General features: G+C 39.9%; 1 protein-coding gene across 4 annotated transcripts; it reads right to left on the bottom strand.

The window, feature by feature from the left end:
* Positions 1-26,574: 26,574 nt before the first annotated feature.
* On the bottom strand, positions 26,575-105,459 carry IGF1 (insulin like growth factor 1). 4 transcript variants are annotated; one of them, XM_055336562.1, is made up of 5 exons: positions 105,156-105,459; positions 100,465-100,621; positions 48,970-49,151; positions 47,393-47,444; positions 26,575-33,156 (listed from the first exon to the last, which is right to left on the bottom strand). In XM_055336562.1, the coding sequence occupies exons 1-5, from the start codon at positions 105,216-105,218 to the stop codon at positions 33,131-33,133; spliced, it is 480 nt and encodes a 159-aa protein (XP_055192537.1). In that variant the 5' UTR covers positions 105,219-105,459; the 3' UTR covers positions 26,575-33,130. The 4 variants fall into 4 exon arrangements, with proteins under 4 accessions (XP_055192537.1, XP_055192538.1, XP_055192539.1 ...); XM_055336563.1 differs by lacking the exon at positions 47,393-47,444 and having other exon boundaries at positions 105,156-105,455; XM_055336564.1 differs by lacking the exons at positions 47,393-47,444; positions 105,156-105,459 and adding an exon at positions 103,271-103,338.
* Between the last annotated feature and the right edge of the window lie 38,720 nt (positions 105,460-144,179).

Below are 144,179 nucleotides of genomic sequence, written 5' to 3'. Positions count from 1 at the left end.
CAAACAAAAGACAGACCCATGTCTTCTGACTTTTTCTCTGAGTCTATGTCTGTTGTACTAAGCTGTTGTCACAGTGGTGAATTCTTAGATTTTGGATGCTTTGAGTGAGAAATTTTATATTCATCAGCTTAGTCCTACAGCCACTTTATAAGAAGGCTACAGCAATTAGTTCTTCATGTTTGCTAAGTCAACTGAAGAAGAAAACTACTTTGAAAACACAAGTTTCTCTAGAAAGGAAGTACACATTTACAAAATAGGGAATTTCAGGCTTATATAATTTTAGGCTGTATTATCAGATTTTTCATATAGTAGATTCTAGAATTATAGTTTGCCATTATCATTATTTAGGCTCCCAGAGCCACTACCCTGGGATAAGAAAAGACTTTTATTGTTCTGTGGTTGAATGCAGGAAAGGGCATTATGTGGTTACATTACTTCGGTGCTATGACCTTTGTCTTACTTCCTTTTCAAATCTGCTGACCTTATCTGCTGCTGCTCTCACCCTAGGATGTGGGAAATGAGCTCATTGCTTCTCTCACAAAGCAACACAGTGGTACCTTTGGCCATGGCTTTATGGAACTTGGGGACCCAATATAACTCAGTGGCTGACACATAGCAGGTACCCAGATTATTTGCTGAACCAAGTTGAGATGACATCTGCAGAACTGCACTGAATAACTATCAGGGCAACCTTGGACAAGTCGTTTCCATTCTCCATGTTTACTCTCTCCTACAAAATAATAGACAAGAACCGACACTTTCTGATGTTCCTTCCCACTCAGAGATTATATATATTTTGGCATCTCTTTTAAAAAAAATCCCAGAAATTTGGACCAGGAATGACTTTGAAGGTCAATTAGCCCAACCCACAACTTGTTCAAGGCAGAGCCAGACTATTCAAAGAAATGGAGATTTGGCAACTTTGTGGTTTGTGTAATAGTGAAAGTCAGCCAAAAAGAATAATTCAGATTAAAAATCATTTATTTGAGGGCCAGAATTATTCTTTTTTTGCTCAATATCCATCAAGTCAATGAGAAATAACTAAGTTTCTGCTTTGGTTTCCTTCTTTGTTTTCTATGAATGTATACCTTACATACCGTAAAATGCACTAATCTTAAATGTTACAGCTTGGTGGATTTTTACAAATGTATCCATCCATGCAACTATTTCCAAAATATAGAACATTTCAACACCAGGGGAAAGCTCTCTCATGCTGTCTTCTAGTTGTTGTCCTCTTTCAAGGAGTACAGATCTACTTTCTCCAACCACTGGGTGCTTTTGCCTAGTTTCAGACTTTTATGTGAATAGAATCTCACAGTATATAACCTATTATGCCTGACTTCTCCCCTTAATGTTATGTCTGAGATTTATCTGTCTGGTTTCACATGTCAGTAGGTTGTTTTATTCTTACTTGCTATATGTGAATTATATGACTATATACATCGTATGACAATCACACAACTTAAGAATTTACCAGTGCAGGATATTAGCTACAGCCCAGGAGAAAAAGTCAGAAGACTTGGGCCCTAATCTTAATTTTATCACTAAGTAGCTTTATAAGCTTCTCTCTGGGCCCATTTTCCTCATTTGTAAATGAAGAGGTTGTGATAAAGAATCACTAGGAATTTTTCTAACTCCAAAGTTCAGCAAGTAGTATATGAGTCACAGACTTAATAAGGAATTGGAAGATAGTCATAATCATATATCTGACTCACACTGAGAACTCAATATAAAGAACCCATCTTAAGAATTGAAAGGGACTCCTATAAATCAATAAGCAAAAAGGATAGACAAGACAACTGAAAACAGGAAATATGCTTATATGCTGTGTGTGTTACTGTTATTATGATGGAGGAGAACATTTCTGAGTGGGAAATCTTGGAGTGCTATGACTGTGTAATAAATATATTTAGACACTTAGAACCATTTGGTCATCTACATGCTGTAGAAGCTGATTTTTTAAAAAGCATCCTTTTGTTTTCTATAAGGGAGGCATCATATTTAAATGAATGCATGAAATGTACATAAAAGGGCTAATAAGCTGTAAAGCTTTCTGCAAATTAAAGGCATTATTTTTATTCCAGATATAATATGAATGCAGCTGACACCAACCTCCATTCATCCCATTTGCAGGTGTAACAACCAACAAGGGTATTTTCCTTTGTTCCTTTGCCATAGCCATGGGAGAGTTTCTGAACCCAGTACACAAATAACAGCTGTGATTTTAATTGAAACTTTTGAGTGGATAAGCAAGGTGTACACTGAACACATAGCAACAGATAGACTTTCACTTGGGCAGCCACATTATTATTTCCTCAGACTTTGAAAAGGAAAAGTTTTAACAGACCTCTTGGAAGTGACCCTTGTTTTTCCCCCCACCTGTTCACAGTTACTGTCACAGAATGCGTCATCTCTCTCCCACGCACACAGTGGGAAAACAACTTTGCCATGCAGAGCAAGAGAGTATTTTGCTGCGTCAGGGATATGAGAATCTGCATATGGTTCACTGTTCATTTCCCAATTAGGCTCCCTCCCTAAGTAACTGGCGTTTCCTGCCCAGAGAGCCTGCCTGGGATCCTTATCATTTCAGCAGAAATAAGTCATCATGAGAGGCCACTGCAAACCAGAATTTTGCCAGAATGCTTGTGGTCTGCCTTGCCCTTTTTAAAGATTTTGCAACTCTGGTCTCTCCTTAGAAGAGTGAGAAATTGTCCCAACAATGTAATCAACCCAGATCGGTCAACCAAAGGGAATTTGCTTGTTCACTCACATTTGCTTTCTGTATCTTCTTGGATGAGGATATCCCCATGGCTCTGCCCCTTGACTAGGGTGACTAACCATTGGGTATTCTCTTTCCGGTATTGGGCATAGATGTGTTTTGGAATGTGTATTTGCCCATTAATGTTTCCCCTATGGTGGACTTAGAAGTGCTTTAGTAACACACACGTACACACACACGCACGCACGCACACACAATAATAGATGTAGAATGAAAAGGGTTTCAGGGTCCAGAAAGCCTGGGTTTGAATCTTGGATTTGCATGGATTTGTCACTACACCTGGATGATTAGCCTCACTTGCCTCATCTGTAAAACAGGGATGAAGATACCTTCCTTGCTCTCAGAATTCTTGTGAAGTAAGAGAGGTTATGCACATACCCTTTCCTTTCCCCTGGCCCCCAGTAATTGCCTCATAAATGGTGGATTGTTCCATAGGTTGTGCAACTGGGACAGATTACCCAGCAGTGCAGGGAGGTAGCTGGCCCAAGTTTTGCAATAAGTTAATGGCAGACTTAGGACAAAGGCTAAGGCCTAGAGCTGTTTTCCACTCTGGAGCAAATCAGGCCATGTACAAGAATTGCTTCTGCAGGTTTGGGGAGGACGCAAAATGAAACAAAAGAAAATGAAACCATATACTTCAATGAAGTAAATTATTAGGCTTTGATATTTCTTAATTGAGTAGAGTATGATTGGCTGGCACAAAAGGGAGGTTCTTATTTTTATTTTTGTTTTTGAAATAATAACCTCTCTGTATGTTTCAGCATTTCTTCCATGTTCAGCCAGAAGCGTCTATATTGCTTTGAGGAGAGTTAGGATTGTTAGGTAAGGAAAGGAAAAAGAAATAAACTAATAAAATATGTTTGTGTAGCCTACAACAGTAACATAGATTTGAATGCCAGAGATTTGTAAGGGACAAGTTTTGTTGGCAGAGAAAAAAACCCTTGAGTATCCAAAGGAAAGGTCCTTAAGGAAGCAGGTTATAGAATCTATGACATAGAATTAGGTGACAAAGGGAATAAAGAACCAGATAATTGCACTCTTTCTTTGGGCTAGCAAGTGATAGTCACCTGATTAGAAAATGGAGAGAAGTGGTAACCTGAGTGTTGAGATAAGCAGGCCAGACCTGAGGGGGCCTTGTGGAGGGAAGTTGGTGAGCATAGAGGGACAGGGCATGCCTTGCAGATTGTGTATTGCCATTTAGGGGAGGGTTGTGTTAGCTGTTTCAGCCTTTTTTGTTGAAGATCTTTTGTAAACAGTGGCCTGCATGTCACCTGTGTGTGGGCTGTCAGCACAAGTGAAACCCCACAACGTCCTAAGAGTTTGCCAAGCACCATAAGAGTTACCTATTTGACCAATGACACTAACAAATAACCCCCAAAACATAGCCATACTTCTCAGAAGGTGGGTGGAGATGTGGAGGGTAAGCTGTTAGCATTTATCCTGAGTCATCAGCCATCTTCATTACTAAGGCTTAACATTAATTTTGGTGGTTAACAGAGCATAGTAATTAAGAGCATGTGCCTAATATCCTGGTTCTCTCTGCTTTTTAGATGGGAAACTTTGAGAAAATCTATGAGACTGTCAATCCATTGGTTTCCTTGTCTGCCAGATGGCATAATCACAATGTCTGCTACATAGGTTTGCAGTGGTTAAAATGAATTAATACACATAAGGGACTTCATTCGAACAATCCCTGGTACATAGAAGAGTCCACCAATTGTTAGTTCTAGTTGCTTTCACTATCTATGTTCAGCCACACTAGAGCAAATTTCTGTGTGTGTGTGTGGGGGGGGTACAGATCTGATGGTTTTTTACAATAATCAGCAGAGAAGTTATATTTCACTGTCTCAACTTTCTAGATTTGCTCATTTGATTTTCAATTCATTCATTTATATGTACTTTCAAGAAATGTTTACCTAGCTCCTTCTATCTGACTGCCAAGCATTGTGCAAGGTGATGAGGATAAAATGACTAAGGGAGACATATTTCCACCCTCAAGGAGTTTGCAACCCCAACTAGTCCTTTCAAATAACTTCTTTCCCTTTATCTGATCTGGGGACACAGGACAGTCTCCTGAGCCTATTCCCTAGTGCTGGCAATCTGGGGTCCTGCAGCAGGCCATAAAATGCATGGTATATGGGTTTAATAATGTCAGGGGAAATTTTCAGTTAATCCCTTGGACTGTGGGTATACTCAGGATTAAAAGGCCAGACCAAAATGGCATGAAGAGAAACAGAGAACTGGTAATTATCTGGCAAATTTGGGTCATGTGGAAAGCCAAACCAAATTACTTTAGCCAAGGAAAAAATGATTTTTTTTTCTCTTCACAGGAATTGGTAGTTTTGGTAAGATTTTGCAGGGGTCTCCCTTCCTCTTTTTGCTTTATTCCACCAAGTATTTCCTAGAAACCAGCATATTGTGGGAAAGATATGAAGACAAGGACTTTGAGGGAATGACAACTGTCCATTATGGGGTATTATTTTGGTGGCATTGGTGTTGGTCTTCTTTCTAGGACATATATGGAAAATCAAAGCAAAGTTCTCAGTCATACTAAGTTGACACTGCTATCAAAAATCCAATCAACTCTTAGGTGTTCTAACTTTGAACTAAAACTGACAACTTTTCTTCATTTGTGAAATAAATATTTTGAGTTAGATGCTTTCTTTTAGTTCTAAATTATATTATGAGTTTGTATTTCTAAGGCAAAATCAAATGAAGGGAACATTCTTTAATTTTTATATTTTGAGTCATTTATTATCCTTTTGATAGAAGGTTTCAATGTATTCCCCATCCAGGAAACGGTAATGGAAATCTCCCACTTCATGTAATCTATAAAATCTTGTTAAATAGTGTAATAAGAATTTGTCACTTTGTCACCTAGCTGAACTTTTACAACCCTGAGACCCAAAGTGAAATGACCCAAAGTGAAATTCCCCAATTCAGATGAAATGCCCACATATTTTACTGTGTTCTTACCAAGAAAACTCTTCAGCCAAAATTCAGCTAGTCTAAGTCAATTTTTAAGCAAAGTGCATAACCAGAAATTGGCACAAACATTTGTGTATCATCCTTTCCATATTCAAAAGCTGTCTGAGACTCATTTAATTAAGCATAAAAATAACTCTGTGAATGTCATTAGAAAGGCTGATGAACATTCCATGTCTGGTCCCTTGAATTTGTATTCTGAAGATGCATTATTAAGTCACTGCTAAATAGTTTCTCTTGTAAGAACCTGATCATGCTCTCTAGAGTCTCAAGGAATTATTTTTATATTGAGTTTAGGAGGTTTAATTTTTCTATTTCCATTCAACAGAAAGGAAACAGCTGGTAAATTAGGGAAGGCCGTTACAGTTTATTTGGCTACGTAATCTCCACTGACTTCTTTGGTTAATAGAGCATCTTTATTCCAACCAGGGCCCACTCCCTGCCAAATCTCCTCATTAAACTGAATTGTGATTAGAAAAGAATAAATGACATTTTATTTCATATGTGGTTCCTTCCAAGCTTCATATTCCTCTTTAAGTTTTCCTTTTACACTACTTTTCCTTGGCCTTAAGCATTTCTTCTTTCTGGCAGCTCTTCAACACAGGATGTACAAAGTTCTTGTCCAGTCTTATAAACTACTACTGAATGCAGCATCTCCTTGCCCCCTCCGTGGACTCAACTGTTATACATTCATTTATTCATTCCACAAACAATCCTTATACATGAAATGGTCCTGTGTACTTTAGACTCAAGCGGTTATCTCTGAGGATGATTAATTGGTTCAGACATGGAAGTCCTCCTTCACTTTCACAGATTTGTTTCTGTTAGGTGGAGCAGTGATATGTGTGTGTGTGTGTATGTACATGTACTTCTTTCCAGAGTCAAGAAAGATGAAAATATACCTTGCATGTGGTAGAGTGTGTTCCAAATGTGGACAGATGATGACAGAAAAAGTATCACTTGAAGAGTTTCTTAAAAATGGAGATTTTAGGATCTTATCCTGAAAATTGTGGTGTAGAAAGATCCTGAACTCATCTCCCACAGACAGAAAAAAACTCCCTATATAATGATTCCCTCTGAAAAGACCTGAACACTTGCTGAACAGCATCTCCACAATAAAGGATAAAAGGGCCATATTGAGATAAGTAGGAGAGGCAGAGATACCGCTTTGCTAAAAACTCCACCTCTGGCATGATGACCCACAATTGTGAGGGATCTCACAAATATGGAGCTTATCCCTGAGGAACTAAGGGCTTGTGCTCCACATCAGGCACCCCAGCCCTTGGAATCTGCCCCAGAGAGACAAGTCTTCAAAAAAATTGGCTCAGAAAAACCAATATGGCTTAGGCCCTGGAGGACCAGAGGGCTGTAAGGAATGAAGATTCCACTTTCAAAGGGCTCATATGCAAACTCTTTCAACTTGGGACTCACTGAAAACCAGCAATTTGAAAAGCATCTAAACCATGTGACAGAGAGATTAATTTACTAATCTTAAAACAACTATTAGAAGAGTGAGAGTTTGTTAGAACTCTCTAGGGACTGAGGCAGGTGCCATTTTTTCATTCTCCCTCTAATCTGCTAACAGGGAGCCCACCTCTATGCTGCTCCTATAGCTCTGACAAAGCCACACATGTAGCTCACACAGCAGGATGCCTCTTGAGCACTTACATCTGGTGGTCAGGGCCTATGGATCTGAAATAATCAGGGAGATGGTTGCTGGTTGGCTAACACTCCAGGGCAGCAGACAACAGATCAAAACATACCCCAGTCTTCCTGTGAAAAAAGGCCTACCTACTTGTCCTGGAGCTTCAATCTGAGGGGCAGGCTCTAGGCTTACCACACATCTAGAGGTTCTTAAGGAACACAGGACAGAGTAGGCCATTTTTGTGCTCTCTCTTGGCCTCATTACAGCTCACCATAATCCCCAGAAAGGAATTCATACACTTGTCTGAGCCCTGATTTTTGCAACTGTTGCCCAAGGGGACATCTCCATGTGACATGGTTTGAAGGTCATCAGGCTTTACAATTGAAACCCCACAAGACTGTATATATTTACATATCTTAAAAGTTGCTTCTTAAGGTTCTAGCTTCTAATCAGCCTGAAATTGGGTGCTGATTGAGATCTTGCCTTCTGGAACACTTGATGTACCCTCAACAATAGGGTTCTATTAAGAATAAATCAGGCTGCTTAGACAATCACAAAAGTTCAAGAGACAACTGAGAGCTAGGGAAATGTTAAACTATAAGGTTCATCTTTTCTACAAGGCCACTCCTTCAAGACTGGAAGAGATGTTTCACCTAATCCATAAAAACAAACACAGAGAGTCAAGCAAAATGAGAGAACAGAGGAATATGTTTCACATGTAAGAATAAAATAAAATTCCAGGAAATAAAAACCCTTAATATAATATGGATAAGTAATTTATCTGGTAAAAAGTTTAAATGGTCATAAATAGACTCACTGAACTTTAGAGAATGGGTGAACACAGTGAGAACGTCAACAAAGAAAGTACCAAGCAAAAGTTAAGAGCTGAGGAATACAATAATTATATAAAAAGCAGCAAGAGAAAAACAATTTGTTATGTATAAGGGAATTCCCATAACTCTGTCAGCAGATTTATCAGCAGAAACTTTGCAGGCCAGAAAGGAGTGGCATGATATATATTCAAAGGGCTGGAAATAAAAAACTTTCAACTAAGAATACTCTACCTGGAAAAGTGATCATTCAGAATTGAAGAAGAGGAGCAAAACCTAAGGGAGTTCATTACCTACTAAACTGACCTTACAAGAAGTTATATAGTAAAGGAAATGAATCAATCAATTGTAAAGCTAGTCCGAAGGTTAAAAAACAAAAGTAGCAAAAATAACTATAAACTATGATGTAGAAAATAAGATGTAAAATGTGTCATCAAAAACATAAATGTAGAGTTTTAGATTGTGTTCAGACAATGCACTATCAACTTAAAATAGACATATATGTGTGTGTGAATATATATATATATATATATATATATATATATATATATATATATCTCATGGTAACCACAAGACAGAAACCTATAATAGATACACAGAAGATAATAAGAAAGGAATCTAGGCATTAACATTACAGAAAAATCCCAAGGGAATAAAGCAAGAGAAAAAGAAAGAATCAGATAGGAACTACAAAACAACTAGAAAACAATGAACAAAATGGCAATAAGTACATATCTACAGTAATTACTTTAAATATAAATGGATGAAACTCTCCAAATGACATAGAGGGACTGAGTGGAAAAAAAAAAAAGATCCATATATGTGATGCCTACAAGAGAACCACTTCAGATGTAAGGACACACAGAAAGTGAAAGTGCAAGAGAAAAAATATTTCATGCAAATGGCAACCAAAGGAAGCTGGGGTAGCTACACTAATATCAGATAAAGTCAAGTTTAAAACAAAGAATGTAAGAGAAGATGAAGATGGACATTACAGAATGATTGAGGGGTCCATCCAGTAAGAAGATATAACAATTATAGATTTTTATGCACTCAACTTAGGAGCACCTAAATATATAAAACAAATATTAGCAGACCTAAAGGGAGAAATTGACAGTGATACAATAATATTAGGGGACTTTAATATCCTATTTACACCAATGGTTAGATTACCCAGACAGAAAGTCAACATTAGCCTTAAATGACACATTAGACCAGATGGACTTAATAAATAAGGATAGAACATTTCATCTAAAAGCAGAGGAACAGGGGCAGCCCTGGTGGCGCAGCAGTTTAGTGCCACCTGCAGCCCAGGGTGTGATCCTGGGGACCTGGGATCAAGTCCCACATTGGGCTCCGTGCATGGAGCCTGCTTCTCCCTCTGCCTGTGTCTCTGCCTCTCTCTCACTCTCTGTGTCTATCATGAATAAGTAAAAAAAAAATAAAAACAGGGGAATATATATTCTTCTCAAGTGCACATAGAATATTCTTCAGGATTAAGCATATATTAGGCCACAAAAAAGGTTCCAAGAAATTTAACTGTGTCTCTCATGAATAAAATAAAATCTTAAAAAAAAAGATAAAGGAAAAGAAACTTACGAAGATTGAAATTATATCACACATTGTTTCTGACTATACTGGTAGGAAACTTGAAAAGAATTACAAGAATAAAATGGGAGAAAGACCTCACAAATATGTGGTGATTAAACAACATGTTACCAGACAACCAATGGATCAATGAAGAAATCAAGGGAGAAATAAAAATACCAATTATTAGTTAGGAGATTGAATCAGTAGTCAAAAAACTCCCAACAAACAAAAGTCCAGGCCCAGACAGCCTCATTGGTGACTTTTGCCAAACATTCAAAGAAGATTCAATACCTGTCCTCCTCAAAGTCTTCCAAAAATATGAGGGAATACTTCCAAACTCATTTTATATGGCCAGCAATATCCTGATACCAAAACCAGACAAAGATATAACAAAAAGAAAACTAAAGGTCAATATCCCTGATGAATATAGATGAGAGAAAACCCAAACTTAACAAAATATTAGCAAACCAAATTCAATGCATTAAGAGGATCATGCATTATGATCAAGTGGGATTTATTCCAGGGATGTAAAGATGGTTCAACATTCACAAATCAATCATTGTGACACACCACATTAATACAATAAGGATAAAAACCATATAATCATCTCAGTGGGTTCAGAAAAGGCATTTGGAAAAAGTCAACATCCATTTATGATAAAAACTTTCAATGAAATGTTATCTCATTGTAATAATATATAACAAGCCCAAGCTAACAACATATTCAACATTCATGCAAAGCTGAATGCTTTTCCTTTAAGATCAGAAACAAGATTTTAAATATGCCCTCTCTCACCACTTTTATTCAACATAATATTGGAACTAGTAGCCAGAACAATTAGAAAATTAGAGGAAAGAAATAAAATGTATTTTATTGTAAAGGAAGAAGTAAAACTGTCACCATCTGTAGATGACATGATTTTACATACAATTGACACTTCAACAATACAGGGGTTGGGGATGCTGACCCTCTGCAGAGTAGAGCATCTGTGTTTAACTTTTGGCTCCCTCAAAACTTTACTAATAGCCTACTGTTGACCAGAAGCCTTTCCAATAACATAAACAATTGATTATCATATATTTTGTACATCATATGTATTGTATACTGTATTCTTACAATAAAGTAGAGAAAACATGTTATTAAGAAAATTATAGGGAAGAGAAAATGTATTTATAGTACTATACTATATTTATTGAAAAAAAAATCCATGTACAATTGGATCCACACAGTTCAAACTCATTTTGTTCAAGGTCAACTTGAAACCTAAAATTCTAAAGGCTCTACAAAAAACTTTTAGAGCTAATAAACAAATTCAGCAATGTTTTAGGGTACAAAATCAATATAGAAAAATCTGTTGTGTTTTTATACACTAACAACAAACTATCATTAAAATAAAGAAAGAAAAAAATTCCATTTATAACCAAAACAAAAGGAATAAAATACCTAGGAACAAATTTAACCCAGGAAGTGAAAAACCTGTATACTGAAAACTATGACATTGATAAAAGAAATTGAAGAAACACATATAAATGAAAAGATATTCTAAGCTCCTGGATTGGAAGAATTAATATTATTAAAATGTCCGTATTACCCAAAGTAATCTACAGGTTCAATGTAATCCTTGTTAAAATTCCAATGGCATTTTTCACAGAAATACAACAAATCTACAATTTGTATGGAACCACAAAAAATCCCCAAAGCCAAAGCAATCTTTAGAAAGAACAAAGCTGGAGCACCACACACCCTGATTTCAGAATATAGTACAAAACTATAGTAATCAAACCAGTGTGGTATTGGCATTAAAACAGACATGTAATGTTGATAGAACAGAATAGAAACCCCAGAAATAAGCTTATGCATATATGATCAATTAATTTGTGATTAAGTATGAATATTCAATGGGGGAAAAGAACAGTCTCTTCAATGAGCAGTGCTGGAAAAACTAGACAGCCACATGCAAAGAATGAAACCATATCATCACTTTACATCACACACAAAAATTAACTCAAAATGGATTAAGGATTTCAGTGTATGATCTGAAACCATAGGAGGACCTGAGTGGCTCAGTCAGTTAAGTGTCTGATTCCTGATTTCAGCTCAGGTCATTATTTCAGGGTTGTGAGATCAAGCCCTGGATGGGGCTCCGTGCTGGGTGTGGAGCTTGCTTAAGATTCTCTCTCTCCTCCTCCTTCTGCCCCTCCTCTCTCTCCCTCTCACACACACAAAAACAACAACAAAACCAAACCCTGAAACCATAAAACTCCTACAAGAAAACATAGGAAATAAGTTCCTTGACATCAGTCTTAGAGATGAGTTTTTGGATTTGACTCCCAAGGCAAGGGCAATAGAAGCAAAAATAAACATATGAGACCAAACCAAACTAAAAAGCTTTTGCATAGTAAAGGAGACCATCAACAAAAAGAAAAGGCAACCTACTGAATGGAAGAAAGTATTTACAAATCATGTGCAGTAAGGGATTAATATCTGAAATATTTAAGTGTCCATACAATTCAATAACAAAACAAACAAACCAACAACTAAGAGATGGGAGGAAGATTTGATTAGACAGGCACATGAAAAGATGCTCCATATCACTCATCATCAGGGAAATGCAAATCAAAACCACAATGAGATATCACCTCACACCTGTCAGAATGGCTATTACCAAAATGACAAGAAATAACAAGCATTGGCAAGGATGTGAAGGAGGGGAACCTTTGTGCACTGCTGGTAGGAATGTAAATTGAGGCAGCCACTCTGGAAAACAGCATGGGATTTCTTCAAAAAGTTAAAAATGACCCAGCATTTGGGATCAAATGAAACCGCATGATCCAGCAATTCCATTCTGGGTATTTATCTTAAGAAAATGAGAACACTAATTTGAAAATGGATGTGCACTCCTATATTCACTGCAGCATTATTTAGAATAGCCAAGATATGGGGTCAACCTAAGTTGGATAAAGAAGAGGTGCTATATGTGTATACAACAGAATACTACTCAGTCACACGGAAGAATGAAATCCTGCCATTTGTGATAACATGGATGGACTTTGAGGGTGTTATGTTAAGTGAAATAGGTAAGACAAAGAAAATACTGTATGATTTCACTTATCTGTAGAATCTTAAAAAAATAAATAAACAAAACATAACTCATAAATAGAACAGATCGGTAGTTGCCAGAAGGGAGGGGGTTAGTGGATGGGCAGAATGGGTAAAGGGGATCAAGAGTACAAACTTCCAGTAATAAAATAAGTAAGTCACAGGGATGTTGTGTACAAAGAGCAGGGTGACTATAGTCAATAGTATTGTACTGTATATTGGAAAGGTGCTGAAAGAGTTTTAAAAGTCCTCATCACAAGAAAATAATTTTCTGGTAACTTTGCATAGTGACAGATGGTAACTAGACTTACTGCAGTGTTGATGCATAGAAAGTGCATAGAAAGAGTGAATTAGTGTGTTGCATGTCTGAAACTAACATGTCAGTTATACTTCAATTTTAAAAAATGGGGATTTTAGGGTCTAGAAGTTCTGAACCAGTTTGGGTGGAGCTTGAGGATCCTTCTGTGCAGCTAGCTTTTGCCCTATTGAATGTGCAGGGTTAGAGTGAGAGCAGTAACTATGGAATGCATTGGAGAAGCACCCAGGAGGCAGAATGGGAGAGCATGATGGCTACAGGCGGTGACAGGAATCAAGGAAAGTGAAGAATCAAAGTTATACCTATTTCTCAGTTATTAACAAAAACAAACAAACAAAAATCTCATTAATGGAGAAGCTTTCAGAACAGCTTTAACGAAGCACCACCAAACAATATTATCCAAATAATTCTTGGATGTCAAAAAATAAATGCCTGATAGAATGCACACTTTTTGCTTGACTACGAGTTTGCTGACAGTTGAATGAAAGTAAAACTTAGAGCTGTACATTTTCTCTAGTACATTTAACCTACAGCCACAGACAAATGATCCTCTTGACGTATAGATTTGTAATCCTCAGCCTCAAATAGACATTCTCTGCTAGTACATTTCTCTACTGAGGTTGTCCTCCTACTTACCATGATACATGTATTCTATACCTTTTACTCCCACCTCAAACTTCAACCTCTTCCACACCTCATGCTGCCCTCACTTTTTTTTATTATATGTGTTTCAGACATACAGCATTGTAATTCAACATCTGTATACACTAAAAAGTGATCCCCCCCAAAAAAAGTCATCACCCATCACCCTACAGTTGGCTGCTTTTGTCCCTTTTGTCCACCTCTAACCCCTTTCCCGCTGGTAACCCCCAATGGGATCTGTGTATCTATGAGTTTGGTTTTGTTTGTTTGGTCTTGGTTTTAGATTCCGTTCCATATGGGTGAGATCCCATGATGTTTGTCTTATTCTTCTGACTCACCTCTTTTAGCATAAAACCCTCAAGTTCCATCCATGTTGTCACAGATGGAAAAACCTCATTCTTTTTAGGATAACCTTGAATCCTACTACTTCACAGAGAACGTAGGCATCATCAGACATGCACACCCCATTTTTTTTGCTACCAAGTTTATAAGCCTATCTGCAGTGGCACTTTTTTCCTCCTTCCCTCTTGTTATCATTAAGGAAGTTCCCCCTCTCTTATCAAACACCTTTTTTTTTTTAATTTTTCCTGCAAGAATCTGGATCTTATCCCTTTTCATCTTTCCAAGGGTTTTATTTTATTTTATTTATTTATTCATAGAAACAGAGAGAGAGAGAGAGAGGCAGAGACACAGGCAGAGAGAGAAGCAGGCATCATACAGAGAGCCTGACGTGGGACTCGATCCAGAGTCTCCAGGATCACGCCCTGGGCTGCAGGCGGCACTAAACAGCTGCGCCACCGGGGCTGCCCCCAAGGGTTTTGTTTTTGAAGTTTTCCCTTTTCTCTCACTTTCATCTTTGATTTTACCTTTTTACTGGGTCATTTCTGTTAACATACATACCTTCTCTAGTATCTTCCATTAAAAATAACTCTTGAGCCCATATCCCCCTGTGTCTCTGACACTTTCTTGATTGAAAGTTCTCTATACCTTTTGCTTCATTTTCTCACCTCTCATTAATTCTTTACTTTCACCTGAATGTGTTTTCTCTCTTATTCACCAAAATTACCCAAGAAAAGCCACCCATATCTGCTATGTTGCAAAATAACCTATTAATCATTTTTATCACCTTTCAAAGTGGTGGAACACTGACTATCTCCTGGTAACATTTTGTTGACCTCGCTCAGTTGCACCTCAATGTTCTGGTTCTCTTTGTGACTATCTTTGTGACTGCAGCTTCTCAGAACCCCCTTCCTTTACCCAAACTCTGAATAATGTAGCTCCTTGGGGTTTAGTCCTGGACCATTCACTCTTCTGCATACTCTCTCCTTAGGTGTTTTAATTTTTATTTATTTTTTAAAGATTTTATTTATTTCAGAGAGATAAAAAGTGTAAACATGAGCAAGGGGAGGGAAAGAGGGAGAAGCAAGCTTCCTGCTAAGTAGGGAGCAAGATGTGGGGCTCAATATCAGGACTCTGGGATCATGACCTGAGCTAAAGGCAGATGCTCAACCATCTGAGCCATCCAGGTGCCTCTCCTTAGGTGTTTTAATCTATTTTCTTGTTCTAAATGCTCTTGCTTTCTTCCTTCCTCCTTTCCCTCCCCCTCTCTCTCCCACCCCCCTTTTCTTCCATTCATCAATCAATCAATCTATCCATCTAATCTATTGTTATGGTCTGAATGTTTGTGTTTGACCAGAATTCACACGTTGAAAACCTAATGGTCAGTATGTTGATATTAGGAGATAGGGACTTTGGGAGATGCTTAGGTTATGAAGGTAGAGCCCTCATGGATGGGATTAGGGCTTTTAGAAAAGAGACTCCACAGAGTTCCTTACTCCCTTTTGTCATGTAAGGATAAAATGAGAGGTCTAAAGTCCAGAAGAGATCCCTAACCTGCTCATGCGGCACCCTGATCTCAGACTTCAGTTTCAAGGAGTATAAGAAATAAATTTCAGTTGTTTATAAGCCACCTAGCCTTTGGTATTTTCTTATAGCAGCTTGGATGAACTAAGATATTTATCACCTATCTATCTATCTCCACAGAAAATGCATTGATCTGTGTTCTCTTGCATTTATTATGTGCTACTATAGATATCATTCTAAATCTTACTTTCGATATCTATTCATATAGTTTATAGAGATACATCCCATTTTTAAAAATTACATGAATAGAAGGGAAGGGAGAAGAAATGGGTAGGAAATATCAGAAAGGGAGACAGAACATAAAGACTCCTCACTCTGGGAAATGAACTAGGGGTGGTGGAAGGGAAGGGAGGGTGGGGGGTGGGGGTGAATGGGTGATGGGCACTGAGGGGGGCACTTGACAGGGTGAGCACTGGGTGTTATTCTGTATGTTGGCAAATTGAACACCAATAAAAAATAAATTCATTATTAAAAAATTATATGATAGCAAAAAATAATAATAAAAAATTACATGATAGCAGTCATTACCATTAATACACTTACAGTTATTTAATTACTTCCCCCACTGTTGACATTGAAATTATTTACAGGTTTTGGCTTTAACAAATAATGCTTCATCAGATATCCTTGTGGTTTCCTCTATGCACACATTGTTAAGGGCTTCTCAAGGGTAGTAAGTTGAAGTGATGGAGGATATGGGCATTTTAAATTTTAATAATTACCGCCCACTCCCCTTTCAATAAACTAGAATATACATCCACAAGCAGAATATGAGAATACCTGTTTTTCCATACTCTTGTCAATATTTGATATTACCAAACCTTAAAAATTTTACCAATAAGATGAGTAAAAAAATTTTTCATTATGGCTTAGATTTTAATTTTTCTTTTTTTTCTTTTATCTTTTTTTAGATTTTAATTTTTCTGACTATAAGGGAGAGTGAGCACTTTTAAAAATATGACCATCGGCCATTTGTATGTTTACTCCTGCAAGTTCTCTGTTCAATTTTGTCCAATTTTCTACTTGGTTATTTTTATCCTTTTACTGATTTATAGGAATTTTGTGTAGATTCTGGGCAGTTTTTTCTGTTCTGTATGTTGATGCTACTTAACCTTTCTAAGCTCAGTTTAGTCAATAGATAATCATGATTCCTAAAAGAATTGTTTTGAGGACTGAGACAAGATACTTAAAATCCTTCATCCAATGCCTGGCACATGGAAATCCTTAAAAAATGGTTGCTGCCACTATTGTTTATATTTTTATTACCCTGACCTATCATCCTTGGCTTATTACAAAATCCTACCAGATTTTCCTCAGGCTCCAACTCAAGTTTTCATTCATTTATGCATGCATTCCATGAATATTTATTGAGGGCCTGTTACGTATCAGAGACTGTTATAGGTGCTGGAGATACATCACTGAAGCCAACCAATAGTAAGCAAACCAATACAGAGCATATGGATAATATAGAGCTGGTAGGAAGTGCTATGGGGCAGGGCAAGGGGATCAAAAGGTCAGGACAGTGTATACTATTTTAGGTAGGGTGTCCAGGGATGGCTCTTTTCTCTTTTTAGTGGAAACTTGTATGGATTGGAGAGGGGAGAGCCTATGGGGAATTACTGCAACTGTTCAGAAGGCAATAGGTGTTGCACCATGGTGATGCCTTTGGAGATAGGCAAGAAGAGAGATATGGGATACGTTTGAATATAGGTTTCAGGGGGATTTTTCTTTGGACTAAATATGCATTGGATGGTCAAATGTGTTGCTAAGGACAATTCCACAGTTCTGAACTTGGTTGACTGAGTGATGGCTCCAAAGACAGAAGTTCCAAATGGTAAATTCCTTTCAGGGGTGGGGGCTGAGAGAGGAAAATGAGTTGAAGTCAAAGTGATGGAGGATATCCAAGTGGAAATTTCCAGTAAGCCTTCAGATGACTAAGGGATTCAGAGAATGTCGTCTCTTTCCAAATCTTTTTTTCTTTTTGCCTATATAGAAAGTGTTTACTTTATGCATTTCCCTGTGGCTCTGTTGATTACATTCTTATGTGTGGTTTGAAGCTCCTCTGGCTTCAAACCTGTATTTATTTTGGGCATGGTTGGAGTAGAGTGCTAATGAGCCCAAGGTCATGGGTTTGATCCCTAGAAGGGCCAGTTAGTTTCATGGAGAGGAAAACTGTGTTCTGTGGTTCACAGACTGCATTCCTAATCTTGTCTACTTGTCTCTAAACTATGTAGCATTGGTCCCAAGAGGGCCCATGAGGAAGTGTGAGTGATTGTGTACAGTCCATTAAAACTACTCAAAGAGTGTCTTCAAGTGGGTTTATCTGGGTTGCTTCTTCAATAAAGTTTGTCTGCCTTCCTCCTTCAGCTTGTGGACAGAGATCATATTTTCAGAGACAACGTCATGACCAAAACACATGGAACTATATTGTTTATGGCCACCCACATCTGTTTACCCACATTTATTTACTTCCCAGGTAGAAGGCTGTGTGATGATCCAAGACTGTGTTATTCAGTACAAGTGTCTTCTTGGAAGTATTTGAATATTATCAGTCTGACTTTGGGAATTGGCTTACTAATATTGTACAAATAAACCCCAGAGAGCATGAATGTGCCCAAAAGACTCTAAGCAAACCTTTCACTGACAGATTTTCCTTATCTTATCAGGCTTTGCTAGCTTGCTGCATAGTCTTACTGGGAAATAAGAGTCTCCACTCAGAATTCTTGCGAAATGATCATACATGGATACAGCATAGAATGTGCTATGTTTAAAAGAGTGACAATGTCCATAAAACAACCTTTGGACAAACCCAAGGAGGCGTGTTCTACACAGGCACAAAGTTTCCAGGATTTTCTGGGATAGTATCTGAAGTCTGTTTCTGTAGATACTGCATTTTCAAAAATCAGACCTAGAGGTTCTCAAATTGCTTTTCCAGTTAACTGATACATCCCTGGGTCCTGCAGGAGCAACCCCAAAGAGGATTTGGAATAATGTTACACACATATTGGAAGATTCAAAGTAAATCCTCACAGCTTAAGAAGGACTTGAAAATAGGTTCACTTTTCTTTCAGGGACTCTGCCACATTAGGGATATTTCTATTTGGCATTATGGAAGATTTGAAAGGCTAAGGAGTGAGAGACCAGACCATCAAATATCATTTAATAGATTGCTAGGAACTATAGTGATGACTTAGAAGAATGTAGTGTGGAACAAATATAATGAAGTAAAAGATAGAATAACTGAAGTTATATGCTGATGAATCCAGGAAAAGTGGCTGAAAAATTAGTGGAGTTTAGGTTGCACATTACGACACAAAAGGGACTTACGTACATTGTTTTCTTGAACTGATTATAGTGACAAGAGTAATTATTTTTGTACTATGTGGGGACAGCCTGAAAATATCATATATGTAGTTAAAAATCATAGGGAAAGAAAAAAAATCATAGGGAAAGTTTGTAGCTCTGATGGCTGGGCTGGGTTGGGGTGAATAAAAAAAAAGGATTAGTGACACAGTAAGGAAATGCTAGGTTTGAGATTTTACATTTGCCTTTGTGGTACAAGGAGTTTTACATGCAAACAATGCTTTTCACCTGATTTTGCTAAATCAGATCAAATTAGGGAAAAAGGTGATCACTTGGTCAATGTCAGAAAAAACAAAGCTATGAACCAGAATGTACATAGAAAAGAGTGTTAGGGTATTATGCTGAGTGAAATAAGTCAATCGGAGAAGGACAAACATTATATGGTCTCATTCATTTGGGGAATATAAAAAATAGTGAAAGGGAATAAAGGGGAAAGGAGAAAAAAATGAGTGGGAAATATCAGAAAGGGAGACAGAACATGAAAGACTCCTAACTCTGGGAAATGAACTAGGGGTGGTGGAAGGGGAGGTGGGTGGGGGGTGGGGTGACTGCGTGATGGGCACTGAGGGGGGCACTTGATGGGATGAGCACTGGGTGTTATTCTATATGTTGGCAAATTGAACACCAATAAAAAATAAATTTATAATAAAAACAAAACAAAATTAAATATATTTTGACCTGAAAAGAAAAGAAAAGAAAAGAGGTGTGACAAGGGGCACCTGGGTGGCCCAGTCTGTTAAGCATCAAACTCTTGGTTCCAGTTCAGGTCATGATCTTAGGGTCATAAGATTAAGCACCCCCCCCCCCAAACGCTCTGCACTCAGTGTGGAGTCTGTGTGAGAGTCTCTCTCCCTCTTCCTCTGCCCCTCCCTCTGTTCACATGCTTTCTCTCTCTCTCTCTCTCTCAAAACAAACAAACAAACAAACAAACAAACAAACAAACAAATATATAAAAATTAAAGAATGTGACAAGCCAATGGAGAGGTCCTACCTTGGATATCTTAGATCTTTTTTTTTAATAATAAATTTATTTTTTTATTGGTATTCAATTTGCCAACATACAGAATAACACTCAGTGCTCATCCTGTCAAGTGCCCACCTCAGTGCCCACCACCCAGTCACCCCCACCCCCCGCCCACCTTCCCTTCCACCACCCCTAGTTCCTTTCCTAGAGTTAGGAGTCTTCCATGTTCTGTCTCCCTTTCTGATATTTCCCACTTATTTTTTCTCCTTTCTCCTTTATTCCCTTTCACTATTATTTCTGGATATCTTAGATCTTTAATTAATTCTGTCATAACTAATAATAACAATGGAAGTGGTGATACTAAAGGTAATTGTACAAATGTTAGGAACCACACCACACAAGAGCTGATGAGCACACCAGTCAGGACTGTGCCTGTGTTTTAATCTAGCCATAAAGAAACTGAAAAGATTAAAAGAACAAATTAATACAAAGTGATAAGTTTTCATAAAGGATAATGTATTAAACTCAAGAAACTTCTCTTTATTCTGAGATTATATACTTGTTATTTAAATGAATTCCCTTATAATGAATTAAGGATCGATTTTTTTTACATGTCCTTATTTTAGTCAAATAAATTTTTCCACCTTATATCAATTATAGTTTTATTTTTGGGAAATTTCACTATTTTAAGAAACCTAGAACTTTAGGGACTTGCATGATAATGTTCGATCCTCAAATAATATGAAGTAGATGGTATTATTATTATTGTCACTTTACAAAAGAGGAAACTGAGTCTCACAGAAGTTGTTTTAACTTGTCCAAAGCATCTAACAAAAGTGTCAGAACCACAACACAACCCACATCTGCCTGATTTCAGTGCTCGTGCTTCTCACACATAGATGATTCCTGTGGGTGTTAGTTTGAGTCTAGTGAGGGGAGCAGAAACCACTTTAGGTATTGCAAACAGTATTTAATTTTTTTATTTATTTATGATAGTCACACACAGAGAGAGAGAGAGGCAGAGACACAGGCAGAGGGAGAAGCAGGCTCCATGCACCAGGAGCCCGACGTGGGATTCGATCCCGGGTCCCCAGGGTCGCGCCCTGGGCCAAAGGCAGGCGCCAAACCGCTGCGCCACCCAGGGATCCCTGCCTCTCTCTGCTTTAAAGGTCATTTGGAAATGGAAATATGCCCACCCCCCTCCTGTAGCCAAACAAATTCTCTTACACTGTTAATACTGAAAAGTTTCTTCTAGTATCTCTAGGCCTCACTGCCGTGGTAAGAGATATACTGAAATGATTTAATACATATTTAGGCTAGAGCCTAAATGGAGCCTGTGTCTCTGCCTCTCTCTCTCTCTCTGTGACTATCATAAATAAATTTAAAAAAATTTAAAAAAAAGGCAGAGAGAGGCAAAAGGAATAGGAAAGAATTCTGATCTTGGTAACCCTACCTTTGAATATTTTAGGTTCTATATGGGTGGCTGAATTAGAAGTTCTGGACCAAATAAGGTGGCAGAGCGAATCTTTGGATATCATTTCTGCCTGTCATTGTGTCTCCTTGCCTCTTTGGAGGAATAATCACTTTCTCCTCACACACTCACTCTCTCTTTCCCTCTCCTAGATATTTGAGGTTGGGAAGGACAGTTCCATATTTGTGGAGCAGAATGTGATGCTCAGCCATAGCACTTGTATAGACATGGTCATGAAAAGACTATGATCTTCCTGCCCCCGCCCCCCAGGCCCCAATTTCCATTTGGAGAGAGGCTGTTACTACTGCTTTTTTTGGAGGAGGTAAGCGGCTAAGCAGGAACAGTTTTGACTTCCCTGGTAATAGCCATTCACCTCTTGGGGTGCCAGGTGGCTCAGCTGGTTAAGTATCTGACTCTTGGTTTCAGTTCAGGTCATGATCTCAGGGTCATGAGGTCAAGCCCTTCCTCAGGCTCCATGTTCAGCAGGAGCAATCTCTGCTTAAGATTCTCTCACTAGCTGTCTGCCCTTCCTCCTACTCTCTTTGTCTCTCTCTCTCTCTCAGATAAATAAATAAAACCTTTGAGAGAGAGACACACACACACACACACACACACACAGAGAGAGAGAGAGAGAGAAAGAGAGAGAGAGAGAAACCTCCTTTCTAGGCCACATTTTGTACCTTGCTTGAAATCCAAGGTTGAATTTTACTTCTGATACACTGCTGTAATTGTCTCAGATCCAATTTACATCTGTTCCTGTTTTTACTGATTGCTTTATTCTTTTCAAAATCATCTCATCCTATCACCAGGTGAAGGAAAGAACCTTTACAAACCAGATGTTATATTAGCCATAACCATTATCTTTTATGGGATCCCAAAGAGATCTAATCTCCATCCATAAACAGGTGAGGAAGACACCAGCTTTCAGCTCAGCTTCACACTTGTGCTTCACTGAGAAGAGGGCAAAGGCTCTGCCGTCTACCTGCCATTATGACCCAGGGAGACTCGTGGTTGGTATGGAAAGCCCAGTGGTTCAGTTCTTTCAAACCCAAAGCTCCCTTTCATGTAACAAATATTTCATGATACTCCCTTTGGTGTCCCAAAGAAAAATTTATAGATAATGCTGGCATATACAATTTCAACCACAATATGAAGGAGAACTAAAATGAAAACAGTTTTTCATAAGATAACATGCATTACAAAGTCAAATGCTCAGGCACAACTCTATTAGCACACATAATGAAGCGGTCAGATGTTTATGGGTACGGAGAGTCCTGAACTCGATGGCTGCAAGTTGACTGATCCACTCAGAGAATGGAGAGATTGAATTAGCACAATTAGCATAGTCATCAATGCTGTTTTTTTCTAAAATAGTGGACGACATTCGGTAAGGTTCCAAATGAAATAAAGTACCACCTTCCTCTCAGTTTACATGGTAATTGCATGCATGAAAATTCAGTGTATATTAAAATCATGGAAAAATACTTTGAGTTTATAAGCTTAGGTGATTACAAATACTTCTGTCACCTACATGAAATGTCTGGAGCCCTAACCACTGCCAATTAGATGCCAATAATGCCATCCTCAATCATCATGAGTGACAACCCCGAATGTCCCTATACATTTCCAAAATGCCATCTAGGGCTAGCATTATACCCGTTGCAACTCCCTAGACTGGGCCAACTACAGTTCTTTTGAAGGGCTCTGATATAAGAAATGGGTCTCATGAAATTCACTCCCTGAATCCACATTTTTCTGTTGCTGTTGTGGAAGCCCTGATCTAATGATGTCCCTTGAGACCACACTAGCTTTCACAAACTGTCAAGAGAACAGCAGGTGTATTATTGCCAAAGCTCTTGCTGAGGTTCTTCATCAGCAGCTTCTAGTTTTACTTATGTGGGAATGATTTATTTCTGAACTGTGTAAGGACCCAAGTCATACCTCCTCACTGAGGAATCCTGAGATTGGTTTACCACTGGGTGTTCCATACACCACGTGAAGGACTCTCAGGAACTGACATTGTGTGAATGAGCAGAGAAATGGCAGCAGGGAGGGTTGAAAGCCCAGTGAGATATGTTGGTTACTGAGCAAAAATGCTTACATATCTTGATAATATAATATTCATAAATAGTTTATCACTCAATGGTACAATTAGGTAGATTTCTGCCTGGAGCACATAAAAGTTATTTTTAACAAAATGTATCTCTCACCATATGGAACTGTTCTTGTATCTGGTTTGGGGCATGAACAGCAAAGTAGTAAAAACACAGGTTTTGATGTCCTCAGGCCCAGATTCAAGCCTGTCTGTGACCTTTAGTAAGTTACATAATATCTTTGAGTCTCCCTCCAGTTCCTCACCTGTAAAATAGGGTTCATAATAGTGCCTGCATGATAGAATCTTTGTAAAGGCTAAAGAGATAAGGGGTTTAAAGCTCTTGGCATAGTGACTGACCCATAGTAGTTGCTCAACAAATGTGAATATTATTCTTATTTATTTATCTATATCTGGGGGAAAAGGGGGCAGAGGGAGAAGGAGTGAGAATCTTTTTGTTTTTTTAAAGATTTTATTTATTTATTCATGAGAGACACACAGAGAGAGAGAGAGAGAGAGAGAGAGAGAGAGAGAGAGAGGCCTCAGACACAGGCAGAGGGCAAAGCAGGCTCCATGCAGGGAGCCCGACATGGGACTTGATCCCGGGTCTTCAGGATCATGCCCTGGGCCGAAGGCAGCACTAAACTGCTGAGCCACCCAGGCTGTCCAGGAGTGAGAATCTTAAGCAGGCTCTGTGCTGGGCATCTCACAACCCTGAGATCATGACTTGATCGTGACTTGAGCCGAAATCAAGAGTGGCACACTTAACCGACTGAGCCACTCAGGAACCCCAAACATAAATGTTATTAGTCAACAATATTAAACATTATTGTTGGGGTGGTAGTAATTATCACTCATGTAGATCTTGTGGGAAGGAAAAAATGACATTTTTAGAAAGAGGCTACAATTGGACTTAGACGACTGTAAAGGAAGACAGAATTCCTCTTAGGGAAGAATTGCTCTTTTGTTTAGGAAAAATTACCTTTGGAGTATATTCAGTAATAAAAAATGAGCAGGCCCTGCACCAACTCCCACCCTGGGTGAAGCTGGGTTGGGTAAGATTGCTCTGCCTGAGAACGAAATAGAATTTCCTTGCAAGGCTTATTTTTTAAAAAGTATATGGTGGGGGGGGGGGAGCAGCAGAGGGAGAGAGAGGGAGAGAATCCCAAGCAGGCTTAATGCCCAGCATGGAGCCCCACACAGCGCCTGGTCTCATGACCCTGAGATCATGACCCAACCTGAAACCAAGAGTCCGATGCTTACTTGACTGGGCCACCCAGGTGCCCTCTTAGCAAGTTCTTTCTAAGGGAGGAGAGGAAGGATTGAGTAGGAGGTAATTCTGGGGAAAGTTTGCTGAGGAGATAAAGAAGTCTTACTAAAATGACAAGAGGCCCACGAGGAGCCAGAAATTCCTTAATGGATTTTAGTGACAGTGATATTTGCCATTGGCAGTCAGGGTCTGCCACATGTTTAATTGCCTCCCACTTCATCATTCCCAAAAGTACAGAGAGAGGCTGTGCTCAGACTAGCCTAGTATGAATGAAGGGGGGAAGTGTCATCGAGGAAGAGAAACAGTACAGTTAGAAGCTAATGGCCATAGGACACAAGATGCTGAGCACAAATAGGACAAGGAGGCCCGGAGAAGAAGGTTAAGGAGAGCTACAGAAGCTGCAAGAGTGACAGGAGCAACGGTGAGCTGCACGTGGGAAAATAATACACTGAGGTTTCCAGCAGTTCCTTAAAATCAAGTACAAGGCTTCTGAGCATTTTTTTTTACATTTAGGTAACTTTCCAAACAGCTCATGAAAGAAAAGGGAAGTAGAATGAGATGCTTTCAAACAAGAGGGAAATTACTAATCTTTCCACCTTTGTGCTTCTACAAATGCTGCTGTGAGTTTGACATTCAGTAAAGAATTAGAAAGATTTATTAAAATAAAAACTCAGTGCTGAAAGACCACATTCTTATGAAATCTTACCATATGGAAAAATAGTGAATGTTACTTGCATATCATGTGCCTTATATAATGGAAAATCTTTTCCCAGTCCCTTTGTGTCATGGATTATAACTCACTGCTGGGTTACAGTGAGTGGGGTCAGTTAATTAAACCTGCTTTATTGTTAATGCATATATCGTACAATTCATACATCGCTTACACAGTTTGTACAAGTTCTTTGAAACATTTATTTTTAAATATAATCTGTAATGGATGAGTAATATTCCATTGTATACATATACCACATCTTGTTTATCCATTCATCTTTTGATGGACACCGAGGCTCCTTTCAGTTTGGCTATTGTGGACATTGCTGCTATAAACATTGGGGTGCAGGTGTCCCGGCATTTAGAAACGACAAATACCCACCATTTGCTTCGACGTTGATGGAACTGGAGGGTATTATGCTGAGTGAAATAAGTCAATTGGAAAAGGACAAACATTATATGGTCTCATTCTTTTGGGGAATATAAAAATTAGTGAAAGGGAATAAACGGAAAGGAGAGAAAATGAGTGAAAATATCAGTGAGGGTGACAAAACACGAGAGACACCTAACTCTGGGAAATGAACAAGGGGTAGTAGAAGGGGAGGTGGGCAGGGGTTTGGGATGACTGGGTGATGGGCACTGAGGGGGGCACTTGGCGGGATGAGCTGTGTGTTATGCTAAATGTTGGCAAATTGAACTCCAATAAAAAAATTAAAAAAATATATATAATCTGTAAATTCTGTAAGATATCTCCATTCTGGTGTATGATTAGTTTTATTTTTTTTCTGGGTAAGTTTTCTTGTTTATTTGTTGCAGTGACCTTAATTGATAGAAATGCTACAGAACAACAGAATTCTTAAGGAATGACACACCAACATTGTCCAAAAGAACTAATTAATCAAATGTGATTAATTTTAATGTAATTACTAAAGAAAGATATATCATTTTATTATGACACTCTAGCCATACATTTTTCCAAATATGCTTACTTAACAGTAAATGTAAGATAATGATTCAGTTAGTTACAGTTTTAGAAGTCATTAGGATTGATATTCCTCTGCCATAAATGATTAATGATTTCAAATACAATCAGAGTTAATTTAATAAAAAATATGCTCTTGAACTAAGACAGATATAATGAATGACCAATCATTATTTCCCGGTTTCAAAGTAGCAGGGAAAAAAAATTCAGTGTCTGTATGTGTATTTATCACACTTGGCTTGTAAGTGTGATAAAACCGTATGAAGCAAAACACATGATGTAATCCCAGTTCTCATAGTTCATTAACTCCCTTAGTAACAAAAGATCTGACGTGATATTTGGGGCCTTTATGTAAACTGAATACAAGCTGCATGGTGTTTGAAAGTTTTTTAATATTTTGAATAGACATTCTAATGATACACAGATACAGATAAGAGATGTGAGTAGACAGTTCGAGGTTTCAGAGTCCCTCCTGCAGTGTATTTAGCAGCAGGTACAAGATAAATATCCAAACAATCAGATTAAGGGATTAACAAAAGTGACTTTGCTCTCAGTAGGTAAATGGGGCCAGTGGGTGACTTGGAACTTTGAGTTTTTTTTTTTTCCCTACTTTTACATCAGTGCATTTTGGGCAAAAGGAAATGGATAATGTTTACTTTTAGGATGCAGTAGGCCTGGGCAGTTAAAAAAAAGGGTAGATTATAAGGGTTGTGAAAAGTAATTCTGAAGGTGACAGGTGATTCAGCAGGGATTAAGCAGGAGAAACTATTTCCATTTTAACTCACATTTCAATTGGGCAGTAATGTTTGGGACTTTTTTGTTCCCCTTTTAAAATTATATATATTGTTTCCTTTAAATACCCTGTCAAGGACAGCTGAAGAACAAGGAAGAAAAGAGACCATGTTTAAGATCAACGTGTAGTCATAAATTAAGAGGGAATGTGTAGAATATGTATTTTTTAAAGAAGCCCCTTGAATTCCAGGGTTTCAGCTTGGTGACCCCTCTATACAATTTTGAGGCAAATACTAATTGAATAAGGACTGGGAGGAATAGAGATAGTTTCAAAAATTCCCTGGACCTCTGTCTTATGTATGAGAAGTTCCCCCGCCAAAATAAAAATATTGTTCTAGGATGGACTTGGTTATTTCAGTTGGTATCTTTATCCTGTACCATATGCACTTTAAAGCTTCAGTCTTCTCATCTCCTTTTTTTTTTAAATAGAAATCACAAAAAAGATATCTATGTATCAGTTTCTAACACCTAACAGGAAAGTCTTTTAGAATATTAACATAGCAATAAGCAAATATGTACTATAGGATTAAACACTAGCACTGAAAACAAAGAATCCACAAAATTTTCTTCTTGTTTTTTACCCCTCATATTTTGAACTTCATGATCATTGCAAGAGAGGGGCAAAAAGAATTGCAATTCTTGTATTAAATTTTTTAAAAAAATAAATGATGCCATAATGATGGATAAATCAGATTTATCTTTTGAAAACATTGAGGGGAAAGCCCAGGTGATTCTTCTTTCTTATGAAGAGAGCCAAACAGGATCTGTCTCTAATAAATTAGTACACGTTTTTAAGATTAAAAATAGAAAAAACATTTTAAATAGTCTGATTATAGCTTTAACAAGTCAAACATACACTTCTATCTAGCCTATAGTTTTAAAGAGTCTATGTGGGTTTAACTTATCATCCCTCATTCCAATACAAAAGGAAGAAGAAGAAGAAGAAGAAGAAGAAGAAGAAGAAGAAGAAGAAGAAGAAGAAGAAAGAACCAAATCAGTTTTGAACATTAAGATATTCATAAAGACTGTATAAAGTAAAAAACAAAAGAAAACAAAAACAAAAAAAATCTTCACAGATTGTTAGCCATCTCTTTCAATGATTTCTCATAAATTCTTCTTTCCTTATCAGTAGATAACCCCCATCTCATAAGGAAATATTTCCCTACACTTCCCAATGAGATCAGTGATTGCTTTTTAGGAGAGCTACTGCTCCTTGAGATGTTTAGACAAAGGGAGAGTATCTTCTATAAACCAGTAAATGCCAGAGAATGACTTGAGGGGGAGGTGGCGGAAGCTGTTTTTAACAGATTTAATCTATGCAATTTTTTCCCTCTTTTTTTTTAAAAAAATTCTCCACTTGCTGAATATCTGTTTTAGAGCAGAGCACAAAAAATCAATGAGTGACTTTATCATCTTTTGTTCTGCCATTTGCCTATAAGATCCTTTTTTCCCCCCACATGTACTCTCTGCTCTTGATCGAGGTGTTCAGATTGGATAACATATTGCTAATTTTGCTGAGTTTAAGAGCCGACAGAGTAACAGAGCTTTCTAACTTTACAAAAATTCCATCTTCTGCCCCTACACCCCCAAACTCAAAATTTGGAATTTGGTGAACAGTATGCTACTTGTGAGTGATTAAAAAGTTGAAAGTTGGTGGTGATGAGACCTCATGCTATTTTATTAAGCCATCTATCTATAGAATTGTTGTTCTCATACTTTAAAAAAATATGTCTATGCTTTTTTTTCCTTTTTTTTCTTTTTTTTTTTTTTTTTTTTTTTTTTTTTTAGTCAAGTACTTTCTTAAAGAAACAATAGCACCACATTGGCATAGCCGGCCAAACAATAAATGGGAAAGCAAAATGTGCTACATCTTCCATTTAAGCAGTCTCCCAAGTGCATAAACTAGTAACAGAAACTCTGGAGCCACAGTGCATGAGATGGTTTCATCTACACAAACATTGACATTCCAAGGAGGGGATGTATTCTCAAGGGAGGCCAGGCTTGCTTTTCTTTCTTTCTTTCTTTCTTTCTTTCTTTCTTTCTTTCTTTCTTTCTTTCTTTCTTTCTTTCTTTCTTTCTTCTTTCTTTTCTTTCTTCTTTCTTTTTCTTTCTTTCTTTCTTTCCTTCTTTTTTCTTTCTTTCTTTCTTTCTTTTTCTTTCTTTCTTTCTTTCTTTCTTTCTTTCTTTCTTTCTTTTCTTTTTTCTTTTTCTTTTTCTTTCTCTTTTTTTTCCCAATAAGTTTTTTCAAGGAAGTAATTTCTTCTCAGTCTTTCATTGGAATTTTAGGGTGAGTGTGTGTGCGCACATGCACTTGCATGTGTGTTTATGTGGGGGGAGTGGGTGTTGCGAGTTTTTATCTCTAGAAGGGTGGATTCTGATAGAAAGATAAGTTAACTTTTTCAGTGGAGCCTCCTCATCTTCAAGTGTTCAAAAGACACTTACGTTATTTGGGGAACTGGGAACAGAAATTTGATCTAGGTATTGAGCATTGTCGGTTAAATTAGGACTTAAGCCTTTAAGCTTAAGAATTGGCTCATTCTTACCAATATTTACAGCTTTTTCATAAACATTTTGAAATTGCCTTATTTGAAAAATCCAAAGCAAAGCTTATGAAAGTTTTGAGTTGTGAAGTTTTAGGTGCTCCTTTCCATCAATCCTGGGTCATTCTGCTGTAGTGTATAGATCAACTGACTTTTGAAGTTTTGCACTGATTTGTCTTCTAGTTTAATGTCATTTAAAAGTAAGGTAGTGCATTAGTATAATTAGTCAATTTTTGATTTGTTGATTTATGATACAGTTGGAGAGGATTATGTGTTAGAAAAATTAAGAAAGATAATATGGCTTTGCACATTTAAGCTTTCCTCACTGGGGTAGTTTTGGCCATGAATAGAATTATTAAGTGAATCAAATAAGTCAGAGACACTTAGAATTACCATATCCAAGTGTGTCTGGAAACCCACAGGTCTGCAGAGGATTGCACATAAGGGTATACATGAAGAGCAAGAAATAAAAACCAGAAGTGCCATTTTGGGAAGAGGGGTCCAGCATCTAAATCCACAGAACACATCTGTCTGGAAAACAGATAAAGGGCAACAACGAGTTTCTTTTACCAGTTTCTTTTACCTTTGTCTGTAATGATCACAGCATGGCTCAGCATGCCAGCGGTGCTCAATTCAAGTAATGCTGAGGGTCTGAGGGTTTAAAGACTTACTGGCTGAGTGGGGGACCCACCATATAGGCCTTTTTTTTTTTTGCATATGTTTGAAGATCCAGGAAGTCTTAGACTTTCTCTGGTTTCTGAAACTCAAGGTGAACCAGTGGGATGAAAACTAAAGATGCTATTTTTGTTTTCCATGTACACTTTCCAAGAATAAAGAAATACAATTTGCATGAAGTAATCAAGCCTGGCTGCTTTTCACCAAAATGTTTAAAGGCAGATAAAAAAGATCTGAATGATAGACGATTCATCATTCTAATAAGAAAATCTTAATATGTATGTAGATGGGAAACATTTTTTAGGTCACCATGGGCCTGTCCTCACTGTTGGATCTTCTTGATATTAATTTTCAGTTGAATGGATAAGATGCACCCACAGAGGGCCAGGGGTCACTCTTGTAAGCAGACATGAAGGAAAATTTCTAGTTTTGGAAAAGAAAATTTTGCCTCTCAACTAGCAACTCTAGTCAAGTATCTTTTAACAAAAATTTTTATATATATATGTAAATACAGCTAAGGATAAGAGCAAAATTATTAAAGAAAGTAATTTTGTGATTTTAAAAAATTAGATACTATGTCAATATTTGGAATCTTGGGCAATTTTTTTTAGATTGCCCAAGGAGTAAGAATAACTATATTGTTCACAATGAATGGAGTATCATTTATAATATTACAAGAAGTATTGTCTTAGATTACTAGTAACTGCCTAGAAGAGTCAGTGAGTGCTAAAAGATGGAGTAGTTGCCCTTTCACTGGTGGAAGTCTTTTTTCCCATTTTTTTTTCTTTTCCTTTCTCTCTTTTCACTTTGTATTCATACATCCAAATGCAGAATTCAGATGAAACTGTAAATCAGATATTTCTAACTTATTTTGAAAGGGTTTTAAAAGAGATGGAACTGGCAGCTTTTCACAACTAGGAGAGTTGGATGGTCTGTGGAACAGCTTCATTAACAAGAGTTAGTGTGTCAGGAACGTTCGGCTAATCAGTTTCCTAGCTATACCATGAATGGGTTGTTTCTACAATTCCTTGCATCCCAGCAACTGAAGGGCTCTGACCTTATGCCCTCATAGCAACCCAGGATAGAATCTGGAGCTTTATCTGTGTAATCTTCATACCACCCCCATGAGGTAGGTAGATGGCATATTGCCCCCATTTTGTAGATGAGGAAACTGAGGCACAGAGAGGTGAAGTGACTTGCCCAAAGTCACACAGTGGTGAGTCCATGATGGAGTCAGCAGATGTTTGTTTCTTCAACGAGAAGCAGAAGCCAGGACTGTTAAATTCCTAGCTTCTCTGCTTTTTCCACTCCTCTCTGGACTTGCCAATCGAATTGGCATCAGTGGACTTTGTGTCTTACGTTTTTCCCGGAAGGCATAATTAGGGGAATTTTGCCTTCTTCCCACATGGATGGATTTTTATTACTCTTCCTCTTTGTGTCATCTTCAGCTCCAGGCTTCTTTTGTTTTGCTTTCACCTTTTACCGTTTTGGCCAGACTCTTTCATATAACAAACTACAAAATAGCACCATTGTACTAAAAAAACAGAGTTTTACATACTGTTTGTGATATATCCTGTATTCTTGATATGCTAAATTTACATAGTGCTCTATATGGAAAAAATAAAAAGAGAGAAGTTACTAATCAGGTTGTACACTAACTCATCATTTTAAGGAACTGTTAAGAGTTTGAGACTTTCTATGCTTAAAACATATGCCTAAAAATGATTGGCCTCAATATTGCAACTACTTGCATTTTTTTTTAGCAAGATGTGGAAAAATAAAGCTTTTGTCTAAAATAAATGCATCCAACTTATATTTTGGTACAAATGCCACAGATGGAATCTTTTGGGTTAAAATCTTTTGGGTGTGCTATTTGACTGCTTGTTGCTGCTCTTGAGGAGGCCAAATTTGGCAAATGTAAAGATGATGAAGTTGAGGGGGTGGAGATAGACAAGATCATCAGACACTGTAGAACAAACGGCCTGTGTTGTGTGGAAAGAAGTGCAAATAAAAAAAAGATTAATAAACCACTTAGGCTGCTGAATGAATGGCTCCAGCAGCCAAGACTCAGAAACAAATTTAGTGCAACTGGATCTATACAACACCCATGCATTTGTGGCTCTTGAGAGGCAGGGATTAAGATATATATATATATTTTTTCTTTTTTCTCTATAGAACATTATTGATAAAGGATCAACAGCAATCTACCAACTCCATGACCGTTTTTGCAAGGTGCAAAGCTTTTAACAATCACTCCTAAAGACAATGTTGGAATGTTTACTTGCGTATTTCATTGAGGGGAATGCCCATCTTTTAAAATGTGATCAAACATTTTTTGGTAGGTCTTCTGGTGTTTATCAGGTAACTCCTACAGAGCAAACGATCCTGCCGGTGGCATGTCATTCTTCACAATTCAGGAAGGTCTTCCTACATTCTGTAGTTCTTGTTTCCTGCACTCCCTCTACTTGCATTCTTCAAATGTACTTCCTAAAAGTAAGGGAGAAACAGCAACATTAACTGATGCAGTTTTATGTGCCCCCCCATCCAGTTCTAACATGGGGTCTCATATTTTATGTCTCATTAGTCAATCTCATAGATAGCTTTTTTCTAAGAAAGACATATGTAAGTAGATAGGCCTTTAGCTTTTAATTTAGTCAAATCTCACTCAGGCTACTGTTATGTGCCCCTGAGGGTGTCATGAGATTGTTTTATAATCACACAGAAATATGTTTCTATTCATCTGCCGCTGTCACAGATTTGTTGACAGGAAGGAGACTTTGAAAAATCCAGAATCCTGTCCTGTGGCATCTTTTCCTACTGAGAGGGGAGAAAAAAGAGAAAAAGAGAGAGAAAAAAAAAAGGAACACATTCTGAGATCATCCTCTGTTATTTTATTGCATTTTGTTTTGGTTTGATTTTTATAAAAAAGGAGATCTTTCTTTTTCATTTTTTTCTCTTTCTCCTATGGAGAGAGGGAGAGTTTTTAGAAGTAGAAGATTGGGAAATTTAATGATTGACTTAGAATCTGTAAAATCATAGACATACTGAGCTGGGTTCCAATCCTGACTCTTTCAGTTTCAGTCATGTAAACTTGTGAAAGTGGCAATCTCTTATGTCTCAATTTTATCTATAAACTAGTATAATAATAGTTCCTACTTTGTAGGATTAAGAGTTAAAGAAGAAGTACCTAAGAAGACTTATAATAGGTCTGACACATGGTAAACACTACATAAGTATTAGCTATTTATCAGTATTATTATTTACTCCTTATTATTATAATTTCATCTTCATTGGAAAGTAACCATTCCTAGACTACCTGGGTTCCTTCCTTTGGTGCTACCATTCACTTATCAGCAAGCAATGCTGTTGTCCAAGGCATATTCAGTTTTGCTTAGAATAGAAGCTCCATGTAGTAGAGACCAGTCTGTTCACTGTTATATCCTTGTGTCTAAAACAATGCCTGGAATATTGCAGTTGCTCAATAAATAGCTACAGAATGAATTTAATGAATAACTATAATAGGCAGTGTGTGATCATACTTTTCCTATAGTTATTATTTTTCCTTGAATATATTTATGTAGCAAAGTTTTTTTTAGATGACTAAGAAGATGTGGATTAAATCTGGGAGGACATGGCATCTGTGTGCATAGAAATTAGGTGCTGCTTCTCTTGGTTTCACCTTGAGCCAGAAGGACCTTAGAGGAGGATATAGTAACTATTATGTATAACCAATAACTATTACTGAGTGAGGTTCAAGAATTCACAGTATACCTTTTTAACCCCAAACATGTTTTCATCATGACCAAAAATAAGAATTCTCACTATGGCGGCTGGAATCTTTAAATTCTTCCCTTCTGGCTAATGACCTCTTAACCCAAGCATTCTTAGGAACCCAGGGGTCATTGTAAGGGACCCTGGAGATTGCTCACACCAAAACCTACAGCGTGTGAGAAGCTGGTACAGACCCAGCTACAATCCCTGGAAATAATATCTATTGGCCAGGGCCCAGAGGGATTTGGTAATTTTTCTTACACCTATTTTTTTCAGCTCTACCTGGAACATTAAAGTTATCACCGAGTCCTTCAAAAAAGCTAGTAGCACTTTGCAAATTGACGGTCAATATCCTATATTGATTAAATAGAAGGAAGATAGCGTTATTGTATAGATATGTTTATCAAAATAAACATAGCTCAGTGGCCATTGAGAAAAAGTTGTGGGAAGAAGTTTGGTATTTGGATAGCTTGAAATGCATCTGTTTTAAAATCCTGGCACTTTCCCCCCAGATACCATACAATTTTACTACGTCCACTGAACATGCATTTGTTGCTGCTAAAGCACCTACTCTTAAGCTACCAGTAAATTTGTATTTCCAATTTTATATGCTATTCTCCTTTCTTAAAGGAGTTCTCCTGAAAAATGGAAGAAAGACAAATAGGGCTATATAGTAGGCTCACTATTGTCCTAAACACCTTGAAACTTTTCTGTTTGATATGCAATGGATCCTGCAGATGGTATGTGGCTCATCAAAATCCCCACCAATGGCTATTATTAAGGATGCTACCTCTCTATCAAACTACTAATCAAATCAAATAACAGATCTAAAAAATATGCTAATCTGAGTTTGCCTTCTTTTCGCTTTAACAGGCATACTAGCTTAGAAAAAGAAGACTCTTAAGAATCCTAATGATGCCCACACTTGGAAAGTGCTCAAGAATGAAATAGTAACAAACTAAAAGATGAAGTATTTAATCTCTAGTCTTTCTCTCAAGCCAAATTAATCCCAGATTTACAGAAGAAAAAAACTCAGGTTATATTTATTCTATATATCCCTCTCCAAATTCATGAGGGCTGTAAGTCAAAGGACTGAAGTCAGATTGGTCAAGCGCATGGATCTTATCCTTTTCCCCAACAGAGAAATTCTTCTTTTCTCTGGATGGCAGAGGTGTAAAGCGTCAGTGAGCACAGAGATCCTCTGGCCTATTTCTTCTGGGTCTGTTTCGACCTTGCAGCAGAGCCATGGGCAGAAGCTCACTTGAGTCGACAGACACTGCGCCAAGTAGCATGGTTCCCATGCACACACGCGTAAGGTGGAGGCCATTCAAAACCAGCTGGGATGTTGTCTGGTTTGCATTTGGCTCCCTTCCCAGGCTCTCACATGTGACTTCTTTGTTGCAGACAATGACAGTGACAAAACAAAAGCACTCAGGGATTTGGTCTCAGTCGCATCTGTTGCTTTGCTCATTGTCTTAATTTAATTACGCTGGCCACCCTCGACAATGGGCAGCAAGTGGAGGCATGTTAGAAGCAGCCGGAGCTGGCACCCACCTTCAGTGCACTTCTTGAAGGGTTATGAAACTGTCCCACATTCAGCCAAGCAAAAACTTTTCACTTCAACAGCTTGTCCAAGACAAACAAACCAGCTGAAACTGTTTCTAGTATGCAACTAGACAGATTTTTGAAAGGAAAACAGTAGTGAGTAAATACTGTTTCCTATTGACACCAGGGAAGGTAAGATTATTTAAGAAAAAAAAAAAAGAAAAACAGCTGGTCCTCTAGCTTGCTCAGGTTGGTTGAGGAAATTGATCACTCCAAGGGAAATGTTAACCAACTCATAATAGGGGATAAATTCCAGAAGGTCTTAATTTGCGATATACATATGTACATGTATACCATGTACATGGTACATGTGTACCATGCACACAATTTAGGAAGCTGGAAATTGCCCTGGATTATTACATGATATACATATCCTTCCATTGTCTCTTGGCTTTTATCCTAGCTCCTCACTTTACAAATGAAAGCAATCCACAAACTTTTTGATTAAAAAGATCACCAAGAGGGGTACCTGGGTGGCTCAGCAGTTGAGCATCTGCCTCTGGCTCAGGTCGTGATCCTGAGGTCTTGGGATCAAGTCCCGCATTGGGCTCACCACAGGGAGCCTGCTTCTCCCTCTGCCTCTCTCTCTGTGTCTCTCATGAATAAATAAATAAAATCTTAAAAAAGAAATGGATCACTGAGTGTGAATAACAATGGCAGTAACAATAACCTTGATTAACATTTGCAGACACTTCATAGTTTACACAGTAATCTCCAGTAGGTGATATTATTTGCATCAGCTTTATTTATAATCTCATGCTTGCTAAGATTTGGTGACTTGCTTGAGGTCACATAGGAACAAACTGATAGATCTAAGACTAATAATAAGACAGTTTATTATGTTAATAAGATACTTATATGGCTTAGCACCTGGGCTCTATATTATGCATGTTAGTTGCACATATTTTTCTTAATTAATTCTCCTAGTTCACTTGGAGGTGGATACTGTGTCTTGCTCATTTTACCTTTAAGGAATCTGAAGCTTAGAAAAGCCAACTTTCCTAATTTCTTACAGGGAAGATGTGACCATGGTTGGGATTTGTGCCAGTTTCCTCTGATTCTGGAGCTCACCAGTTAGCCATTCTACCATATGGCTTCCCCAAAAGATAAAACATTATTGGGTACTCCAAGGTCCAAATATCTTTCCAATAATATTGGAATAATGATTATTATTATTAAACATTATTGGGTACTCCAAGGTCCAAATATCTTTCCAATAGTATTGGAATAATGAGGGATCCCTGGGTGGCGCAGCGGTTTAGTGCCTGCCTTTGGCCCAGGGCGCGATCCTGGAGACCCGGGATCGAATCCCACATTGGGCTCCCGGTGCATGGAGCCTGCTTCTCCCTCTGCCTGTGTCTCTGCCTCTCTCTCTCTCTCTCTCTCTCTCTCTCTGTGACTATCATAAATAAACAAAAATTAAAAAAAAATTGGAATGATTATTATTATCATTATTGACAATATTATAAGCTGCCCATGATCCTAGACAGTGTTAGATGCTTGTTTAGAGGGCAAGGGGGTGTCCTCCCTTACCAGTGTGAGCTGGGCCTCATTTATATTGTTAATCATAGGAATCTAGTAGCAGAGTATCAAGTTAGCCAAAGCTAACCCTGTGGATATTATAAACCTTTCTTTTTTCCCCTTGCCCATCTTTACGAGATTTTGGCTCGAAAAATAGTATCTAAAAGAAGAATGATAATAGTCTCTTTAAATTCAGAGAGGAAGGGCAGCCCCGGTGGCTCAGCGGTTTAGTGCTGCCTTCAGCCCAGGGCCTTAATCCTGGAGAGACCCGGGATTGAGTCCCATGTCAGGCTTCCTGCATGAAGCCTGCTTCTCCCTCTGCCTGTGTCTCTGCCTCTCTCTCTCTCTCTCTCTCTCTCTCTCTCTCTCTGTCTCTCATGAGTAAATAAATAAAATCTTTAAAAAAAATTCAGAAAGGAAGCAGTGATGTTTTCAATAGATTATGTTTCCATCTCAACTACTCCAAACAAGTAAGTATTGTATGACACAAAGTCTAAGAAAAGCCTGGCACCCTATGAAAATGGTGGGAAAATAATGTCCAGTACAGAATATTAGCAGCCTACTATATCCCATAAAGTCCTAACTCAGCATTGACCTTTGCCCAAAAAGGGCAAAATGGAGGGAAAAAGGAGAGCAGATAATTGGAAAGATCGCCCAGGTATCAGCTCTTTACCTTCCAGAAAGGATGTGCTCTAGCTATTTTGCTTGGTTTGGCCTGGAGACACATGAGATTGTGGAGGACAATTTAGATATTTCAGTATCATCTTTGATATTTCGTTACTTGAGGGAATCACAAGTTCAAATTCCAGGAGAGTTGGGTCAGCCTTTCATCTCCAGGAGCCAAGAAAGTAAGTGTCCTGCAATCTACTCAGCGCTTTGGGATGTGACTTTTAGAGCCAAAGGACAAAGGTGCACATTTCAAGAGACTTGTGTTCCTGGTGCGATGGTTGCCTCTTAACAAAGTAAAAGGTATACAGTTTGGATGTAATGTCGGTCTGCTCAGCCTCTTACTTTTTTCCTGGAAATTACCTCATCCTACCATTTCTGTGGTTACAGTGGGAATGGCCATTTTTTCCCAATATGACCCTCTTCTCTGGCCATGGGGAGTGGCCCAGAGCTGGCACTTCCCCCAATTCCAAGACTGAGCATGGTGGGGACACAAGGTATACCCATTCCTGGGACATGCAAGACTCTTTTCTTGGCAAACTTTTGGTTCAAGGACCCCCAGGGCCTTTTCTGCACTCTTCCTTAGACTGTAAAGCAGTTCGAGACACTTCCACCCAACACTCTCTCCCCCTGCCCTTCTCCTTCACTTGGGGTCCTTCACTTGCACCGTGTTCTGATGGTCTGCCCAGACTTCCTGGTTCCTCCCCAGTTTCCTTCCTCACAGGTATTTCTCCCTAATAAAATCCTGCTCATGTAACCCAGTCCCATCTCTGTTCCCCCAAAGACCTGGGCTTATACACCTGGTTAGGATCCCACCTCCCCACACAGGAATTAAGGGACTTTGACAATCACAACATTGTTTGCTCCTATTTCCTCTTCTGTAAAGTTAAAGGTGGGGGTAAGCACACCCACCTCATAATGCTGTTATGGGGACATGTGATCACCCTTACACACTTGACCTGGCATAGTTGTGTGTGAGCCTACTGTTTCAAGGGCCCTTGCTTTTGATTCATTTTATGAGCTCATTTATTAGCAACATCCGTCTGTGTAGACCTTTATGCTCTCAAAGTCCACTCTGCCTCTATCTTTGTTAGAGCATTGAGGTGCATGCAGTAGAGTGAATTATGTCTGTGTGTCCCCACTGAAAAGTAAGCTCCTTGAGGGCAGTTAACATGTTTCCTTCAACTCTGATCTTCCCCAGACTCATGGTGCTTTGGACAAATGGAGCAAACCAGGAAATGCTTGTCAAATTGTTTAAATTTTCCTACAGTTAGTAGAACAGAGTTTAGCCCCCTCGCCTCAGCTTCCTACTTCCTGCCATGTTCTCTGTGGGGACACATACTACGGAGGCCTCTCCTGTTTTGGAACTTAACAATCAGTGGATGATAGTACAAGACACATATGTGAAAAAATGCAGAAGAAAGAGTGCAGTTCATGGCTAACGCCCTGGAGTCCATCTTGAGTTTAGATTCTGGTCTGACCACTTGTTAGAGCAAGACCATGGCAAGACATTTAGCCTTACTCAGCCCAAGTTTTTAGATCGGTACAATGAGGATAATTGTAGTACTTATCCTACAGGCTAAAGATGAAGATTAACTGAAATAATTCAGTATAATCCTCACCACAAGTGTGTGTTTAACAAATACCACCTATTCTTATTGCCCACTGCCCTTTTTATAATTGATGTGGTCAAAGCACATCCCATTGAAGGGTGTTGACCTTTCCCTGGCTGGAGAAAGGGAATCTTGACTTACTGGGTACTCAGTACTCCCTTCAGTGCTGGGATAGCAGATGTATACCTCTTTTTTTTTTTTTTTCTAGTGACTGGTGCATCCCTAGGAATCCCTAGGATTTAGGGAATTTATATTTGTCCTGTAATTCCTCGAGGATTATCCTGATTTAGCAACTTTCTTACTCTTCAAAGGATACCACCTGACTCTCTATTTCAGATATTTCTGTCTGTGATGTAAGAAATCACTACCAAAGTTGTTTAAAAGCCTGGAGAGAAAGAAAGAAAAAGAAAAGGGGAAAAAAGTGCTGAGGGGTATTTTCCCTTGTTGACAAGAGGTATTTAGGTTGCCTTTAATAGTCTTGAAGGATGTTGTAAAACACTTCAGGGTTCAGGTTGCTTAGACTGTTGATTTTATGGGCAGCTTGTTCAGTTAGCTATTTGTGTCTGTGATATATATATATATATATATATATGTTTAAGCCCACTATCTTTTCCAGAGGGAATTGATTTTGGAATTGCTGAAAGGTTCAACTATTGTGGTATTTTAAAAAGTGAAACACCACATTCTAGCAATTTCACTGATAATGTGTTAAAGATTCAGTACATTTTTACCTAAAAACTGGATTTGATTATTATTATTTTTTTCTCTCTCTCCAGCCTCCAAAAGGCCTTTGTTTCCTCTATCGTACAACTTATGCTGGGGTCCTGAAAATAGTGTATGCAGCGATTCACATTACAATATTCTGAGGAGACTTGAGGCCCAGGGTTGTACCTTTTGGTGTCATTTCAGCGTTGTAGTGATGAGTTCATAGGATCAGTAGGAAAGGGTGTTGCCCACCTCCACTCACTCTTTGTGTGTGTGACACGTCTGGGTACAACACTCAAAGGCTGTGTTCTAAATATTCCTCCTCGCTGAATTGAGAGAAATTTTGGAAGTTTGGAAGGCTTGTCTGAACTTTTAGGATGAACAAAATAACACTATGACAAGTTAAAGTGATTTGCATCTGTTTGAGGTTGATGGGAGCCTTTCAGCATATAAAAGTAAACACACAGGGTGCCAACCAGAGCTTTTCCAAGACAGAAAATGGCGCAAGAACAATTCATGCACATATACAGTTTTTAGAAATCAGAATTGTTTCTACCTTCATCCTAATACTCACTTGAAGAAGAAAATAAATGTCATTGTTTACAGACAGACCCACCAGAGCATCCAACAGTGGCCTAAGTCAACAGATATTGAGGAAGTAACAGTAATGATGCTGTCTTTATTGATTCCTTTATGCTTCTCTGATTTTCTAATCCTGCAATGCCTCATGAACTACTCAGTCATACCACACTCACACCACAGCATAAATATGGCGTACTCCCAAGTCTGTGACAGTCAGCTGATTAGGAATCCTTAAGCGGCCATCAACCTGCTGTGGACTGGCACCACATCATTTGGTAATTTTGTTTTACTATGATTGTTAGCTACAGTTGTGAAAAGAGCACATCATATTTTCACAGGTGGCAAAGATGCTTAGTCTTTGATTGCTTGACCTCTTGGAGCTGGCCAGGCAGAAAGCCCCATACAAGTGTTTATATATTTTACACAGAATTTTATAAAAACTTCTGGCATGTGAATCCCATCTTAGAAGATTAGGCCATTTGGTCAGCTTGGGTTTGATGTAAAATCTCTTGGTCTCTCACTGGGAACTCCAGGGTTACTTCATGAGGCAGAAGAATTGCCATCATGCTCAGCCTTTCATAGGTCTTGCTCTTAACAACGCCCATTCTCTGATAGAAGTAGGGGCAGGGCTTGCTGGAATGAAGACAGGCTGGATGCAACTGACCTTTGATTGTGCTGGGTCAAGAATTAGACCTCAAGGTTTCTAAAGTTTCAGACTGGTTCTTTGTGAAAGTTTCTGTTTTCTAACCTACGGAGCCATTCTTTCTACTTCTGTAGATGAGATTGGAGGTAGTTGAAACCCATGGATCCTTAGAAGAAGATACAATAGAAAGAAAACCAACTTCTTTCTGGCACTACAATAATGTTCCCGTTGTTTCCTGAATATTTAACTTAGGACTAAACCTTTGAAAAGACGAAAGAGTAATGTGATTTCTCTTGAATGGTGATTAGTTTTCACATAAGAGTTTGCCTTTACTGAAAGAAAAGCCAAGAAATTGTATTTACCTATAATTTTGAAAGTGATTCACTCCAAATCACTAGTGGTTGCAAGAATCCTGGAACACAAAACTGCACACACACACACACACACACACACACACAACGTGAAAGTAGAGAAAAGAATCCCTTTCTCCTCAAAACTATTTTCTGTAGTTAATTACAGATTTTAAATTACCAGCAAGGGCATTTAGAATAAAAATTAGTTGGATGCTTCTTAACATTCTTATTTCTATCAAACTTCTACTTTTCAAGAGTCAGTTTCCTGACCAATGGGTCTTAAATCTGTAACCACATTAGTAAATAAAATAAAGATAGAAATTTTTCAGAAATGTTTTCCAGCTCTTGTTACTTATTTAGCCCATCATATCTGTAATTGTGCCTCTAATATGTGGTGAGAACTTTCCTGGCTGCTTGTTAGAAGTACCAGTTATGGACTCACAGGCCCATTGTCCCACATTTTACGTAATTTCCCTGATGTTCTCAATTCCTATTTCTCTCTTTTTGAGTTTAAGCATAAGTCAGTATTTCTAAATAACCTCCTTTGGTTGCCGGATAAAAGGGAAGTAGCAGTAAAGGCATTAAAGGGTCCCATCAAAGATGAACCCCAAACCTGTGGACATCAGGGCAAGGTGCTCACATTTCAGTTAGCACCCTGAGGATGGAGAAGCTGATTTCAACCTAGAAGTTTAGTGGCCCCTGAAGAACCTTTGCCAACCTCACCTGCCCCTTCTTTATAAGTGGACTTGTCTTGCTTAGGTCAGTAAAGACTGTCACTGATTTTCATAGGAACCAGTCGCTGGGCTTTTAGCCATTTTGATGAGCATACAAACCTGAGGAATTCTTCACTGAAAGAAAAACCAAGAAGTTGTATCTACCTATAATTTTGGAAAATGATTTACCCCAAACCCCTAACCCCATAAAGGGGCATTCTGCTTCATCTCAAACAATGTATCTTATCGCTACCAAGGGCTTCCACTTTAACTTCCAACTGTCAACTTTGCCCTTGGATTAAAAGTCAGTTCCCTATTACCTGTTAAAGAGTAAAAGGCCTTATTCCCATCACACAGACAAGTAAAGAGAATGGACCTCATCTTTCCCCATGGATGAATGCTCAGGGCCTGAAGAAATTGCAAAATGCATTACTTAAGAAAACTATTTCCTGTTGGTGGTTGGCGAGAGGGAGGTGGTCAAAGGGTGGAGGGAGGGAGGAGGGGCTCTTTGAGGACTCTTTTTTTTTTTTGCCTCTTTTTCCATCCTTACATCCCAACAGCACACACATTCGAAGCTGTATGAGGTTTTGTTTGTTTTCAAGAGATGTTTGAAAGAAGATCAAATGCTTGTGAAAGGCACTGGATCGGCAGCCCTAGGAACTGAAATGTCCCGGAAGCTGTGTGAGCCCGGAAATATCCCACATTTCTATTTATTTTGGCAATTTTACTTAAAACTAGTAAGAGCTGGAGTTCATGCTACAATTAAATTTTCCTCAGGCACCATGAAATGAAAACACGTATTACATTTGATTCTAACTGGTTGAGAAAAATGGTGGTTTTTCTTTCTGAAAGTTCATTCTGTGACCTTGAAATAAAAGTTAACGGTTCCTCACATGGGAGAGCTGAGCTTCCATTTAAGATGGAATTATTCATAGAACTGGGGTTTTCTGGGTTGGAAGGACTCTAAGGTCATTGAGTCCTCTTCTATCATCTGCTTGAAACCTGGCTACCACCTCACCAAAAAGCACTGGCAAACGTGGCTTTGAAGGTTTTGGTGACAATACAAGACTCGCTTCCCCTTGAAGAGATTGATTTTTTACGTTTGTTTCAGATGGCTCTAATTTTCAGAACTAGATAAAATAATGTAACTAAAACTCTATAGGTGATTACCATATGCCAGGAACCATTTTAAGCAATATAATATGTGTTTGTACACACATGCTCCCATACACATTTATATAGATGTTATCTCAGTGAATCCCTCACAACCCTAGGAAGTATCATCAGTTAGCACCCTTGTTTGAGATGAGAAAACCAAGGCACACGTAAATGTCTAAATGTCATGATTTGCCCTGGCCACACAACCAGTGAGTGAGAGTCAGGATTTGAACCTGGGCAGTGTGGCTCTAGCATCTGTGTTCTTAACTGCTATGTTTTCCTCCCTCTTCAATCTATTTTAGGATTCCCCTTCATGCCTTGTGCAGAGGTTGGTGCACTGTAGGTGTTCAATAAAGATATTTTTCTACAATTTGGCACATTGTAGATGCTTCATAAAGATATTTTTTGACAATTTTACTTCAGGATCATGATTCCTTCCATCTTCCCATTAGTTTTGCAGCTGGTCATCAATTTGCCCCAAGAGAAACGGTAGAAACAAAAGAATTCTAAATGATGATGAATACTCTGCCTACTTTAAGAAAGCATTGGGGAGAGCAATAAGTGTACAACATTCACTATAAAGGACTATTCAATCAGTGGCCACTTTTCTCAGTAAGTCCTTGAATGCTCTCTGTATAAGCTCTAGAAGGAAGTTCAAAACATGCAAGGCTGTGTCAGTACAACTCCTTTGCTTCCTTTTTTACTCTGCCTTTGTCTCGCTGTCTCATGCAAGGACGAGAGGAATCATTCATCTCGGCACTGCTACTTATTTTTATGGCCTTCTTTACCACTATTCAGCGGCCTCTCTCACTTTTTTGTCCATCTGTTTTTATCCAGCCATCCATCTGTCCACCTGTCCATCTAGCATTACATGTATCACTGAGTGCTTAGCATTGACACTAGAGAGGAGGAGATGGAAAGACAATAATAATAGGTTCTTCCCATTTAGTCGATTCATATCCTTCAGAAACCATATGTAGGCATTCAAGGTGACTGCTTTAGAGCCTATAAAACCCATTCCAAAAAGAAATTATTTTAATCCATAGCGTGAGAGTCAAGCATTCTTTTACTAGGAGGTTCCATTCTTTTGTTTTTCTTTTAAAGTCTTTGCCTCACTCCTTTTGAATGAAATTTATTGTAGAGTATAATTATAGTTTATCCAAAGCTTTCGGTCATAAATGGCATTTACTCAGTCAACAATGAAATAGGGAAAAGAGATAATCCTCTGAGGAACCTTTCCATGGGACGAGTTGTTAGTTCTTCTGTGGAACTTGAAGAGCCATCTGTATTTGCAAACCACTCTTAGGTGGTGGTCACAGCAAGCATCAGCTCACTTCTGAGCTGGTCTCAAAGCATGGATGTCTTAGTGGAATAACTCAGCATCTCCTGAATTAGGTGGCTGGCTAGGTGGGCTTAGTTGCCAGCCTACCTGGTCTATTCAGATAGGCCAGGCTTTTGGAATCACAGCAGAAGTGGCTCGGCTCCCATCTGGGGCTTGACATGTATCTGACTAGCTTTTCCTCCTGGGCTGAGCCTTGGGCATGGCCTGTTATGTTACGTTATGTTATATTTATTATATTTTTCAGTGCACCGCAGAGGAAGAATGATCCTGAAGTAGAAAGCCAGCAATGGCATGAAGGGCCAGGCAGAAAGGAGGTTCATTTATACCATGACATCTTCAGAGTAGGTGATTTGGATGAAATGCTTCACTCTTGGTTTAGTCATCTTCTCACCACAAGTGTTGTCATGTGCTTGGCTAACCACTTCTCTCTTACACCCTCTCTCAGTTCCTATAGTTCATAATTTGGATGATCTTGACAATTTTTGTTTTATGTCTATGAAGACTCCAACCCTACTAGTTAGATCAAAGAAGCTGAAGGAAAAGATTTAGAAGACCTAAATTCTGTGGTTCTACTTAGCTTTTTGTTTTGTTTTGTTTTGTTTTGTTTTACCTTCAGGGAAATCCAGCCCCTTGCTCTCATTCATGCCCTTCCTTCCTTCCTTCTGGTGGAAAAATAGTAAGCTAATGGAAGATTTCGTGTGCTGTGTATTTCTGCCCTGACTTTTCCTTTCAGAATTCTTTCTCAGTCCATGTTGATTATGTGTGCTTTTCTCTGCTGGCCAGAAGGAGTGTAGCTTGGAACTCAAGCGTGCCTTCACCCTTCTGTGGTTCTTAGTATTCTTGTCTTTAAAATGAAGGGATTGAACCAATCAGTTTCACAGGCTTTTTGTCCTAGTGTTTCCATGGAACAGAAACTCACAGGATGTCATATCTGACCTAGATTCGCGTCTGTGTGTGTGTATGAGAGAGAGAGACAGACAGACAGACACAGAGTTTTCATAGCAGATGGCATCAGAAGACAGTAATCAGACAGTTATGGACTGAACCATGCTTCTCCTCAGCTGTTCATACATTCAAGGCCTGACTCCCAGTACCCAAAATGTGTCCTATTTGGAGATAAGGTGTTGGCTGAGGTAATTTAGTTAAAATGAGGTCAACCCCTTCATCTGGACTTCCAACTTCCAGAAATGTGTGAAAATATCTGTTGCTTAAGCCACCCAGTCTGTGGTACATTGTTAGCACAACCCCAAGCAGACAAATGCATCTTTTATATCTGATTCCAAAGTGCAAAAATAAAAAGGGAAGGATCAATGACCTCTTCTTCCAGGTTACCTCACTGGCCCCACAGGCCTTTAAGCAAACACTGAGTGCCCTTTGGCCTGAACATGCACTTGACTAAGAAACCCAGCCTCCAGTGACACCACAGGAAAGGAAATCTGGGAACTTCTGTGACACAATTCAGTCTTGCTGAGAATTTGGGGCTAATATTTAACTTTGGACATATATTGACATGGGCAGTTCTACAATAGCTTCACACAGAACTTTAAAATGCATATAAAAAAACTTGATTTTTTTTTAAATCTTAATTCTTTTACTCTTATTTGGTTTTTTTTTTTTTTTTTAGCAGGGAGGGGAATGTAGTGTCTTATTTGCCTCTTTCATAATTTGTGTTCCTTCTTTCAGTCTTGCCACTTTTTTTTCTCTGGGCTTCCTTGGGCATTACATTCATCTTTTCCATCCTCTCGATATTTGTTAGCCACATTCTACAGCAGCTTCCACCTCTTTCCATCACATGCATCATCTAGCTCCACCACGCCTACCGTTCTTCATTCCTCTATAGCACTTCCCACTTTTCTTTATCGCTGTCTGCTTCTCTCCCATCGTCCTTGCCTCTGTCTGCTTAGTCCTTCTCTCCTCCAGTTTCCTTTCTTGCCTCTGCGTTCAGTTTCTAGCTCCAGTCTCCCTTCTCTGCTCTTTCTTCTTTCCTTTCATCTGCTGACTTGCTTCAGTCCCCACCTTCTGTTCCCCTCCTGGGCGTTTCTTTGGCCCACCTTTCCTTCTCCTCTGAGACTTCATTCTCTTGGTGGTAGATGGGGGATGATACTGCAAACATCACAAAAATAATTGCATTGAGAACAAGTGGCTCCCTGGGTGTGTCCCAGAAAACAGAGCCTTTGCATCAGCCCGGAATGCCTGGGCTTCATGTGCTACAGGAGACAGCATTGGTGGTGGAGGGATGGCTAAGGCCTCAGTCACAAGACACAAACTTCTAGAACCCTAGGACTCATCTCTGACCACCCCCCACCCCTCCACCTCCCCCCCACCCCCGCTAGGCACTGTGAGGCAGTGGTCACCGGGGAACAGAAAGAACTACCCTGCATTTATCCCCCCAAGCACACTTCTCAGCCACATTCACTTAAGCTGCTTCTTTGGTGCTTGCTCCCTGACTCGCCGCCCCCCCCTGCTACTGCACTCCCCTCCCAGCCCCTTTCCATCATTCATGGTGGCTCCCTGGGGGTCACATCTCTGCTGAGCTCCTGAGTCCTCCCCCCAGCTTGGCAGCAGTGTAGGACCAGGAAGCAGCAAATGTGTCACTGTGAGCTTCTCAGTTTCTCTTATGCTCTCTGCACAATGCTAGCTAACTTTGGCTCCAGAGATTAAAACCACAGTTTTGTTTTTGTTTTTGGTTTATGGTTTTTTTAAACAGTGTCCCAGAGGGGAGCTCCTTGGGCTTTGCTCTCCTTACCCACCCTTCCTTACTTTTTTTTTCTCCTTCACCTACCCCCTACTCTTCAGTTTCATTTTTGCTACTTCAGGACTAAAATCTAAATCACCAAATCACTTCTATTCATTTGTTCATTCATGTATTCACTCTTACAACAAAATTTATCAAGTGACTAATAATGCATCAGATAATTTATGTACTTTTGATGGCATAAATAGTAGCTCTAAGGTTCATTTGAAATCTAGGTTTTAGAAAAAGACACCTATGGATTTTAGTCATTAGAAATTTCTAGGTTATTCTTAGAGCCAAACAGAAATTTCTATGTTTAGTGGTTTTTTTTTCTTTAATTAAGTTTGCCATTGAATGTGAATTTCAAATAATTCCCATTTTAGCATATATTTTTTCTTTGCACCTTCACAGATTACTAGGACTTGAAAAAAGTTGCATGCCTTGTTATTAATTACAATTATGAAAGATGTTAACACTTGTCCAACAGTTACTTCATGCAGGATGCGGAAAGAATTGCATGTGTATTTATTAATTCTGAAAACGAGTTGATGTGGTAGGTATTATTATACCAATTTTACTGATGAAACAGGTTTGGATAGGTTATGTTACTTGGTCAAGGGCTCTCAGTTGGTGACTGGACTTCAGTTTTGTCTGATACCAAAGCTCATGTTTAATGACTGTTCTCCACTGTCTTCTGGTATCAGATCATCCAGAGGAGTGGAAAGGAGAATCTACAATGTGGAGTGACCAGAGGGATGGAGCTCTGAAGTGAGGACGGTGTCTTTCTGACCTGTGAGCCAGGATATTGGCCGTAATTCCTATTTGGCCTCCCCACAGATAGAAGACACTTCAATGTCTTGAGGATGGTGGATCCTTCCCCGCCAGCTAGCTTACCTTCTGAGCCTTGGGCATGTCGGTGTGGCGCTGGGCACGGACTGAGCGGGCGGACTTGGCAGGCTTGAGGGGTGCACAGTACATCTCTAGCCTCCTCAGATCACAGCTCCGGAAGCAGCACTCATCCACGATGCCTGTCTGAGGTGCCCTCCGACTGCTGGAGCCGTACCCTGTGGGCTTGTCTGTGCAAATCAAACACAAGGTGGCCTGGCTTTAGAGGGGAATATGCTACCTCCACAGTTCCACCCAACCCCGGAAGCCTCTCTTCTCCCCATAGCTGGTCAACCTACACATCCCAATCTCTTCCTGAAGCTTCCCCAACAATTCCTGGCCCCACAAATCCTTCTGGATCCCAGTGTGGCTCTGGACTCTGCCCCACACGCCTTAGCACTAACTTGTGCACTGGGGATTTTGTGTTAATTCTTGAGTTCTCAGAAACCTGTTGTCAAGGATCTCGTCTACACCCAAACTGAGTCTTTCCTTATATATTCACTTAGTTTGGAGGCAGCTAGGAGTATTAATTAAATGAAGATCATGTGTTAAGTTTTTTTCATCTTTTTAGCAAATCTGCCTAGTTTTTATGCTAAGGATGGCTCAAGTGTTTGCTCTTTTGCTTGACTGCTTCCATTATAACATCAGGTTGAGTATCAAAGGAATTTTAAGTCTGGAAAGGGCTCCTCATTTTACTGATGTGAAAACAGGCCCAGAACGACTTGAAACAAGTCATTCATGCAGTAAGGGGTGGAACCAGGATTCAAGGTCAGATCTATCCCTGCATGTTCTGTAATTAGGGACAAGTCATTTAAACCTTCTGGGCCCCAGTTTACCCATTTGTAAAGTAGGTTTATAATGTCTTCCTTATAAGGATTCTTTGAGGATTGCATGAGATAATCATAAAGAAAAGATAAAGATAAAATACTTAGAACATCATTTGATGCAGAGCAGGTCCTAAATAAATGTTGGTTCACTTCCTCTGAGCACCCTTTTCTAGGGTCTTCTAGAGTCTGTGAAGAAGCAGCTTTCATATTAACTGCATCCAGGTGTTTTGGAACTTGAAATTGATAACAATACTAGTGTAATGGGCCTTCCTCCTCCATCACCATAGAGAGAACAGAACAATTGATTCTGTTTTCTCATAGAAGAGCTACTACCCTGAGAGAGAGAACGAGCTAAATGTCAATCCTTCGTGTGAGTCTCATTGCCCAGAGGCACATCATGAATCCCATTTCTTTTGATATTTGCAAATCAATTAGACCTCTTTACTTGGCAAGTAGGTTTTGGTTTAGTTTTATTTCTTATTGTTTTGATTCAGACACACTTTTCCTGGCTCTAAAATTAAAAAGAGAGGGCAAAACAAGCTTACATGAACTTGTCATAGGAACTTGAAAAGCACCTGAGTTCTTTGTAAACTTTTTGTCAAAGTAGAACTTCTGTTAAACCAAACTTTGCTTATACACCAATCGATAAAGCAGACAGAAGTGAAACTGCTGTGGCTCAGGGGAAGGCAGGGAGACTGGATCTTGGCTTTCTCTCATCTCTCTCATCTCTCATCTCCCTTGGGAGGTGCAGGGCCTGGTCTTCTGCACTGATATTCAGCCTTCATGGAGGAAAATTTGTGAACCACTGATCCAGAAGAATCCACACTATCAATCTGGCATATGTTCAGTCTTTATTCCTGACACAGAAGACAATGTCATATTTTAAATAAAAAGTCTTACGCTTGTATAATAATGACACTATTGTTGGGAATGGTGTTCTGAAAGTCAAAATCCCCATGTATATTTTGAACTCCCTGGTTGGGAAGATCAGACCCATGGAAATGGCCTGCTACCAAACTAGTTTGGCTGCTTCACTGCTTGAAGGGCCAACCGTTCATGGCATCCTCTACAAACCCAAATGTTTTCCTGATGTTTGGCACAGGAGCCTGGGGATGCTTCCTCCCCATAAGGCAGGTTTATTGTCATTCTTAGGGCAGCTGGGGGCAGTAATTCAGTGAGGGTTCATTTGTGGTCTCTTTGGGTGGGGTCTACTTTCTCTCTTAGGGGCAAACCCTGTGGGTGCCTCATAGTTGAGGGGTTTGGGAGGGACTAGGCAGCTGGCCCCAATTGAAGACTTAGTAGTGTTTTCACTTGCCATTGGAGGATCCACGTGCAGAAGACTCTCGTTCTGTTCGCAAGCCTGGCCCTGGCAAGCTGAGACTTGGCCAGTCCCTTGGGCAATGTAAACAATGTTTTTGTTTTTATAGTCTTTTCCTGGGACTATAAATTAGAGGAAAGGCACAAATAGGCTTACATGGTTCTTTGTAATCCACAAAGGACTTCTACATACTTTTTGCTAAGTGGTTATTTCAAGAGGTTGAAGGGGTCAGCCAGTTATGAGTAGCTGATACACTTTGGTTTTTCTCTTCGGGTGGGGAGAAGGTGACTCAGCCTACTTTGAGCTCTCCCTGTTGTCCACCACATGTAATGGCTGCTCTCTGTCGAAACTATAAACTTCTTAATGAGACATAATTGGGATTTTTTGTTGTTGTTGTTGTACAGTATAGAATAGTTTGATGTTTTAGAGGTGGGGTGGTAAAGGTGGTTCCAAAAACATCCAACCTTGGCTAACTCAGAAACAACCCATTTCAAAATTCATGCTTATGGGTTGAAGATGGAGAGGGATAGGTTTTGTAACTCCAGGACCTCTTTAGCATTTCCATTTCATACATCTCTACTGTAATCTTCCTTCTGGAGGAGGACAGCAACCTTAGTCTTGGGAAGGCAGAAAACACTATGTACTGCATATTCCCTTCTTGACAACTGTCAAAAGCCATGAAACTCACCACACATCTATTTCCTTTTATGAAGTAGAAAGTAATCATCAGTGCAGAAAACACACACACACACACACACACACACACACACAGGGCATCTGCTTTGTCACCTTTCTTAGATGAGCTCAGAGTTTGACATGGCTCAGTCTATAAAATAGCTGTGCTTTTTCAGTCCATAGAGCAATGAATTTATGAACAGAAATTTAGGACTTTTCTGTAATGCTCCATAAAGAAAGTTTACCTTATGTTCATCTATTTCTTTTTAATATTGTTGAAATGGTGGTAAACAGACTTGGATTTTACCATAACAAGTAACTACTGGTTATCTCTAGCTACCATAATGCTAGAGAAATGTTTTTCTTTGTCTATTCATGGTATCTACAATGGACTAATTGTACTTCATTGGGAATATATGAATATAACAAATATTTACATATTGCCTTTTAAAGTTTAATTCACCCTTTGAAATGTCCTATAGACTTGATTTCTGGTTCTACATAGGACATGTAACAACAAAAACAAATCATTTCTTACTAATCAAGAGGCCACAGTTGAAGATCAAAGTTTCGTCCTTTATCTTCGAGTGCCTCATGTTCTTTCTTTCTTTTTTAATTGAAGTGCAGTTGACATTCTACTATAATATGTGTGCAAATGTGAAGTTTAGTTGACATATTACTATAATATGACTATTATATTAGTTTTAGGTGCACAATATAGTGATTCAACATTTATATACATTAAGAAATGATCCCCATGATAAATATAGCTACTATCTTTCACCATACAAAGCTGTTATAAACCCTGTGTTGCATATTGTATCCTTGTTTTTCATTTATTTTATAACTGGAAGTTTATATCTTTTAATCCCCTTCCCTTATTTTGCCCATCCTCCACCCTTCCCCTCTGGCAACCACCATATTGTTTTCTGTATCTATGAGGCTGTTTCTCTTTTGTTTGTTCATTTGTTTTGTTTTTTTAGATTCCACATATAAGTGAAATCGTGTGGTATCTGTCTTTATCCATCTGATTTATTTCACTTAGTGTGATACCTCTAGGTCTATCGATGTTGCTACAAATGGCAAAATTTCATTGTTTTTTATGGTTGATTAATATTCCATTGTATGTACTATATACCACACTTTTAAAAAAATCATTTATTGATGGACACTTAGGTTGCCTCCATATCTTGGCTATTATAAATAATGTTGCAATGCAATGGGCTTAGAGGTGCACATAATCTTTTCAAATTAGTGTTTTATTTTTTTTTCAGATAAATACCCAGAAGTGGAATTCCTAGATTACATGATAAACTTATTTTTAATTTCTTGAGGAATCTCCATAACCATTTTCGATAGTGGCTGCACCATTTTGCATTCCTACCACCAGTACACTCATATTACTTTTTTTCTAGAACCAAAATATAGACATTTGTTGCTATGGGCTGAAACTAGAAGTCTGAAACCATGTAGTTTAATAGAAAGGCTGTAAATTCATTTCCTCCAGTATCAATTTTGAGAAAAATGGGGATTTTTAATGACCTGTAAATTATAGTTCTTGTATTTGATTGATTTTTATTATTTTTTGTATATATTTAAATTATTTTTAAAGATTTTATTATTTATTTATTCACGAGGGACATGGAGAGAGAGAGGCAGAGACATAGGCAGAGGGAGAAGCAGGCTCCATGAAGGGAGCCCGATGTGGGACTTGATCCTAGGACTCCAGGATCATACCCTGAGCTGAAGGAAGACGCTGAACTGCAGAGCCACCCAGGCGTCTCTATGATTAATTTTTAAATGAGATAGAATGAATTGTTCTATCCTTGCCTTTAAAAACTCCTCATTAGGAACTATGTAATTCTGCTTCTGTGGGCAGAGTCAGAATTGGTAGGTGAATGGGAAACAAATATTGCCTTCATATAAGAAAAAAAAATCCTAACAATTTGTACTTCAAAAGTATTAAAAATGGGACAAACTTCTTTTAAAGATAATGAACTTCCCATAGCTAGAAACAGTGAAGCAAAGTCTTTATGAACACCCGCCAGAGATCTTAGGTGTATATTCCTGTATTCTGCACAGTGTACGACTGCCATAGACCTGTCTATTTCAGAGATTCTGTTACAAGTAAAGAAATGGAGGAGAAAACCCATCTAGGCCAAATATTCAGTATGGCTGGAAGCTACTTACTTTGTCTTCAAGAAAGACGTTCAAATATTTTTTAACTTAGAAAGTGAAAATATTTTTTTCTATTTATTATTTGAGTTCTCCAAGAGGCATAAAATATTTTTCTTCACTTGAAACTACTACAAAAGGAATAGAATAGAAAAAGGATAGTCCTTTCTGCAAGTAGGTGTAGTCCCAGAGTTCTGTGGTACTGGCGTTATGAAGGGACCATTAGCGTGAACAGACAGACATGTATAAAATTTCACAGAATTTTTCTTGCTGACAGTATTGACATTGAAAATTTATATATTTATATATTTATTTTGTCAGTAGTTTTGCTCCAACGCATGCACACCAAATATTGCTTAGCAGAAAAGTTGGCCACCACCTAACCTAGGCTTTGACTTCACAATGAGTAGACATAATGCATAGTCACAGTGCAGTGCTGCATCTTGAAAGTTGGCCAACAGACAGAATTCCAATGGTGAAGCAGCTGGCTTCTATAATAATAGCACTTCCCTTTAAATAATGCATGGTCAGTGGAGTTAATTCAATAATCTTCAGGGCAAACTTGCTAGTTACAAGGGTTTCGGGCAGAATTGTGGCATCATCAAAACCACACCAATTAGCTGAGTCTCACATTTTGTCATAGATGCAAGCAACTTGCTTCCCTCCATCTCTGAAGGAGAAGGTGTAATGCTGAGATTAAACTGGGATCGTCACTGCTAGAACAAAGAATTCTAGTTGTTAATTACTGGAGGAGATGGTACTACCTCTACTGGCACTATATATGCTTGTGTTAGAGGTTTCTTGAAATGCAGTTGGGATGCTGTACTCAATTTTGATTTCCTTTGAAACTTTCTATTTCATTGAGGAAAACTTTAATTATTTTAATCCCATCAGTGGAAAGAGGAGACATTGATCTGAAGAATCGCTAAACAATGAAAAATGCAAATATTTTGCAAAGAGGGAAATAGCCATTTCCGAAGACACAACTTGCTACTCTTTTGGTTCTGAGGAGTAAAACTGTTCTTTAGAAATTGTGAACAGGAGTAGGGTCTGAGGTCAATCATATTTTGAAGGCAGAAAAAAAGAAGTAAGACAATTCAAGTTGGCTATTTCTAGAAAATTCACAATTATGTGTTTGATAGAAAACATGGATGCAGTTATTAAGTAATAAGAAACTACTTCCATTTAACTTTGATTAACTGAGGATTGATCTCAAAATTAAATACTACAATAAGAATCTATAGAAGCCAGAAAATTAGATTCCTTATACCAACTATTTATCCCAAACCTCCAAACATGTTGACAAGTTTAGAGTAACTCAGAATAACTAATTTTTTAGGGCAATGTTTCCCCATGGGCCACCCTGTCTAATAAAAAATATCTGAGGCACCTGGGTGGTTAATTAAGTGTCTGCCTTTGGCTCACATCATGATCTTGGGATCAAGCCCCACGTAAAACCCAACAGGGCTCCCTGCTCAGTGGGAGCCTGCTTCACCCTCCCCACTCCACTCACCCCTCTGCTTGTGCTCTCTTCACTCTCTCTCTCTCTTTCTCACTATATCACTCTCTCTCAAATAAATAAACAAAATCCTTTAAAAAATCATTCAGCTGACATAACTTTGGATGGTATACTCTAGGAAAGTTGAGTGAAATAGGAGCAATCTTAAAGTTACTTCTATTTTAGCATTTTAATTGTTATTTTCATTTGTTGGAAAAGTGAGAATCACCTCCCAATGCTTTTTACACATTTTATGGCTTCACAGGGAAAACTAGACTCCTTTTGTTAATTCCTAAAATGAGGAAAATTGTGATAAGACTATTTATCCAAATTCAAATGTAATACATTGTTGGGTTGATAGTTTCTGAATTTGTAGGATTGGCATTTAGTTTAAAGCCCTTTTGATGCGTCAATATTTTACCTTTAAAAAATTTCTGTGGAAATCACACGAGTGAAAACAATTATTAAGATCTATGTTGTCACGTGCTCTGTAAAGATACAGAAAGAGGCTTTCACTACTAGAAACTAGGCACCTCATTATGCAGTTAGAATAACACACACTTAAACGTGTCAGGGAGTCGAGTGAGTTACCATCAGTATCAAGGCTACTGTCAGACACTTTGAAATTAGGATTGTTTTTGAAGAAGTTTTTCTAAAATATCTATATATTCCCTGCCTTAAATGTTGCTACTGGACTCCATACATTTCTGCTTTTTGGCAGAAGGATCTTTCCAAGTAGGATCGACCTTTAGCATCTGTAAAAGTGAACACTGAGAAAATGTCCTCTCTTCTATGAACTACATGTCATGAACTTTTCTGAAAAACCTATCACATTTAGGCATTGATTTCATTTTGGCCTATGTTAAATTTTAACTGCTGGCGTTTGCTGGTCCCACTACTTCTCAGTTGGACAAGGTCATCTTTTCTAGGAATCTTGGCCCTATTTGACCCACCCCCACCCCCATCACTCAGTAACTCTTTCTCAGCTACTAAATCCCCACAACCCCAAAAGACCAAACTCTTCTCATCACCCAATCAAGTCAGTGTTTGTGTATCTGTGGGTCTGAAAAGAATGAAGCAAAGATCTATGGGGCTTCCCCTTTCTTTAAGCACTCCTTTCTTTTGGAAACCCTCAACTCAAGGGCAGGTGTAAAAATAGTGCTGTTTAGTCCACCTCTATCTCTAAGATCAGGAAGCTAAAACACAAGGCCTAGGGACAAGAAAACTAGCGATTCAGAGCAGAAACATTACCGTTTTAGGACTCTTTGGAGAAATGGGCCAACAGAGTGGGAAGCAACATGATGTATTACTTTAGCCTGATACAATCCCCTGGAGGACAAGCGTCTTGCCAGGACAGCACAATTTACTAGCTTAGGTCTGATTCCAGGGCTTGGAGGAGATAGATGTAGCCAACAAAATTATACTTTGGCAAGAGAAATGCTTTGCTGGACAGAAATGTCATCCTAAGGGAACAGTTTGGTTTATCAACGTCTAAGGTAAAAGATAATCAAATGCCAAGAGGTCATTTTTATGTTTGAATTACTTCAGTTGGGTCTGCTATATAAGTTAGCTACCATTTTCTGGTCACATTGTTTCAATTATTTAGAACATAGTACAGGATTCCAGTATGATCTGCCTGTTACAGGAGACATACCAGTGTCGGAGGCAGTATGTGGAATGGCTGGCAGCACAGGGCTTAGAGTCAGGCGGACCTGGGTTCTGCCACCTATTTGCCATTCACCTTGGGCAAGGAAGCAAATCTTCTAAGACTCAGAGGCTGTATAAAATGGAAGTATGTAAAAGAGAGCCCCCCGGGCTGATGGAAGATTAAGTGATAATATATGTTCAGTGTTTTGCACAATGTCTGGTATGCAGTAAAGTCTGAATAAATGTTAGGTCTTATAACTAGTATTATCATAGACTCGAGTTGGATAACATAGCTAGCTGGGCAGGTATCCCCTTCCTCTCTTCCTCTTAAAAATGCATCCTTTCCAAAGTTTGGTTGCAAAAAGTCCTTTCCAGATAAAGGAGGACTGTTCACCATTAAAGTAAATGCAGGATCCCTGGGTGGCGCAGCGGTTTGGCGCCTGCCTTTGGCCCAGGGCGCGATCCTGGAGACCCAGGATCGAATCCCACATCGGGCTCCCGGTGCATGGAGGCTGCTTCTCCCTCTGCCTATGTCTCTGCGCCTCTCTCTCTCTCTCTCTGTGACTATCATAAATAAATAAAAATTAAAAAAAAAATAAAGTAAATGCATAACTATTCCTTTGAAAGGATACCCACACTCTATGTTGTATAGTCTGTTCTAAGAAATTTTAATCCACAAGAGACACCGTGACAATGGATCGTCCTATCGAGTCAAACAAGGCAAAGTCATATGGTCTTATGACCAAAGATAAGCTATCTTGACCTCTTGTAACCTTTGATTTCTCCTCAGTAGTTGTTCAGTGTTAGCATCCACATCCATCCACTTATTTCAAAACAGTGTTGTAAGGTATGAGATGGCTGTGAGAGAAAGAGATGGTCAGAAGTGGTTTCCCATTTACTTTTAGCCAGCATATTTATTTATGTTTCTCCTCTCTCTTCATTTTGTGCCTCATCTCTTTCCTTTCTATTCCTCTACATCTTCTCGCCTGCTCTTGACAGCCAGTAACATTTTTACTCACTGATGAATTTTAGGACAAAAGTCGATGCTATGCAGACTAGGCTAGGTATTGGAGTTTAGTTCCTGCCCTGGAATGATGGAAAACTAGTGCTCCCTCTCCTGCCAACCAAACTTTGGGACTAAGCAGTCACCAAGGACACAGTGTCACCAGGCCCACTTAATCACTACTCCATCTTGGACCCATACTTGAATGAGATGAAAACAGACAACAAGAGAAAGAACACTAAGGGATGTTGAGGAATTACATATATGGACTTTACTTATCTCACATTTTTGAGAAAGACTATGACGGAAATTGTAAGATGAGTCTGGCTCCAACTTGTAGATTGTAGCCATGCTACCAACATTATCTCCTATACTCACATTGTTACTGCTTATTTACTCTTTCAAATGTGGTAAGAGAGCCCTTGTGGACAAAACATAAGGCACTGGTGAATAGAGGGTAACGCCCCTCTCTCTGGTGCCACGGAAAGATGAATCAGCCAAAAGGGTATTAAAACACATTCTCTTTATTTTTAGTTTCACTCTAAAGTCTATCATTTCTCTTTTCTTTGCAACTTGGCACCAGCTCTGTGTTCTCAGGGGCCCTGTTCCCTGTCAGTCTCCTCACTCAGGCCTCTGTGTTTTGCTCAGGGCACATCTGGAGATTTTCCCAGGGGTGGGTGTGACATGGTCAGGATGGCAGGTGAAGGGGTGACAGCTGCCAGGGCAGTCTGGCGTGTATGAAGGGAGAGTGTTGGGAGGAGGAGGCCCCATAAGGAGAGGCACTGGGCCTGAATCAGGGAGTGAGCTGTTGGAAGGCAGCCTCCACAGCAGCAGAGACAGCCCTTGGCATTACCACAGAGAAGGAACAGCCAGAGTCAGTGACAGATTGAACACAGGGAGAGGAGGAGGGGGGAGGGAGAAGGTGGTTAAGGTGTTACATGATATAAATAACCACATGGTGTGCACTGCAGTGCCAGTTGGGTTGTGTGTGATGTCCCTTTCATGCTGGGATGTCAACAGTGCTGTTCCTAAATTGAAAGGTCCTGGGAAGTGTTTCTGTAGCACCTACAAGAGTGCCATATGCAGAGAGTGAATGAAAAGAAGGCAATGTGGTATGTGGAAAACAACATTGGATTTTAGCCCCAGATCCTTTGTGCAAACTCACAAGTCACCCAGACTCTCTGAGACCCAGTTTTCTTGTGTTGACAACCAAAGTACTGCTTAGTATCGAGCACTCGTTCTAACAATATGACCCTAAGGATTATCTGGATGATTATGCTACTCATTTTTTACTCAACCATGTATGTAGGGCCTATCAGTGCTTCTCTCTAAGAAGAGAAATTTGATGAAAGAACCAGGAGTTTCCTCTTTTTCAGGTTTAATTTTAGATGAAAATAAGATTTATAGGCTGAATTTAAGGAAAGCAGGGATCAGTGTTGAATTTGATGGAGGAAAATAGGGAATATCCAAGCCATGATCTGAGTAAGAGGAGGGGACAAGACCATCTATGGAGATTACAGAAGCCCCTTCCAGAAGGACATGGGCATGAATTAGAAAGAGGGTAAGAAAGAGAGTCATTTATTGGAGCTGTTGAAATAGTAAAAAGAATCAAGCTGCATTCTGGAGATCAGGGTTCTGAAGGCTTTGAGCAATAAGTGAGGGATGGCCTTCCCTTGTGTGGCACTGGGAATTGAGAATTAGTGTAAAATCCCACCAGTCTTTCACCATTACTCTTTTTGAAGCTGCATCTTCAAAAACTGAGTAAGTGACCTGCCCCTCGAGGGTTGCTAATGTTGTTGACCAGAATGCTAAATCTCATAGCACTCAGAGTGGCCAACTCTTTATTTTACTACTTTCCTTGCTGTCTGTGAGTGGTATATGAACCCTCTGTGAGAAATTTAGTTCCTTCCAGGGGACACGTGCATAGTTTCCCTGGAAAATTCCAGCTACAACTACATGCCGTCCCATCTCTGATAAAATGAATGGGCTTCAGACAGGCCATCACCTTTGCCATTGGTACCCAACATCTGCCCTGAGGGCAAAATTAGAAGATGACCATTTTAAACATGGTTTTTCAAACATCACCCCCCCACCCTTTTTGGAAAAATAAACGAATGTTAAGGTTATTAAAAATTTAAAATTTATACAAGGAGTTCTTAAGCAAGTTGCAGTATTATTTATCAAAACACCAATCAGGTATGCAAACTGAAGCTGAATGGTTTATTTAGAGTGATTATATTATTCCAGGAACTTGCAGCTAAAATCTGGACTCATAAACCATCTTACCTTTCTTTTCTTTCAATGGAATTTTGCTGCTATAATTTTTCTCCCTTTTATCTTAATGTTTGATTGCTTAAACATGACCAAGAGACTTTAAGTGCTCTCCTCAAATTATCGTATTTCAGAATTCCATACCTCTTTGGACAAGATAGCAAACTCAAGGTCAACTAAAGAGGTTTCTTAGTAATGTGGCAATCACTAAGTCTGTTAGCTTTTAACCACCCACTCAACCTCCTTGCCCCAAATGTTATTTTTCTGAATTGAAGAAGTAAATTATGAATAAGGAGAAAGAGAGGTGTGGTTAAGTTGTGGCTTGTCTCCAAGATAAATACTACTCTTGATTTTGTTTCATAGCATGCCTACCTCTTCAAAATTTATCAATGCTATTTGGCAAATATTACTATCAATTAAGAAAAATCTCTGATTCTCTTATTTATTTTACTAAATCCAACAACAACAACAAAAAAGATTTTCATCTTGTGATATTGGGAAATCATGAAAGAGAAACCAAACTCCTTTATTTTTATTTTTTCTTACATAGTCAAACATACTATGAATGACCACATTGCTCTGGCCTCCCACTCTGATGCGGGGGCCTTTTGGCCTTCTAGCCAGTCACTCACTTCCATCAATTTACTTTCTGAGAACTAGAGATGGTTGCCCTAGAAGTCATTTTTCAGTTTATCACAAAACCTACCCATGGTTGGAGAATTAATGAACCTCATTAGGAATAAGCAACGTGAGGACCAATGTGTCACAGAGCTGGGGAGACTCCTTTGTGCACTGGGCCAGGATGACTATTTATGGGACATTTTATTTCCCTCAACATCTGCCTTCTATATGCTCTCTTTGGCTCAGATCTAAGTATGGGAAGGTTGCAAGGAGACATTGCTTATGCTTATGCTAATACTTAGGCATGATTAGCTCTGTCTTAACTCCAGCAGGAAGTGAGAGCCCAGGTTCACAAATCTCTTCTGATGCATATAATCTTCTAGCAAGGCAGCCTCCATTTTTCCTTCCCAGCTTTCCAGAAAGTATCACCTTGCTTGTAACCCCACACCAAGTCTCTTATACTTGTGAGAAAGAAGATCAGCAGTTTAGTGCCTGCCTTCTGCTCAGGGCGTGATTCTGGAGTCCCGGGATCGAGTCCCACATCGGACTCCCTGCATGGAGCCTGCTTCTCCCTCTGCCTGGATCTCTGCCTCTCTCTCTCTCTCTCTCTCTCTCTCTCTCTCTCTCTGTGTCTCTCATGAATAAATAAAAAATCTTAAAAAAAAAGAATATCAAATCCATTGACCTCTTGATGGGTATGGTCTCCATAACCTCCACTGTGTCAATTAGATGCATATTTGTCCAAAAACTATATATAGAAACCTTGAGGTTGATGTGAAGAAATGGTCATCAAGGTAGCAACTTCTCTATATTTGGGGTGAGAGAAGAGAAAGTTTTTTGACTGAGTAGCAGGGTTTCTGATAAGAGAATGTGGAGAGAGCTGCATACATCCTCATTTCTGAACTGTGAGTTTAAGTCATTGATGATGACTTTTTTAAAGAGAAGAATGATGGGAAAAAGGGGGCTGTTGGTCTAGAAACATTTTAATTACTTCTAAAGACTTGATAGCATTTATTTTTCTTCTAAAACAACTTCTTGTCCTCCTTCTCTTCCTCCTCCTCCTCTGCTTCTGGTTCAAGATGATACTCTAGTAAAGGTCACTTGTGAAGTCCTGGTCTTCACATATCTTCTCACTGAACCAGTGCTCCCACGGTCCACTGAGATCTGCCCTTGGCAGGCATTTCCCGCAGTCGGACTATGAATCGTCATAAATTCCTTGCATTCTTCACAACATCTGTGCCTTCTTTTGCCACATCTTTCTTCCTGGTACTCAACAGGCCACAAATTACCCTGGACTTCTCTTTCCAAGCTGTTGATGTCTTAACACTCTCCCTTCAAACCAAACTCCTCTCTTGTCCTTGGCCATGGATCTTGGCTTCCCAGACTTCTCATCTCCCTCATCTGGGTTAGTCATCTGTGGCATCACCAGCACTGTCTCTTTCTCCTAGCCTTCTATCTGGCCTGAAATTATGCATTTCTTCAAATGTCAGAGTTACTATGCCCAAACATGCTACCTGGTTGGATGCTTGGTTAAATGCCCTAACATGATCTAAACACTGTAGTGCAGACAATACCTCCACACAGTAAGAGCACTTGACAAGACTCAAACACAGAGGACATTGATTAGCCAGTGGAGAGAAGGAGCTATAACAAGACCCAAAGACATACTCAAATAAAGTTGCAAACTTTTCCATTGAACACAAGTTTCTCTTGAGAATGAAAGGCAGCATTTCAATCTATTGAGCATTTTATATTCAAACTTATTTCTTTGACATTTAGAACAATGGAGGCCTTTGCAATAAAAACATTACCCAGAGCTTCCCTTTGTTGAGTGCTTTCTATTAAAGCACTATAGTAAATATTACTTTTCCTGTCTTTTTTCATTTACATCCTACAGTATTACATGGAGAGGCATTATTACTATATCCATTTTACAGATGAGGAAGCTGATGCTTAGCAAGTTTAAGTAACTTGACTCAGATCATACCGCTAGTTCCCCTTGTTTGGGGACAGCTTGAAAATGGGAGGAGAAACTCTGAAATTGATACTGTTACTGGGATTTTTAAAGGCATGTAATACCAATATCCATGAAGCATGTGAGTGAGGCCATCTGTCAGCCAGCTCCAAGGTTTGAGCACATGCAGGAGACAGTTCTGCACTAAGTAATCTAGAGAGTATCCGAGGGAAGGCCATGCATGGCTTTTGCCCTTGAGAGAGAAGTCTATGCAGTTCTGCAGTTTGGGGCACAGCTGGGTATGGGATGCTCACATCTCACCCAGTACACTATGATTCTTTCTAGTTCCAGAAGGGGCAGCAGCCAGACCATCGTTTCCAATTCTTTGGAATTTCCAATGTTATAATAACTTTAGCAGAAATTAAAATAAAGAAATTTTATCCATAATTTTGTTACCTTAACAAATAATACTATCTTCACTTAAAATTTTTTTTCTAGTTCTCCAGATGCATACATCATTTGGACATAGCTAAATTTAATGCAATACTGTTTTCTTTGCTTAACAGTATATTGCAAGCATTTTACATATTGCTACATAATCTTTGTAAGTATAATTTTAAAGCAGCAGAATATTTTGTTGAGTAGAATTTTCATCATTTATTTCTTTAAACCATTTTCCTATTACTAGACATTTTGGTTATTTTCAGTTTTATCGTTATTTTAACTAATGAAGCAGTGAGTGTTTTTGTGAACACAACTTTCTACTCTTTGAGATAATTTATAAGAATAAATTCCCAGGAATGGAATTACTGAGTTTCAGAAGATGTTGTCAGACAACCCAATTTTGCTGAAAGCCCACAATCTTCCATAAAGGCCAGAAGGGAAGACCAAAGGACTAAAACAGAGAATTATATACAAATATTTTCCCAGGATTAGAAAAGACACAGCCAAGGTGGAGCACAAATAGAAATTTTACCTGCATCTCATGAATTAGAATAAAAGAACCAATTTCTGTTTTCAATTACTAGTACAATTTGCTCTGAAGGAAACATGGGGTGTAACCAAGGCTTTGGCTTGGCATCCAAAGGTTTGCTAAGTAGAAATAAAACCAGGAAAAAATGAAATTGATGACAAGAGACCCTAGATCTCAACTTTCAAAACTACTGAGTACCTATGAGGTTTCTTCTCTAGGGTGGGGAAAGTGGGTGCTCTAGGAACCAAGACAGCACCACACCCCACTGTATGGAGTGGAGGAATCTGTATTGTGAATAACAAAGTCTGTTCCTGTTCTCCTGAACCCAGGTTCTCTGTGGAATATCGGGCTCTTGTCCAATCTGCTTTTGGGGAGTCATATCCCAGACCATTGGCCTCCCCATCCAACCCCAAGTTTGGGAAACTATGTCTGACCTTTTTCACCCACCTTATTCTTCTCCTGCTTAATATCATTTAATCACAGATGCTAATGGAGCACCTAACTATGTTCTAGATTCTGCTTTCAGTACTGAGGATAAGTGAACAAAACAGACAAAAATGAGGTAATATGTCACCATTCCCTTTATATCCTGATGACTGGGATAGCCTTGAAGGAGACTGTGTGCAGGGATGCTGAACTCAACAGTTCAAAGACAGTTGCCCAGAGCAACTGAGGTCTGAGTCTAGCAATAGGAGTTTCCTTCAGGCCCTTGTGAAAATTCTTATTTGAGGACTTCATTTCCACCAACGTCTCTGAAGGTGTAAAATGATTACTTTATACATCATAACCAACCCTTAACTACCTATTAGCCTTTATTTTCTGTTTTATGAAGACTGGCACATTTTCCCAACTTGATTTGAAGCATTTTAAGAGCAGAAACTCTGTCTCATATTTCTGTGTCTATAAGGACAGCACTGGGTACTAACTAGGCACTTCATAAATTCTTATTGACTAGTGGATTGGTAAGTCAAGTGCACAAACAGGACACATGGAGGTGCAAAATGAAGACGTTTTTACCTTGGTAGAAGAAATCCAACATCAGGACTAGTCTCTGTTTATTTTAACTAATGCAGCAGTAAGTATTCTTCATTCAAATGACTTTATACTCCTTGAGATCATTTATAAGAATATATCCCATTAATAAGGGGGATGATAATAGTATGTACCTCTCTCAGGTTGTAATGAGTTAATGCACAAAGAGAGCTTGGAAGAGCTAGTGGCACAGAGCAACTATGACATGTCACCTCCCATCACCATCCTTAGATCATTACTCATGGATTAATTGTGAGGCTGTGCAATGAAGTTGGAGCTCCAGAGCCAGTCTGCCTGAATTCAGATGCTGGCTCCAACATTTCTAAATATGTGGGCATGGATAAGGTTCTTAGCATCTCAGTTCTCATCCACAGAAGGGGGTAGAAATAGTACCCACCACAAAGGGTATTTGATGAGCAAACATTTACCAAATGTTAGTTATAATTATTCTGACCATTATGTGCTTGGGCTCAGGATTTAGAATACTGATGAGGACAAAGAAAACACAGTCCCTGCCTATGCACTGCCCCCCTGCCCCTAATTCATAATACAGTTCATAATATACTTCAGCATTATTGATTTGTGTAGCTAACTCTAGGGCTAACTATATAGAGTGCCTTGCAGTTCATGAGTCACATTCATACACATTCTGTCCTTCAGCCATTCCAACAACCCCATGGGGCAGAGTTGGGAGCTACAAAGTGGGAATGGGAGCTATTCCCATTTTGTAGATGAGAAAACTGAGAGTTCAAGTGACTTATGAATCACTAAGTTCCTTTGATTTCAAATGGTAAAACTTCCTCACACACCAGTTGTCTCCACTAACCTCCACACAAGGATGAATTTCAGATTTCTAAACCTGAGGGCGTTCCTGAGGCAGCCAGTGGGCAACATGACTAATGGACCAGGAGGTGGGTGGTTACACAGTGATGCATATCAAGGCTTCTCCAACTTGAGCCTGCATCAGTATGTCCTGGAAGGTTGATTAAAGCTACATTCCTGGGCCCCACCCTCAGAATTTCTGTTTCAGTAGGTCTGAGGTAGTGCCTGAGAATATGCATTTCCAACAAGTTCTCAGATGATGCCAAGGCCAATGTCTATGTGTGATATGGGCTTCCAACATGTGTACACAATGTATGATTTAGTAGAACGCTAGCAGGAAGGAAGGGCCAGTGAGGATGGGAATCCTGAGAAAGACCTCTTATACTTTAAAAACCCCAGATATGGGCAGCCCGGGTGGCTCAGTGATTTAGTGCTACCTTCAGCCCAGGGCATGATCCTGGAGACCCAAGATCGAGTCCCACATTGAGCTCCCCGCATGGAACCTGCTTTGCCCTCTGCCTGTGTCTCTGCCTCTCTCTCTCTCTGTATGTGTCTCTCATGAATAAATAAATAAGATCTTTATAATAAAAAAATAAAAACCCCAGCTATGCTTGATATCTCTTTTGATAATTACTAATCAAGGTACTCATGTGTTGTTAGTCTGGTAGCAGGACCAGTTTTATTGCAAAAAGGAAAAAAAAAAAAAACATGACCCTCCAAAGTAGGACAGTAAACTGAACCTACAAAAAAACAAAAAACAAAAAACACATGTTGACCTTTTCCCCTTCCCCGCATTTTTTATTTACACAGTCTGTGTCATTCTGACTCCCAGCTAGTACCTGAAGACCAACCTGGTCATAGGGAAGGAAATTAGAGCCTTAACAAATTCCCCTACCACATGGAAAGCTAGAAACACAGGGACATCCTCTGATACTGAAAGCCACCTTTTCTAAGTACCAGGTTCAATTTATTTTTAGGTTTTCAAAATTTTCAAGCCAATCTGCTCAATTGTAAAACTTACTTCAGAAGACAGACTTTCCAAGGACCCAAATCTACCTTTTCTATGCCTTCACTCTCTATATCCTCTCAGGGTAACACAGGGAAGCCAAAAAAATGGGGTGGGTTTTTGGCACACCTTCAGGACCACATCATCAAAACATCCTTTCATGGATCATTTAAAACTCATGAAGGAAAGTGAAAGGGAAGTATGCCACTGATGATTGCCTATAGAACCAAGGTGGTTATATAAGCCAAAGGACATTCAATTTCGCAAAAAAGAAAAAAAAATCATAATTTGTTATTTGTCAGTCAGGCTACACATAATCATCAAAATTTCTCAAGCAAGTGTCAGGATCAATCCTGCTGAGGAAACAGGGTTAATTAATCTAACTGCCTTCATCCAGAAGTGGCAGGAAGAGGGCAAGCGCTGCTCTATTTCTTTTCCAAGCCCTTCTCATGAGAGTGTGTGTGAGGCTCCCAGAGCTCTAAATCAAACGGTACCCTGCAGGCAGGAAATCCATATTGGGAGCACGGAGAGGAAAGTTATAACCCTCCTCCAGGTCCCTGTTTCCATTTCCCTTTTAAAGAAGAAGTTGAGTTTTTAATAATTCCCTTTCTAGTCACTTCCTTCTCATTGCTTTGCTAGGTCATTTCAGTGCATGCCTTCTTCACAGATCTATTTCTGGAAAAGATCAGAGGGGAAAATGATCTCATTCACTAATTGGGAAGCCAACTGGGTATCCCCAGGGTTGGTTGGTCCTTCTCTGTTGGGGGGGGTCTCCCCACCCTCCCTGGCTGTTTCTCAGGCAGCAGCCACCACAGGACCCTCTGAGGAGGCGACCATAGGTACACGGGTGCATATTAGAATCCCTTGTGTACTGAGCACTCCACCAGGGCTGAATGAGCTCAGGAAGAGGTAGCACACCCAATCTCAAGAAACCCACAGGCTAGTAAAAAAATATGAACCAAGAGGTCATTATGATCTAAAAAATAGAACCTTAGACCTTTAACACTGAACAGTTTCTTAGGAGTTTTCTAGTCAATGCATTTTTTGTAGGAGACCCATGAACCCTCTGCATGATGTGTAATTATGTATGTTTGTGGATTTTCCTGGAATGAGGAAATTTAACACATTCAGAAGACTCCCCAAAGGCTCCCCAAGGAAACAAGAGAAGTATAGGCCCAGGCTAATGGAGAAGTTCATCTTGTTTCTGTCATACCTTTCAGAAACAACCAGGATGAGCCTGCACACTGGGCACTTATGATTTGGAGCCATATCCTCAATGCCAAACCCAAGGTCAAAAGACACCAAAGGATCCAAGACATCTCCTCAGCCCAACGTTCATCACAGAATATCCTTCCACATAATAAAAGCTTAGGGAATAGCTGTAAATGTCCCATTTGGGAGACTTCTACAGTTCATTAACCTATTCAAGGTCGTAAGAAACCCTGCCCCAAAGAAATCTATGTGATGGTACTAGAGTCCACTCTCTCCACACTTGAGGGACCACAGGATCCTTGTTTTCCAGGAATGTCTATCCACTTCCTGTGGAACTAGGTCACCTGTATCCTGAAATTCATTTATTATTCTTTTTGATTAAAGAACATGAAAGAGTCCTTTGGAAATGTAAGTAATTTACTAAGAAACAGTGCATCATCAGCCATTAACATCCCAGCAGAAGTTAGTTCTGGGTCTGATAGAAGAGACCTCAAGGAAGGTTTCGTTTGCTAAAGAAAACAGGTTCAGAATAGCAGAACCCAGTGAGGATCTCAGGTCTGCAGAGCTCCCTCCTTGGGGAGGTCCTTCCTAGACGGGAAAGCCACCACCATGATGTCTGTCATTCCACTGCTTCTTTCAGAACATTTATCAGGATTTGACATAGTATTGTTTATTTATTTATTTTTATTTTTTATTTTTTATTTTTTTATTTATTTATGATAGTCACAGAGAGAGAGAGAGAGAGGCAGAGACACAGGCAGAGGAAGAAGCAGGCTCCATGCACCGGGAGCCCGACGTGGGATTCGATCCTGGGTCTCCAGGATCGCGCCCCAGGCCAAAGGCAGGCGCCAAACCACTGCGCCACCCAGGGATCCCAGTATTGTTTATTTATTGGTTGACTTATATTTTGTCTCCCTCTTCCTCTACTTTTCTTAGGATGTGAGGTCCATAAAGGCAAGAACCTTATATGTCCTGTTCCCTGCTGCAGCCTCTATCTACCCACCACAGGTTTGCAAAGATTAAGTACTTCATGAATATATTTTGTGTGTGTATACATTGTGTGTATATGTTACTGGATGGTTAAAGAAATTGTGACTTGTTCATCACTGTATGCCTAGTGCCTATCACTAGTGCTTGGAAAGATGTTTGTTGAATAGATGACTGGAGAAGGCTGGTCTGCAGTGCTTTTCATGCTCAAACCATGCATGTGAGTATGGGGGAAATAATTGAGACTCCTTCCTCAATGAAATAATAGACTTGGATGTTTTTCAGATTGCACCAAGCCAGGAAAAGATCTTCAAGTATTAGAAGGTAAGATTAGAATTTAAAGTGACCTTTAAACATGTAGAATGGGGGAGATCATGAAAAGCAGGAAGATGTTTAAAATGAGTAAAAATGGGCTCCAGTTGACAGAGACAAGTACTACAGCAAAATAGCTGTGGGCCTCAAGTCAGCAGGAAAGTACTATAACAAAACTGTAATATGAGGCAGGCGTATGTCGAGAATTATGAAATGAAAGCCTAGAGAGTAATCCTTCTACAAAACTTGGCATTGCTGAGGTTTTAATTAGAGTGGGGACTCAGATTTCATCCTCCTATTTTTAAGACTCATTTGGAGAAGGTGGAAAGAATCCAGCTAGGAGTAGAAAGGGAAAAAAAAAAAAAGATGAACTGGGTGGAAAATGGAGTTAATGGAGTTAAGGTTTAGGCCCCCCAAAAGGCTAATAGTTGACTTAATTCCACTGCCAGGTATAAGAAGGGTTATTATTACAGAGTGTCTTCCTCATCTCCGCTGAGGACCAGACAAAGGTAAACAGACGAGTGCTATACTGAAAGGGTTTCCACTTAAATACCAGGAAGAATTTCTTGATTGTAAGGGGGAAGCATGCTGACCCAGGGCGCTGTGGGAAGCTGCCCTGGAGATCTTTAAATGTAGGATGACAACCATCTGCCTTGGAAGGCTTAGATAGAGACAGGGGACTGGACCTACGGACCTCTTGGATTTCCTTCCATCTTTGATTTTATGTTCAGAATCACAACCACTAAGCACCCCCATTCTAAGGTAATCCTCCATTCCCGTCATAAGACAGACCCTGCACTGTCAAAATCCGAATGGCTTCCCCTGGGAGGAGCTCGATTGTTCTCTCCTGAATGGGAAGGAAACTGATAGTGTTGCTTCAGCTGCTTCCCTTCTCCAGCCCTCACAGAGAGAGGCCAGTTCTTGTCCTGATGGGCCTCTCCAAATACTGGAATGGGCTTGCTCTCCATCTTGTGTGGGATTAGAAAATGTGGATCCAGTTGGAGACTGTTGATACCTCCAAGATTCAAGGAACGTCAGAGCTGCAAGGCATTTCAGAACTAATTCAGGTTGATCTCCTTGTTACTCAAGTGAGGAAGCTGATATCTTGAAAGGTTAAATGACTCTCTCCAGGTCACATTGCCAGTTCTTTCTTATGGGACTAAAATCCAGGCCCTCTGACTCCTTATTCTATACCATCTCCTCATGACCTGTGTTTGTACTTCAGTTGGAAAGAACATTTTTAATCAGGTAAAATGTCTAAAAACATATCTTTGGTAGCTGAACCGTAGCTGAAAAAAAATAAGCAAGGAAGAACAGAAATTCTACGAGTAGGTTACAGTTACCTGGCTATTCAGCATGAATGAACAAGGATAGGTCACCTGGACTCTCTAACAGGTCAGTTTCCCCATATGTAAGTGAGCATTTGGGTCAGGAACAAGTTAGGGCTTATTCCAACTGCAGTATGTTTTGATTCTGTAATTCCAAATTTTAGTTTGAAAAAATAGTAATGAATAAAAACTCAGTTCCTAGCCTAAAGGAATGAGTTTTTTTGGGAGATCATTTGTGATATAATTGGATGATGCTCAGTTCTTTTGAGATTCTAAAATTTATATCTTCCTTCTTATTTTAAAAAATAGCTTAGAATTTAAATATTGGGGTGTATTCTTTATAAAAAAATAATTTAAATACTGGGGTGAGGGGATCATACTTTGGCTATCATGTGTACAAGAAAACTTCCAAACCTATTTCTTTGGGTGCCGTCTCTCTGAGCTTTGAACCAGCACAAATAATGAGCCATGGGAATTGTCTTCTGAATGCACCATTATGATGCAGTAAAAACCAAAGTCAACATCTTTGCCATTGACCAAAGTCAAATCTTCCTCTGGACTTGTCCATGTCTGCACCATCATCCTCTTGTTTATCCAGACTCAAAGTTTTACAGTCACCTTTGTTACTAGCTATCCCTTCCCCACTTTATCCAGGCAGGCAATATATTGCATCAAGTGTTATCATAGCTCTGGGGGCTCCTGCAAAGCTCCAGGCACTCACGACTCTCCTGCCTCCAGTATTTTCATACTCTAGATTCATCTTGATGGGCTAGAGCAAAGGGGGCGGGTGACAGAAGAAGGCATGTTCAGGAGTTTAGAGTGACAATTAGGAGGAGGAAATAGTAGTGGAGCAGACTGTGGAGTGAGTTAAGTAAGGAGAAGCCTGGTGCCCCAGATATTCAGAGCTTTTGGGCAGCGCATGGGCTTCCCATGGAACGTGGGAAGGGGTCACAAGCCATTTTATGTAAATAGTGGATAAAAATGATTCCTAAGAAGACCAGAAAACCTGGGGAACATCTGATTTATACGTATACTGTCTCAATTAATTCTTAGAACAATCCTATGAGATGAAACGCCATTATTATCCTCATCCTACAGTTGAAACCACCAAAGCTTAGAAAAGTCTATTAATATGTTTCAAGATCACCCTCCTATTAAGTGGCCAAACCAGAATTTAAACTCAAGTCTGCTCAAGTACGAAATCATTCTACTACAGTATTTTTCAGAATAGTAACTTCCTGACTAGATAGAAAACAATGGGAGGAATTTAGTGCATTTTAGATCTTCTTCTAAGAGGAATTTAGTATGAAACAGTGGAAAATAAAGCCCAGTATACCTCTTAACCCATTTATTTGATGTGGCATAGCGGGCAGTACCAAAGTGGTATATATATTTCTTTACCCTTTTCCAGAGTGACTTTTCCACAGTAGTTTGCTTGATCTGATAAACAGAGTGAAGTGGAAATGAATACTCTTTGTATTCTAAAAAGCTCACTATCCCCTCCATCATTTTAGGCTCCTTTTAGAGTGCTGCTGATTCTAATTGTCATCTCTTGAAGTGCTGAGAAGTTTATTAATTGCTTTTGTCTTGTTTGACACCATCTGACAAAGAAGGGGAAGGACAGCTAAGGATAAAGACATTCTCTTGAGCAGCCATTCATTTGCTGTAACACATCTGGCTAATGGATAGGATGTAAAATTGCTCAAGAAGCACGGCCACCAGGAGCTTTATTAATGTTGTCAATGCCCAACTTGGTATAAAGCCTGCTACAGAGCAGACTGGAGTCTTAGAACGACAATAATAATAATAAATGTGGGCTCAGCATCTACTACATGCCAGGCACCGTACTATGCACCACCTGCCATCTCACATCACCCTATAGGAACCTAAGTGGAAGGTATTATTCCCATATTTAATAGCATGGGAAAAGGTTCAGAGAGCACACAGTTGATTTCCTGATGCTGCCAGAATTGGCCTCTGAATCTGGCTGACACAAGACCAACCTTTGACTTTGTAGTGCATAGGTGAGGACTTAAGTGACATGACTTAAAGGGCTCTGGGATGGTCCTTTTGGCAAGGATTCCTTCTCTTTTGCCCAATATCCATTCTCCTTCTTTCCATGATAATGGAAGAAACCATACCTATTCTACTAAAGCTGTTTGGAAAGATAGAAAGAGATGGAGTACTTCCAAATTCGTTCTATGAGGCCAGCATTACCTTAATTCCAAAACCAGACAAAGACCCCACCAAAAAGGAGAATTATAGACCAATATCCCTGATGAACATGGATGCAAAAATTCTCAACAAGATACTAGCCAATAGGATCCAACAGTGACTAAGTAGGATTTATTCCTGGGACACAAGGCTGGTTCAACACTCGTAAAACAATCAATGTGATTCATCATATCAGCAAGAGAAAAACCAAGAACCATAGGATCCTCTCATTAGATGCAGAGAAAGCATTTGACAAAATACAGCATCCATTCCTGATCAAAACTCTTCAGAGTGTAGGGATAGAGGGAACATTCCTCAACATCTTAAAAGCCATCTACGAAAAGCTCACAGCAAATATCATTCTCAATGGGAAAGCACTGGGAGCCTTTCCCCTAAGATCAGGAACAAGACAGGGATGCCCACTCTCACCACTGCTATTCAACATAGTACTGGAAGTCCTAGCCTCAGCAATCAGACAACAAAAAGACATTAAAGGCATTCAAATTGGCAAAGAAGTCAAACTCTCCCTCTTCGCCGATGACATGATACTCTACATAGAAACTCCCCCCCCAAAAAAAAATTTTTTTTCAGCTGACTGTATTTCCCAGCCTCCCTTGAAGCTATGTGCCACCATTTGCTCAAATTCTAGGCAATGGAATATAAGTGAAAAGTTTCACAAGACAGCTTCTGGGATCCTTCCTAAAAAGGACAACCAGCATGTATCCTTTGCGTTTAAAAAAATCTTCCTGCTGGCAGGAATGCTGTTCTAGGGTTCTAGTAGCTATCTTGGGCCGTGTAGATGAGGGCCACACTGTAAGCATGGTGAAACAGAAAATTAGAAGGAGTCCGGATACCTGAGCTGCTCTGTTCAGCTGATAGTTCAGCAGCCCTGAGCTATGTATCTTGGGACTTCTATGTGAGAGAGAAATAGACTTCCATGTTGAGTAAGTCAATATAATCCTGAAATGTTACTTGCACAGAATCTCAATGATAATCACTTCTTGAGAGAGCAAAGTTTACTGAAGGTCACTGGCTTTTTATTGGTGCCTCAAATGACCCCATTATGGCCTTGTCCCATTGGATTAGGATATATTTATACAGAATTTATGGGAAGGAAGGTAATAGATCACTCAGGGTGCATGCATGGAGTAGGATGAGGTATAAAACAGGCAAGTCTGAGGTTCCCATAATTCTGTGGCTGGGCTTACTAGGTGCTGTTGCAGGGGATATGGGGTCAGGATGAAAGGCGCAGAGCAGAGTTAGGGCCTCCCTTGCTCTGGACTATATGGAAGAGGCCCAGTTTATACTTTGTCTATTTAACAATTTAGTTCAGGGGCTGTTCTTTTCTAGGAAAATCACCCAGATCTGTGATTACACAGAGCAAAAGTTCAGGTTACATCAGAATTGGATTAACGGTGATGATGACACCTTTGTATCAGTGACACTAGCCTGAAACAGAAGAGGGTGGGTTGGAAAAATAAGAATTCTCTCAGTGCTGCTTCGAGTTCAGCGGGGAGGAGGGGACCATTCTCCATGGGCAGCTGTTCATTGATGTATTCACTCACAAATTCATTCAACAAACTTATTCATTGTCTGCTATGTGTTAGGCATACTATCTATGGATTAAATATTAAGGGAATATTAATGAAATTTAAATCTATAATGACAAAATAATTTCTAATGTAGTCTTCTTGTAGAACTAAGATGGAATTCAATTTAAAAATAAGCCATGTTGGGGGCACCTGGGGGGCTCAACCAGTTAAGCATCTGCTTTCAGCTCAGGTCATGTTCCCAGGGCCCTGGGATGGAGCCTAACATCAAATTCCCTGCTCAGCAGGGGAGCCTGCTTCTCCCTCTCTGTCTGCCCCTGCTCATGTGCTCTCTTTCTCTCTCTTGCTCACTCTGTCTCTCAAATAAATAAATAAATAAATAAATAAAATCTTAAGGAAACCAAAAAAACACAAAAAAGTCACTTTAAAAAGCAAACAAAACTTTACGTTATCTGCCATTTTTAAGATGCACCATCCTAAGTGTGGTAGTTTACATGAAAATAGTTGGGTAAGGCAAAGCCCTTGCTTTCAAGGTATTTATGACCCAGCAAGGGTTGAAACAACCCATAAATAAATGTAAGACAAAGCAGAATAAGGCTAAGTGCCTGAGCAAGTACAGGTATAATGAAGGTTCAGAAAAAGAACCCTGCTGAGTCCCTGAGTGGTGACCTCTATTCATCAGAGAGGACCATCCCATGGGTTGGTATAACACGCTATTGCTGTGCTTCTCTGCTTGCAGGATGGGAGAGGCAGTAAAGTTGGGGGTGGGGGCGTTCAGCAGAGTCCTCTGTCAGGATGTTGAAGAGCAAGAGGAATTTTATGAGTTTGAAGGTTTTTTTTTGCAACCCTAGGATTCTACAGTCCCTCTATCTCCATTCTGTTTTTTAAAATATTTTATTTTTTTTTATTTGAGAGAGATCTAGAGAGAAAGAGAGAGCACAAGCAGGGGGGAGGGGTAGAAAGAGAGGGAGAAGCAGAGTCCCCACTGAGCAGGGAGCCCGACTCTGGGCTTGGATCTCAGAACCTCAAGATCATGACATGAGATAAACTCAGATGCTTAACTGACTGAGCCATCTGGGTCCCTCTCTCTATCTCCATTCTTGACAGAAGCTCTGACCCAATGGTCTACCATGGATTCCTAAGGCTTGTCACATTCCTAAGTGTTGTCCATATGGTAGAAGTGAAGCACGAATGTGGGTAGGCACTGAGACCTCTGAGGTACTGATTGTACCTCATGGGTTCTCCTTTTCATCTCCAATAGGTGCAAGGTAGAGAGAGGGGGGAGGGAGAGAGAAAGCAAAAGGAAGTATTCAACCACGTTAAATGAGAAGTCATTATGATGACTTTAAGTCAAATGATGAAGACTTAAAAAGCATTTAGTAAAGTGATAAATTTTTCTGAACTGAGAAAACCTATCCAGAGTGTATCTGTTCTACAAGTGTGGATTTTCACACAGTGGATTCTCTAAAGAGGAAGCATCCTCTCCAGGGCTTTTATATTATTTCCCTATCACTCTTTCCCTCACTGAATTTCATGCTTTTCTTGCCAATTCACTCATTTTCTGCTTAAAGCTAAAAATCTTACTTTTACACAACTCTCATAGAAATTGCTCCATTACAGAGTAAAAGAGCAACACAAAGAGCTAAGTGAACTATTTTGGCTGTGACAGGAACCGTATTTGCCTTTTGGCACTGCTCTCTGAATTTCTTTGTGAAGTTGCTCTTGCTCTGATGGCCCCAGCAGCTTTCTGCATGAACAGAAACACAGACACCAGGCAATGTTCCACTTGGAGACAAATGGACTCCCAATAGCTCTAGGACTAAATTAGACCTGATAAAACACTGCTTCTCTGAACTTCTCAATCTCTTGTCACCAAATAGGTTGGATGCGAGGGTTTTCAACCATCTCATTTAGAGATTATGATTTTTACTCTATGTTGGCAAATACAGATAAAGGACAAACTGGTTCTCCTTTCAAGTTCATTTCGTGCACTTAAACAAGGTTTCTACTATTTTTGATTTTATGTTATTTTCTCAAGTTCTACATGCTGTTTATCAGTATCCTATCCTTCTTGTATGCATCTAATTTTGATTCATTCTTTCCATTCTAATAAGACTCCAATAATACCTTGGGTAGATTTTTTTCAGAAGAAAAGTCTTGGGTCATTTCTCCTAAATTTCTGTTAATTACAAGATTTGGGGTCTAGGGATATAGAATCACAGAGGTTTAGCCTTGAATGAAGCCTCAGGTAATGGTGTTATAGCAGATTAGTCTGTGATAGTGTCAGAGGAGAACAAAGAAAAAGCATTTTGGAAAACCAGAAAGGCTACTGGTGAGAAAAACAAGCAAGGTCAAAATATACATTCTAATATATCAAATGAGTCAGTTTCATATCTAATTTGATATGATTTGAGTAACAATTCCCCACATTAAGTCTGGCTCGCCTGTTCCCAGAACTCTTCTAGGTAAATCAGTGGGTTCCTGGGTTGGTATTGAGTTCATTAATGAATTTGTATCAAAACTGGTGACTTCCTTACAGATTCTATCAAGGACCAGAGACCACTGGTCTCCCTCGCACAGAGCACGTGGATATTTCTCAAACAAGTACCAGGAGGCCTACCCAGTGTTTCTTACCGTTCTCTAGTTTTTTTGTTTACACAGAATAGGTAATACATTTCCAGGAAGCTGGCACTTTTAGAAGCTTGAGATCAAGGTGCCAAGACATGGACATTTTATGGTTTCCTTTACTTAACACCTCAGGAACTGTGGACCTTCCCAGGACAAGAAACTCCAGTGTACCTGGATATCTCAGTATATGTAGAAAAATTGAGGCAAACAATGAGTTTGACTCCTGATGGAAGCACACAATTAAGTTGCCTCCTTTGATTGTCCAGGATAAGAAGAGGAAAGAGCAAGAGCCCAAACTAAACCTAAGAGCGAGGCTTCCTTGCCATCAGGAGGCTACACCAGTGCCTATAGCAGTGGGTGTACAACAACACCTGCTAGAGAGGGCAACAATAATAAGAAAAGGTAAGAAGAAGAAGAAGGTGGGAGATTGATTAGAACAATATTCCAACAGTTGGGAAGAAAAGAAAGCTTGGGGAATGTACTGTATAATTCCCCCCACCCCAGGCAACTGCAGGGCATAACTCATCATTCCTTGTTCATCCTTATCACCAGCCATCCATACCCTTCTGGCTAAACCATCAGTACCTCAAGTAGGAACCCTGTCAGTTTGGTTTAGCACTAAACCCCCAACACCTGCTACAGAGCCTGGCATATAATAGACGCTCTGTAAATACCTGTGCACCCATCCACCACACTTCAGCACTCAACCTTACAGATCTATAAAGCTCAATCTGTGTAGCATTGGCCTTTACAATTAGATCATTGTAGGCCATTCCACATGCTTGTCTGATGCCCTTTCAAAGGCATCACACTTGTTGTTATTGACCCTCTGAGCATGGAGGTAACTAATGACAAACATTAAAAGGATACTTTTTTAAAAAGATAAGTCATTCTCTTCCTATTGGGTACCTTCACCTGTGGGAGAAAGAAATCCTCCAGGCCAGAAAAGAGCTGTGTGAAAGAGGGAGAGCTTGAGCTGGCATTTGCCTGAGTGACCTGGCCCTCAGTTATACCTAAGCAGCAAAGCAATTTAAGGACATGGGCTGTAAAAAGAAAACAGCACCTGCCTTGCTGAGCAGTCTAGTCTGGAAATTGCTGGGTTAGCAACACGTTGCACCCTGTGAAAACTTGTGACTTCAATGTGAGAAAAAGAGGTTTTAATTAAATGGGGTGTTTTTGAATCTCCTGAAGGGAGTTGGGATTTGGGGGTTGAGAAGCTGAGAACTTTATTAGGATAAAGGGAGCCTTCTCAGAAATCCTGGAACCCCACAGCCCTTGGTGAGAGGGCTTCATCCACGTTTTAGCCTTTAAAAGCACTGTTAGAGCAAGCATTCTTTTCCAGCCAAGCAGGGCTAACCCTGGAATGGAGTTCTTGGTCTGTGGCCTGGGACTGTCCACATTGTGCTTTTCCAAATGGTTTTTGATGGGCTGTAGGATTTCAGGAGTGGTAGAGTTCCCTCTAGGGCTCAAGATTTCTTAATCTTTGTTGTTGTTTTGAATTTGGAAAGATGATCTAAATGAGATTTGGTGGGATTAGGGGACATTTCTCTAGGCTTCAACCAGCGGACTCTGGTATTCAACTCAGGGTATGTTAATTGAGCACTTTCTACATGTAAAGCACTATCTCAGAGTTGGAGGGTATAAAGGGAGATAGCATGACAGTTCTGGCCTGTAAAAGTTTGTAAAGGACCTAACTCTAATATAAGTAGGATTGGAAAAATTACTGTAGATACAAATAAAGAGGACCTTCGAGTAGGGAAAGATAAATTCTTACTGATGGAGTTGGAAGAGATCTCACTAAGGAAGGGATATGTGAGCTTTCCCTTAGAGGTTAACCAGTGTTTCCATAGCTAGGGAAGACGGGATGGAGGAAAAAGTGAAGAATAGAGGCATGCTATGGGCAGTATGCCGAAAGGCTACCAGGTACAATGGATGTTGGGGTCAGCTGCCTGAGTTAAAACCATGGCTTTTGTCCCACTTAGACACTATGGGCCTTTATACACATAATATTCTTCTCTGCCTCAGTAGTCTCACTCTAAAGTGAGGATACTGGTAGTGTACACTTCAGTTTTGTTGTGAGGATTGAAAGAATCAACACATATTAGTGCTTACAATAGTACCATGCACATAATAAATGCTTGAAAAATGCTAGTTATTATTATTCTTCAATACAAATGTTTCTCTAACCCATGTCCTCGGGCTTATTTTGCACTGTTCTCCACTAGCCTACTACTCCAACAACTGGCTGGATGGCTTATACACCTGCAAACATACCCTATATTTTGCTATTCAAGGCTTTTCCACTAAGTTGTTTTTTCTGCCCAGGATTTCTCCATCTATCAAAATCCTGCCTATTCAAGGCCTCTCTTAAACATCAGATGTAACTTCCAGACAAATGTGAGTATCCTTATTCCATTTCACAGGCATCATGGCAAATTTCTGGAAGCCTTTTTTCTGAAACTTCCCATTAAGCACAGCTACTACTGACCTTTTTGAGTGATTCATGAGGTCTGGGGGATGTCAGGGTTTTCCCTTCCTTTTCCCTAGGGGGAGGGAAGGGCAGATTCATCTCTCTGCCATTTCTAGATTCCCTGAAAGATGACAGCAACACAAAAGGAACAAGGGAAGCCTGGTCTCTCGAATGTGCTAATATTTCACTTAACCCAATCTGAAGGCCATTACCACCTTTGTGCATAAGACAGGACTCAGAGACAGCTCTTCATGAAGTTCCCAAGAACATTCTGGACTAGCCTACTTCAGAATGGAGAAGGGCATCATCTTCTCAACTTTGAAAAAAAATGTTTCATAAATTGAGCTAGAGGAATGATCCAAGGGTATGAGGATGGAAGAGTCCCCACCAAAGAGTCAACAGGTCCAATGGCCAACATTGGAAGTAAAGTCAGGCCGTTGGACAGAATCCCAAATACTTGATTGGGAATGCAAGGCAGAGTGGGAACAGGCCTTTCCTATTTTCTGTGTGCCTCTCAGTCTGGGAACAAATGGATGAACTCAATCTCACCTTTTCACATTTTACTGTGTCAGAGGCCACCATAATGCAGTGCTCAGCAGAGAAGTTCAGGACTGAACAAGCAAGGCCCAGAGCTTCTTTCCCATTCAGCTCTCTTAAGCCTGGAGAATTTTGGCTGGGGGTGTGGGGGAAGGGAATGAGAAAAGAGGAGGACATGGCCCCAACCACCCACTGTGCCATTCCTAGGTTTTGATTAAAGAGGAAAATATTGGCTCTGACATTCTTCATTTGTAAGATCCAAATGCATTTTGACTTTTTAGAAGAACCAAGGGCTCAGGTTTCACGGGAATGATCCTGCTCAGAACTTCTGACTCAAAACATAAAGCTGCTCAGCTTCTCAGTAGTTGAATGCACAGCAAGTGCAGTTAGCAAAGTGACATTGCAATGGCTGTGAGTTGCACAACAGCATGATGTCAGTCTTCTGATGAGAGCTGGGCTGTTGAGCAATGCCACTTGGAAGAGAGAGGCCACACACAGAAACCTGTCCAACGGTTCTAAGAATTTTATATCTTTAAAAATATTCAATATATTTCTTTATGTGTTGGGGCCCAGTCCTTCCAAATCCCTATTAGTGTTTTTCCAGAAATCTCCCTTGAATCTTGGGTCAGGCAGTGAACTTCCAGTTGACAAGCTAAGTTCATTTTAAAATATCCTATAGTGAAACCAGGATAGGGCATTTAAAGTGGGGGAGGAATTTCCCAGAAAGGTCCCTGCTCATTGTATCTGTCCTCTCCTCACAATTACTCTCACCTACAGCCTCTTTCTTAATGCTAAGTCTGGGGTAGCTGAGATCAAGAGTCTCTAAGAAGCAATGTCGGTTAGACTCAGATAAAGTTTTCCATCCCCTCATCCTAGCAGGCAAAAGACATGCATTCTGTTGCATTCCATCATGCCTGGTACAGCAGCACCCTGCTGCTTCATCTGCAAACCCTCGTCCCAGGATGAACCTAGGAGACAGCTTGGATGGGAAGCTGCCACTTCTCTCTCTGGACCTAGGAAGAGATGAGTCATGAACATGAGCAGAGGACAAGGAGTTGGCTAACCAGACTTAAGAGTTGGGATCCCTCTGGATATTGCTCCCTGTAGAATGAAAGGAAAATGGCTACATATATGACAAGTGCTCAGCAGCAACAGCCTATGGCATTTAACCCTTCCTCTATTGATTTTTTTACTTTGTCCCTTCAGTCATTATGTTAATACTTGATTGCTAAAGACCCGCAATTTGGTAAATAATCTCCTTCATGTTCATGAAAAGGCACTTTTCTAATAGGGTATGGTGATCATCTTGAAGCCTCTGAGGAGAATTTTTACCTCTTTTGAATTCCTAACACTGATATTCAATTTATTCAATTTTTTAATTTAAAAAGTAGTGTGTGTGTGTGTGGTGTGTGTGTGTGTGTGTATTATAATCTAGAAGATAAGAAGAGATCCCGAGGAAGTGGTGAAGTATGAATAAATATACTTCAAAGACTAAAAGTGGATTCTAAACACAAATGTCTTCATTTAGGGAAAATCAGAGAAAACACCTCAGGGAGGAAAAGGTATCAAATCTGTTAGCATGTAATAATATTTTGTCAGTTTTTTCCCTCATTTCAGTTCAACTACAGACTTTCAGCTAGAACTAATCTTCTAATCAAAAGGGAACAAATCTATTTATAATTGACATAAATGATAGTCCTATTTATAGTTCTCTTTGGTGTTCCATGTTTCTCTGTGGGAGATTTTCCCTGAAACAAAAGCCTACTTTTTGAAGCAACTGTGTTCCAGGGGCAGCCTTGATCATTTCTGTTGCCCAAGAGATATATTTAATTAACCTCTTATCCCTACTCATGGGATGGACTATGGGAAGCACTGACCAAGAATATAGCTACTCTTACTTTTGCCCTTGTAATTCTAGCAAGAAAACACATACGACCCAAAAAAAAATGGCTGTCCCAACCTCTAGAGGAAGGTGCCTGAATGTCATCTTAGCTAACCCAATTGCAACTTTGGAATATACTCTGGCCTAGCACTCCATGAATTCAAACAACACCTTATTCAAATTTTCTCTAGAAACCGTAGCTGGCCTTGATTCCCTGATGACTCCACAGGTATTATCTTGCCTGATACACACAAAACCCCCTTTTTGAAGGCAGAACAGGGCTGATAGTACCCTGTTTATAAGCAAGAGATATACCTAAAAGAACCCAGCTTATAACCAGCAAAGCCAAGTCTCCTCAGGATGTTCAGATCTCCTCACCTCATAATCAGAGCCCCTTCTGATACCTAACATTGTCCCTTTGGTTAAAAAAAAAAGGATATGGGGGATCCCTGGGTGGCTCAGCGGTTTAGCACTGGCCTTTGGTCCAGGGCGCGATCGTGGAGTCCTGGGATCGAGTCCCATGTCGGGCTCCTGGCATGGAGCCTGCTTCTCCCTCCTCCTTGTCTCTGCCTCTCTCTCTCTCTCTCTCTCTTTCTATGTCTATCATAAATAAATAAATAAATAAATCTTAAAAAAAAGATGATACTCCTTTAAAAAATGTATATGTATATGTATATGTGTATATATATACATTATTCAAATATACCCAGACACTCACAGTTGGATTTCTGTTTATTTTGGAAAAATATCTGTTGAGGAATCTTTTTGCTGAAAGAAAAGGAGCCAATGATGCCCATGTTCTCTGTGTCTGATCTGTCTGGACTAAGAGATAGAGAGAATCAGGTAGAAGGGAGCCTCATGACTCTATGTAGGATTTGGATACATCACTGGACCTGAGTTGGAAAACTTGGTCTGGCGACTTCACAAAGGGAGGGATTTTTTCATGTACTCTCCATCAACTCAAAGTCAAAGCAGCTTGCTCACCCAGTATTTCTTGCCTCTCTCAAGCAACAGAGCACATCCATACCTCTACCTAGTTAAGAACCCAGGCAGACAGAAGGCCCATGAAGATGACAAATTCTACCTTCCTTTTAAACATCAATGAAAAGCCTCACAAGACTATATGTAGAGAGAGAATGGAAATTCTCAGTATTCATTTGGAAATTTAGTAAGCATGTTTTGACATCTACCATGTCCAGGAGAAATAGAAAAAAAGAATGCCATTTTTATATTTTATTTTTATGCTGTTAGTTTACCTTGATGATAATTTCTACACATGAGTAAAGGTTGCATTCTTAACCAGATTGCAGGTAACTTAAGGCAGGCTTTTGTTACAACTGGAAAACATGGTGTGTGCTTGTTAATATACTAGTTTTTTTCCATTGTGTACTTGTTTTAATTTTCCCTTGATTTCTAGCACTGTCCTGGGTACATATTAGTCCATAAAACATTGCTGGGTTGAATTATATTTTAGAAGAGTAACTTTCTTCCTTTTAGTTCATATTCTATACCTGATCATTCTGATCAAAATCCATTAAGTTGGATGCATTTCTGGAGCCGCTCAGTTCTGACTCCTTGCAACTTGTTCCTGCTAGGGCAAACAAGAATGAGAGTGCCTTTTTGGGTGCTTGGTAAGTCTGGAAATGGATACCTTTGAATGCAGTGTGCAGAGTTCTTTCTGTTTCATTTTTTCCCCAGCATATTTGTGCTCTTCCTGGCACTGGCTCAACTCACTGTTTCAGCTGGACCCCCAGGAATGGACTGACTCCTGTAATTCTGACAAAGTCGAGCATACTAAAGGGTTTGCTGATGCTCCTTGTGAGACATGCAATAGGGATTTAATCGGAAGATCACAGCCGGCTTCCAACAAAAAGGATCATGTTCTGTTTACCTAAATTCCCTCAGTAGTTTCCTTTAGATACAGCATTTCTCACTCTCTACTTGAAAATGCTTAGAAGTCCATGGGGACCTTCCGACTCAGTCATGTCTGCATTTCAAATGAGTTACTACCTTCTTATGGGCACACACAACTAATGTAGGCCTGGAAGGCCAAAGAAAAATGGATAGCTTAATTAATTCCATGCAGACATTGACTGTACGAGGGAGTATGTGGGATTTTACAGAAGATTAATAAAACAGCCCTCACCTTTGAGGAGCTAATAGCAAACCAGATGGTATAAAGCATGAACACTCACCAAAAAGCACAGTATAGAATAGATTATAAGGGTTGTAAGAGTAATATTATTGTTATTCAGAGAAAAGAGAGTTGACATCTGGTAGAAGATTTTTCTGAGCAGGTGACATTTGAAAAAAATCCCAGGAGGAAAGCTCAGGAAAATAATATCTATGTTAGGAAATCACCTAGGTTAGATGTTGGAATATGTAGAGAACATTTGTAAACTCAAATGTCTAGAAAAGCCAAGCAAATCATGTAAAGAAGGATTGGGCCACAGTAATGCAATCAAAAGTGGTGAAGATTTTGGTGCCAATGTAGAAGTAAGAGTCATTTATATTGACGGATTATTCAAAGTTTTGTAAAAACACTGCCATTTGCCAATAAAATACTTCTGAAGATTGGATACAATTTGCAGACTGCCAGTTTGTGAGCTTTGTTGTAGGGAAATGGTAGGAAGGGAAAAAGTTAGACAGAGGTCTTATATAAAATGCCTTACTGTCAAATTGTGGAGTTTGGATTCAACTTACTTAGCCATGGATGGTCCCTGAAGTTGTTTAGAAAAAGAATAAAGTGATTAGAACTGTGCTTTAGAAAGATTAATTTCATGGGTGGGATGGCTGGTGTCAAGCAGTATTGGACACAGAGTGATCATTGAGGAGGCTGTTGCAATAGTTTTGGTGAGTGATGAGGAGGTCCTAAATAGTGATGGGAATGGAAGGAAGGACACATGTGTAATCTTCCAGTGAATTGGTAACAGCTGTTCTGGATCTTGGTGCAAAACAAACTACAATGCTACAACTCACTTTGAAGAGTTGGGTTTGATGGTCTCCATTGTCCTAAACACTTGGAGTGATTGCATAACTTGTCCGTTGCATTGGCTGGGAACCTGGTCTTTCCTGCTTTACAAGGTCACTGGCCAAAAACTTGACTTACTCTTGAAGAAATATCCCTTTGATGATCTCTAAATTATGGAATGTTCAGTTTTTCAGATTTGGGCTCTTCCCTCACCAGGAAGACTTGATCATCTTTTAAATCTTACCTGAGCTATACCCTTGCTATATTTGAGGAGAACCATGAAGCCCCTTAAAGAAAAGTTTTGTGTCATATTTACATGAATCAGCAGTGGCTAGTCTAATATGTGGGTGATAATGCAAGGCAATAAATTGTGTTGAATAAGGGAGGAAGGTGCATAGTTAATATCCAAAGAGATTTTGTATATCTGGGGTAGGAGCGGCAAAGGTCCATGTCGGCTGAGGCCAGATAGGTGTATAGATGAATAAAGCAAGCCTGTAAGGCACTGTGGTGAGCTGGAGGGGCATATGTCCCACCTAAAAAGCTCTTGCCAATAGCTGCTACTCAGGAATGCTGGCCAGTAATGCTAGGTCACCTAACTTTTCAAGAGAAACTGTTAATCTTTGTTTTTGTTTAAAATCTCTTGGTTTTTATAATTCCAAATTTTTAAAAGTATATTTTCTGGTGCAAACAAAATGTATTTGTGGGCTAGATTCAGGTGGGGTGGAATAGGATACCATTTTGGGACATCTGCTCTAAAGTAACTCCATGAGGGTTGTTGGTATCTTTACTCATTTCTTTCATCATCAGTGTTTTGCCAACAAGAGGGCATTCAATGAATGGTGTAGGCTGAAATAATCTAGGGGAGAAACATTTATATCTGATCCAAGCTTGGGGTTCAAAATTGATATTTAATGGGTCCTCACATATGAGTGAGAAATCCCTTTGAAGGCATGGGCAGTGCCCATGAGGGGCATGCCCCTCTCTTGGGCAGTGCTTAGCACAGAACAGGTGCCCAGTTGATGCTATAATTAAACAGGTTAATGCCATAATTTTACTTCCATACATTTTACTAAAGCTCTGATGAAAGAAGAATGCTAATAAAGGACAATAGTTCTATATCCAGTTGGATTTCTTAAAGGATTTTAGAGATTACCATGAAACAACAGTAAATGTTAGTTTTGGGAAAGGTCTTCAAGAGTATCTTGTCAATATTCTTTCAACGGGTAGAGTGCCAAGGAGTAAGGGATATTGCATTAAAATGCTGTGGACTAAGTCTAACTAAAATAAATGTATAATTGTGAGCTAAGTCCAATACTGCCAATCCTAGAATTGAATACAATCAAAAGGTGATAGATACTTAAAAGTTTAAGAAAAATGTGTATGAAAAGAATGTGAAAACTATTATCTATGACTTATTATTTTCTCCCTGGAGAACTGTGAAAAGAGATCAGAGTGACCCCATTTCAGAATTGGAATGTCATGGTTCATCTTAATGTTATTGTTCCAATGGAAACAGATTTTGAGACTCTTGGGACTATTCACCAAATTTACCAAGTTATTTAGTGGTAAACCTCTGAGTAAATCCAAGATTCCCAAAGTCCCTATCCAAAGATCTCCCTCTTTTTTCTAGTGTCATTCAAGGAAAAGAAGTTATAAACTGGCCCTCTCTAACTTGTACCTGCCTTGCTGTAGGTTGAGGTCTTTCTGAACAATCGTGTCCTTTAGATATCTGGACCTTCATTAACAGGTTCAGGCTTGGAAACTTGCCAAACTCCAGAAAGGGTCTAGTGAAGGCATTCAACTGGGGAGCCAGCTGCCTCTTTGGAAAGCGGTTTTAGTTTACCCTTCATCTTCCAATAAGAGACAGAATCCCACTTTTCTTAGCTCAAAACCATTTCTTTTAGATTCCAATAGCAAACCTAATGGAACTAATCAACTCAGAGTCCTAAGAAATAATATTAGAAACTGGCTAAGCATGACAAGGGAAGCAATTTGATATGAGTAAAACACACATTTGTCCACTCAATGCAATTAGAAATATTTTTTTTTAAGGACTCTTGCTTGGCTGTTCTTATAAAATGTAACTATTGAAAAAGAAGCTGGCAAGATCTTAAGGACTGGATCTCAGTTCCTGGCCCCAGTGATGGGTTTGGAAATTGCAGCCACAGCAATTAGGAGTTCCAATTTCCAGTTCACAGAAGGTCAGGCCTTGGGGTTATCCTTGGAGTAGTTCTATAGTTCCTCTGAGGAAAGGCTCCTCAACCTGAAGGAATTGGGTACTTGATATGGTTGAATCAGCATATATGTTGTTAACGATCACAAGCATGTTTGGCCCCAACAAGATTTTTCAAATCTTCAGTGGGAGTTCAGCCCTGACTAGCTTGTGTTCTCTTTCTTAACAGATGAGTCACCAAGCAACACGTACCTGTTATTTCCTGTGATTCCCTAAACCAGGGCTCCTCAAATCCTAATGAGCATACAAATCCTGTAGGTGTCTGGTTTATAATGTAGATTTTTCTTTTAATTAGTCTGGGGTAGAGCCTCTGAGTTTGCTTTTCCAATAAGCTATCAAGTTGCTCTGAGTAGCAAGGCTACTCTCTGTGTGAAGACTCACACTTTTCATACACTAAACTATGTATTTACTATGTGCTATGTGTGACTCTTAGAACATTTGTTGGTCAAACCAAATTTTCCTTTCATAAACAAGAGACTATTTCTTGCTACAAAACACTTTCCATGGTCTTCAATAACATCTGGTTTCTTCTAAGAGACTTCTCTGTTTCTTATTATTGCCATTGTTTTGTTGTTGTTGTTGTTGTTGTTGGGGGAAGATACTGAAATCATTTTTGTTGATTGAAATCAATGACCTGATGAATGACTTTAAGGCAGTAAGTGATCAGTGTCTACCTCAGAACCAGCCAGAAGTAAGTCCTTCTGTGTCTTTAGCTTACACAGCATAATGTTTTCATGCAATGTTACTGAACCCTTGTCTGGCTTCTCTGGTAAGGAAGATTTCCATAATTGCATGCAAAGCACTAGTAATCTACAGAAATGCCAGCCAGATTTGTGGCACTAATACGTTTTACAAGTCTTATGATTCAAATGACTCAGGGTCCACATACTGTCTATCTTAAGGTAAGCCTGAAATGATGCTTATTGTATGTCATTGATCTTCTCAGAATCTATCCCCAAATATCTATTCCATAGTAGGAGGCAAGAATCAGCAGAAAAGAAGGAATGAATCTTTGGAAGCCAAAAACATCTCTACACCAAATTAAGAGAGTGGAATTATAAGGTGAATGCAATTAACTGGCAGTCATGTCTATGCCGAAAACATAATCATCCCTTTAATAAGGAACATTTGCTGTGTTTGACAAACTCACAGTGAAATGCTTGAATCCATAGGAAGGAACATGTTGAAAATGGTTTCAATATGATCCTGTTTTTTTCACTCAATAACCATTGATTGAGGGTATCCAGCCAAAAACAATGGGAAAATGAGCCAACAATAGTCTTACCCTTTGACCATATTAGATATAGTTGCAGATGAAATTTGTTATATGTTTCAGTAATAACAAAGCATCCATATGGAACAAATATTTGGCAGTATGGCAGCTGATGAAACCAGGAAAAATCAGACAAATTATCAATCGTTCGCTCCCAAATTACCCTGAAAAGAAATTAGATCCATTTTCAGTAGCTTTGCTTTCAAATTTCTTCATTCCATGAGTCACCACTACCTTCTGCCAAACTAAATATGTCTATGAACGGCTGGAAAATTTAATGGAAAGAAACATAAAACTCAAAATACGTAGGAAAATTTAAGCTTCTTCATGGAAGACCTTCATAGAAGACTAGCAAGTCAGAAATGTGTGGAGCCAGAAATAATGCATTGACAATACCTTTTGTTTTGGGTAGCTTCTGAGTTAACAAGCAAAACAAAATACATAAACTAGACAACCAACTAACATGACTTGAAATTAAAAGTATCTCTAAAAAGAAATTAGTTTTTTACTTTTTTTCTTTTAAGCTACCAATCCATCAAACTACGAGAATCTATGAAGAAGTCAGGTTGATCAGATTTGGAATAAAGGAACTTGATGTTTTATCCAGTGGGTGATAGAAGTTGGCAAAAGAAGTTTTCTGATTGGTTAAGGGCTCAGATTTTCAAACACTATTCTAATGCATTGTACCAAAAGAAAGAGTAGTTCTGAGTTGCTAGTACTACCTTCATGTGAATTTACCAAGGTTAAGTTTAAAGGGTCCTCCTAGTACCCTAGACTGAGGGAGGTGACTACAGTCCTGGCTTCCCCACCAGTGTGCTTTGTAACCTTATGCCCATTATGTTATTTTCTGGACCTTGCTTCCTTCATCTGGGAAGTGAGTGCAATGAACCGGATTGCTCTATATGATTCTTTCTAGATCTCCAATTCTTCAATTATGCTTTGGCAAATAAAAACTACCTGTGTTCTCTGAAGGCTGGTGTTCCAGTGGTTATTCCTACCTTGGGGGCTTGTTTGCCAAGGAGGTACCATTTGTTATGTGCCTTCCCTTGACTATCATCTCTCCTTTTAGTAGGAATATTTCAGATGAAATAGAGAGGAACTGAGTGGACGTTCTGTTCACAAAACCATTTCCACAGGTGGAATTTCTTGTGAAGGCTCTTTTGGTAGACCTTGAAAATTACCTGTTGACTATAATTAGCTGGCTGTTGAGCTAGGAGATATTTTTTCCAGGACAATAGTGAAGAGGTTCCCAAGAAATGATACCTCAAACAAGCTTTTTTATTCTATACTTTAAATCTCAGATCTTTAATAGTGGCAGTAGCAAATGGAAAGTCATGGGGATAAATTTAGGGGACTGGTAAGAGGAAATAGCTTTTGGAATGACTTTGTCAATATCAAATCAAGCAGTTTTATTAAGTGCCCAACACTGATGCCGTGGAGGACAGAAAAAAGAAAAACCAAAAAACTCAAAAAACTTTGTTTTTCTGAAAGAGCTCAAAATAGAATGAAAATTCATGGCAGCAGTAACCAGTATTTGATTGTGAGGTTCAAAAGTGTCTTTGCTGAGTCAAATATTGTGTTTCTGACAGCTTTTGGATGTGAAGCCTCAGGAATAGAAGAACCACATGCCACATAGTCAGTGGATCATATGGTGATAAAACTCACAATTTTGATTTCATCAAAGCCACTCTCAAACAACAACAACAAATCAATTCCCCTAAGTCAGACTGAGATAAGGAAGCAGTTATGATGGGCAACCTGAGAGTGCAGAGATACTTTTCTGATTAGGAAGTACATTCCCGCTGCTGAACACTGCATTTTGAGGCTGAGCAGAAATCACCAATAGCTGACTTGGGAGAATGGAAATCTTTTGTCTACGTGTGAAACCTCAGTGACTACCTAACCACCTTGGAGACAGACGCTGTAAGCAAGCTTAGTGTGGTAAAGCAATAGGCTCTATCTTTTTTCTGCTTCCCACAATGAGGACATGAACAGTAATACTGGGTGAGCATCTAAAAATCCATTAGTTAACTCTTGGGCTGTCTAAATGCAAAGTGATATGTTAATGGAGGATGCCAACATACTTTTCTTTCAAATTAATAAGGTTGAGACAATACACTACCAAATTAACTTTTCTAGATAATTCTTGCAGAACAATTGAACTAATGGGTCAATGTCATTAATAATTGAAATTGAACCATCAAACTAATTTGTGGTGGTGATTAGAGGGACAAGGCAAAACATTCAACTCAATCAATTAATAGTAACATATTTGGATGGCCCTCTAGGTTTTCAAAGCCCTTCTATAGCTGAGTCTCAAAACAACTCTCGGGTATAATATTTTAATTCCCACTTTATAAAGAGGAATGTAAGACCCAAGGATATTACCTAATTGTTCCAAGGGGGAGAAGTGCTGTTAAGTATGGGAACTGGGTGAGGCTTAAATGTGGAACTTCTGATTTCCAATGTATTGAACTTCTTTCTGTTTTTCTGCTGGGGCTGTTCCTGGGCAATAACCAGATGCCTCTGGTGACATTCAGATAGGAAAGACACAAGAAAGCAAGAGAAAAATTGTGGCCACCGTATTTGAACCAGGCCTTTTCACTTATGGGGCATTGACAGCTTATTTATTATATGACTAAGAAGGGAATGGCCATAAATATTGAGGCCATAGGTAACAGGCTTCTTTTTCATTTGCTCCAGGTGGTCATAATCATATTTTTCAGCACAAAGTTTTGCTTTACACCATTTCTGCCTTCTTTTACTGCTGTTACTAAAATAAATGAGTTCCATAGCTATAAGATGAAAGGGAGTGCCTACAATATCTTCTAGATAGCCTATGGGAAAAGCTTTTTTATTTTCAGAGAAAAGTTTCTAAAACCACAATGAATCTTCTCATTGTTTACTCTGGGCAATGGAACATAGACTAATAGTTCCTGTGTTACTTTCACTCATGGCTTTCCCATTGCTCTAGCTGCTTCCCTTCTGTAGACCTCTAGTCCAATAGTTCTCAACTAGGGATGATTCCACACCCTCACCGTGGAGACATCTAGCAATGTTGAGATGTTTTTGATTGTCATGAAGGGGAGGAAGGACACTGGCACCCAGAGGATAATAGCCAAGTACAGTGCTAAATAGTCATGATGCATAAATTCCCTCCTCCAATAAAAAATTATCTAACCCAGAGCACCAACAGTGCTGATGCTGAGAAACTGTTGCCAATGGCACTGCTGGGGAAGGTGAGTAGGGAGTATGAGAATGAAGTAGGATTTAAAAACATGCCACTTGGTCTCATAAAGGGGCTGAGGCTGGGGGCAGTAAGGAAGGAGAAGTGAGGAGGCCAAAATCTACAGTATCCTTATGTCAGTTTAATCCAGAATACTAACGCTTAGTGCTCCTTTCCCCAGTTTCATAGATAATCAGGAGTTGGCTGCATGTAGGTTGGCTCAGTGCAATCTTTCTTAATCATTTGCCTCTGATGAAAGAGCCATTTCGCCAGGGTAAATGGCACAGAGGTAGTACCATCTTCCCAGCAATATTCACAGAATTGACTCTATGACTAACCCAATTTCAAAGTTTAAAAAGACCCCCCGCCCAACAACCTTTTTAGTACCTCATAAAGCTACAGATGAAAGAAGAAAGTCCGAAGAGTTTCAATAGAGTATTTGCTTGGAAGTCTGCAAAAAGATCAGGTGTAAATTTCTTTTGGCCTGAGGCCGTCATAGAAATCTCCAGAAAAAAAGCTGATCCAACAACTCGTCAGACTGTTTCAGATTTTCCAGGAGCACAGCTTTGCTAGGTCATTCCAAAGCAGCTCTACCCAAGTTGACATTGGAGAGAGTGACCAAAGAGTCAGAATAATATAATATACAATAATAGTCTAAATTATGACCTTAAGTGGACTTGGAAGATCTAAAGCACATCTGAAGGTTTTGTGTAATGTATAAGGAATAGGCAAGGAATTACTTTAGTTCGTGCAAATTTCTACAGCAAGGGAAAGTGTTAAACTTAAGTTTCAGGTGAGTTCATTGGAATGAGAAAGCCACCAAGTTCTATATTTATTTGGGTGAACTTGATTGTAGACCTTTCCCAGGCCATTTTAATTTACCACGTAACTCTGACATAGGCATGATTTGTGGCTGCCAAAGGGCAAGCTCTGCACTGGAATCAGAAAACAGAATCAAAAGTGTCTTTTTATATTTCTGCCATTAATTAGAAGTGTGTCCTTGGCCACATCATCTCTCTGAGTCTCTTTCTTGATGTTTAACTATTTTTCAAGGGTTTCCAAGGTTGTAGCAGTCTTCCTTTGAATAATCAGGTATTTTTAAGAGGGAGGTATTAGAGGGATGTATACTTAATCAATAACCAGATTCTTGGGTATCATCCCAGGGGTTTTAGCATGCTTTTAATTTTTTCTAATTTTTAATTTTTTTCTTTATTTTTTGGCTTGGAAACCCTATCATGTAGTATGTCTGAGCATTAAATGCAAAAGGTTTTAATTTAAAAGACTGTGTGGTCTCTACTGGTTGCATAATTTCTCTTTGTGTCCGTGCTGCTGCTGATCAAATATTGCAAAGCTATTAATTACCTTAGGACAAATGCAGAGGGCCACGTGCAAAAATTCTGGCCAATTGTATAAAGCAATATGCCAGATATAAAGTAATTGAAGGGTTTTTCTTGGTATTTAAGGTTCAGTGAAAAAGTAAGAGGGGCAGCTATGCCAAGAATGAAAAGCCAGAGCTTGCCAAGTGCTTCTTTAAGTAGCTTTAGCCAATGTGAGACTAAACAATGCATTAAATAGGCGTACAACTTACTGTAGTTAAGGAATTGCATGTCAAATAACAGCTCTTTGCTGTTTTAAACATGATCTCGCATATAGATAAAGACAAAATGCTGTGTTGTCATCTCCTTACTCTAACAGCTAATATGGTCTGAGGATTTGAATTTTCCAGGCAACCAAAAGTAATTCTTTGTGATGTAAGAGCTTGCTGATGTTTTACAGAGAGGTATAGGATGGAACTATGCCAGGGCAGGAGCTTAGTGCAAAAACGATTTTTTGCACCATGGTTGTCAAAGACGTCTGGCTGCATAAAAGAGCAAAGGCTTTGTAGCCCATTATTGAGAACAATGAGAAATCTAATTGAGAGAGATCTTGTACATGTTTTCAATGTCTGATTTTTTGTTATAGGCTGTGAAACAGGAAGGAAGGCTGCTGGCAGAATGAGGTCAGTCCTTAACAGAGGCCCTGAGGAATGCTGGCATGGTACATAATGTCTGGAGAAGGTGTATGGTGGCCCAGGGAATTTGAAGGACATAAAAACTCTCTTCTGGATCCCAAATGCCTAACTTACCAGCCATGTAAGATATGAGACATCTGAAACCAATAGTGTCAAACAACTGGCTGAATGATGCCTGCACATCCAAGCTCCTGGCTGCTCTCATAAGTCCTTCCATGGTCAAGCTGGAGAAGCCTCTTCCTGTCTAGCATACTCTGGATCATGGCACCCTGTGACCACCTCTCCTTTACCACCTCTCTCATAAAACCCAGAGAAAGATTCTTGGTCAAGGTAAACAGCCCTTTATCAGTTGGTCTTTGAGAAAAACCAACAGAGCTAAGAGCTGCTGGAAATGAGGCACTTGAGGTTTGCTGGTAGAGAAGGAAGAAACTTGAAGTTGGCCAGAAAAGAAGCTCCCTCAGATCATATTGAGTATCGTGGTGCTCACAGGTGGGCTGACTCCATGAGTGGAGTCTAATCTGTGAAGGCTTTTGGACAGCAGCAGCCCCTAATCAAAGACTTTTCTTATACACTCTGGGGGAAATTATATTAGTATTTCCTAAATTTTTCTGGAAGATGAAATATAGCGTTATCACATAACTATCTCCCTCATGACTCCTTTCAATGAAGTGTTCAGAATTGACTGGGTTACCCTCCCTCAGAAAAGGACTGGTATTTTTGGAAGCATCTCCCTATGCCATAACACTTTGAGCCTCTAAACAATGTAAATGGCTGAATGAACATGCTTCTTAGAGACAAGAGACCTTAACTTTGGTTCTGCATCTGTCCAGTGAGGTAAGTCACAAAATCTCAGGGTCTCACATTTCTTATTTGTCCAGTGAAGCAATAATTCTTGCCTTCCAATAAAACCAATGTGAGAGAGCTAATGCAAGTGGATTTTGAAAAAGTAAATATACTAGCTAAACACAAGATATTCTTCTTGTTACTAATACTGCTATATACCTATTACTACTAATAATAGGTTTTATCAGCAGCCCCTAAGGAGAGAAAATGAATGTATGACTAATTGGGCTGTTCAGATACCTCAGCCTTTGCAATAGACTCTGAAACAGACCCCACGAGAGAGTAAACAAGTATAACTGCTGACATGTGGGCAGCCCCGGTGGCTGAGCGGTTTAGCGCCGCCTACAGCCCGGGGCATGATCCTGGAGACTCGGTATCGAGTCCCACATCGGGCTCCCTGCATGGAGCCTGCTTCTCCCTCTGCCTGTGTCTCTGCCCCCCTCTCTCTCTCCTCTGTGTGTATCCTCATGAATAAATAAGTAAATAAAATCTTTTAAAAAAAAACTGCTGACGTGTATGGTGCTTACTATGTGTCAGGCAGTATTCTAAGTTAATATGTTCTAATACATTAACTCATTTAATCCTAACACCAGTTCTATGAGGTAGGGCCCGTTTTACAGATGAGAAAATTAAGGAACAAAGAGTATAAGTAATTTTCTTAAGCCCACCCCTAAGTAAGCTAGAATTCAAACTCTAAATTCTTGGCAATAGAGACCATACTCTTGGTCTTGAACCCTTCACTCTTCTGCTTCTTACAATTCTCCATCAGGGAGATGGTATTAAAGAATATTAAAATGTCAGAAAAGTGCAGATTATTTTCTAATTTTGTACAGAAACTATTACTTTTTAAGTGGTCTTTTGATTGCATAGACTGGTCCTCCTGGACATATTTAAAGAGAAGTAGCAAGCATTTAGGGTCAATATAAAAATTCATTACTTTTCTTTAAGAATATCTGTGGTCTATTAGCTTAGTGGTGCTAACGAGGCCAGGGCCATAACGTCAAACCCCATATGTGCCAATTAATTTCAAAGATAAAAGCTTTTCCACAGCCAGAGACTGTACCCTTAACTCTGACCAGCTGTCATACAAATGCATGGCTGGCGGTCAAAGGGATACATGGACTACAAATGGTGTAGCTCAAACCCAGCCCCACTCAAAGCAATGGTAATGGTGTGTATCTTGGAGTGCCCACAGTTATACACTCCCTTCTGTAATCAGAAAGGCAGTATCAGTAGGCTGGCAAAAGGCAGCTGGTCAAGGTTTAGAAGCCTATAGATTCTTATTTGTCCCATCTGACTTACAATAAAGGGCAACTAAGAACTGACCTACTCCCTACTCCCTTGTTCTCACACCCAAGAGAGTGAGAGAATGTAAATATGAGAACAGTCAGTTGGTCCTTCCTTGCAAGGAAAAATGGGAATCTGCTTGCATGAGGCGTGTGCTCTTTTGGCCAGATGACCTTTGTGTATTTGGTCATGCCCGAGCTTCCGTTCCATCCCTGAGGGGTTGAAACCCAGTTTAAAAGAAAACAAAGCAAAGCAAAGTGTAAGTAGGTAGACTCTCCTATCTTTGGGGGCAAACAGAAACTCTTTAGAGAAGATAAAGGACGCTAAATATTCTTTGGTCACTACTTAAATCCAAGGCACTCCTTTCTTGAATAGCACCTAATCCTAGTTCATTACTACCTGGACTCTGAGTCTGTTAAAGTTAGAAGAAGTCATTTACTTTAACAAAATCCCCTTGTTTATAGACAAGGACATTGTGACCAAGAAAGTTTAAATGCCTGCCAAAGTCATACAGCTAATGAGTGACAGGTCTAGGAGCAGTTTTCCAAGCTCTATTTCAAATGAAAGAAGCCTGAGTTAATAATAATACCTAGATCTAGGAAGGTTGTGGCAATCAATAACAATGAAATTCAATGCAAAGTTTCACTTAAACTCCATAAAGCAGTATGTTTTAACACATAAGAATGTCCTTAGTTTATTCAGACTGTTCTTAATAAAGTATGTTTTACATAAGCTATAAATCTAGAATAGCTGAAAGGGGATCTAACTTTCTTTTCTAATTGATTTACTTCTCCTTTTTCCCAGACCTTTCTCCTTTACCCAGAGGTAAAGCATATACGATTTATTTAAGGGACTGTTTATAGACTCTTTAAACTAAAAAGGACCCCAGAAACTTGCTTTCTTTTGGTTGCTCTTAATTAAAACCATCCAAGATGGTTAGTTGTCTGTCAATTTTTTTAAGTATCTCCAAAGAGAGAAATTCCACAAGCCCCTAAAGTACATGTTAAAATGGTTAATCATCATGACTGTCAAGAAATTATATCTATGGCGAGCTTAACATCTTCATTTTTACTTGAAGCTTGTTTCCTCTTGCTATGTTTCATGCAAAATGAGGTTATAATAAGCCCTCCTCTATGAGGGCTCCATCAATCTGACGAGATAATATCTAGCTCTTTCCCGATGCGCCACTTCATTACGCCACCATTTTTCGCACAGGACTGTGAGAGCACAAGACTGGCTGATACCTTCTCTTACTATGATGCATAGGGAAGAATTAGTAATTAGCTCTTCATTGGAACTTTCATTTCATAAAATGTCTGGGGAAGCTGCATTAATTATAGAGGAACTGTTCCACTTATGTTAGAAAAATTGTTCACAAAACAGATAATCTAGAAGGTTGCTTCCACTGTGTTGTAGTGGAGCTTGTGCTTGCAGAGAAATAGGAGCTCATCCACACACTGAGTCAGTCCATACAAAGTAAACATTAATTTTTTTTTCAAAGTCAGAACTGTTCTGTTTCTAATAGGTTAAGAAAACTCCCCTTGTTAAACATTCTGACCCCTGAAAAAGATAAATACGGAGCCAATTTTCTTTCAGATGTTCAAATTTCAAATGTAGATCAGAAACTGTTTTCCACTATTATAAAAAAGAAAACAACAACAAAACTATACTTTCAAAATGGATTTGAAGCAGTTTAGAATAAAACAATAAAACGTTGAAAATAAGGGTAAAAACAATGAAAAGAGTCAACTGACAGACAGTAGAAGTGAGGAAGACCGCTTTCCTCTAAAAAGTATCTCAAAGACTATAAATGCTTAGAGCTGATTTCTCCACACACACTAAATCTCAGGGGACAAAAAGGAAACTCAATAAAATTGGTTGACAACAGTTAATGCCTGTTAGAATAATTGGCTCAGACACAAAACAGACCATCAGTGAGGCTTGGGGACAACCAAACTGCAGCTTCTAAGTCATTGTTAGTATATGCTGTATTCAGTTGAATAAAAGGAAAGCAGTTTTATCCAATAGTTGAGTAAACAGGAGATACGAATTACCCAAAGAACTTGACAAATCTAATTCTTTATGGTTCTGAAGACTAAGATCCCAAATAAGTAATTTCATTCCATTCAATTGGATTCAAGTGGATTCAATTCAATTTAAGCTTGTCAGTTCAGTGATCAAATATGAGACTGTACTATATCAGCCAGGCATTGAGCTAGATACTGGGATTCAATGGTAAATAAATCTAGTCTTTGGCATCAAGGAGCCCATCGAGAGGGTAGATCCTGGCTAGGTGATTTCAAATGGGACAAAATATTCAGGAAAAGCATAAAGGATTATATCTATTCTCCTATGATTATGACACTTGATAATACTTATGTGTGTTTTTTAACCCCCTAACTAGACTATGAGTTCCTGGACATATACTCACTCTGACATATAAGCATATGATCCACTGATGTTTTGGATTAAAGAATGTAAAGGGGATAACTTCTCTTGGGCAAAAAGGATTGTCTGGTTAACTAGAAAGGTAACAAGAATACTTTCATTCATGAGGCTCTATGTCAGATAAGTCATGGAATGGTATAAGGCAGAATTTATGAAACATGTTCTCAATGATAATACTGACAATAATCACAATTCATGAAACCACTTTCTATCCAAAGTCATACTCTAAACACCAAGAGTTGCTATATATAACCTTTCAGTTTCAAGTTATAATGGAATTTAAAAACATTTCCTAAAATTTGATCATTGTAGTAACAGTAAAAACACCTTTTTGGTGTCTTGAAATTGGTTTCCATCATACATGTCCAATACTATCTGAGTGCACATGTATCAATATTATACGGTTACTTGGGACCAAATGATTATTTCCATTCCCATTTTTCATCATCTAATGCAAACATTGCAGCATCAAATAATCCAGTTTCCTTGCACTGTGCATGGAAATTTTGGAATATGTCAAGTTAAACAAGACAATTGATCCTGGCACATAGCAGAAGAAAATTGTGGGCTTGCTATTACCTTGATCCTTGGCTCAGAGGAAATTGCACAAATAGATTACCAAGGCAAAAAAGTCCTCTTTGGAATAATAGGTGAGAATTATTCATTTTTTTAAATATGTGAATCAGTAGCAGCAATGTAAAGAATAATGGCAACCCACCATTGGGTGATGTTGATGTAAAACATTTGCCTTTCACTGTATATTTCAAAGGTTAAAAAAAAAAAAAAAAAAAAAAAAGAGCCTGCTATTTGAAAAGTACCCACCCAATGAACTTATTCATCTGCTCTATAACAGAGAACTGGATAGAATTGCTTTAATGACAGAAAAATAAGTGAATTCACTCTTTTAAACCATTAGCTGGAAACAGAGAGGGGGCGTTTGCCCATGCAAGTAATAAAAAGCACTTCTCATTCTCTGTCACTAGTTGTTTAAAGACTATTTGTTGCCAACTCTATAGTAAGTACAAATCACCAGTCCTCCATCAGCCTCTCCCTTCCTATCTCCCAGGCTCATCCCAGACTGCTGTATTCAGGCCCCTCTCCCTAGTCTCTCTCTCTCTCTCTCTCATTCTCTCTCTCTCTCTCTCTCTCTCTCACACACACACACACACACACACACACACACACACGCACATGGGCACACACCACCTTCCCTGGGAAGAAGATGAGAGAGACTTGAAGTGTGTGAGTCATCAGAGGAGCTATTCAAAGCTGAGTGGGCAACTGAGGTAAGCTGTCTACACTCGAGTGGTAATGAACCTCTAAGAATGATTCATGCTCACTGAGGACCTGAACATCAGTTTCCTGGAACTTTCTAAAATTCCAAATAATTAATAGACTGAACAACTGGCTTTAAATCTTTCACTGCCCTCTAATATACAATGAGATGGACGCCTCCAAGGTAGATTCTGCAGGTGCTCAGTTCTCCCAGGCAATGTGTTGATTTATGTTTGTGTTTGTTATTTGCAAACATTGACTTGGCCGCCCATTTTTTATTGGCTGTCAAGTTTTTAATCACCTGAGACCTACTTATGGGATAAGTAACCCCATACTTGTCAGAAACCCTTTTCCAGATGGAGTTATCACCAGAGAGCCCTGGAGTAATGCTAAATCACAGGAAGGCAATCACAAAAAGTCAAGGTCGATTTGCATAGAGGACACATTAATATGGCATTTCCGTTTGCATTTTAGAGAGTGCCCGTGTTTTTGCCAATGTGCCTTTGAGCAAAGTTCACCTTCTGTCCCTGGTGATGTCACAGTGCGTGGATACATATGGTCTGTGCTCTCTTACTCCTTTTTCTGAGTCCACCTCACTATTTTACTCCAACTTACCAGAGCACTTAAAACAGGCCTATGCATTTCTGCCTTGTGTTTAGATGTGCACCCCGGGGTCTCAGACACCAAAACCTGATCCCCCCCAGGTCATTTTGTTCCTTCCTCTCACTGAAGGGGAAGGAATAGTGAGGGCAGAGCACAGTGATTTCAGGAAAGCCCAGCAGGAAGTACTTAAGGACCACCTGCCGGGAAGAAAATTCCATCCTAAATCTGCAGGACCTGCCTCAGCTCCTCCTCCTGCCTCACCTTCCATAAGGTGAGGAGTCTCAGTGGCCGGATGGCCTCCAGCTGAAGGCTGTCACTCAGCCATTCACACTCTCTCTGTAGTTAGGAAGCCACCAAGTGGCAGTGGGGGGTGTGTGTGTGCTTGTACTTACTGAAGTAGAACCCCCTGTCTCCGCACACGAACTGAAGAGCGTCCACCAGCTCAGCCCCGCAGAGCGTCTCAGGCCCGGCTGTGGCGGGGCTGGGGAAGGTGAGCAAGCACAGTGCCAGGTAGAAGAGGTGCGAGGAGGACACGGTGTGCATCTTCACCTGCCAACAAACCACAAGGGATGGTCACCTTCCCTCCTTGGTCCTCACGAGGCCGTGGGGCACCTCCCCTCAGCCTCCCATCCCTGCCAGGGTCAGAGCCACCCAGCACAGGGGTGCAGACCGTAGGCTGCGGGTGGTGTGGACCAAACGCACCCTGGCACCCGATGACATTAGCACTGAGGACTCCCCTGAGCCCCTTCTTTGCACAGTCCCATTGCAATTCAATGAGAGATCCTAAACATTTACTCTGCAAATGAAAGATGCCATTATTGCCATGGAATCCCACCCCACTCAGAGATCTTGGTAAACCTTTTGAACTTATCACAGGTTAAACTGCGCTCAGTCCAGATTGGGGGCCGAATACGTTTTATTAATTTAAATTCTCTAAAGACTGGCCACCCACAGATGGCATTTGTGTTCGATATGACCAGAATATTAAGTTAACCAGAACGTCGTTCCCTGGCTGCTGATTGAAGATAATTTACTGTGGCTAAGAAAGGATTTGTGAAAATACTATATGTCGTTACAGGGTTTTTTTGTTTTGTTTTGTTTTGATTTGATTTTTGCTTTTCACCTGATGAGAGAGAGAAACAGAGAAACAGAGACACAGAGAAAGACAGAGAGACAGAGAAACGTCTTACCTGGGGAATATCAGCAGTCAACACAACCACAAGTGGAGGTGAGAAAAAAATAGAAACAGGAAAAGTAAGATTTAGGCATGAAATTGGCTCGAGCTAAGTAGGCACTACACCTTTTCTACACAAAAGCCCTTTGAGTCAAATGCAATATCAAACCCACATATGTGGAGAGATTGCCCTCCGTGAACAGGGCATTGGACTCAAAACTTGCAAAAGAATTTTTTTTTTTTTTTTTTTGGTCACAGGAATTCTGATTTCATGTCTTGGAGGGACTTACGTGTCACTGTACCTATTTTATAGCAGAATACTCTGAGAGCCCCCGGTTGGCTTACTTAGCTGATGACTGATAGCCACAGGGCTGCCTGACTGAAAGCTAGATTTCTGTGGCTCAGGGCCCCATCCTCTCTCAAAGTAGTAGAAACAATGCCAAGGTGATCACTGACTCTCCCACATCGCTACTTATGGCACAAAGACGGGGTTTCTTCTAGGAAGTCTCCCAAGGCGAGTGGGTGCAATGGCCTTGGAAGAGTCACCAGCAAGATGCAAGTGAGGGGCTCTATCCAAAGGGCCTTGGAGTTACACTGGAAGCGGGCACTGTAAGGAGAGGCTTCCCCAGTTCTTGGGTCATGGCCAGCCCGTCCAGCCCCCATCTCTTTTGGAGAAACAGACTCAGTCATTTGCTTTCCTTGCCCTCCATGAACTCTCAACTTAATGGCTCTTTACCTCTGTGGCAGAGTTTGCTCCATCGTTTTAATTAAGATTTCTATGTCTGTGGCCAGATCTTCAGCTCACACATTGGGGGGGGGGGGAACAACAACCTTAAAACTCCTGATTCTTGTTAACACAACGTAAATGTTTAGTTAATGCTTGTAAAACATTTTAAGATGAAAAGTGCCTTCTATTTGCAAATCATCATAAATAATGGACATAAAGTAGAAGAGGAGGTGAAAGCTCAACTGGACACCTCTTCCATGTTCTCGGGAGGAGCTCTGCCTGGAGACCCTGCACTCCCACATAGCCAAAGCCACCAGGATTGCTGGAGACAGGGTCTCATCCAACCTGTATTTTTCTTAGTTATCAAATAATTGGTGGAGTTTTTTCCCCCTTCAATATTCTCAGTGGAAATCTCAATGGTTTCAACCTGTCTGGACCTCAATGCCTTTTTAGGAAGAGCAAACTCCGAACTGATCTTATAGAACATATCCCACACTCTGGCAATCGGCCTGTTCTAGAGTGCAGGCTACCCTACCAACTTTATTTCTCTGTCCCTCCCTTCTTTTTGAGTTCACAGCGATGCTGAAGACCAAGCACCTGCACCTGGAGATGGCTTGAAGTTCTACGGTTCTCGTGAAATCCAGTGGAAAAGTGGATTAGTGAATGGAGAACTTCATGAGATGTCAAAACTATATATTTTTTAAATAGCTATTTCTGGCATAACACCTGTAAGTTCAACAATACATATAGATCCCTAGCATTTCAGAATATAAGATTTATTTTTTATGGCTTTTTTTTCTTTTTCCTTTCCTTTCCTTTTTTTTTTCTGAGTTCTGTTTTTAGATAAATATCAGCACTTACAGTTCTAGGATGAGAGAGAACCTCCACTGCATTTCCCTTTAGTCCGGTACACCCACAAAGAACCAGAGAATTCTGTCGCATTATGTTCCCCAAAAGAAGACAATAACAAACTTGCTTAGGGGTTAAAAGTTTGAAACAAGTGGCCCCATATGTCCATCTTCTTCTTGGTCTTTTATTTTGCCAAACACAAAAGAAACAAAGAGAAAGAAAGGAAAGATAGAAAGGAAGGAAGAACCAGAAAGAGAAGAGAGAGAGAGAGAAAAGAAAAAAGAATTCAGAACAATCCCTCTCAGAAATCATTCACAAATTCACAATTTAAAAGACCTTTCTTTTTTTTTATCTTAAATAAATGGAATATCAATTGATTCCAGATGTCTGGGCTACAATGAAAATGCCCAGCAAAATTTGAGGGCAATAGTCATAAGAAAATACTCACTGTAGGTGTAACCATTTTTTGTTTGTTCCAGATCTTTTACAGCAGGTCAGGGTGGGTATTATGAGGCTGATGTGAATAGAAAACTGAGGACTTAAAAACATGTGCTGCCTTGTGGGTGGGGTTTGTGAAAGCATCTAGTTACATTTGGACACCCAGGCAGGTATGCCATTAGCCTGAGTAAATTGCCTTTTGTCCATTCAAACAATGAACAAATTGCACAGCTGGGATTTGAGTCCATCTCCCCCCCCAACCCCCGATCCCCCCAATCACGGCACCAGTTTCCATTGTGTGCCTACAGTAGCCGGTAGCCGCCTGGGACAGTGACCCTAATGAGGCTCCCTCCAGTCCTCTGTCTTTACACCCTTCCCCAGACTCGAACACTCCCAAACATCTCGAGACTCAGTACAATCAGCTTGCGCGTTCCGCCTCTAGGCAGGACACCTTTACTTACTGAATTACATCTGGAGGAACCCACGGCTCCCTCCAGCCACTTCTATCTCCAGGTACTGGGGGTGGGGGGGTGGGGAGAAGTAACGGCATTGCTAGCTCTACTTTTGAAAAGTTCAACACACACAGCACGAAAAGTTCATTCAGAGGCATTTTTCCAAACTTGTAGTTAATGCAGAGATGACACTCAACAACCCCTTTTATGGTCGTCTAAGTAGGGAGACAAAAACCTTAGCTGCCGGACCACATAGTATATTACAGACACGGTATAGGTCATATGTGTTTATATATGGACTTCGCTGCTTGTAAAAGCAAGGCAGCCAGCACCTGGAGGGCAGCAGAATCAGGTGCCTGACAAACATGTATTCTTAACTCCTAAGCCACTTATTTGACTAAGAAAGTCCTAGTGGTGGAGTATTTGAAAGCAGCGAATGAATCCTGTACTGAGTGGCAGGGAGGTTTTATGAATCGAGCTCTTAGGCAATTGCATCGAGGAGCCAGTGACAGCGGCTTAAAAATGCTTGCAAATTGGAAAAACACAAGTCTTGAAGGATATAATTTTGCTGAGAATGGAAACTTGAACTAGGGCCAGTGATTGGAAACGAGAAGTTGGCATGAACGGCAGCAGCCAAATTTACCTAAAGAGACTTCACAGCACCGAGTATAAAATCAGAGTTTTACAACATGAAACCCCAAGTCCAAACTTCGCCCACGAAAGCCCTCTTCAGAGGAAAAAAATTGGACATGCAGTTGCTAGAAAGTTTCCGCTTTCCGTATATACAGCATGCATTTGTTAAATTATCCGAATATCTTGCAGGGACAGCAAGAGTTGTCAAGCTCTTTTTCAGAAGAACAAATTAAACTTCGCTCTAACTTTGACTCCCTGAGCATAAGTGCAGAGAGTTCTGGGACCTTAGCTCCAGAGATCATATTTAAAAGCTTTAATATCATCTCAAAGGTAACTCTTCATATGTGGCTTGCCTTATAATAAAAAGTCCTGACAAGTTACACACACACACACACACACACATGCACGCACAGACACAGACACACACACACAAACATGGTCTTAAAAATAAAACATCTGCACCTGCAAAAAAAAATTTTGAAAGTTCATATCCACGCTCTATAGCCCTTAACCATCGATAGGATTTAAAGGAATCTTCTATAATGATACCACTGAAGCCCTGCAGAAGTGGAGGATTTAGCATAAGTACCTTGCAATAGTTTCTACTCATACAGATATCTGTGCAAAGGCACCCCTCTCCCGGAGCTAATTTTTCAGATCCCACAGAATTGCATATTCAGCAATTTATAAATAACTCCCAGTTCCGAAACAATGAAAATTCTAAAGTGAATAACATTTCTAGGCAGAAGCAAACAGTACACAATTTAAAGAAAATTCCCCCAATGACTTCAAAGAGTAAGAAATATTTACCTTCAAGAAATCACAAAAGCAGCACTTAAATAATTGGGTTGGAAGACTGCTGATTTTTCCCATTGCTTCTGAAGTGCAAAGTCTGGAAATGAATTGGTTAGCAGGAATAATGAGGCAAAAAGAAATCCAGAGAGATGGGAGATGTTGAGAGCAATGTCACATTTCAATTTTGAGGACTTTATTCCATTGCGCAGGCTCTATCTGCTCTGAATTTAGCAGTGACAGTGAGATTTAGCAAACAGAAGAGGGATTTAGAGAAAATCCTCACATTTATCTACAAAACACAGACACTGTAGACAGGAAACAGCTGGGGGAACATTTGCCTTCTCTCTCTCTCCCTCTTCTGGCAAAGTTATCGAGTAAGGACTTTTTTGGGCATGGTGACAAATAACATCATACCTTTGCATTTTAAAACTAGAGCACAGAAGCATTTTTTTTCCCTTAAAAGAATGTGTGTTAGTGACAGGGTTCGCAGACATTAATATACGGATGCTGCCATAGAAAATAAGGATCCGTCCTCTGATTAACTTTCTCCTGGGCACGGAGAAACACACATCTGCTAATACACCTTACCAGTATTAAAGGAACACACAGTGGAGGATGGGTGAGCGTTTTCATATTCTAGAGCAAATGCAAAATTAAAAAAAAAAAGAGAAATGAAGAAAAAACCCATCTCAAGCAAACCCTACAGGTTTAACTCTGAAATGACCGGGGTGAAGTAGGTTGAAAGACAGCACCGGGGTGACCCCTTGTCCTACTTGCCAAGCAAGGAGAATGATCTCATTTCCTAGAACCTAGGAAAGGGGCAGGCAGCGTTGCAATTGGCTCCCTTTAGGACTGTCTCATGGTTTTTTGCCCGCGACAGGGCAAAGACTTTGCTGAACTGTAAAGCCAACTGAAAAAATAATTTTTTTTTCTTTCCTTTCTCTCCTAGGCTTCCTATCACCCGCCCCCACCCCCTGCCCCGGGGGAAGGGCACCTGAGGGGCAAACTATTTTTCCATTGTTCATGTTTTTCTGCATAGCTTGAACATGTGTGTGTGTGTGTGTGTGTGTGTGTGTGTTTTCTTTCTCCAATTTTTGTGTATTCTAAATAACACCAGCTGGCTAGCAATAGCCTCTCAAGGGTTATGATGTCATTCAAATCCCTCAACTGGATGAGTGGCCGGCAACATGGTCCAAGCCAGCTGTTTTGCTATTTATAATGTATACTTGCCTTTGCCATTGAGAATCAAGTTCTGATCCTTTGTCAATACGGTTTGTACCAATTGCTCTTCGGTTTTGTGAGATAGTAGATAAGAAAGTGGATTATGAAATGAGGTTGCAAAAGCCCAGATCAGACATAACACTTTCCCTAGATGTCTATCCAAGCTTGGTTTCCCAGGGCGGGTGGAAATAACCTGGACTTTGCATTTCTCTCTCATGATTCTCAGGGGACTCGATGAGACTGATGCAACAATTAAAAACAGAGGCCTGCTGGATACCTTAGTCTGGACCTTCATGTTGTCCTGTGGCCAGAAAACTGAGTGCAGAGTTAAGTGCCTTCAAAGGAAAACCTGGTTGGTTTTGAAAGGGAGCTGCATTTGCTTGCGTCTTCTCTGTAGTAGTTAATAACTTGTGCAATGTTTACCTTCCAAAAAGAAGGATTAGAAATCTGGAGTTCTGCTGTTTCGATGGTGCATTTCATTCAGTTGCATTGAGTAAATGTCTACTATGTGCCCAACAACATGCACCACAGTCAAGGCCCTGCAAGGGCTTTCAGCTGAGTGGCAGAGCCAGAGAGGACAATGTCCCTGTCATGTGGTGGGTATGGACTCTTTTAAAAACACAAACAGTGCACAATGAAAGGGAATAAGAGACTCTCCAGAAAGACAGGGAAGTGAAACTCTTTTGAAAATCCAAAATGAGGGATATGTCACAAGAACATGTAGGGCATGAGGCTGGGAAGTTTTGGGAGATGTGATTTGACCTGTAGAGTACACAAGTACGCATTGTCAAGAGGTGGCCTGGGAGGCAGCTCCAGGTAGGTGGGCAATTCTTGCCCCTAAAGAGCAATTCAAACCTTCCTTTAATGAGCTCCCCTTCCTGCAGTTACTATATGACTTGATACACCAAGCATCTTCTCTGCCACCTCTGTGGATTATGCCCTTTGTGAAAAACAAAGTCCATGCTTTCATGGACTTTGAGGATGTGGATTGCGTTAATCCAAAGACCTATTTCTATTTCCCAGGTAGCGAGAACTGCATTTTCCGAGCGTGCGGTCCGGGGTTGGCTAGAGTCTTGGCACGAAGGGCCCTACTCCACCGCTGGGCACCGTCACAGGTGAAGGCCAGGATGTTCTCCTGCCATCTTAACGGATTTTAATCTTGCCAAGATATCCTCGAAGCTTACTGCATTTCTGTAAGGCCGTGGCCTGATCTGACGTCTGCCCCTGGGATGCAGTGTGCACGGATTGCCTGTTCCCCAACCATCCTGTGTGAAAAGCTCTTTGGGATACAGAGCACACACTGTACCATCAGACACTGCACTCCTGCCATATCGACATGCCGACTCCCAGCCTCTTGGCTTTATAACCCCAATTACCCTTAAAGGATAATTGGGCTTTAATTTATGTCCCAGTTTTTATGTCACAATCAAAGAAAACTGAAATTTCAGGGAGTCGTAATTATCATCAGCTGTGCTGTGGCAACATTCCGATGTGAGCTCTCAGTTTCCAATAGGGAAAGCAATTTCCTGAAGCGATTATTGTCGACTCCAATAGGGAAAACGGTCTGTATTTCTGGGTAGGGCAAGCCAGCGACAGAGCAGGGCAATAATTCCTAGAGAAATGGCCATTTTCTTGGCTAATTCCAGGAGTCAGTCTGAAAGGGAAAGGGGCAATAAATGTGCCACATGATTACCTTTTGATAACTGAGGGCTGTACCTGTTTAGGAGAAAAAGAAAGGAGATGTATCTGTTACTAGACAGACCAGGGTGGTAATAAATCTAAGCCCAGGAAAAGTCCGGGTCAGTAGTCTCAGGGAATGAGGAACCTGCAGAGTCAGTCTAAAATTACTAAATGAGGGCAGCCCCGGTGGCCCAGCAGTTTAGCACCGCCTTTAGCCCAGGGAGTGATCCTGGAGTTCCAGGATCGAGTCCACGACGGGCTCCCTGCATGGAGCCTGCTTCTCCCTCTGCCTCTCTCTCTCTCTCTGTGCCTCTCATGAAAAATAAAATAAAATCTTAAAAAAAAATAAAATTACTAAATGATTATGTCGTCTCCTGCCTGGAACAATCTAATGGTTGGGTATGGGAAGCATGTGCCACCAAAATAGCTAACTGCAAGGATGCGCTCATCATGAGAACATCCACTCCTGGAAACTCAGAGATTCACAGTTTCACCTTTTGCGTGTGTAATGCCTGTGTGATATAAATAACTCTCCCCTAAAGCGGTCTTCTTGAGTAGCGTATTTGCATAAAGCTGCTGCCTCAGAAGACTTCTGACACCTTTCTTAAAAAAAAAAAAAAAATTAAAAAAAAAGAAGGTTGTTCATCTCCTTAGAGAACAGGCTGATTGAGACTCAGAACTGGGTGGGCAAGGCCCAGTCTTGTCTTTGTGCTCCAGCCGCGTTCCCAGCGCTTGGCCTGCCCACCACAGGGGAGCTCACCCAGGAGGCAATCCTATATCCACATACAAGGGGCCTTGCTTACCATGTGGCTCATGAACGTCTTAGCTGACTGTCAAGAAGAGCTCAGAGTGGATATTTAGTGGGAAGGAGACTTTGGGATCAGATAAAGGGTGAGATCTAAGGAGCTAGGGCCACCCACCAGGCAAGGAACTCAGGCAAGTCCGGGATGTACATCTTGGATGGTGATCTGTAGGGACAGTCGGTCTGGGAGTGTGTTCTGCAGTGTTTGACATCCAGGGCTTGTCGATTCAGAATGTAAAAGTCAGAGAAAAAAGAAAAAAAAAAAAAAAAAGCCAGAGACCTCAAAAATACAACATGCGGCCCACAAGGGCACCCATGTCAGCTGGGAGAGATCTACTGGGAAGGAGCTCTGTCATTCCTCAGAAAGATCTCCCGCTCACAGGAGCTGCTTGAAATCCGTAAAGGAGCATTTTCCCCACAGCTAGGGATACCAGCAAGAGGGAGAAGAGGTCTTCTCACTAAATATATCAGTGCTTCCTTTGCAACATCACACTTGGACCTTATTTCTTCTAAAATGTTAGAAGGACCAATGCTGAAAACGGTCAGAAGTGCAACTGCTGTGGTTTGGGGAGCAGAAGAGCTCTGGGTCACGGCAAAGAACGGGTCAGTGCAGGGCCGAGGGCGCTTCGGGGGTGGGGGAGCCTGGGGCTGAACGACAGTGTGGAGGGAGGCACCATCCCAAGCGCCCAAATACGCACTTTTCTTTCGGAATCGAAAACTGTGCGCGCCGCCTAGTGGCCCCGCGGGTGGGCGCCCGCTCCTGGCCTGCCCGGCGCCGGCGCCCTTGGAGGAGCTCCGGGTGCAGACACCCAAGCCGCCCTCCTCCCATCTTTACATCTGTCGGAAATCAATAAGCTGCGTGTTAGATTCGCTGCGATTCAAAACAAAAACAAAAACAAAGCAAAACAAAAAAAAGGGGGGGGGGAGGGAGCTCAGGGGAGAAAAGATGAGGAGTGTCAGCGAGGGCAAGACTGTCTTCCCCGTGCCTGCAGTTGCAAAGCGGAGCTGTTGGTTTGGGTCCAAACCGTTTTGTTGATTTAATCAAAGTCTGGAAAATAAGTGATGATACCAGTAAGCTATTTCTAAGTGCAAACTACGGTAGACTCTCTTGAGAGTGAATAGGGAAATGAGGAAGGGAGCATTGATGGATAGAAAAATGAGTAGTTCAATGAAACAAATTTAGGGCCTTGCACGTGGGTCTCCGTTCCAGTCTCCCTATCTGCTCTGTGCTCATCAGTGCTCAGAATGTGGGCTTTTATGCGAACGGTCAAAGACAGGGCATCAAAGAATCACACAGGTGTGGAAGCGGCTTCATGTGCAATTCTTTCCACCCTGGTAACAGGGAGAAAAATCCCAGTTGGGCACTAGCAGCATGTCTTCCGTGCTCCTCCAACACTGATCTTCCGGTTTGATGACAACAATCAAAAAACAAAAACCACGGACCTTAAATCCAAAGTCTTTGCATGCAGTGGTTTTATCCAGAATTTACCTGTTTTCTTTGCATGGTATTTATTTTTAGGGATGACTTTTTATTTAGGGCAAGTGATGCTGTTTTTGAGGTAGATAGTTTAAAGCTCAGTTTTAGAATCTAACTTAGTATGTAACTCTTAAAAAATCGATTTAAGAAAAAAAAATTTAAGTAAATACTATTACAGGTGGTAATAGTTATGACCAAAAAGAAAAAAAAAGTGTAATTGGTATTTGAATGTCTAGTGTTTGGGAATCACTGTTGTAGAACATGCCAGAACATGTTGGGGAGGAAAGTACATAGCCACAACAAAGAAGCAGGGAACAAAGACCCTGCATATAAAAAATACCACCATATAAATGTATTCATTATGTTTCTTGATAATTTAAATACCCTCTAAGCTCATGCTCATTTTTATTCTAGTCTTTCACAGAGATTAGACGTGTTGAAAAAGGTTTGGGGGAGTGAGTAGCAGTTGCATTAGGTCTTGAGGCATGAGGTCATTTCCAAGATGACGAGAAAATAGTAAAGGCTGTTCTGGGTAGAAGGAACAGTATGGACAAAGTTGTGTAAGAATGAGGAGGTTCCCAGCATTGGGGCAATGTGGGCAATGAGGCTGTAGCTGGGCTCTCAGATTCCTGCACTCTGGAGGCCCTTTGGTCTTTCCCTTTCCTCATCAGTTAGCCTGTGCTTAGCTGGAAGACTGGAAGACAGTCTTAATTTGCTCACGATCCCCTTGTATAAAAATATTTGTGTGTAGCTGAATTTGTGATGTACTCTGAGAATGGCATTGTGCCTCAAGATACGTATGGAACAACAGACCTGGGTTATGTTACAACATCGGTTAGTTTGAGAGAAAGGCTAGGTAAGAACTGAGATGTCTACTGGTCACCTGATGGTCTTGCCAGAGCTTCCATTTTGAAAGATTAAGTTGTATTTCTACTTTGGTAAGTAGATTTTAATGGAAAAATGAAATAATTATGCTTGAAAAAGATTTTGCACACTGAAGGTTGAAGCAAAAAGGTGTTGTTTCTGGTGAGCCTGAACTTGCTAGGAAGACTAGTTCATCAGAGCATCCCACTCTTCATGTGGGTCAGTTAGGGAAGTTTTGCTCTGTTCTTTGACAGCGGGAAACACAGCCTCCGGCCTTAATTCTTTACATAAAGAAGTCTGCTAGGGAACATTTCAGACTACTTCCTGTTAGGGTTCCCTGCATGAATCGCGGTTTGAGTAATCAATTGAAGAGAAGATACAGACTCCAGGGGATCATTGGTAATGATCCATGTGGTAAATATGTACCCTTGATGACTGTACCATATCCTCTGTCAAGCACAGACCCTTGATCATGGAGGGCAAGTAGGCTGTGAACACATTGCAGGCACTCAGCTATGTCTACAACACTTTGCTCCTTTTTACAACACCTGGTATAGTCCTCGGCTTCTTCCAGAGCTCAAAATAAATATTTAAACACAGTTGTATTGATCAGAATTCTCCAGAGAAACAGAACAAATAGGATCAATTGATTGATCTCTCTCTTTCTCTCTATCTAAGTTTATTTTAAGGAATTGACACACATGAACATGGAGGCTTAGCAAAATCTGCAGGATGGGCCAGCAGGCTGGAGGCTCAGGGAAGAGCTGCAGTTTGAATCCATAGGTGATCTGCTGGTAGAATTGTCTCTTCTTCCAGGGAGGCATTCAACTAATTAGAGGAGGCCTACCTACTTCATAGAGAATAATCAGCTTTTAATCAAAGTCTACTGATTTAAATGTTAATTTCATCTAAAACTTACCTTCACAGAAACATCTAGAATGTGACCAAATATCTAGGGACTGAGGCCTAGCCAAGTTGACATATGTATTAACCATCATATCACTGGTTCACTCACTGGCCCTCCCTCACTAAAATTAAGCAATAATAATATCACCTTTTCCCAGTTTCAGAAAAGAAAACTCAAGTTAATGCACTATATTTTCCAATTCTAAGCTTTCCTTCCATATATTTTTCTTAAGCCTTTGACTCCTGTACTCACTATTCCCTAATAATTGATAGAAGGAAGTCACAGGGCACTTGTCATCACATTTTATAAAGATGCTGCTCATTGATGTCAAAAAACCCCGTTTTTTTTTTTTACCACTAAGAGAAACAAGTGTGCATATAACACACGTGTACACACTCATACACCTTAAACACATGCACGTAATCACACACATAAACATCTGTGCTTAGTTTCTCTAGATAATAAGAAATGGATTCATCTCTTTATTTAAAAAATAGCTGTTTAGATCACTGGAGAGAAGTTTCAGGCTCATGGTGGTGTTTGGGTAGGGTGATGTCTTCCCTTTTGGCAAAATGGGGAGAGAAGTTTCCTACAAGCTTCTGCCTCCAGAACCTGACTCCATGCCTGGCTTTATGGAGGGTGGTGGCCCTTTCAGTAGCTGGACAAGTGATTTTAACTGTCTTCTTAATGCTTTTCTGTATTTTCTAATTATCATTATGTTCTATATTCAGCAGGTATTACTTTTACAGTCAGGAGGAATCTAAAAAGATATTAAAAACATCATTGATAGGTGCTATCTGTCCTTAGTTTTGACTGAATATGTAGCGTATATGTGTGCTTGAGTGGATGCCCATCTAGTAATTCAGTTTACCTTTGCAAATCTTTTGAACTTCTCTGATTACTTGGTCTTGGCTTGTATATGTGCTTGCTCACCAAACCTCACCCTCGTTCTTCCACCTTCCATCATAATGTTTAAAAAAGCTCAGCCTCTTCCTCTCAATTTGCCCAACACTGTTCTAGATTGGATCAATGAATTCCTGGAATATGCCGTGGGCTTCTCCACAGTCCTCCTTCAGGTCAACCTAGCCAGTCCAGGTTTCTGAAGTCATCCTCCTCCGATCCCATGCTCATATGTTTCATGCCTCCTCAGAGTCCGTTGGCCATGTCTTTATCTCTCTCCTCCCATTCAAAATGCCCCCTTCTTCAGCAGCGTCCTCTCTTACTGATGCCCATCACGGCTTCTTCATAACCTGCTGTTGTTTACCAGAATATCCCTAGCCTCAGCATAATGCTTGATTTTTAATGGGTTCAATATATATTTGTTAATTAATAATCATAATAATCACTAGCTTTATTGAGTATATGTTATATTCAATTCTTTACTTCATGTAACTTTAATTGTCTCAAGTCTCACATACCTCAATGAAATGCTTTATTTCCACTTTCATTTCAAAGTGTCTGGTGCAGTTCTTGGAACATAATCGGATTCTCAAAAATATTTGTTGGAGGAATGAGGAGAAAATTGAGTTTGGAGAATGTAATGATTTGCTTAATGTCCCATAGCGGGTAAGCTACTGAGCCAGGATTCAAATTCAAGCTGGTCTAATACACAACACTATACGATTTACACATCTTTAGTAGCTGGATGATCCTTTTCAGTATTTTTTTGTGTGTGTCACCCCTCTATCCCCTTCGTAAAATGTTGTCTTTCATTGCTGCTCAATAAAGGGATAATTAATTCTAAACATGGATTTAGAGCATTTGTAATAGTGATTTCCAAAATAGCTAAACATTTTTAGAGATGAACCCTTTGGGCAGAGTTTGACTACAGCCATGTTTGGAGTATTTTAGGAGAAATTAGCAAAGAAAGATTATGCTTACTTCCAGCCTGAGCTACTGCCTCAGAAACAGAGAGAAGAAAACAGGTCCCTATAGATTTTTCACTACTATACTCACTCACTACTATACACTACTATACTCCCTCTAATAAAACAAAGTAACCAAAGTTGCTTAAAGAGACAATTACTCTCAAGAAGTAAAAGGTACAAGAGCTCAAGACAAAAATTCAGGCAGAGCTTGCCTCAGACAGGAAGCCACTTATACTCCTCCAATTGTAATAAGAACAGGGGACAGATTTTCTGAGATGTAGATGTGGGCAGCTGCAGTAAAGCAACTCCCTGTCAAGCATCTATCTACTGAATCTTACTCTGATTTATATAAATTGTGTTTCAATGAGACATAAACACCTTAACATTTCCTATCTAAGGGTAATTTATGGTCAAGTTTGTAGACTCTTAGAGGTTAGGGCAAACAGGCTCAGTCTTTGGTGTCTGTATTTCTTAAGGTTAGGGAAACATCTACAGGTTGTTCTGGGATAGAGACAGCATATTCCTCTCAACCTGCCTTAGAACCAGGGCGGCTAGAGGGTTCTCAGAAAGTTGTTACTTTACCTGCCTGGCAATTCCCAAATGGAGCTCAGGATGGACTAGGGACAGTTCCTGAAGTCTTACTGACTTTTCTCAATTCAAAATAGGATGGTTTGACTAGACTGTATGCTCACTAACTAGAATTTTGGCCTTTTACTCCCAGTTATGCTTTGTGTTTGTTTACATCCTCCTGTCTTTCTGCTCTTTTCCTGGCTAATGAATACTAGCTGAACTAGTTCCCTTTAATCAACTGCTCTCTGGCTTTCCGTCCCTGATTCTTCACGAGGAAGATGGTGACTTCAGATTTGGATCTTGCTGAGGCTAGATCATTGCCAATCCAACTGGCAGGCCCTTCCCTGCTTGGGTTCCCATCAAGGTAGCTATCCCATATCCTGGAATGGCCAGCTTCTCTGCAAGATGCCAAGGCTGTTAAACTCACTCCATTACTTTGGAAAGCAAGAGACATCCAGAGGTATTTGTAGCATTCGCAGGGTTTGGAGAGAGGCTGGGGCTGCTAAGGGAGGGCATCTGTTTTTCCCAAAAGGCTATCTAGGTCAAGTTTTCCAACACCTAAACTTTTCCTACCCACTCACTTTTGTGGATTTTTCAGATAAAGCAAATGTTGTCAAACCAGACAATTTGCCAGGTGTTGCCCCCATGGACAGCCTCAGTGGGGCAAGTGGCTCTTGTGACCCAAATCTGACCAATTCTTAGGACCCAAACACGAAATAAACAAAACATGAAACCCAACGTTTGTGAGGAATGAAGGGAATCTTTTCAGTGGGAGAGAAGAACCAAGAACAGATGGTAAGTGTAGTCAGGAATAACCAGACAATAGCAATTGTCATCATTTAGCACCAACGGTGATAAATTTGCTTTTTTTTTTTCAGTTTATACATAATAATTCCACAGGATCCTCATTGAGTCCTTCTGAAAACTTTTAGCAGCAACCATGCCGCCAAACATGCCAAACCCAGGGCTGTGTTATCCTACACCAAGGGATTGTCTTTATGAAAGTAGAGCCATTTCTGAAACATGGGACTAGAAGATGCAACTTCTTAGTTGGGCCATTTCAGCCACCCACACTGAAGCTGGAGTCACCCCAAACTGGAGACAACATTCTGCTATAACTACTCAACTCTGCTGCCTTAGTTAGTAGTTAACTACTAAAATATGCTTACATAGCTTAGTGTCAGGAAAATGGGCCATTTGTCCAGAAAATGAGCAAGAAATTCCAGGGCACGGCTGACATGGGTACCCTAAGTTACAGCATCATTTTGAATGAGACTCTTATTTACTTTTTAAAGTAAATATCATGTGGCAAAATCATGCCTTATACAAACCAGCTGAAGTGTGTGATGTAACCATGTTAACACGTTTTTATAGTCTTGGAAGAACGCAACAGGATTGGGTCTATCAGTAATCATGTAAAGAAGCCGAGTATACATTCCAGATGTTCATTATGTCCCAATCATCTGCTGGGAGCAAAGTGGAGGCTTTTTCCCTGCTCGGGAAGTCTGATTTTAGTAACTGAGACAGAGACACACTTGAAATATGATATGTGTGGAATTATAATGCTAAATCCCATAGTTCCAGTTAAGTAAGTGTATGTGTGCAAAACAAAACAAACATGTAAAAAGCAGTGGGAAAAAAGAGAAAAAGAAAAGAAAGAGCAAGCAAAAGCGATACTGAAGGATCTTTCCTCTGAGACCTTTCCTAGTTTAGCCTCACAGCACCATGCTCCTTTCCACCGTCAAATAGAATCTTTGCTGGCAAGGTCTGGGGCATGGTATGCAAATGCAGATGGAGATCACCTTGACTGTATCACTGAGTAACCAACCTTCATTAAATCAGACCTTTCAATGTCCTGCATGATCAGAGTAAGAGGTTTTTATTTGTGGTGTTGCTAAAGTTTCAAAATCTCCTCCAAAAGGAGAAATTCTAAGCAACCTCTACAGTGTCATCTTAAAAAGTATTTAGACTTTTAGACTGTAGATATCCATTTGACAATGTTCTCTGTCCTGGAGGGTAATGTTTTGAATCACAGTAATTTTTTTTAAAGTTAATTATGAAATTAATACAACTTCCAAGCCTTTTGCAGTTCAGCCTGAACTGATCTTTGCAAACAAATGTACCTCTTGTTACATAACTTCATATGTCATTTGGGCCAAATTAGACTACTTGCTATACTCTATACATGTTTGCCCTATTTGTCCCTGTAGCCCTTACTGAAGTATCTTTATGCTTACCTCAACCCTAGCACTTTGGGCTTGAAAATTCTGGCACATTTTCCACCCACCCTTCCTTAATCCTCCTGGCATTTCTTCCACACCCTCCTTACCCCTGCACTAGCTAGACATGTTAACTCATCCCTATAAGCTCCTGTATCACTTGTTCATGTCCTTCTCCTCTTGTATGCATTTATGTAGGCATATAGATACTTATTTGTATATTTATTCCTTCATTCATAAAGTAGTAATTGAGCATAATAGGCAACATATGAAAAAGTGGAAATACAACCTGTATCCTACTAGCTGTATTCTTCTATCCAGTACCTAGATTAAATTGATTGTATCACTGACTCACTTTGAAAAAAAAAAAAGGCCTCCTAGAAGCACAAAGGGAAAGTATGCTGTGGGCTTTAACTAAACAACATGAACCCAAAGTAACTTTAAAAAAAAATGCAGATAGAAATAGATTGGACTCAAGAGATGGTAGATAATTTAAATTTGAAACAATATTAGAAACATAAGCATCTAGAGGTAGTTCTTTAAAAAATGAACATATAGAAATCACCTGTTATAATAGTCATGGTGACAAGACACTATAAAAACCAAAATCTCAAGTTGCGTGAACCTTTTAACTAGCAGAATAAGTTTAGTGCTGTAGGTTGAATCAAATGTCCTCCTCATTTGAAATTGTAGTTTCTACATATTGAAAACACAGAGTTAGGAAACAAATACTCAAATGTTCTTGAAAAACGAACAAGCAAATGGATTAAGAATGAATCTCAGTTAACCTACCTAAATGCGACAGATAAAGGTTTTACTGTATTTGCCATGGGCCACATAAGGTTTTATCATGCCTCTTCGGTGACATTACTTGAACACTGTAAGTTTTCCAAAGCCATATGTGTGGTCTACAGTCTCCACAGAGCAGATGGCTCTCCAGTATTTGCATCTCAGTTGGTGCCCTCCCAGCCATTATTCCCAACCCAAATCCCTAAGCCCCAAAGGCCAGGAGCTCAAAATCAACCATTCTGACCACATTCTCTTTCTGTGTTGGCATCAAGCATGTGATATCCACCACACCAAGTCAGTTCTGATTCTAGAGAGGTACTGGGTATGGCTCTAATTGAATGCAGTGAGTATTCATGGAACCTCTGCTATGTGCCCAGCTCCTCTGGTAGGCACAATAGGAACACAAAGGAGGACAAGACATGATCTATGACCTTGAGGAGCTTGCTATCTTGCTTAAGAGACACTACACACACAACAAATATTAGAGATGATATAATCATGAAGTACTGAACTGAGCATGTGATCATTTTCTAGGTCATGTGATTATGGATAAGTGTTCACTGCTATGGTAAGCAGGGAGTGGAGAATGGGCCCTTTACCTTGACTAGCAATCATACTTCATTTTCCTTATCTGTATACTCACTTCCTCTTGTGGATGGCTGTTTTCATTTTCTCTTCTCTCCCAAATTCTCTACCACCTCTGCCCACATCCTCACTCGAAGGTGAAGACCTTACTTTCTGTTTCATCAAAAATATAGAAGCATCATAAGAGACTTACTGCAAGCTCCTCCCACAGTACACTTGTATCCACTCATTTTTTGTTACCACATATATTATTTTCTTTCTCATTAGTAGGTGTAAATATCCATGCTCCAAGTTGAGGCTAATCACCATTTGCATCTCCTCTTGCCTATTCAAGGACCTCACCCCAGAAATTCTTCCCCTCTCTCCTGTATTCTCAATTAACCCTCCCTCCTATGTCATTCTCACCAGCACAGAAATACGCTGACCCTTCTCCCATCTTGATTCTACCTTCCTAACCAGCTGACACTTCATTTGCTCTCCTTCTTTTTACCACAAACATTGTTTTGTTGAACTTTTTCCCACTGAATTAAAAAAATATATATATTGTTACATGGAGCAGGGAAAATCACAGTTTATCAATGGTAAGAGTTTCTAAAGGTCTGATTCCAACTGGATAGAAATGAAGTATTTTCCATAGGTTAAAAAAAAAGCACTTCTCAAAAGTAGGTACAATAAAAAGAAAATTGGAATAAAAATAAGGGCTTGTGTATTGTAGTGTGACTTCATAGCCAATATTCTAGCAAAAGGGTTTTAGTATCCGTAGGCTTGAGTTTCTTCATGCAGCTATGATTTCTTGGAGTTCATAAACATGTAGAACACTTTGATGAATTAGATACTGCTGCTTATGTAACTGAATTATAACCATTACAATTTTAGTTTATTGGCAGCAAATAATTTACTCTCATAGAACTGCACCAAAATTGTGTTAGATGTAGGTGCATAGCAATTTGAGAAAACTCATGGAAAATCAGAATAGACAAAGCTCAACTGATAAATTGCCAAGACAGTTTCTAAAACAGCCAGTCTGTAGACATCTAGATGAAGCACATGAACCATTTGATAAATACACACTTATTATCAGCCTCAGAGACAGGCTAATCAATGTCATCTTACTACCAAGTATTTGAAAACTTGGATGGCAAATACAGAAAATCATGACCTCCTTCCCTCTTTATAATCAAATCTTATTACTTGACGTCATAGAAGAAGCTACAGAAATGCAAATGCAACACTTAAAATAATTTATGCATGTTTTTGCTGGGGTGGAGGGAGGTGGGGTGGTAGCAGTGAAAGCACTTGTCTGTTATGAGTGCTTAATGTACCATATTTCAAGACAAGAATCAGAAGTGCAGTATTGAGAGACTCATGGCATTTTAGAATTGGAAGGGACCTTGGAAACTACTTCAAGTCCAGTTGCCTGTGCATTTGATATCTTACTGAAATGGAGAGGGAGAGATCTGATGAGGTATATGTACAGAATAATGAGGTACAGTGATCTCAATTGGGCAAGAGAACAAGAAGGAAGAAATGGGTATTTTTGATATATATGTTCACTAGTGTGGCACTTCATAGAAGTGGTAAATGGTAAGGATGACTTCTTTGACACATTGATGGGCACTTAACCAGGAAAAAGATTTCTCCTAGATTTGCATGCCTCAGGGGCAGCCTGAGTGGCTAGGTGGGTTAGCGCTGCCTTCAGCCTAGGGTGTGATCCTGGAGACCCGGGATCGAGTCCCACGTCGGGCTCCCTGCATGGAGCCTGCTTCTTTCTCCCTCTGCCTGTGTCTCTGCCTCTCTCTTTCTCTCTGTGTCTCTCAAGAATGAATAAATAAAATCTTAAAAAAACAGAACTATTTAGATTTGCATGTCTCAGCAAAGAGAGGCAATACAAAAAGAAGGGAAGTTTAGACATAGATTTTTGGGTGGATAAATCAAGCTTCAAGATGGCCCATGTTGGGGAATAGAAGCATCATTTTGGAAAGAGTAAATAACAGTCCCCCAAAGTAAGTGTCACAGAAGCTGAACCAAGACCTGGGTTTAAATCCCAGAAGTATTGCCAAATAGTTCTATGGCCTTGGACAAGTTACTCATTCTCTCTGGGCTTTCCTATCTATAATCCCAAATTGAAACAGATTGGGACTTAAATCCCAGCAGCACCATTAACTGTTGGTGTGACCTCGGGTTTATTTATTCTCTGGGAAACTACTTGCCTCTAAAATTAGATTATGGATACCTACGTCACAGATTGAGCACACAAAAAGTGCTGAAAGTGCTAATAGATTAGACGTTGTTAGTATGAGAGTGTTTGTATATATTTAGTTCAAACTACTAATATAAAGTTTTCCAATTTGGAACTTACTTTGTGTTATCTGTATAACAGAGTCTCCTGATGGCCTCTCTGTAGTAGAAAAGTTGGGTTAAGGTTAAGGTGACCTGTTTCAAACTGATTTGGGTATTCCCTCACTTATGTAAGCATTTTTTTTCAAGATTTTATTTATTTATTTGATAGACACAGAGGGAGCACAGGCAGGGGGAGTGGTAAACAGAGGGAGAGGGAGAAGCAGACTCTTTTTTTCAGCATTTAAAAATTTATTATTTTGTTTTATTAACGTCTAAAAACAATCTTGATTTCAAGTTAATGTTGACTGTTCACCCTTTTTAGGGCTACTGAGATTTATGATTTCTTTTTTTTTATAAATTTATTTTTTTATTGGTGTTCAATTTGCCAACATATAGAATAACACCCAGTGCTCATCCCATCAAGTGCCCCCCTCAGTGCCCGTCACCCAGTCACCCCCACCCCCCACCCACCTCCCCTTCCACCACCCCTAGTTCGTTTCCCAGAGTTAGGAGTCTGAGCAGGGAGCCCAATGTGGGACTCAGTCCCAGGACCCAGGGATCATGACCTGAGCTGAAGACAGAAGCTTAACTGATTGAGTCACCCAGGTGCCCCTGTAGGTCTTGATAAATAAGCTAGCTAACAGGAATGATTGCAAAGCCCTTAGGAATTATCACCTACTATAAAATGTACCATCCCTGTCATTAATCCACAGTGGACACCAAATCTAAATATCCAACCTAATAGCTACCCCCCCAAATTTCAGATCCTGAAATCTCATTCAGATCACAAATAGTCACATTGATCTCTCTGTCCTATTTGTCAGCTGTAATTTAGAAGGATATTACATTAAGTATTAGTATTTATTTTATTTTTATGATTTGATGATAGGAGAGTAGCAACTGTAATCCTTGCTCTGCCATATTAGCTCTCTAGACAATTAGCTGAGGTGAAGTGGGGACCATACATAAAGTGGGTCAGAGGAGGCAAGATGCAGGGGCTCAGATCTCTTCCCTCCATACATGTAAGGAAAACAGCCTCACTTAAAAATACAAACAGTTCCTGAAAAAGTTTCAGTTTATGCAGAACTTAATTGGAATTGTTTTGGGATTCCTCATAAGGCTAACAGAGCTTCTCAGGCTTTTTAGCAAGACCATGTTGCTTTCCAACACTTCTCCCCTCACTACTAAAAACTACTTCAGAGAACAGTCTCAGAAAGGAGACTGCAGTCAGAGGGGGAACTAACTTCCCTCTAAAAGACCAGATGGACTAACCCCCTCATGTTGTTGATCCCTGTTTACTTGCCAAGTCACATCTCGTCATGAGTACTCTTTATCATGCTCTATACATTCTTTAATCTGACACAGTCCTCTTTATTCCTTCCCCAAATTCTTCTGCTGTGCTCTCTGAAACTCATGACATGTCATCAGCAAAATCCCCCATTTCTTCATCTTCTTTTGCTTCCCTTTTTTGCTCTAACTGAAACCCATCTGTCTTTCAAGAACAGCAATTTTTCCCAGTCGTCTCTTGAGACTGATTTATTTTTTCATGTTATATTTCACGAACAACAGGGTCTGGATATGATGGATAGGTGTCCTCTTTATTCCTCATGACTGTTTTCTGATTTTTGCTCTCTTTTCCCTAAGCTACTCCACTTTCGGCTCCTTGGGAGCACACGCTATTAGAATATACCACCTTCTCTTCCACCTGATTGCTATTACCCATTGTCTTCTTGGTAGTTCCCCTTTATTTGTTGAAGATTTGCTGTCCAGATCATTGCTTTTCCTTCTACCATTGCCATTGTCACCATTTTTGAGGACTTCAGCATCTATATGGACAGTACATCTGTGTGGCATTTGAACTCCTTGACCTCCTTGCGTCAGTTCCTCCACTCTATCTCAGCTATCACCCATCTCCACACACACACACACACACACACACACACACACACACACACTATATCCTATGTGTTACTATTTCAACTACCACTATCTTGGATATCTCAGTTGGATACATCAGACTTTTAATCTGAGGATTCAGGTTTCAAGTTTCTCTTTGGGGATTTGTGGCATTTGCCACTTACTTAGGCTACCAAATATTATCACTTAAAATTCCAATGCTGAAGCATGCTTCCACTTTAAATTGAATTCAATCATATTTTCATTATTTTCATAATAATCTAGATAAACATGTTTTTAAGGAAGGAAAAAAAATCATTTCCAAAATCTTCATTTCAAGTATACCACTGGCTGCATATCATTCTCTACCTTTCCAGTTTACTTCTTTTAGTTCTCTAACTATTCTTTACCCCACTGGGATATCTAATCCTTTGATTCTACCATATTTCCCTCTTATTTCCTTATGTCCTTGTTTCTGTCTCTACCCAACTTAGATTCTATGACTCATCATTTTAATCCATCCCCATGTACATATATACCTTGTCATCCCTCCTCCCATCATACTTTTCAGGCAAAACCTCAATTCTGAATCTCTGTTGACTCCATGGCTGCAGCTGAATGTGGCTGAAGAAAACATGTAATCAGGTTGAGCAACCTCACATTAGTTTTTTTTTTTAATATACGGCAAACATTAAGTCAACCTACAGTGCACTACTGCTTGGAAATCCAAGACCTTTCTAGAAATAATGTGAAGAATATTGGGGGAGGAGATAAGACTACAAGCAAAACACTGGGTAGGATTCAGATGACAGTCAGAAAAGAGATGATGGGCCATGGACTAGAGAAGTGGTCACAGGAATGTAGGTCAGGAAATATTTTCTAGAAACATTTAGGAGGCAGAATTAGCATGATTTGATGAGTGAAACTTGACTTGGGAAATTAGATAATCAGCTTTGCTTATATCATGAGCCATCAAGTAGAAGCTAGAGACAATGGACAAACGAAAACATTCTAGATTTAAGATTTTACCCAGAGTACTTCATTGGGGATTAGAAAGGACTTAATAGGAAGGTTACTGTTCATAGGAAGTTGTTCATTTCTGTTGTTCACTGGTTGTTCATTTATTTGCACTCTGACCTTCCTTCAACAAGCTTTCTAAGAATTCTTAGAAATAGTCTTCGTAGCTCCTTTCCATTTGTTTGTAAAGTTTCCATTCTACTATCCTTTGTTATTTATAACCTCCAATTTGAGGGGATGAAGAGAAGATACTGATCCTTATTAGATCAAAAAAATCATTAATTTAAGAAGAAAAATCCATTCAAAGAAAACTGAGTAGGAAGTTAAAAGTAGGGAATATGTTAATTTCAGTTTGGGACATTTTAATCTTCTTAAGTGACAGTGTCAGTAGGCAATTGGTTATAATTTTTAAAGATGTAAGCCAGGGAATTGTATCTTCTGTTTTTACCCAGCTAGAATTCATTATTCCGACTAACATCCTGATTCTTCAGGAAGTTACCCTCATCCCCCTCCGCAGCCTCATCACTCTCTACCCCCTTATCTTCCTAAGCTTATATTTATCTGTTTGTTTCATTTACTGACTATACATCCCTCTGTAATATAAGTCCCATGAGCCTAGGAACTTTGACTCTGTTGGTCACTGTTGCATTCCTAGAACCAAGAACAGTACCAGGCACATAGTAGGTGTTCAATGTATGTTAAATAAAGGTCAGTTTGCTTAAAGTTGACCTCACTTCTACCTTCAGAGATGGTGATATGACTCAGGCTTAATCAAATTCTACTTTATTGGAGACAATCATTGGTTTAGGAAAAAACTAATATGGCCTTGGAACTGAGAGCATGGGCTTTTGGAGCTTCCAGGGGTCACATAGCAGGGACCTGGACTGGAAACCAAGCCAACTCAGATGCAAGCAGAACTAAGAGACAAAGAGAATGAGCCCAAATCCTGATAATGTTATTTAAGATCCTGGGGCAAGACAGACATGTTACATGAACCAGTAAGTTCTATCTTTTGTTTATTGATGATAAACATCACTCAAGTTGAATTGCATTTTCTGCCATTTATAACCAAGAGTCCTGACTAACACTAACAGTTTGTAACTGAAGTCTTGTATATAGATGAAATCCCAAGGGCAGGACAGATAGTGAGATAATAGAGCACCAGGAAAAACCATATTTATGGATGAATGGAAGAAGGAAACTAGAAAGGATAGCTTAAAATGTAAAAGAAGAACCAGCACTTCTAGCTCATAGGAACTACATGAAGAAAGAATTTTGCAAAGGAAGAGAAGAGATTAGAAGAAGAGGTTAGAACTTAAACTCAGAGTCACCTAGAGGGCTTACTACAAACAGATTGCTGAGCCCCAGCCCAGCATTTCTAATTCAGTAAGTCTTGAGTGGAGCCCAAGAGTTTAAATCTTTCAAGAGTTCCCAGGTGATGCTTTATTTTTTTTTCTCATCTGGGGCCCACCTTTGAGAACCACTGCTATAGAGATTTTGAAGAAGCTGGGATTTGAAAAGAGTTTATTGGAATTGAAAATGTGGAAAGCAGTATGTGTGTTTGTGGTGGGCAGAGGAAGATGCAGGGAGTTAGGAATGATTGGGAGGAGAAGAAGTGAAGGCAATGAAGATAGGCAATTATTTCAAGGCATCAAATTATCAAAGAAATGAGAGGGAGCCAGTTAGAGGGACTGACAGAAAAAGTGCCCTTTATTTAAAGATGGGAAAGATCTGGGCATGTTTATTTGTTAGAAACCAAAGGCTATGTGACATTTTGAAAAAGTGAAGATACAAGAGGAACAGGACGTGAGCCCTAGGGTAATGGGTTGGAGGGGACCAGACAAATAGGTAAGGTTCTTCAGTCCTCTCGGTAATCGAGAGCAGGAGATGGTACAGACGTGGAGAGATTTATGGATGGAGGAGCCATACAAATTTTGATTGCCCTTCCCCCCCCCTAAAATAGGAAAAAGGTTCATGTAATTAGGTTAAGGCCTAAAGTAGAAGACCAGGGGGTTTAAGGAGAAAGGAGAAAATTTGAACTAGCTGCTGAGAAAAATGGGGAAAAGTTGCTCATGGACAAGTACAAGTGATATTCAAAGTGTCCAGAGCCCAGCTGTGGTTGGAGTCCATGATAATAGAATGGAGGGACTTCTTCCCAGCAAAGCTTAGCAGCCTGGCTTAAGAGCAGAGAAGGCAGACCATGGCATTCATCCAGGATAGGGGTGACTTTCCTTTTTGTTCTTTTAAAAACAATAATACCTCCATTAATTTGTGCTCCGGGAATAAAGTTCTTTACTATGAAAACAGGCAGTCTGAAAAACAAAAACATGTCCATAAATCATGAAAGCAGAACATTTGTAGCTGTATGACAGAACTGCTCACCACACAGTTTCTTTTTGTCCTGGACTAGACCTAGTCTAGATCACCATGTGAAATCTCTGAAGAATATTTTCTGTCCCAGGTCCCCCTGACCTACTTCAGGAGTCTGACATCTCCTGTTCTCTTCAACCCCAACTTTCCACAAACCTGGGGAGGATTTGATCATCAGTCATATTGCTGCTGATTACAGATTTTTGGAAGGCCTCTCTTGTGTGTTTCTTTAGTCAAGATTATGCATTTTCAAGGCTTTTATTCCAACTGTAGAATAAGATTGGATTTACTTTTCTTCAAAACAGATGTGGTGTCAACCTAAAGAGGAGGAAAACAGGTAATGGAGGTATGTCTGATCGCTAGTGCTTTGTATTATATCCAAGGGCCAGGTAAGTGCCTGAAACATAGAAAAAATGCTCAAAAATGATCTACTGAACAAATGAACAAATGAATAAATAATAATACTGATGATGAGTTGGGGGTGGGAATGGAATTGAGGCGGGGATGGGAGCAGATATAGTTGGTGGAAATGCAAATGATCACAACCTTTGTGGAGGGTACTTTCAAATTGTGTTTTCTCAGAAGTAAACCCTGAGACAAAGATTAGGGCAAGTAGTTTACTTAGGAGGTGATCCCCTGTAGCACTGGTAAGGGAGAGCAAAGACAGGGAAGTCAATAAAAGGGAATGTTAACGAGAGAGTTATCATTGTGGACAGCTGAGGCTCAGATCCACTAGTGACCTCTGTATAGAGTTGTTCCCCGTGACAGGATGCAGAAAATGGGGGTGTTTATTTGTCATTGACTGAGAACTTCCCTTGGGTATGTTCAGTCCCCAACTTTTCTGGCCTACCTTGTAAGTGTACAAAACACACTTTTACAGCCAGGGAAATACCTCAGACAAAGAGGTGCAGGTGCTTGCAGTAGAAGTCATTAGTGACTGGGGAAGGAGTATGGTGGGGGCATCAAGAGCAAAGCAACAGAGCCTGTCTGGCATAATCTTTCACAATTTTAAATGCCTACACCCTTCCAGGCAGTAATTCCAATTTTATGAATTTATATACTTGATAAAGGCTCACATCTGCATAAATATACACACGTATACGTGCAAGGATATTCATTACATAATTATTTGTGGTAGCATGATTTTGGACATTGTCTCAGTATTGCACCATCATATATTGGAATCCTGTGTGGCTGCTAAATGAATAAGAAGGTTCTATCTGTACTGGTACAGAAAAATCATCAACGTATATTATTAATATAGAAAAGCAAGATTAATAATGGTTTGAAGAGTATGCCACCATATGTGTAAAAATGTGTGTATATATGTCTGTGTATATATGCGTATATATTTATATAAGAATAGAATATCCCTGGAAGGATATTAAAGAAATTGGACATGATAATTCCTCTGATATGGAAATTGAGAATGAGAGAAAGGCAGACAGATGAAAGAGAAAAAGCATATATTTTTTTACTATAATATGTTGTACTGTGCAATTTTTTAATATACTCAAGTAGGACCTATTTTAAGAAATTAAAATAGTAAATGAATTGGAGTAGTTGAGTGTGTACGTATGTGTAGATTGTAGTTAATGAAACAAAATAGATACTTTTCTCCCTACTTCCATTTCTGCCTTCTAATCCCAAGGGAATTGACTCCCAAAGGATTCCAGCAATTTTCTGGAACTTTTAGATGCCCTAATGCTGAGATTACTCCATTTCCAGCCAATCGTGAAAACAACCTCCTCCAGACTCCTTTTGCTGTTGCATGTTTTGTAGGTCTCTGCTTTACTGTGAACCAAAGAAATGGTGGCTGAGAACTGTTTTTAAGGCAAACACAAACAACAAATAAGTTCTGGCACAAGCTGGACTAGATGTTCTTGATAATACATTGCCAGCAGAAGTGTTCTCATCCTTGAGGGAAGTCCCGGGAGTGGTCATGACACTGGGACAGGCAAGCCACTACTTAGGGGTCCCCAGAATGTCTCAACATTTGGCTGGGCAGTGGCATGTCACAGAAGTCTCTAATACAGAACTTCATTTTGAGGAACTGGTGCTTTCTCTGGAGTCCGGGAGCTAGAGGAACTAATTTTCCCTAAAGAACTGGTCAATTGCTATAATTCCTTCTGCCTTCTCAGCCTCTCCATGGAAGAGATGATTAATTAGCTAGTTGCTAAGTGGAATCAGTATGGGCAGCCACATTTAGCACAGACTTCCCAGATTAGATGGTTTAACCTTTGGCAGGGAGTTGGGGGAGAAGTACAGAATTCCCATTTTTCTTAGTTGGCACCATTGAAGAATAAAAGAGATCACAATCACATCTGGATCATCGCTATGACAAACCTTAAATACCCTTCCTGTTTCCAGTCCTGCCATTTAAAAAATAATCTTCCAAGATGTGATCTTTCTAGAATATGGATGTAACTTTGATGATCCATTTCTTGAAACCCATCAGTGCAATCCTATTTTCCTATAAAGTAAAATATATCCCATTAACCAGGGTACTCAAAGTTTTTCATAGTCCAGCCCATGCCAACCTTTCTAGCTGTATTACTTACCAGTCTCACCCTTTTGTATTTTTAGCAGTGCCTATGGGTTCCTATACGCTGCACATGTTCTCCTGTATTTCAAAGCACAGAGACACATTTGCTGGTCCTCTGAGTTTCCATGGATGCATTAGAATCCTTCTTTCTCACAATACTTAACACATGGTATTACAATTGCATGTTTGTTTTTCTATGTCCGTTATTAGATGGTAAGCTTTTCTAGATAAATACAGTCTCTTATTTTTTATAACCCCATGTTAGGCAATCAATAAAAGTTGTTTACATAGACTAACTTCCCCCTACACTCTTCCCGTCAAGTGCCTGTGCTTGAATACCTTCATCCTGTGTCCTTTGTAGGCATCTCATTCTATTTTAGTGATGGATAAGAATAGTGTCACAGGCTAGGTTCCCCAAGAAAAAGATTCTAAAATGGAGATTTGTGTGCAGGAAGTTTTGGTGGAGGTTTCTCAGGATCTGCACCTGTGGAGGAAGTGAAAGAAGCAGATTGGGAGAGAGGATGTACTGTGGTATAGCAGCCACAAAGCCTTAGCTAACCCCAGAGAGTTCTGAAGCTGGGGCAGACCTTCAGAGTTGGCCCAGGCTGGGGGAAGGAGGCTGAGCTTTCACATCTCTACATGAACTAGATGTAGGATGCAGGCTCTCTCTGGGGGGAGTCATGACCTTAGGCAAGGTGTCTCTTTTCAGCCAAGGGCAATTACTGTGGAAGCTTGAGGACTGAGAGCTGTTGGTGAGCAACACACCCAGCACTTGCTGACTATGCCTTTCTTTGCTGCAGGGGTATCAGGCCAGTGCATGACTCTGTATAAACTGCAAATATAGACTCTGGCATTAGAATGCCTGTGTTCAAATGTGAGCTCCACCATTAGCTAAGTGTTCCAGTTGTCTATTGCTATGTGACAAACTACCTCAAAACTAAAAACACAGCAATCATGAAAAATTTCATTTTAAAACAACTTTTGCCTTAAAAACAACAATCACTTACATAAATCTGTGATCTGGGTACAGCTCAGTGGGGACAGCTCATCTCTGTTCTACATGGTGTCAGCTGGGGTGGTACATGTAAGGTTGGGAGGTCTACTTCCAAGGTGGGTCACTTACATGGCTGGCAATTTCAATGGGGACTTCTCCACACAAGAGCTTGGGCTTCCTTATAGCATGGCGGCTGAATTCCAAGGCTGAGCATTTTCAGATAACAATGCAAAAGCTGTATCACTTTTTCTGACCTAACCTTAGAAGTCACAGAGCATCACATTTAGGTAGAGGAGTGCCCAGGTTTCATTTTAAGAAGAGCGTGTAAAAATGGAGCTATTGTTATACTACTTTTTTTTTTTTTTTTTAGAAAATACAGTCTCCTGAAAAAAAAAAAGTATAATCTTATGTAATCTATTTTCTGGTCACAATAATTAACATTTATTCTTTATGCAAAATATATTTACACCCCTCTCTAGACCCCCAAGTCTCATCTCATTATGGCTTCGGGTACAGTCATTTGACTCTTGAACAGAAGACCTGTGACTAAGAGGCAAGTTATCTGCTTTTCTCATACTCAACATATAATTTGGGACAGTCATTAAATAACCTCACAGACAAAGAAAGAAGTTTTCTTTCAGAGAGAGGGAAAATAAGAAACATACAACTGTTTGAGGCCATAATAATTTTGGAATCCTGCCAGACACATAATATTAGTTCCTTGATTAGGGCTCATCCTACTCTCTGGGAATAGTTCTCCATGGCTCTTGGTTTTACCTTCTTACTCTGGGTTCCATCTCCTGAATTATCCTCTATTTTCCATAAACTGTAGACCACATTTGCAGCTGAGTAATCTTCTTAGTCCACATTCCAGGCCAATTGTCTCTTTTAATTTTGTATAGTCTCTGTCCCTTTTCAGCCCAAATTGGTAGTGCTTCCACCAGAAAAAAATTATCTTAAAAACATTGTGGGTTTTCTATGTATCATATTGATGTTTACCCATTAGACAAAAGTTATACCCACAAAACTATTTGTAACAGGCGTTTAATATTTGGCTCCCTGTGAGTCTATTGAATGACATTACTTTTAAGATTTTTGGAAGCCCTGTTATTTAATGGAGAGAATTGGTGATCTATGCCTCTCATATTCTCAGAGGTCCTTTTATCAAGGTATCTGAGGCACCAGCTCAAGTATCATTGAAGTCTTAACAAAGGGATTTATAGTCACATCCTGATTTTAATCATTTTTGCCTTGAAGCCATTTGTAGATTTTATCATCTTGAAGAGGCTAGGAATGAGACACAGTTTTATTTTCAAACCTGCAAATCCTGACTTATTTGTATACAATAGTTTGTTCTTTAGCTAATCTGTCTCCCCTTACATTTTATCATAGATATTGAGAAGAAGCAAGGAGGCTTTTCCAATACTCTTGGAATTCCCCTTAGCTAAGCCCTTAAATTCATTAGGTACCTTTCCTATTGGCCATATTGCCCTACATGACTGACTTGTCAAACTTTCTACCACTACATTATATGGATACCCTTTCCTCCAGCTTCAAAATAACATTGAATTCACTTTTCCTTTTGATACCTTTTTGAGGCCTTTAGGCTTTCACTAACACTCCCTTCAAGATCCTTGAGATTTATTCCCTGTTCAATACCAAAGGCTTTCACTAACACTCCCTTCAAGACCCTTTACATTTCTGCCCTGTTCAATCCGAAGGCCAGTGTGGTTTATTTTTACTCCTCCCATCCCCCATTCTCAGTACCAAACTTTGCTCCCTAACATACCATTCCAAACATATGGATTAGAGTAAAACCAATAATTTATTTGGTTCATGAGCCTTTAACCTGAACAGCACTCAGCAGGAACATTTCATGTCTGCTCTTCCCAGTTGGGGTGGCCCATATAATATTGGATGGTCCTCTCCCAAGATGACTTATTCACATGACTGACAATTGGGCACTGACTGACAATTTCTCTCCATGTGGTTTTCATCATAGGGAGACTGTAGGCTTCCTCACAGCAGAGTTACAAAGGTTACAAAGACAAGTGTCCCAAGAGAACCAGGTGGAAGCAGTATCACTTCTCATGAACTTGTCTCAAAAGATATACAGTGCCATCATGCCGTAGTCACGATTTTGCCCAGAGTTAAAGGTAGGAAACGTGGACTCCATCTCTTGATGAGAGGATGTTAAAGTCTCATTGTATGAATAACATATGTAATGAGAGATGTTGTTACAACTATATTTGAAAAATATAAGCTACCACAGGCATATTATATAACCTGTTTGAGCCTCAGTATATTCTAAAAGTGTGGTACCTGAGAGAGACACACTGCTGTAGGGTGGAGAGAACTTGCCTTCTCCTTTTGTTCTTCATATCAGGGTGCTTCAAACTATAGCCCAGGGTCAAATCTGGCTCAATGCCTGGTTTTATTTGCTTTATAAACCTTTATTGCAACATAGCCACACTCATTCATTTATGTATTAACTATGGCTTCTTTCATATTATAATGGCAGAGTCTAGCAGTTGCAACAGAGACCATATGGTCTGCAAAGGCTGAAATATTCACTATTTATTCCTTTAGAGAAAATATCTGCCAATGCCTACTTTATATCCTACCAAAACAGAGAATGGGAACTGAGAACCATCATAAAGATAATCTTGAGCACATTCTATTCCATGGATAAGGTTGCTGAGACTTACAGAGGACTAAGTGACTAGATAGAAGTAGAGTAATGACCTTTTTTTTTTTTTTTGCTATTTGCTGTATACCTTGTTAATATGCTTCTGAATATTTTACAAACATTCTCTCCTTTTCATATAACAGGAAGGTCTTATTGTCATTCCCAATTTGTATCTAAGGAAAGTGAGAACATAAGTAATTTGTCCAATTATGTAGAGACAGAGCTGAAATTCCAATCCAAGTCTTCCTGACTTCAGAACCTGTGCTCTTAACCACTGGAGTAGCCTTTCTCAAAGTGCAGTTTGTATTCTACTTGCCTCAGAATCCCAGTCTGAGACCCATTGCACCACACATATGCTAGGTTCTCAACCCTGGCTTTACATTGGAACTAGTTGAGGAAGTAGATAAAAGTACACATTGTTTTACTCCATTTGGGTTGGTATAACAATAGACTAGGTGGCTTATAAACAATGGAAATTTATTCTTCACAGTTCTGGGGGTTGCAAGTCCAAGATCAGGGTCCCAGCATGGTTGGGTGTTTTCCAGGTTGCAGACTTCTTGTTGTATCCTCACATAGTGAAAGGGGCAAGAGATCTCTCTGGGAAATCTTTTATAGGGGACACTAATTCCATTCACAAGGGTGCTGCTCTCATGACCTGATTACCTCCCAAATGACTCACTTCCCGATACTATTACCTGTGCTGTTAGAGTTTCAGTGTATGAATTCTGAGGTGACACAAACATCCAGGCCATGGCTGAGGAAATCTGTGATGGATCCCCAGGCATCTCTGTTTTTAACAAATTTCTTTGGTAATTCTGATGCTCAGTCAGGATTGAGAACCATTATTCCCTACCTACTAGAACAAGGTCCTCCTAACTCTTATTTAGTAGTTCAGTGGACAGTATTTTTGTTCAACTTCCATCTTTCCGTAGCCTCCCCCTTACTCCATCTTACCATTGTGGCCACAAAGAGACAATGAGACAGGCAGTTATGACAGCTGTGCCCAATGCTGGGGGCATTTAATGCAGTGACCAGAAAGAATGCACATCTTTTCCTACCTGGCCTGACTCTTCTTCCCAAGGCAAGTTTTCCTTTGAAGCAGGAAGAACATGGGTAAAGGCCAAACAAATCCTTACTCGAGAGCTCTGGAGCATTAGACTAGGAAAGAAAAAGTGGGAAAAATTAGGAGAGGAAAATGTGGCAGATTATATGGCCTAAGGAGCAGCTTCTGGCCAGCACTATGATGTGGAGCTTTCTTCTGCCTTCAATCGTAAGTGTATTTGCAGAGGATCTAAAAATGGAATAGAAATGCCAGCAACAGCTCTAACCAGTCAAAATCAAAGAAACTAACAACTTTTTAAGTCATCACTACACTCATGAGCTCATTTAAACCTTGGAACTTTGAAATGGTACAACAATTATATCTCCATTTTACATATGGAAATTTGGTTTTATTTATAGTAGATGTGATTTCTACATGTATCACAGAAGTTTGGTGTGCTGCCCCATTGGGAGGATAGGAATTTAATCCCTGTCCATCAGGCACAAGACTGGGAAGAGAGAAACTTTCTAATTGAGATTCTCACATTGGTTAATAATTTAAAGCATTACTATTATCCTGGGAAGTGGCTTTTGAAAAATTATACATTCTTTGGTGTGGGAAGATATGTTTTCTTTATTTTTTTTGGAAGTTATGTTTTCTTTTCCCTTTTGCTCATTTAACCTGTTACAAAACTGCAAAACTTGACAATGTTTTGAAAAATTTGACAGTCCTTTGGATTATTAAAGAGTTATTTTGTAAACAAGATATTAAATGAGGCCTCCAATTCCTGTCAGTATGTGTGTTGCCCTGGAGTGATTAACTCCCCTGGTTTGTCCAGAACTGAGGGGCTCCTGGGACATGGGACTGTGACTCCTACACTGGGAAAATCCTAGGAAAAGTGAGATAAATTGGGATAAGTCAGCCTAATGGTTGCCCCAAATTGGGTTCAGAATACAGTTATTTCATGGACCTCTCAAAAAAACCAACTACTCACCAATACTTCATGACAAATATTTCTCCTCTCATTCCTCTTTCTTCATCCCTCCCTTTTTAAGGAACAAATACAATTCTCTCCTCTTCTGGAGAAGAGTCCTTCCCACCTTCCTGAAGCTTTGGCACCAAACCATTTCATGGCCCCAGTGCCTCAACTTCCAGTCCAAGTAAGTTTATCACAACATGCTTTGAAATAAATACTGTGCTCTCCTCCAGTGGAATGCTAGCGAACACAGTTTTCGTCTTGCCTTTTTTTTTTAAGATTTTATTTATTTATTCACGAGAGAGAGAGAGAGAGGCAGAGACACAGGCAGAGGGAGAAGCAGGCTCTATGTAGGGAGCCTGATGTGGGACTCAATTCCCGGACTCCAGGATCACACCCTGGGCCGAAGGAAGGCGCTGAACCACTGAGCCACCCAGGGATCCCTTCGTCTTATCTTATTACTGTTTTTGTACCCACCTTGCTGCAAATGGGTAGTTTTGTGATGGGTCTTTCTGATCTGTGATAATCTTTCCCCACTCATCATATGAACCTCAATGTACTTTCTGTGTAATGTCATATATAAGGACATGACTAACACTGCAGCCTAAGGCAAGTCACTTGGCTCCTCTGAGCTTAGATACCTCATCTAAGAAAGGGAGCAAAGTAAATTGATTAAGAAGATTCCTTTAAACCCTAAAATTCCATTGTATTATTCACTGAGTTGAATGCAACTGGTCAAGGTAATCTTTTACCTATGGCCTGGAAAAGTTATAACATCCTTAAACATATAATATAGAACAGGGGAGTATCAAAAAGGTTAATCCTTAAAATCTTTCATAACCCTAAGTGGCTATTTGTGTTCCCATCATTCTCAGAAGTCACTTCTCTCTACCCTGTTCCCCTATGGTAGAGTGCTATTCAAAAAGTTGTTTTTAAATTAACTACTTAAAAACAAAAAGATGCATGCTTCACCCTACCTCCTAATTTTGAAAGCAATGTAAGCACTTTATAGAGTTTGCAGAAAATTTAGAAAACATAAAGAATCACAGAGGATGACAAAAGCCACCAATAATCCCTTCATGCAGATGTAACCACTATTAAACTTTTGGAGTATTTGGTAAAAACAAAAAACAAAACCCAAAAACCCCCATTGTACTGTACTGTTTTATAATCAGCTTTATTCACTTAACAATAGATTACTTTCTCATTTCATCATGAGAAGTCTAGTAGCTCATTGTATTACATTTTATGGGAAGCTATACTTTATTTAATTAAGTTTCTGGATAAGTTGGGTATTGTTGGATCCAACAATATTGGATTAATCCAACAATTGTTGGATTAAGTTGGATATTGAGAAGTTCCTCTCCAAGGTTTCATAAATAAGCATCTAATGTATTGTTTTCCCACCAGATATTTTTAACGGTGAATTTCTAGAATACTAGCTATATACATTTCTGAGTTTTTAATATGTCTTCCAAAAAGTATCCTCAATTTATACTTCCCCTAGCAGGATATAAGAGTGACTCTTCTTGCTGCTTTGCCAATAATTAGCCATGACCAATGATCACATTGGCCAAGGGCTTTAGGCAAGTGGCAAAGTCCATGATGACAGCCAAACTCTGATATTGCTCTTTGATATTAGTGTGTTTATCAAATATCTGAAAATAGAACAAGAAAGTAAACAGCAACATTGATCATTTGGCGACAGAGTCATATGCTGAATATTGGAGCATCTAAACATACATCAGGGATTCTTAACCTGGCGTCTATGAACCTTACCCCAGTCTTTTATCCCACTTAATATAAGTGTTTGTTTCAACCTGTACAAACCTATTGAAACCAGAGGCTATAGCTGCCACAAGGAAATTTGAGAATAAATAAAGTCTTTATGAAAAAAAGAAGAAATGAAGGGAATATTCTCATAATGAGTGCACTTGTCATATGGATCGACTTATTTCATTTTCTTAAAAAAAAGATTTTATTTATTTATTTGTGAGAGAGACAGAGAGAGAGGCAGAGACATAGGCAGAGGGAGAAGCAGGCTTCTCGCAGGGAGCCTGATGTGGGACTCAATCCCTGGACCCAGGATCACCCCCTGAGGCAGCCGCTCAACTGCTGAGCCACCCAGGCGTCCCAACTTATTTCATTTTCAAATAATAGTGTGAGTATTTTTTATACCCATTTTATCAATGAGAAAACTTAGAAATCAGAGTCTGAAATTTGTCCCATGGACATGCAGCTAATTAAGAACAGGTCTGGGAGCCAAACCACAGTTTTTCTGACCCCAAAGCAGTACTATTTCTGTTGTAACACAAAGATCTTCCTAGAAAGGAAGAATAAGGCTGGGGTTAAACATAAAGTGTAAAGATAATGTGAGGTTAAAAGCATAATGCCTAGTGCACATAGAACGAATGCATTTGTGCTGAGGGATTGAATGAATGACTAATATTTCCTTCTTATCCTTGGCTTTAAGAATCCTAAGCAATGGCAAAGGGTTTGGAAGTTTTCCCTTCCACAGTGTTGTTTGGTGCAAGACTTCACCCTTTAATTATGACCCATATTTTCTTCACTCCAGATTAGTCAAGAATAGATGACAATAGCTTTGGGTGCCATGACTGGATAGGAGAGGCAGGCGGGAAATGTATTAGGCTGAGTGATATGAACCTTTATTTTTTGGTAGGTAGCATACTGGCAATTTCATGTGGTTTGCCTTAATATTTCAAATCTGCAATGTTGAGTGTTTTTATTGAGTGTTTATGAGAAAAACATACCCACTTCTTCTTCCTTTTCAAGATCTTGGGGATACCCTTCCCCCTTCCAAGGAGGAAAAGCAAGGCAAGTTTGCTTGCTCTTGGTATATACATGGCCCACCATTTGGGTGTTGACTGCTTTGGTCAAAAGTTGTTGTAAGGGGAATGTGAAAAGCTTTGATGGGGGATACGGAGATAGATCCAGAGGAGACCCACCATGTCAACAGCAGTTTGGCCTCAGTACAGATATGGGATAAGGACCAGGATCTAACTCCTAAGATTGGGGTGAGTGGATAAGAATAAGGCAGAGAGAGAAGCAGAAGAACAAGGCAGAGTCTATTAATGGCCTGAAAAATAATGTGGATATTTAGATGAAGGAATAAGCCGTAGCTTTAGGAGTTAGACTTCAGGCCCAAGGTGAGAGCAGGCCTAACATGAAGGGAATTAGATGTGTGATCCAAGCAAATCAGGGCTCGTTCAGCCTTTCCTAGAGTCTGGGCCCCAGGGGGGCCAAAGTGTGTCAAAGGCTGCGTACTGAGTTGAGGCCCAGAATAGAGGAGCTGGCAGGCTGATGCAAGAATTCAGGCATTCTTCACTCACAAGCTGTTAAAGGTTTGCCTTACTTCATCCACCTGAAAAGTAGTTATTGAGCTCATTTTCTGTTCCAGGCACTGTGCTAGTTGTTGAGAATAGAGTGTTTAAAACATAACTTGTCTTCATGGAGCTTCTATTTTAATGGATATTCAACAAGGGAGCAAATATATAAATAAGTAAAATAATTACATATAAGGACAGTGTTATAAAGTAAATACCCAGGATGATGGAACAGAAATACCAGGGAGGAGGTCCATTTTAAATAGAGTTTTCCCAGGGCAGTTGATTAGAGGTCTGAAGGATGAAAACAAGCCACCCTTAGGAAGAGTTGCGGGGGAACAGGCCAGGCAGAAGGGAAAGTAGGTGCAAAATTCTTAGGTGGGACAGGCTGCAGGTTCTAGTTTCAGGGAAATGAAAAGAGGCCAGTATAGGAGAAGAGACGCTGAGATGGGGATGTAGAGACGGATATGAGGTAGGACGGTTGGGAACTTGGAGGCCTTGAGGAGTTCGGGCTTTATTCTAAGCACAGTAGGAGGACAATGGAAGGTTTTTGCTGGTGGAATGACGTGATTAGAATTGCATTTGAACAATTTCACCCTGGCTGCTCTTTAGAAATTGTAGAGGGGCAACAGAGCATCCAGGTAAGAGACTTCAAAGCTCTTTGGGGGAATCAAAGCCAGGCCTTGACCTCTTGTAAGATCTCCCAGAAAAGGTAGTTGGCAAAGGATTATATTGCTCTTTACAAGTATCTAAAATTTATATTGACATGGAGTCATAGCGAGAATCTATTAACTATTTGGGCATTCTTTTCTGAAGGGATATGTAGAAACATATGTTTAGAAAAGTGACCCCAAAATTCACGCATCTTTTAATTAAATCAATTAATCATTCATTCATTAATTTTTGTCTTTCTTTTATGTAACAAATATATATTAATCCCTTGATCTGTGCCATCTACCCAAGGAGTTAAATGGTGAATAAATAGATTAACTCTCTTCCTTCCTGTGGTTTGTGGTCTACTCTAGGGGTTAAGGACCAGGATCTAATTCCTAAGATTGGGGCAAGTGGATTAGAATAAGGCAGAGGGAGAAGCAGGAAGAACAAGGCAGAGTCTATATATGGCCTGAGAAATAATATTTAGATGGAGGAATAACCTTAGGATTTAGACTTCAGGTCCAAGGTTAGAGCAGGCCTAACATGAAGGAAATTTTTTTTAAAGATTTTATTTTATTTATTTGAGAGAGGGAGAGACAGAAACAGAGAGAGCACAAGCAGGGGGAGTAGCAGAGGGAAAGGGAGAAGCTGACTGTCATCTGAGGAGGAAGTCTGACACAGGGCTTGATCCCAGGACTCTGGGATCATGACCTTAGCTGAAAGCAGATGCTTACCAGACTGAGCCACCCAGATGCCCCTCGAGGCAATTTTCATAGCCTAAGTTCTTTAAGAACTGAGCCACAGGGAAACATGGGGAAGAGCAATGGAACTTTACATGGGCAGAGGCTTGGGTTCTCTCAGGAGTGAGAGCTTGATAAATATTGGTTGATGAACAAATGACATTGAACAAATCATTGAGCTTCTTTGGTCCTCTGTGCAGATGAGAAAAACTGGTCAGAGGGTCATAAACTCGGAGTGGATTCTCTTTCTTTCTTTTTCTTTCTTTTCTTTCTTTCTTTCTTTCTTTCTTTCTTTCTTTCTTTCTTTCTTTCTTCTTTCTTTCTTTCTTTCTCTTTCTTTCTTTCTTTCTTTCTTTCTTTCTTTCTTTTTCTTTCTTCTTTCTTTTCTAAGACTTTATTTATTAATTTGAAGTGGGGAGAGGATGAGTAGAGGGGAGGGATAGAAGGAGAGGGAGAAGCAGACTCCTCACTGGGCAGGACTCCAAGATAATGACCTGAGCCAAAGGCAGATGCTTAACCAACTGAGCCACCCCTTGGAGTGGCTTCTTTCAGTGTTGAAATTGTATCACAAGGAAATCAAATTGAAGGATCAGGGCAACATTCCCTAAGTGCCCTTAATATGACTAAAAGCAAGACAAATAGACATTACTGACCTCCTGAAAGGCATGATACGATGTATGTCACACACTCTGTAAATTCTACTTGCCAAAAAATTGAACAATAATCCAGGTCTAGGGGCACCTGGGTGGCTCAGTGGTTGAGCAGCTGCCTTGGGCTCAGGGTGTGATCCTGGGGTCCTGGGATCGAGTCCCACTTTGGGCTCCCTGCAGGGAGCCTGCTTCTCCCTCTGCCTGTGTCTCTGCCTCTCTCTGGGTGTCTCATGAATAAATAAAAATAGAAACTTTAAAAAAATAACTCAAATCTAGTCAAGTCTCTGGTCTGGTTCTACCACCAGCTCTCAGTAAATATTGGGATAAGGAGCACAGCAAATCCTCCCCAGGGTGCATGGGCTAGATCTAATGTGGGCAATTCGATAGGACAAATGACCTGGTTTCTATAGCAAATAAATGGCACAAAACAGTGCCAGATTTGCGGTAAAAGGGCACTGTTAGATTAAAGGAAATTTTTCTTAATAATATCATATTAATTTTTAAAAGGATGACAACGGTACTGGATTTTGCTACAGAAAAAAGTCCTCAGGGGCTGCCACAGATCCAGGGTAGTTGGAGGCGATGATATGAAGAAAGACTCGGAGTCTGACTGCATTTTAATCTGGGGGACAAGGGGACGGAGACTGGGACTCAGACTCAGATCCGAGGCTTTGTCTCCTCGAGCTTTTATTAAGAGAGCTGGCAGATTGGCTATAGGCACGATTAACACTGCGAAGCAGAGAAAAATGTGCTTACTTCAAAAGGTAAAAGAAGAGGCTGTTGACTCCGGGGTGGGGTGGGGAGAGCAGAGGAACCGCGTGTGGTTAACCATGTGGTCCGGAGTCGGGGAGCGGACTCAGGACCTGCCACGTCCCCGGTGCGCCCAGGGCCATGGGGTCGGTTCCCAGGCGGGCTCCGCTGCTGCCTCCCCACCAGGGTGACGTGCTGCCACGTGGGCGAGCCGTGAGCAAGCTGTGCTAACTGTAGTAAGCCAGACACGAGAGGACAAATATCGTCCGGTTCCCCTCAACCTAGGATCCAGAGGAGCCCAAAATCTTAGAGCCAGAAAGGGAAGGGAGAACAAGGAGTATCTAGTGGGGCCAGAATCACAGCCTAGGAGGATGGAAACAGTTTCAGGGAAGGTGGTGGCAGTGAGTGTGCAGCAATGAGTGTTCTCAACACCACTGAGCTGTACGCTCGAAAGTGCTTAGAATTGTACAGTTCGTGTCATTCTTGTTTCTACCAGCACAACAAAAAAAGCCCTGAGGTGCTAGAGGTAAATTCTGGAGTAGTTATAGGTGAATAACACTATCACCTGGGATTTGCTTTAAAACGATCTAATAAAGCAAAATGAACAAAAGCGCTGGAGGACAGAGAGGAAGCAGAACTGGTGAAACAAACCTAGTCATTGACATCTAGAGATGAGTACCCGGGGTTCCCTTGGGCTGCTCCTTCAGTTTCATGGATGTTAAACCCTCCATAACAAAGTTTGAAATACATCTATCACTTTTTGGTATGTTGAGCTTCATTTTCTGAGATGCTCTGAGCATTGCTTCTTTTTAGAGGACTCAACTAAAAAAAAAAAAAAAAAAATCCCCTGCAGTCCTTTGATGTCCTGAGCTTTCATAGTATAAATAGGCCCAAGCTTGAGGAGAAGGCCACCCAGGCCACTTTCTAGGGAGCAAGCCCCTCACTCGTCCTCCTTGATCTTCCCACTGAACTTGCAGGTTTGCAGGGGACGATACACGAAATTGTACATAGCAGCATTGCTTACTGCTGCCCCCGCCTTAGAATCACTAGAGAGTGTTTAAAAATACTAATGCTCAGCCCCCAACCCAAACCAATATGAGCTGGAATCTCCAAGGGTGGGCCCCGCAGGAGCAGTATTTTTAAAAAGCTCCTTCTGGGACTCTAATGTTCAGTCAAGGTTAAGAACCACTGTGAACCCCAGGGTACCTAGAGGTGCTCACAAAATACTGATTGAAAATGAATCTGGAATGAGTTACCTAGTATGCTCTGTTTCAGTCATTTGACAAAGCCCTTTTATGGGACAAGAATTTATATGCAACCTTTTCTCCCTCCCACCCAGGAGATCCAACTTTCCAGAGACTGTAAACTTACTTCCTGAGACTTTGCTAGGGCAGGCGTACTTATGCCCAAGAGAGTATCGAGGTGGCTGTTAGCAAGAGCTTCGAAAGATAAGAACAGTTTCAAAAATGTTTTCGGGGCATCACAAAAAGCCCATTGTGACACAACACTCTTTGAAATAACATTAAAGAAAAGTGAATTATGCTGTTTATCAAAGGGAAAATGAAAGCCCCTTAGACACAAATTCTATTTTGGAGCTGAAGCCTTTAATCAAATTGACAATTAAAGATATGGCCCTCTATGAGCCGAGGAATGATAAGCAGCCATTTGCAATCTCAATATGTGGCCGCTGGAATTTAATTCTATGTTTCATCCCCCATGTATTGAGAATGGATAGATTTTCCTAACAGAGAGAGAAATGTAGTCCTTATGATGATTCAGTTAACTGCATGAACATGGAGTAGAAATAACTCTGCATATCTTCATTTCCTCACCTTGGCACTCAGGATTTGGAGTGAATACTCACAGGGCAGTCACTTCAAACAGACTGACAAAAAAAAATGCTCTAAACTTTCATGGCAAATAACTCTTCCATGAAGTGAGAGAGTAAGTGATCCTAAGTCTGAGGTATATGCGTGTGTGTGTGTTTGTGTGTGTGTGTTGTGTGGGATGGGCATTTTTCTTTTCTTTCCTTAGCCCCAGAGTTAAATGGTAGAGGAATAGGGTTGTCAGATTTAATATATAGAAAATGCAGGATGCCCAGTTAAATTTGAATTTTAGATAATTATTTGCAGATATGGCTCTGAATATACTAACACTAAATAATATTCAGGTTTTATTTGAAGTGCAAATTAAACTGGGCATCCTTTATTTTACCCAGAAACCCTACGGGGAAGAAAAAGAGAAGTCCTTCCAAATGTGAAGTCTAAATATCTTATTCCAAGATGCTCATGTTGTCTAGGAGGTGCAGGTACTCAGTGAATGTCCACGAACATGGGCCACAAAGGGGATATCAACAACCAGTTTGAGGAAGTTGGTGTATCCAGTTAGCAAATGCTACATAACTTATGCCTCCAAAATTGTGGGGTTTAAAATAATAATCGTATAGCATTGCTAATGCTTTTGCAAGTTGGCTGTGGTTTGTTCATCTAGAATGGACTTGGTTGAGCAAATATGTCCATAAATGTGGACCTTTGGTTAGGTTAGGGAAACTCAGGTCAGACTATTGCAGTTGGGAAGGCTGTCACAAATCTCATCCTCTGCTTGGAACCGGTGATAACAAGTGTAAATAGAAGTATGTGAGTCCTCTGAAGGCCTAAACTTGGAACTAGCACATTATTATTTCTGCCCCCATGCCATGGGCCAAAGCCAGTCATATGGTCATACTCAAAGTCAAAGGGTAGGGTAGTACCTTGCTCCCAACAAGAGGCCATGGCAAGGTTGTGAAGGCAGGAGGGGTGAAAAACAGGAGCTGATGATCTTATTTACTGTGAGCAGACATGAGGAAAGTGAGACCCAAGAGAAGGAAGTGAAGTCCCTGGAAGCTTCAGAGCCCAAAAGTCTGATCCAGGAGAAGGGGGATGCAGGAGATCAGTTCCTAAGGGTTTCAGGGGTTAGAGGGACCCAGATACAAGGCCTATTGGATTCCAATACATCTATGTTTGCCTAGAAAGGTTCTCATGAACTGAGGTAAGAGTGCACAGGTTACTCTTTAGTGGTCTCATCCTTAAAAGTTAGAGGCCAGGCAAATGGTTTGAAGTTCTCTTAAATGTTATTACCCACAACTCACATGGACTCCTTGCCATCTTGTCCACCATTTAATTACTCCTTTGGTTGTAAAGGTAAGACATTAAGGCCATTATAAAATGACAACTAATTTGTATCCATCAGTGTTTTGTAGTCGGTACTTTTCCCCTTCAAGTAAGAGAAGTCAACTAAAACTAGCTCAAGCTGAAAAGGGAAGTCATTAACATAATTGAAAAGACTGAAGATACAAGCTTCAGACAGGGCTGGAGCCATGTGCTCAAATGATGTCAATAGGATTCTGCATCTCTCCATTCCTAAGCCCTGTGCTGGCATAATTCTGAGGAAAGCTATTGCTTCATAATGCCACAATGGTCTCCGAAAACTCCAGATTTAGGGGATCCCTGGATGGCTCAGTGGTTAAGCATCTGCCTTCAGTCCAGGGCATGGTCCTGGAGTCCTGGGATTGAATCCCACATCAGGCTTCCTTCATGGAGTCTGCTTCTCTCTCTGCCTATGTCTCTGCCTCTCTGTGTGTCTCTCATGAATAAATAAATAAATAAAATCTTAAAGGAAAAGAAGACTCCAGATTTATTTTATCAACTTGGCACTCTGGCAGAGAAAGCATGCCTTTTATTCTTCAGCTCAGTGAAAATCCTGGAATTGAATTTTAGGTTTAATGCAGGTCAAGTGTCCACCTTAGAACCAACTCCAACGGTCAGGATACTGATTTGCTAGACATGGGTGTTGAAACCCGAATCATGATGTTTGGTCAGCTCCTCCTAAACCACAAGGCCTGAGAATGGGGGAGGGAAAATGGAAGTATGATAACAGATGGGAAAAGGGTGTTAGGTAGGCAGTAAAGCAACAGATGGCTCTGTCCAATGGCTCCACATTTTCCTTAGAGTCAAAGATACTATAGCATCCACCCTCCCTAACCCATTTCCTCATCTCCTACCTCTCTTCCCT

Source organism: Nyctereutes procyonoides, unplaced genomic scaffold (assembly GCF_905146905.1).
Source record: "Nyctereutes procyonoides isolate TBG_1078 unplaced genomic scaffold, NYPRO_anot_genome, whole genome shotgun sequence".
In the NCBI taxonomy this organism is placed as follows: Eukaryota; Metazoa; Chordata; class Mammalia; order Carnivora; family Canidae; genus Nyctereutes; species Nyctereutes procyonoides.
This window is presented reverse-complemented; position numbering and strand designations above follow the sequence as displayed.

Coding starts and splice junctions, on each gene's coding strand:
- IGF1 (XM_055336561.1), bottom strand. Junction 49,152..100,464: donor AGACAGGGGGTTCTACTTCA/GTAAGTACAAGC, acceptor TGATTTGCACAG/ACAAGCCCACAGGGTACGGC. Junction 47,445..48,969: donor ACATGCCCAAGGCTCAGAAG/GTAAGCTAGCTG, acceptor TGATGTTTGCAG/TATCATCCCCCATCTACCAC.